At 41.0% G+C, this 127,083-nt stretch overlaps 3 protein-coding genes and 1 pseudogene across 7 annotated transcripts in view; 3 read left to right on the top strand and 1 right to left on the bottom strand.

Annotated features, from left to right (window-relative positions):
- The window catches only part of LOC139355754 (magnesium transporter MRS2 homolog, mitochondrial-like), a 15,697-nt pseudogene extending 13,129 nt beyond the window's left edge, over positions 1-2,568 (top strand).
- Positions 2,569-9,238: 6,670 nt separating this feature from the next.
- LOC105468468 (zinc finger protein 572) lies at positions 9,239-80,748 on the top strand. Of its 5 annotated transcripts, none has more exons than XM_011718658.2 (5): positions 9,239-9,405; positions 33,957-34,072; positions 55,661-55,774; positions 56,401-62,563; positions 80,622-80,748. In XM_011718658.2, the coding sequence occupies exons 3-4, from the start codon at positions 55,696-55,698 to the stop codon at positions 57,909-57,911; spliced, it is 1,590 nt and encodes a 529-aa protein (XP_011716960.2). In that variant the 5' UTR covers positions 9,239-9,405; positions 33,957-34,072; positions 55,661-55,695; the 3' UTR covers positions 57,912-62,563; positions 80,622-80,748. The 5 variants fall into 5 exon arrangements, with proteins under 5 accessions (XP_011716960.2, XP_070923936.1, XP_070923935.1 ...); XM_071067835.1 differs by lacking the exon at positions 9,239-9,405 and adding an exon at positions 26,458-32,547; XM_071067834.1 differs by lacking the exons at positions 9,239-9,405; positions 33,957-34,072 and adding an exon at positions 38,472-38,583.
- Positions 75,959-100,119, top strand: LOC105468467 (squalene epoxidase). Its single transcript, XM_011718655.3, has 11 exons — positions 75,959-77,145; positions 80,622-80,874; positions 82,947-83,127; positions 84,751-84,847; positions 86,438-86,551; positions 86,635-86,806; positions 89,013-89,108; positions 95,831-95,973; positions 96,404-96,500; positions 98,624-98,711; positions 99,590-100,119. The coding sequence occupies exons 1-11, from the start codon at positions 76,855-76,857 to the stop codon at positions 99,780-99,782; spliced, it is 1,725 nt and encodes a 574-aa protein (XP_011716957.1). The 5' UTR covers positions 75,959-76,854; the 3' UTR covers positions 99,783-100,119.
- Positions 100,120-102,063: 1,944 nt separating this feature from the next.
- WASHC5 (WASH complex subunit 5) overlaps positions 102,064-127,083 on the bottom strand; it is a 64,234-nt gene continuing 39,214 nt past the window's right edge. Inside the window, exons 18-29 of the mRNA XM_011718648.3 lie at positions 124,995-125,096; positions 123,402-123,581; positions 121,567-121,691; positions 120,171-120,333; positions 119,628-119,730; positions 119,460-119,539; positions 115,383-115,486; positions 114,419-114,548; positions 112,825-112,921; positions 107,827-107,980; positions 106,401-106,488; positions 102,064-102,475 (exon numbers count right to left, since the gene is read on the bottom strand). Coding sequence (XP_011716950.1) covers positions 102,419-102,475; positions 106,401-106,488; positions 107,827-107,980; positions 112,825-112,921; positions 114,419-114,548; positions 115,383-115,486; positions 119,460-119,539; positions 119,628-119,730; positions 120,171-120,333; positions 121,567-121,691; positions 123,402-123,581; positions 124,995-125,096 — 1,383 coding nt within the window. The 3' untranslated portion in view covers positions 102,064-102,418. The remainder of the gene's footprint in view (positions 102,476-106,400; positions 106,489-107,826; positions 107,981-112,824; positions 112,922-114,418; positions 114,549-115,382; positions 115,487-119,459; positions 119,540-119,627; positions 119,731-120,170; positions 120,334-121,566; positions 121,692-123,401; positions 123,582-124,994; positions 125,097-127,083) is intronic.

The following is a 127,083-nucleotide window of genomic DNA, read 5'->3' as shown; positions in this document are numbered from 1 at the left end:
GAAAATAGAGATGCCAGTATTTCTGGCACACCTTACTTTTGGCTTGGGATTTGTACAAAGTACAAAGTGCCAAATTAATAATAGCTAATAATTATTCAGTGGGTATTGTGTAGTAGACACCTTTTTCAGCTTTTAGTGAATTATCTCTTTTAATCTTTGCAAGATTACTTAGTAGTTTCCTTGTAATCCCCAAACTAGAAATAAAGAATTGGAAACACATTCTAGTTAGATGACTTGCTCAAGGTCTCACAGCATCTCAGTGGTGCAGGTGGAATGATAAAAATAGGAAACATATTCTGCATCAAGCACATTTTACAGACTTTGCCTCTATTTGTTTAGTCCTCACAACAACCGAATGAGGTAGATATTATTGCCACTCCCATTATATAGGTAGACAAATGGAGAAACAGAGATCAATAATCTGCCCAAGTCTCCCAGCTCGTAGTTGGCAGACCTGGAATTTGAACTTGGGAAGATTGACTGCAAAGTCTGTGCAATCTAACCATGAAGCCATGCTTTGGAGACTCCAGGACCCACACTCTTAACCATGCTCTGCTGGATGGACCCCTGGATACTTACAAATGACTAAGTATTTAAACAGGATTTTAGTAGGAACCAAAGGATGGTTAGAACCAAAAGGGCTTGCTCATATCTGGAAAATGAGAATTAGGCAAAGCTCTGAGTTGATGTCCCAGATCTGCATTTAAAACTAACACTGAGCTCAAGACCAACCCACCTACTTATTAAGGTATTAGCTCACTTTATCCTAAAATAGAAACACCAGTGCTGATCCAAGCTCTGATAACCGAAGATAGCAGCTCCTTGTAGTATGTCTGAGACATTCACCAACCGGAGCATGTTAAGGAGAGAAGAACGGGAAGGAAGAGAAAAATTGTGTCATAAGAGAAACAATGGAAATAATTGAGAATGTGAACTTAGAGAAGAAAAGTCTGAGGTGCCTTCAACAACCCTCCAGCTCTGAAGATCACACCATCCTTGGATTAGCCTGGTGCTTCTTGTCCTCGACAGTCTGTTTTCAGCTTTTGGTGAAAAGGCTCTTTTGGGTTCACTTTTCGTCAGTTCATGCCCTATGGTAGGCTCCCCGTATACAATGAATGGCTTTGTTTAGACCCTGATTTAAACTAATGGCAAAAACAGGTTTTGGGGGCTTTTAAATTTTTTTATTTTAGATAGAAAATTCTAAAATTAGATTGGATATTGGATGATAACAAAAAACCAATGCCATTTTTATCACTGAGATACTGACCCTGTAGTTATATAAGAAAATACCCCTTCTTACCCCTCACCACCTACTTTTGTTAGATGATGTATTTAAGGTAGAAATTATCTAATACATGGAATTTACCTTAAAATACTTCAGAGAAACAAAAGTTGGCATAGATGAAACAAGTAAGGCAACATGCTGATGGCTGTTGAAACTGGGCAATGATTACATAGTTCTTTGCATTCTTTACTTTTGTGTTTGAAAATTTTTATAATAAAAAGTAACACATTTATATGTAAAAATAAATTTATATTTATATGTGAAAACTTATATGTAAAATTGACCCATAGATATTTTGATAGGAAATACAGAGGTCACATGCCTAAAAATGACTAAAAACATTAACAACTCATTTAATGGATTTCAGTAGCTAATACAAAGTGCAAGGGCAGGGTCTAGGTCTAGGTCACTCCACTCCATTTCTACACTTGCTTAATCTTTACCTGAAGCATCTTTAGGAACACATCCCAGGCAAGTCAGGGAACATTCTCTAAAGGAACTTTCTGTGGTCTCAAGCAAATTGCCTCACCTCAGCCATTTCTTTAATCAAAAACATTCTCATTTGTGGATACATGAAAGACTTCTCAGCACATTTATCCCCAGAAACAAGAGCTTCATCAGAGGTCAGATTTAGGGTGGCCCCCAATCACATGGGAGAAATCAGCGGTAGGATTTGAAACTTTGAAAATTTGACATTGAGTCATAGAAATGACCTGGTGTATAAGTGTTTCTTCTCCATTGAAGGCTTGACTCTTAATGCCTACCACCCAGCTTTGCATCTAGTAGCCATTCGGATACTTCAATTAATACATCTGTAATAGAGCTAGATAGAAACCCTAGCTCTGAGGCATACATATCAGTGTTTACAGTGTGCAAGCCTTTTCATAAGAAGGGGGGTAATAAACATAATAGACATGTAAAGATGTAAATGCATATTGGCTTATGTTTTTGAAAAGAAACAATGGAAAGATAAATCCCAAAACTAATGGAAATCATTATTATAGAGGATTGGAGGGAACAGGATAGAGAGATGGAATGGCAACTTTTTGGGACAATGTCAGCCCTTCAACATGTTTTACATGGCTGAAAAACAAAATTAAACTCAAATCAAACTACCTGGGGACGTATTTTGACATTGGAATGATGTAAATGTTTTACATTTTTAAAAAGAAGCAATCTCTAAAACCTGAAAACCGTGGAAACGAACGAACCTAACTACACACCAAGTTGGTGATATAATCATGCAGGGAAAAGAACTTATTTCAAAACACATCAAGACTCAGTATTTTGACTGTATAGTCACAAAGCAGAGGTCTTTTATAATAATAATATTTCAGATAGTAATATTTGAAATTTCAAATAATATTTGAAATACATATTTATATATTGTAAGAATTACAATATATATATGGTAAGAATTACTATATATATAGAGTAAGAATTACAATATTTATATATTGTAAGAATTACAATATATAAATATTGTAAGATCAGTGATCTTATTTATCGTACATGTATTTATTGTATATATAGATTGTAAGATCAGTGATGATGTTAATAAATGCCATTGGGATTCTAGATTTTAAGCATAGGAGAGATACAAGTATAGAATCAGAGAAATGGTTAAAATTCTGTAATATTAAAATTTCTGGGTCTGGTGTCTTGTGATCTTGGCCTCTCTCTCTCTCCACGGGGCATTTCCTCCTGCAAGACCTCTCCAGTGGGCTCATGGGCTGCTCACAGCATAGTGGTCTCAGGATATAGACAAACTTCCTTCATGGTAGCTGGTTTCCAAGAGGCAGAAAGCAAAGCCACCGGGTCCATGAAAGGCCCTGCCTGGGAGTAGCACTGCATCACTTCCAGGGCCTGCTCAGCAATCCGAGGGCCTGCCCAGCTCAGGGAGTGGCGAAACAGACACCACCTCGTGATAGAAGAGTGGCAAGGTCACGGTTCAGGAAGCTATGCAGAGGGGACTTACTGTTGTGGCCAACGCTGGGAAATACAATCAACCACAGTGACGTGGTGAATAATGGAGCAGGTCCCAGCCTCCCCACCAATGGCTCAAACAGGGCTTCTGACTCCAGAAACAATAAGAAATGGCAACCCACTTGCCACCTGACATTAGCTTACCAACCCTTGTAGATCATCAAGAGGCTTTCAGAACTCTCTGAGTTTCTCCTGATTTACAGACACACTTTCATTTCCCCCAAGGGTGGTATGAGGGAGTGGGCAGCATCAGGTAGCTGAGAGGGAAATTTCCAGCAATGTCTACACTAGAGAAGACTGAGCTTGAGGCTCCTGTGCTCTGGGAAGTACTGCCTGCAGCTGCTGCTGAGGGATAAGCAGCAGGGGCAGGAAACCATCCCTCAGGGCCATTCCACTCACCACTCCATCACCCTGTGGCCAGAGTGGGACAATGAGACGGAAACATCAGGAAGCCTTGCTCCAGGAACTCAGGGAAGGTGGGAGCACAGGAAGGACGCTGGGATGGAGGGTCACAATTTCAAAGGAACAAATGTTGCCTGAGTGCTTGGTCATCTTGGCAGCTTCTCAAACATGTGGGGACAAGCAGCCTTGTGGGCACAGCGCCCATGGTCAGAAAGTTCTAGGGATGAATACGTGGGTGAAGGAGAGCGAGTTGGGACTTTGAGGCAGGATCGTGGTGGGGGAATGGAGAGCCTGTGGACAAGAAGGAGGGGGCTGCAGGCCAGGACACACCTACGAGTAGAAGAGTCCTGCCGTTAGCTTAGATTTCCCTGGTTGCTCTGTGGGCCCACCCACTCCCAAAGGTGATGAAGGGAGAGAAGACAGGCTGAGACTCCATTCCCCACTGAGCAATTTGGCCAGTGAGGCTGGTATAGGAGGTGTCTAGTCTTTGCCCTCACCTACCTCCCACCAGCGGTGAAGGACTTCACTTCCACCCTCCTTGCTTCCGGCCAAGACCGGCCCCTCTATTTCAGCTCCGTCTCACTCCACACTCAGAGGCCAGTGGAGGGGCCGGATCAGGGTAAGGATACCAGCGGGAGGTTCTTTTGGAGAGAAGGCAAGAGAAAGAGGAGGGGAGGAGAAGGACGTTTCCTTCTGAGCTTTACCTAGCAGGGGCAGGACCAGAGGCTGGGGTGCACCAGGCTTGGCCTAGACTTAGCCGAGTTCTGCAGAAGAAATGCTGCTTTGTCTCTATGTGGCCTCTACCCTGGCCTGCTCTGGGCATCTGAACTAACAGTAAGCTCTTGCTAAGGACACTTGCAGAGAGATGGCCCAGGTTTTAGCAAACCTTATTAATTACTATTGTATAATTCCACCCATCTTGACTAAGCCTTCCAGACCCTGAGAGCACTGTGGCCCCTGCTGGTGGCCAGATGTCTCAGATGCCTTTCATTTTTGCTTGCCAAGTCTACCTTCCCCTTTTGTCTGACAGCACCTCCCTCCATTTCTTTTGGGAGGAAAAAGAGGGCCACCTCTGGTGTACTTTATGTGATCCCAGTCAGATCTCTTATCATGACGCTCCATGCTGTGGTGGGCAAATGTCCCAGGCTAGCCAAAGAACTCCATCCCCTGGGCCTAATGACTGATTCAGGTGGGTATCGGATGTCAACTGGGCCAACTGGGAACTTTTCCAATCCTTTATATATGGATGCTAGAGGAGATTATGTGTCTTCCTGGAAAATCAGATGTGGTAAGGACTTCTGTAGGCTTAGGAATATTGATGAAGCCTGCCTGAGACCCAGAGGACAGCACAGCCAAGAGATGGAGAGAGAGAGAGAACTCATGACACCATTTGAGTCCTCAAGGAAGCTCTAAAGAGTTAGCAAAAGCTCAGACTTTGTCCTCAAGCCTTCCTCAAGCACCGCTATCCAGAGCTCTCTGCCAAATAACAGATAGCAGCAAAGATCAAATCAAGGATGTGGCCTCTCACCCAAGCCTGTTTCTTCAGATAAGACTCAGGACAATTGCATTTAAATTGAGACATCGGGGCTAAGCAGAGCATGGACGTCAGAAAATAAAGTTTTCAGGCTAAAAGCATGCCAAAGCAGATTTTGTCTTTAGTTATTTGTGCATGAACTGGACCGGAAGCAAATATTCTTAAAGCCTACGTGGGTTTCTTAGGGAATTTTACTGCCCAGGAAACTCTAAGTCTGACTTGTCAAAGCCCTGGAGCCAGGAGGCGGCCTGGGCCCCAACCATGCCCCTGCAGGAAGGAACTGTAAAAGCTCTGCAGCCCCTCCCCACCCCTCCCAGGGTCATGGCCTAAATGCCTGCTTCAGATGGACAAGGGAGAATCTTCTGGAGCATGTCAGCCAAGGGAGGCTCTCCTGGAAAGTACAACCAGGGTTGCCAGATGGGCTGACGGAGAGATTCGCCTGCTAACATAGAAAAAAGAGTTTTCAGCTACTGCTCAGCAAGGTTTGAGCATTGCTATGGACCTGAGTAACTTATATGTGTTTTCTTATCTTTTTTCAGAATGGGAAAGGTTATTGCCATTTTCCTATACATAACTACTGTCAGGTATGGGGCAAGGGAGAGCTTGGGGGTGACAGAGTCATCCAGTTTCTCCAGGAGCTCCTCCTTCCTCATCCCGAGTGCTTTTCCTGCAGGTGCTCCTGATCTTTGCACTGAATTGAGGCACTTGGGCCTTGTCTCCCTCAGAGAGAGGGTAGATGTGTCTGCGAGGAGGACCCACAAATATTTGGTGGCCAAAAGCATGGACAGTGGCAGACACTGTTGGATGTCACTCAGTGCCAGTTCCTCCCTTCTTTTAGACTAAAAAGACACCCCATTTTTTGGTCTGGGCATGGGCGGCATATTTCCAGCCTCCCTTGCTGCTAGGTATGGCCAAGTTCCCAGATAAAAATGAGCAGAAGAGAGAGATGAAACTTCCAGGTCACGCTTGTCAAAGAAAAAGGCATCTCTTCCCTTCCCCTTCCTCTCCCCACCCTGCTGTTGGAATTCTGATGTGCTTGTGCCCATCTTCAACCACACAGGCAAGGACAGTCCCAGGAATGGCCAGTTCTGTGTCAAAACTCCTGAACCTATAAACTCAGCTGTTCTGAAGTCCTATTTTTTTTTTTCCTTTGGGGGCTTTTGTAAATTCAGCAACTCTGGGAAAGTATAGAAATTATATCCTATAAAAATTACTGTGATACTGGAAAGGTATAACACTAATAACCTTGGGAAGCTATAACATTAAACAGTAACAGTTAGAATGAAGAGAATGAAGACAGAAATTTAAATTCATAGTGTACTGTATTAGCACTTTTATGACTAGTTTTAATACTGCAAGTAGCTATAGCTTTTCAGGTGGATTACAGCACTGGTGAGAAGAGAACCTTTCTTGATCTTACTCTTGTGTTCTCACTCTTGTTCTCCTTTTCACTGTAAAATTCCTGAGAGAATTAACCAAAGATGCAGAATATGATCAGAAATCTGGGGCCATAAGAAGCTGGAGTAGCAAAACACATTCACAGTGCAGCCAGCCCTTGGCTCCCAGAATTCCCAAAATAAGTGTGCTGCCTTCAGAAATACAGTCCTTGGAATAGGAGACTAACAGAGCTAAGGTGCTCATTTCCACTATACAATAGCCTGGTTTCGCTATGGAATTGTATCATCATTTCAGAAAGAATTTATGCTGACAACTCATGCACTTAAATTGAAAATATGCTCATAGACCACCTCATACTTTTTGAGCCACACAGCATCAGCAGGCTCTCTCATACAGAAGGAGGAGAAAACAGAGCGTGTGTCCTTCACATGTGCGAGCAGTATCTTCTCTCTGGTTCTTCAGGGTCTTGGCAAGCCATTCCCCATAGTATAATAATTTCCGTAATCAAAGTGACGTTCTGTCCGTGTGTTGTCACTTCTTAAGGTGTTTAGAGCATGCCAAAAAATCTGATTTATTAGATTCATAGTTTTAATTACTTGTTTATCTAAGAGTTTGATTACAAATTTGTAATGAATGCTTAAATGTCTGGGGAGATTTAATGTGAAGTGTTGTGCTTTGCTAATTATGTGTAAATAGTGATTAAATATTTAGAATTGTTAAATGCTACATATTAGAAGAAGTGTTGTTTATAGACTAATGAGTTAGCACATTCATAAAAGACAGGTAACAGTGAGTTTTTCTCTCTGCATTAATAACCACTCAGACATTAATGGGTGTCAGTTTCCTTATCCATGCGGGGAAGGGGTTGAGTTCAATCAAGCTAAGTTTTCATACATCTCTAAAATGCTGGATCATAATGAAAATTCAGAAACTCTTTTCTCTCATGTTCACACCAGATTTTTACCATCCTGCAACAACCAGCCACACAGATAAACGGAAGTCATATCCTCCGTAACAACTTAGACCTTTAGCATGCCTTTCATTCTTTCATAATATCACAGCTGCCTCTGTGTAAATAGACTGTCAGCATTACATCAAGGCACATGTCTGATTGATAGGTCTACCAGGCGCCGTTACATACAATCAAAACTCGCCTGTCTTGAAGATAATTACCAGCTTCAGCACATCTCAGCTGCTGTCAATAAACTTTCTTATTGTGTGTGCCAGCTTCCTATAGCAATGAAAGAAAACCAGAGCTGCCCACTTCTTATGACATTTTCCATCAGTTTTTTACAAAGGCTGAGCATTTGAACAGTGCTTCACTGTTTACAGAGCAATTTCCCTTTCTCACAACCATCCTCATTTTACAGATGAAGGATCTAAAACCTGAAAAGAGGCCAAATGACTCCTCAAAACCACGCAGGTACTAAGTAGCAGAGAAGATCTCAAACCCAGGTGTGTCTGACTTCCAGCCTAATGGCTTTTCCATAAAAACATCCCCAAACTCTTGGCAACATCTATGCAATGAAAAGGGTCATCATGAAAACTGCTTCCCAGTTTGTTAAATTTTTATGCAGGTCTCCAGTGTCAGAAATGCTGAGTATCAGTAATCTCAAGACCTTCTCTCTGCTATATGAGCTCTGGCGGAGCTTGTCTCTAAGGGCTAGACAGGAAAAAAAAAAAAAATCTGGGTTCGATTAAAACATATCGATAAAGAGAACTAAAAGGAGCTCCAAAATGTTGCTGCCCTTCTGTGAGCTGTCTGTGCGTAATGCCGGCCCCTTCACTCTTTTATGGCACCATGATTGTGTTTTACCCTCCTGACTGTTAACTGCCGACTGTTAACTGTTAACTGCCCAAGGTTGCCCTGTTGATGTCATGCCTGATCACATGACTTGTTCCAGCCAATGAAATGTGAGCAGAAGTGACACGTGCCGCATACCAGTAGAAGCTTTGAAGAGCTATTGCCAATTTCCACTCTCTCTCTGGAAACTGTCATTAGGGTTAGGGAAACTGTCATGAGATCTGCATATTTTAGATAGAGGCTGCTTGCCTTAGTTTGGGCCCCTAATGAAAAAGACGTGGAGGCCGGGCATGGTGGCTCATGCCTGTAATTCCAGCACTTTGGGAGGTCAAGGCGGGTGGATCACCTGAGGTCAGGAGTTTGAGACCAGCTTGGCCAACATGGCGAAACCTCATCTGTACTAAAAGTACAAACACAAAGGGAACTGCATGGCTGGTTTCTACCTGAACATTGTCAAGTGATTTCATACTTTGAAACATGGGTGTGAAGTGTGTCCAGCAGTCTGAGAACAAGAAGAAGAAAATCTAATCCCTCAGGGTTGCTGTGTGCCAGCCCCGCTCTCAGCACTTCCCATGTGGAGCTCCTTTACTTCTCCTAACAACTCCATGACATGGATTCCACTGTGATTGTTCCCATATTGTTGATAGGGAAACTGAGGCATGCAAGTGTTACAGAGACCCCCCAAGTGGCAAGCTTTCTGGGTGGTTACAGAGTGGCAGAGCTGGGGTATCCCATGCTGTCACCACACTGCTATATGGAAAGGAACATTAATCGAGCCACCTACGTGCTTGAGTCTCTTAATTCCGTGACTGAACTCTCAAAAAACCCTGGGTGAGCATTATCATCTCCTATTTCACAAATGAAAAAACTAGGATTCAAAAAACTTAAGTGACTTACCAAACATTACAGAGCTAGTAAGCCAAGACTTGAACACTGAGATGGAATTCTGCCTTTTCAGGTGGCTAAGCAACAGAAAGATGTTCCTTTCCCAAGGAGGTAAGAAGCAGTGGTCATGTCCAGCACAATTGTCCTATCACGGGTTCATGGCAGGGACCGAGCAGTGAGGACGGGCACTGCCCTGTGTCCTAGCAGATGGCTGCCTTCTGGCTCCCTAGCCTTGGCCAGCAGCCCTTCCATCTTCATGCCATGACCTATTTTTGCTCACCCAGTTGGTGTATGGCCTATTTCTTTCCTTAAGAATTACTTCATAACTTTCACAGAGTAGTAGCACATGCCGAGCACAGCATTCATGAACTTGGACACACACACACAAAATGTCCCTTTAAATTCACAGAGCAATATTTGAGATCCAGGTAGAAAGACCAAAAGGAAAATTAAGAACAGACTCTTAGACCTGCCTTCCCTTTGCATTCAGGTTGGTTTCCTTTTTACAACTGCCCAAGTCATGAGTTCATAGGGCCTGGATGGCTGTACCGGATTGCTCTCCAGCTGGCCTCTCTGCATCCAGAAATTTCTACAACCTACTGGGGTAAAATCTTTCTCAACCATGCTTTTCATTATCACATCTTAAATACCTCGAGTTGGTTCCCTATTGCCAAAAAAAAAAAATCCATTGTCCATGCAGGGTTCTTCTGCCGAAATGAAGAGAGTGAGTTAAATGTTGGTAGGGGATGTAAAGATAGTAATTAGACAATGTAATTAGATGCTGTTGAAAGAGCTGAGCTATGAAATGCGTTGTGATAAAGGGGCTGCCTATGTAAGTAAACGGGTATAATGAGGTGTAAAACTCCCTTTCTCTCTTTCTTTCTGCTTCATAGGCCTTTCTGCTTCTCAAGTCCAGACCTGCTGTTTTTGAGGTTTCCTTCCAATTTTTTTTGCTGCATCCCTGGGGCCTTGGCTCTTGGGCCTGATGCCTCTTCCCACTCTACACCTTTGGATTCCTTGTCTTTGGCTCCACCTTATTGCTCCTTTCTCCAAAGACAAATCCACAAGGCATAGGATTTTACAGAATATGGGGTTACAGAAACAGCATAGGGAAGTGTAAAAGCCTACAAGCTTCTTACAGATGTAGCCCCTTGTCTGTAGCTCCTGACTCCCACTTGAACGTCTGTTTGGAAGCACCCTGGAGTAGCAGGACTCAGCTCAGAAGACGAGGCTCATCCACCATGCCTTCTCCTAACCTGACACCCAGCCAGATAATCTTTTCAACATGCAAGCTAGAGCGTCTCACCCCCTGCTCAGACCCTTTCTGTGGCCTCTCGTTATGCTTCACGGGACCTCCTTGCTCCTTAGCCAAGTCTCCGGGTCCTCCGTGATCAGATCTCTGCTCTTCTGCAGCCTCATCTCTGCCACTCTTCACCTTTTGTGCTCCAACCCAATCTGGTTTTCTTCTCATGCTTTGAACACCCCAAGTCTGTCTGCTTCAGGAGCTTTGTACTGTCTAATCATTCACCATAGCATACGCCCATCTATAGGGCTGGCTCTTATATTACGGGTCTCAGCTAAAATGTCATCACCTCAAAGAGACTTTCTTGGACCACCCCAGCCATTCTCTATCCTATTTCCCTCTTTTATTTTCTTTGACGCACCAACCCACTTTTAGGAACTATCTGGCTTGCTCATGTGTTTGTCTCTAGATTGTCTACTTCCCCGGCTAGACTGTACTCTCCACATGAGAGCAAAGCTGTGTCTGTTGCATTCACTGTTGTCTTCCCAGAAGCAAACAGCATGCTGGAGACCCTCAAATACATGTGAAATGAAGGGACACCTTGTGTTACTTCACCTGGTTTCCAAGTGGCAAGCTTGCCATGTGGTTGCAAAGTGGCAAAGCTGGGCTATCACATGATGTCACCATGATGCTATATGAAATGTAGCATTCACTGAGTACCTATATGACCAGTTCTCTTTCTGTCATTGAACTCTCAAAAAGCCCTAGGTAAATATTATCATCTCCAACTTTCACAGATGAGGAAACTGGAATGTTTTTAAAAATGCCTTAACCAAACCTCACAGAGCTGTAAGCCAGGATTTGAATGGGTGAGCTGCACTCAGCCTTCATCTCAAATCAGTTTGCCTCTTACTCCAGGAATCCACAGTTGATCCTGACCACATCACATATGGGTGGCCTGCATTGCAGTCATTCATTCACTAAGCATCTTTTAGGAGGTCACATGCCAGGCACCGTGTTAGGTAATGATTTCTCCAAGTCACAGGAGCCGTGGTTCTGCCTTTAGAAAGTTTCTCATCTGGTGGGAGGGCAGGCAAGTAAATCAGGGAGGGTGGTCCCTGTCAGGACACTCTGATTGAGAAATACCCAAAGTGCCAAGTGACCGGGAAGAGAGGCATCTCCATTGGACCAGAGAGCTCTGGATTCCTCTCAAGCTAAGTCTCTGGAGGCAGGTGTCAGCTACAAGGAGAAAAGCAGTATATTTTGAGATACGGGATGCAGGGCCTTTTAGTCCCATAAATTAGAGAACCATGGTGTGAATACCACATGCACTGGGCTGACCTAAGTGGGCTCTGGGGGAAGGTATACTGGGCAGGGCGTTTGGAGAACTGGTTTCTGTCTAATCCTTCTCTAGCAAACTCTGTGACCTTGAATGCGTCACCTCCCCTCTGAGTCTCAGATTCTTTTTCTGGCTGGCATTTAATGAAACCTAAACTTAATATTCCAGATCTTCTACTTGTTCCATAACTGCTCAGTCCTACACTCACTGTCCTCTGACACCAATATACTGATTACTCATTTTATGCCCAGCAGAGCACCACGTGTTTTGAAACAGTGGGAAAGGAAATCTTTGTTCTGGATGCAGTTATAATTTGGAAAGGGAGGGAATAAATTGTAATAAAATTAGGGGAAAAAAAACAGTTTAGCACAATATCTTACAAGATTTGCTAATTATTTCACATGTGTTGGTCTTATCATTCCAATTAGATGTCAAGCTTTAGATCAGAAACTCTGTGTTATTTCTTTTTAATACAGTCTCTACCATTTTCTAGCTGTAAGGAAATGTTCTAATTACTTTGCCTTCCTAAGCTTTCATGTTATAATCTGTCAAATGAAGACAGTACCTAATTTGTAGGGTTGCTGTGAGGAGTAAATGAGCTGTTGCATGGGAAGCACTTAGCATGGGGCCTGGTACATAGTAAGCCCTCAGTAATAATTACATCTTTCACGCTGCTAGACACAGAGGGATTGAAATGCATAACAACAGAGAGGAAACACGAAGAGTGATAAATGAAGATTTAGTGTACACACCTTCTGGAGGAGCCCTGATTGAGTTTTTTAAGTAAGTGAACTAACTGTATTGTTGTTAAGGAATTAGCAGCATGTAGATAGAAGGCTGTGGTAATGGTTCAAACAGATGGTGGGGTCAGGACTGGGATGGAGGCTAAGAAGGAGACACTGTAGAGAAAGAGTCAATAGGATCTTGAGGATGCTGTCAGTCAAGGGTTTTGGTATCTTCTCTGAATAGGTAAGCCATTAGCATTTTTTCATTGCCCATGGCTACCTGTTGCAGGGACTTAATTACAAGTGAATGCATCCAAGAGGCCTGGTGCTCCCTGTTTCACCTAGCCCCCCTTCTCATAGACAGGTACAGCATGCTGAAAATACTAGAGTCACAATTACTCTCACCCTAGTTTGTTCATAAAGCAAAGGTTTTATGCCAGGAGAGGTAAGCCAGTAAGAACAAAGGCCAGCACCTCCATGAAGCACCTGATCTAAAGCAGGGGTATTACTCAAAAGTGCACCATTGTCCCTACTCCCAACTATGGAACCATGGTTCAGAGATTTCTGTCAGAGGAGTTAACCCATCAAACAGCTCTGAAGCTCTCCCCTAGGAACTAACTTTATCTGAAACCAAGCGTGGGGAAGTTCAAGTCTACAAGCACTCTAAAAAATATTGGCGGTTTTGATGGAAAGCAATTAAGAGAAGGCTGGTATTCCATGGGAGGTGTAGGCTAAATCATAGGCCAGATAGTTTGCCAGAGAGAATCAGGGGAAGAGACAGCTAAGAAGAGCCTGTCTGGGGTCTCAAACACTAACCTTGAAAACTACCTCTGCAAAGGAACCCAAATTTGATTGATCAATTGGATAATTGTTGAGTGATTTATGCCCCTAGGGCATTATCAAAAAAAGGTAGAGTAATCAGCTGGAAATTAGTGAAGCCTAAAAACTGGGGTGATAAGAGAAAGAGATAGAGACCTGGAGAAAAAAAAGCACTGTCATCCCAAAATGAAAAGGGAAAATACACTTTACTAAAATAGTTCAGTAAGTCACAAAACAAATAACAAGTGTGAGGTGGGAGGGAATATCTAGAATTGTCATAATATATTATCTGAAACATCCAGTTATCAACAAAAAATTATGAGACTTGCAAAGAAATAGGAAAGTGTGACACACACACAGGGGAAAAAAGAAACAAGCTGCAGAAATTATCTGTGCAGTGGGGAGACAGATATTGGATTTAGTACATGAAGATGTCAAAGTAGCCACTACAAATATGTTCAAAGAACTAAAGGAAACTATAAGTAAAAGAAGGTATAATAACAATGTCACATCAAATAGAGACTATCAATAAAGGGACACAAATTAGTAAAACCAATTGAAAACGTTGGAGTTGAAAAATAAATAAAAACTTTTTATTTAAAAATAAAAATTTTAGAGAGGCTCAACAATAGATTTGAATTGGCAGAAGAAAAAAACAAACAAATTTGTAGATTGGTAAAGAGTATACAGCAACAAAGAGGAAAAATAATGAAAAATGAACCAAGCCTCAATGTGGAACACCACGAGGCATGCTAACATATGAGTAATGGAAGTATCAGAAGGAAAAGAAAGAGAAAAAGGAGTAGAAAAAAATGTTCAAAAATAAGAATAGCTGAAAACTTTCCAAATTTGATTTTAAAAAAATTAAACATTCAAGAAAATCAACAAACTTCAAGTAGAATAAATGTAAAGGGATCCACACACACATATAGCATATAAAAATTCTGAAAGCCAATGATAAGGAGAAAATCTTAAAAGCAGTAAGAGAAAGATGACTCATCACATGTAAGAGAACCTCAGTATGATTAACAGCTGATTTTTCATCAGCAACAATAGAACCGAAAGGAATGGGATGACAGAGGTAAAGTGCTGAAAGTAAAAGGAAACTGTCAACTAAGAATCTTGTATTCAGCAAAGCTTTCAAAATGAAGGAAAAATCGACTTTTCTCTATTAGAAAAGAGATGAATTTATTGCTAGTAGTAGGTGTATCTCACAAGGAGTACTAAAGGCAGTTCTTTAGGTTGAAAACAAATGACCCCAGAAAGTTATTTGAATCCACACACACATACATTAAGAGCACCAGTAAAAGTAATTATGCAATTATAAAAGATAGTACACTTGAATATTCTTTCTCAATTCTTCTTTCAATTGATTTTTAAAAATTGTATAAAACAATATGTAGATAATTGTATTGTTTCACTCTAACATATTGGAATATGACTTATTTACCAATAACAGCACAGAAGTGGGTGAGAGCAGAGTTGTATCAGAGTAGGACAATGGCACCAAGCCAGATGGTTATCGAAATCCACAGGAACAAATGAAGAGAACCAGAAATTGCAAATAAGAAGGACAGAGTACCAGAGAGGAGAGAGATGTACAGAGAATTATGGAGGTGGCTTCCCTTGAGTATGCAGCTAAGTAATGATTAATGCATACATATAAGAAACTACTAGAAGATAAAGAACCACCTGTAACGATTAAAGGTAACAGCACCCAACACTCACACATGACTGCAAATTGTGCCTTTTCCCACCTGCCAGACTGGAAAATTGTGTGTTCACAGGGCATTGAGTAGAGTACACAGAAGGATTTTGCTTCATTAGTAGGAAACAATTAGCTCTAGCTAATTGTTTTTATTAGCTTTATTAGCAGTATTTATACTGTTCTGGTTCCACTTATCAAATCTTTTTTTTTTCTGAGACAAAGTTTTGCTCTTGTCGCTCACCTGGAGTGCAATGATGTGATCTTGGCCCATTGCAACCTCTACCTCTGGGGTTCAAGCAATTCTCTTGCCTCACCTTCCTGAGTAGCTCGGATTACAGGTGCCTGCCACCATGCCAGGCTAATTTTTGTATTTTAAGTAGAGATGGGCTTTCTCATGCTGGCCAGGCTGGTCTCGAACTCCCAACCTCAGGTGATCTGCCCACCTTGGCTTCCCAAAGTGCTGGGATTACAGGTGTGAGCCACCATGGCTGGCAAGCTATCAAATCTTAAAAGCAAGACCTGAAAGGATCAAATTATTTCCAAGTATTAATAATTTAACTGAGTTCTAGAACAAAACTCAAAAATATTTATCAGAATACAAAAATATCCAGGCCCCAACAAGATAATGTTTAAAGTATATGTCAGCCAATAAAAAATTACAATGCATACAAAGAATCAAAAAGATCTGGTCCAGAGTAAGGAGATAAATGAATCAATCAAAACCAATCTGAAAACTGACACAGATGTGAAAATTAGCTGACAAAGACATTACAGATACTGTTTGACTTGTGATGAGATTATATCCTGATAAACCCTTGTAAATTGAAATTATTATAAGTTGAAAATGCATTTAATACATCTAACCTACCAAACACCATAGCTTAGACTAGCCTATCTTAAACGTGCTCAGAAAACTTACATTAGCCTACAGTTGAACAAAATCATCTAACACAAAGCCAACTTTAAAATCAAGTGTTGACTTTGGCTTCTAAATACCATTCTCCACTAAAAGGAATCAAAGTTCTTCAGAAAAATGACTGATTCTAGGGTTTGGACTAAAAAGTACAAGCTGAATCTAAAAGATATTTTTGTGCCAGAAAGCAAGGAAGCTCTCAAAGACTATGGTCATATCAAAAGGACCCAGGAGCTAACTTGTCGGTACTTCAAATAGCCAATTGGAGACAATTTGACCATCAAAATAAGTAATATTCATAAGGGATTATAATCCTTGTGGTAGGCAGAATAATGGCCTACAAAGATGTCTATGCCTGAATCAATGGAATCTATGAACGTGGAATCTTGCATGGGAAAAGGGAATTGGCAGATTTGATTAGAGACCCAAAGATAGAAAGATTATCTTGGATTATGTGATGACTAATATTGAGTGTCAACTTGATTGGATTGAAGGCTGCAAAGTATTTTTCCTGGATGTATCTGTAAAGGTGTTGCCAAAGGAGATTAACATTTAAGTTGGTGGACTGGGAGAGGCCGACCTACCCTCAATATGGATGGGCACGATCTAATCAGATGCCAGCACGGCTAGAATAAAGCAGGCAGAAGAGCCTGGAAGGACTAGACTGGCTGGGTCTTCCAGCCTTCCTGTTTCTCCCTTGCTGGATGCTTCCTGCCCTCGAACATTAGACTCCAAGTTCTTCAGCTTTTGGACTCTTGGACTCACACCAGTGCTTTGCCCAGGCCTCTCAGGCCTTCTGCCATAGACTGAAGGCTGCACTGTTGGCTTCCCTACTTCCGATGTTTTGAGACTCGAACTGGCTTCGTTGCTTGCTCCTCAGCTTGCAGACGGCTTATTGTGGGACTTCAGCTTGTCATTGTGTGAGTCAATACTCCTAATAAACTCCCTTTTATATATACATCTATCCTTTTAGTCCTATTCCTCTGGAGAACACTGACTAATACAGATTTTCTAGACAGGCCCAGTGTAATCACATGAGTCCTTAAAAATAGAAATCCTTCCTGACTACAGAGAACCAGAGAGATGGAAGCACGAGAAGGACTCAACCTGTGTTGCTGGCTTCCAAATGGAGGAAGGGATCCAGGAGACAAGGAATGTGAGTGGCCTCTAGAAGACAGAAAAGGCAATAAAATGGATTCACCCCTAGAGCCCCTAGGAAGCAATGGCACCCTGTCAACAACTTGATTTTTAGCCCAGTGAGTCCTGTGTCAGACTCCTGACATAAAGAACTGTTAGATAATGCACTTAATGTTCTTTTAAGCCACTAAATTTGTGATGATTTGTCTCAGCAGCAATAGAAAACTAATGCAATCCCCTGAATAAAATAGGAAGGTGTAAGTCCATAAAGATAGAAATAAAAGAATAAATTGAAAGTTTGCTGAGGAATAGGATATCTATTTCAAAATAACTCTGCAGAAAGCACTTATTACAAAGGGTTAATGAGCAATGTGGAAGTTATTCCTAGTTCTCTGCTAGGAGGAGCCTAGTGGATACCACTCTAATAAAGTGATCTAACTGAATATCAACAGCAGTGAGACAGATGTAAATTGTGCCTCAGCCAATAGTACCAATGAGAAGAATGCAACACTTCTGTGGTATTTCCACCCAAGATACATAACTTAAGAAAACATCAGAAATATTGTAAGAAACTCAGATTGAGGGACATTCTATGTAATAACTGATCAGTTATCATCAAAGTTGCCAAGGTCATTTAAGTCAAGGGAAGACAAAGGAACTGTTCCAAGCTAAAAAACGCACTAAAGAGCCTTGACAATTAAATGCAATGTGTGGTTTTGAATTGGATTCTTTTGTTGGAATCACTGGCAAAACTTGAATGGGTTCTGAGGATTCGACTGTAGTTAGTATCAATGTTAATTTTCTGATTTTAATGGTTATTTTTTGGCTATGTAGAAAAATTTTTGAAAAGTCATACTAACAAAGATAAATAACTATGGTAGCTTGTCTCCAAGATGGCTGGCCAGCATAAATTTCTTCTTCCTGTATCCAAGCCAGGGTTGCAGTTTATTCCTTTGCTCCCTTGAATGTAGCCTGATTTGTGACGCTTTGGTCAACAGAATACTACTAAAGTCATGCTGTGTGACTTCTGAAGCTAGCTCCTAAGAAGTCCTTGCAGCTTCTGCCTGCAACTCTCAGAACACTTGCTTTGAAGGACACCAGATGCTGTGTTAAAAGTCTGAGCACTCTGAAACCACCATGCTGTGAGGAAGCCCAAGCTAACCACATGAGCAAAAAAGAAGATGCCCTCTGACTGCCGCCATTTGAGACACTCTAATTAAGAACTGCCTCATTGAGCCCATGAGGGCCTGTGAATGATAATAATCAATTGTTGTTTTTAACCACTATATTTTTGGATTTGTTATTAATTTATAGATAACAAGAAGTTATATTAGCATGGTAATAAAATTATGGATATAAGTTTGGTGTTTAGTTTCTTTTTTTTTTTTTTTTACGTTAAGCCTATATTACTGTTGTTAGGAAATCACTTGTTTTCCTCCAGCACTTCAGTGAAAGAGTGGCACTACTTAGAATGTACTTCTTAAGATATGGCTGTACACAGAATAAATTATTCACCATGATTTCCTTAACATCCAACAGAATCTCAGAGTATAGTAGATGCTTAATAAATATTTGTTGAATAATTGACGTATGGGAGAGTGCTAGATAAACTCTTTGAGGATGACAGGCTATTGATTCATTTATCTACTTCGATTTATGTGAGTCTGGCATCATATTTTTTTTGCAACTAGTTCTGTCTTTAAAGAAACCAAGAAGAAAGGCCGTGTGTTGAAGTTATGATTTATTGCTTTTCTCCCCATACATTTATTTCTTCACATGATCATCTCCTTTGCTTTCTTCTGTGACTAACTCGCTCTAGCTGTGTGAACATTTTGCCACTATTCTGCTCCCTTTATACCTGTCTAGGCAAAGACTGCACAAAAAATAAAATGATAAACCAAGCACTGTTGCAAATGAAACTTAGATGACATGCCAACAGCTCACATCAGTCAATATGTAAAAAGAATAATACCCATGGACAAGTAGGGCTAATTTCAAGGATACAAGAATAACACTGGGGAATTAGTTAATATAAATAAATCATGTTTCATAGATCAAAAAAACATGATCATCTTGGCTTTCAAAACGTTCTTAGGAAACAAGATCTTGAATACTTTATTAACATGATAAAGAAGATTTATATTAAATGAGCATTTATTGAGACATAGCATATACAATATAATGTTGAATTTTAGGGATTAAAATATTAAATAAGGCAAATCATTGTTCTCAAGAACTTAAAATATAAAATATTAATCACAGAGCCTTACCAGTCTCTTTTTCTGCAGTGGATCTATAATGTCACAACTGGAAATTAATGCAAAGGAAATGTTTCAAATTAAGACATTTGCATCATGATCATTGTAGTACTATGTTCAGTAGCAAAATGTCTTAACCTTAATGCCTGACAACAAGGGGATAGTTATGTAAATTACTTCATATTAACTCAATGGAATATTATACACTCATTAAGTTTCATTCCGTATGCATGATATACAACAACCTAATACACAGATTAATTCAAAGGCAATGTAGGAATATTGAACACTGTATATTAAGTAAAATTAGTTGTAAAAAGGATAATACAGGCCGGGAACAGTGGCTCATACTTGTAATCCCAATACTTTGGGAGGCCAAGATGGGCAGATCACCTGAGGTTAGGAGTTTGAGACCACCCAGGCCAACATGGAGAAACCCTGTCTCTACTAAAAATAGAAAAATCAGCCGGGCGTGGTAGTGGGCACCTGTAATCCCAGCCACTCAGGAGGCTGAGGCAGGAGAATCACTTGAACCTGGGAGGTGGAGGTTGCAGTGAGTCAAGATGGTGCCACTGTACTCCAGCCTGGGCAGTAGAGCAAGCAAGACTCCATCTCAAAAATAAATAAATAAGTAAAAATTAAAGAATAAAATATTAATCACAGAAACTTAGCCTCTTTTTCTGCAGTGGGTCTATAATGTCATAACAGGACATTAATGCAAAGGAAATGTTTCAAATTAAGACATTTGCATCATGATCATTGCAGGGCTATTTTCAGTAGCAAAATATCTCGACCTTAATACCTGACAAGGGGATAGTTATGTAAATTATTGCATATTAACTCAATGGAATATTATACACTCATTAAGTTTCATTCCATATGCATGATATATAACCTAAGACATAAATTAAATTAGTTCAAAGGCAATGTAGGAATATTGGACGCTGTATATTAAGTAAAATTAGTTCTTAAAAGTGTAATACAATACAGAGTTTCTGAGCATCAGCACTACTGACATTTTGGATCACATAATTCTTTGTTGTAGGGGCTATGTTGTGCATTGCAGGATGTTTAGCAGCATCCCTGGTCTCCATCCATTAGATGCCATATCACATGCCACCTCCCTCCCTTCACTCCCTTAGCTGTGATGACCAAAAATGTCTCCACACATTGCCAAATGTTCCCTGGGAGGAAATTTGCCTTTGGTTGACAGCCACTGGTATAACACAGTATTCTACATAGTTTGACTACAACTATATTAAAAACTGGTATGCAGGCCGGGCGCAGCGGCTCATGCCTGTAATCCCAACACTTTGAGAGTCTGAGGTGGGCAGATCACTTGAGGTAAGGAGTTCGCAACCAGCCTGGCCAACACGGTGAAACCTTGTCTCTACTAAAAATACAAAAATTAGCCAGGTGTGGTGGTGCATGCCTATAATCCCAGCTACTCAGGAGGCTGAGGCAGAAGAATTGCTTGAACCCAGGAGTCAGAGGTTGCAGTGAGCTGAGATTGTGCCACTGCTTTCCAGCCTGGGTGACAGAGTGAGACTTCATCTCAAAATAAATAAATAAAATAAAATTGCTCTTTTTAAAAAAACTTGTATGTGGCCGGGCATGGTGACTCACGCCTTTAATTCTAGCACTTTGGGAGGCTGAGGCAGGTGGATCACTTGAGGTCAGGAGTTTGAGACAAGCCCGACCAACATGATGAAACCCCGTCTCTACTAAAAAAAAAATACAAAAATTAGCCAGGCATGAAGGTGGGTGCCTGTAATTCCAGCTACAAGGAAGGCTGAGGCAGGATAATTGCTTGAACTCCGGAGGTGGAGGTTGCAGTGAGCCAAGATCGTGCCATTGTACTCCAGCCTGGGCAACAAGAGCAAAACTCCATTTCAAAACAAAAATAAAAACAAAACAAAACAAAAAAACTTGTATGCAAATAAATAAAAATTAGAGGAAACAAGAAAATAATACTTGCTGCGATAACTGATGAAATTTTGGATACAATCTTTTTCTTGGATTTTCTAATTGTTTTAGCAGTAAAAAGAGCACAATTTTAAAATTTGCTCTCTAAATAGTCCTGAATAAGAACAGCTCTCAGCCCAGGGATATCAGCAATGCTCTCTGGCAATGCCAACTCCCTCTGGTGGGCTGATGCATAGTCTTAATTTCCTTTATGTCTCTCAATTTTTAGCACTCCACAAAGAGGCCTTGGCTAGCTGCACGTCTCCCTACATGCGTATGTCAAGATCACCGACTCTGCTTATAGCAGTTCCCAGACGAAATGCTTCATGATTTTAGATGCACCTTTAATACCAGTGAAGGTTTACCTCCAGGCCCACAGTCTGGGCCTTTCCAGAGACACCCACAGCAAGATGTCACCTGCTTTTTGATGTCATCAGAGTCAAACACAAACACCCACCACTCTGTTTCCATGTCTTATTCGCAAATGGCTTTGGCTTTGAGCGGGCCCCCAATGTTGAATTAACCCTACTCAGGTATCATCTTTCTCCGTGGGTGAACCCATAGTGACCTTTCCTTCTGATTCTTCTTTTACTCTAAGGGCATGATTTCGGCAAACTGTCTATATGTACACTGGAAACAACTTCAATTTGCTTTTGTGTTGATTTCACTTCTCCACTTTCAATGCAGAAAGCCAATCAGCAATGTCCTAGGTTACTAAGAGAGGACAATTCTTTCTTAGCCCATTGAGTTATGAGCATTTTTTTTGGAAATGCAGCAAAAATGTATTCTGACAGATGCCTTTGGGTTCCTTGGGTTCTTTGCTAAGACAGTTACAGAGAGAGGGCTCAATAAGGTGGGGCCTGTGATGGGACATTGCTTTTACTACACTGGTGATAGAACAAAAGTCAGACGGGGCACAACACACACTGATACAACCAATCACCCAGTCACACTGCACCCTTAGGAAACCCGTGAGCTTGTGGCAGCAGGCAAACTTGCTTCAGAGTTCCAAGAATCCAAATGTTCCTGGAGTGTCCATTGTCTTGTGACATAGACTGAGATCACAGGATTGAAGATATGACCAGAATCATGCTGTTGAAAGAGACTAGCTGAATAGTGATGAAAAATAAACTTGGTCAATCCATGCTTAGTTTCTTTCTCTGTCATATCTGTTCAACCTATTTTGTAGGCTATTTGTGAGAGTCAAATGAAATAATAATAGCAATAACAATAGAAAATATATAGCACTTCTTACATCAGGCAGACACCGCTTTAAGCACTTTATATGGAACTTAAAGCAGCGGTTAAAAACATTAAAAATGATAAAGCATTCTGCAATTATAAAAGCTATTGTTAGAAATATCATTAGAGTTCAAGACCAGCCTCAAACTTTTGTTCTATCACCAGTGCAGTAAAAGCAATGTCTCATCACGGGCAACATAGGAAGACCTCATTTCTACTAATTTATTTTTTAATTAGCCAGGTGTGGTGGTATGCACCTGTAGTCTCAGCTACTTTGGATGCTGTGGTGGAGGATCACTTGAGCCCAGGAGACTGAGGCTGCAGTGAGTCATGATCATGCCACTGTGCTCCAGTCTGGGCAACAGGGCAAGACCCTGTTTCAAAAAATGAAAAAGAAACATAGGCCAGGTGCAGAGGCTCATGCTTGTAATCCCAGCACTTTGGGAGGCCAAGGCAGGCAGATCACTTGAGATCAGGAGTTCAAGACCAGCCTGGCCAACATGGTTAAACCCCATCTCTACTAAAAATACAAAAAAATTAGCCGGGTGTGGTGCCACACACCTGTAATCCCAGCTACTTGGGAGGCTGAGGCAGGGGAATCACTTGAAGCAGGGAGGCAGAGGTTGTGGTGAGCTGAGATGACACCACTGCACTCCAGCCTGGGCAACAGAGCAAGACTCAGTCTCAGAAAAAAGAAAAAGAAAAGATTTGGGTGGGTGTGGTGGCTCAGCCCTGTAATCCTAGCACTTTGGGAGGCCAAGACAGGAGGATTGCTTGAGGCCAGGAGTTCAAGACAAGCCTGGTCAATGTAGTGAGACCCCATCTGTAATAAAAAATAATAATAATAATAAAGAAAGAAAGAAAAAAATATAATTACTAACCATTTCATCCAGCCCTTCTATAGCAGCAACTGTGCCCAGGAGCAGGTGTTTGCCACAACAGATATTGTAGTCACCACTGGCATATTAGTGTTGACCAGAAAACAAATGGTCTAGCTAGCCAGGTGGGGTAGTCTATGCCCCACTCTAGGAAGCCTCATGACCTCATCCACATGATAAAATTTGCCTTTCCCAGCAGGGGCCCCCAGACTGATGATGACACCCAATCTGCTTGCTGCCCAGCTGTCGGAGCTAAGTTGCCCAGGTTGTCTTCTCTGATAGTTCTCATCAGCCTCGTTCTCTGTGCTTCAGGAGCTGAGTCATTTTTCTTTCCTTTACTCTTGGCTGTATCTTCCAAGTACTGGCTATATTTTTGGAGCTTTGGGGTTCAAACTGGTCAGACACAGTGGCACAGAGCAAAGGGAGAACTGGCTCCTTGTGATTGCACTACTCCCAACCACATCTGTTCATTGACCTTTGTCACTCAAGACTGAAAAGCCAGTTGCTTTCAAAAAAAAGAGATAAAGATTTATGTCTCCTGCCAAAGAAAGAGATGGCTCTGAGCCATGATAGGGATCTCCCTGCTGTAGCAGATGAGCAGGGAGCTGTGCAGGTCCCTTCTGCTTCTGCCCTGTGATGAAGGCAACCATTCATCTAAGAAGTCACAGGACAGTGCTGGTTTCCAGTTATTGTCTCAGCATAATTATTCATGGAGCCTCTTTTAGTTTCCAAAGGGTCCCGTTTTCCATTGATAAGTCACATAGTCACTCTACTTATGACCTATCATGGAGTGCTGCATTCAGGTGCAGTGGAAGACACACTGCCGTGCGGCTGGAGGACCAGAACCCGAGACCCGCCTCCATCACTGGTTCCACCGGCTTGGGCAACCCACTTCCGCCTCTCAGGAGCCTCGGTTTTCCTGCCTGTAGAAGTGACATATTTTCCTTCACAAACTTGTGACGAGAATAAGTAGCATATTATTGGCATGCAAGCAGTTGGTCAGCTTTTCACCACTGAACAGATGAAAGTCCTTTTTATCATGACAATATACATCAGAAGCCCATTATTTTATCCCATTATCCAATCCTATTATCCTCAAGACAGTAGCTAGGTAAATAATATCATCAATGTCTTGCAGCGAAATCTTACTTTTCAATGGTCTCTCCTTTATGCAGGTGAAGAGAATCCATTTTAGATCAGTCCCTGTCCCAGGTTACAAATGACTTGTACATGTGAATTTGACATTATGCAACCGTCCCATTGTAAACTGCCACACCCTTTGTGCATTTCCCCTTCCTTCTTCCTTTTCCCACCCTAATAAATACTCACCATGTAATTTATCCCAAAGGAATGTTGTTGAACTTTCTGGACACTAACAAACAAAGAACTTCATGGTCACAGCCCTTTGTGAAGATGTGCATTCTTAATCACTTGGCCTGATGTTTCCTAGGATGTGTGTGTGTGTGTGTGTGTGTGTGTGTGTGTGTGTGTAAGAAAAGTCCCAACACTGATGGTCAAAACTCAGTGATCTGAATGCACAGGATTTCCTGCTAGAATTATTTTCTAACACAGAATCTTGTCTTCACCTTTTCACCCCTATGTACTTCCTACAGAGATGATGGACAAGAAGGAGATACAGCTTCCTTCAGTGACATGACATGCTATTCTTGGCAGGCCCCCAAAGACCCAGGAACCTGTGAGGTTCTACTACTGAAAAGGGGTCACCAGTCACAGAAAACCTTCCCAGGTTTGCCTGCCAGGAAGAGGCAAGCACCCAGGGCATCAACTCTATTTTATCAGTGCACTTTCTGGGTGATTAGTCCCCAGTGCCATTATAGATGCCATTTGTCACACCATAAACTTTGTAAAGGAATTCAAAGGGAGCGTATGTGGCATGCAGAGCAATGAGCAATAAGTCAGAGATGCTCCTGTTCTTAGATCTTTCAGGATGAGATTTTTTTTCAGCCAGTTTCTAGGATTTCCTCTGAAGTAAAGAAAATCCAGTGAATGGCTTCAAAAGCAAAAGCTTTCAAGATATGCTCTCAAATGAAATGATTTCCTCTTCTCTTTTTTTAAGATGTTGCAGGGAAAGGAAGAGAAAAGAAAACTCATTTGTTCATTCAATAGATTTATTGAACTGCTAGGAACTGTTTTAGATGCTGAGAATACAGCAGAAATTAAATAGACAAAGAACTGGCTTGTGGAGTTAAGATCCTAGTCCAAGAGAACGATAATAAGCAATGAAATGAACAAATATAAAACAAAATGTCAGATACCCATAGGTGACTGGGGTGTCATTTTCAGAAGAGGTGACCAGAAAAGGCAGGAGAGGGACCATAGTTCCCCCTCCCAGTGTCAACCTTTTTTAAATCTGAAGGTCTTCACCTTCAGTCAAGGGATTTCCCTGACCCTGACCCACTCACTTCGTCTTTCTGGAACTCCCTTCGGAAGAACTCTTTGAGCCCCAGACAGGCCCTTGATGTGTTAAAGAACTTTAGACAGTCCTTTCTCAAGGCAATAGCTTGGCAAAGAATGTCATCCATGTCTTGCAGCAAAATCTTATTTTTCTATGTTAAAAGCTAAATGGTATCCCACTCTGTCTCTGCAGTCCTTCAGTAATAAGTCCTGCATGATATACCCACAAGCAGATGTATGGCTCAGGTGAACTGAGATGAAAGGTAAAACGCACAGACACATGCATAATTTTTAAAATATCATGCCCTTGCAATTACTAAGTTCCCACTGAGTGGCAGACACAATGCTAGCCACTTGCAGTACAGAGATAAATAAAATATGGTGCCTTTCCTCAAAGAGAAGTCTAACGGGGTCATCTATAATGCGAAGAGTTGGGAACAGATTAATGTTTCTCAAAGGTACGCTATTTGCATTTGGGCAGGATTTTTTTTTTTTTTTTTTTTTTTTAAAGATGAGTTCTCACCTTGCCACCCAGGCTGGAGTGCAGTGGTGTAATCATGGCTCCCTATAGCCTTGACCTCCTAGGCTCAAGCCATCTCCTACTTCAGTCTCCCGAGTAGCTGGAGCTACAGGAGTGAGCCACTATGCCTCGCTAATTTTTGTATTTTTTGTAGAGACAAGGTCTCACTTTGTTGCCCATGCTGGTCTTGAACTCCTGGCCTCAAGCAATCCTCCTACCTCTCAGCCTCCCAACGTGTGGGTATTATAGGCATGAGCCACCATGTTCAGCCTGGGCAGGACAACTTTTTAGTGTGCAGAATGTGCCACCCTGTCCTTTGTAGGGTGTTGGCATTCCTGTTTGTCACTGTCTTATTTTGCTAGGGCTGCCATAACAAAATACTAGAGACTGGGGGACTTAAATAACAGAAATTTATTTCTCACAATTCCAAAAGCTGGAAATCTAAGGTCAAGGTGTGGGCAGATCTGTTTCTCCTTTGGCCTCTCTCCTTGGCTTGCAGATGGCCATCTTCTGTGTCCTCATGTGGTCTTTCCTCTGTGCATGCATCTTTTACTCTTCTTATAAGGACACCAGTCATGTTGGATTAGGATCCACTCATATGACCTCATTCAACCTTAATTACCCCTTTAAAGGCCCTATCTCCAAATATAGTCACGTTGGGGGTTAGGGCGTCAACATATGAACTTTAGGACACTTGCCCGTTAACTCCTGATAGCACCAACCAGGGATAACAAAAACAGTCCCACACATTCTCAAGTGTTTTCTTGTACTTTAAGTGGAATTCCTATTCTGAAGTACAATGTGCAGAATTTCCACATCTTTAAAATAGTTACAAATACCTATGCACTTGCCAATTTGGCTATCATTTTCTGACAACAGGCGAAACATTTATCTGAGAAAAGTGACTTTTTAATGGACTCTGGGAAATCCAAGGCATTACTTACATCATTAGATAAAGCTGACAATCTCTCTCTGTTCAGAGGTTGCTAGCCCTGAAACAATATACTGTTAACACAGGCAGAAAGATTTAAAGTGGGTATTTATGTATTGCCTCCCTGGATCTAATACATTTTTTGACAAGTGGGTATTATAAAAGTCAATAACATTCTGTTCTGAAACCTAGTATAAAAAGAATTTAATAAGGAATGTAAAGGGAGGAGGAGTCTCAGGAGAATTAAAAGATGGGTTCCAGATAGAGGAAGAAGACAAAAGATTACCCTCCAGCAGAGTTGCAGCTGTGATATTAACCTGGACAGGTGCCGTGGCCTGCACCTGGGAGGATCGCTTGAGCTCAAGTTTGAGGCTGCAGTAAGCTCGAACTGGGTGACAGAGCAAGACCCTGTCTCTAATAAATATACAAATGCATGAATGAACAAACACATTAACCAGTAAGTCATTTGCATGTGATTTCCCCATTAATACTCACCCCATGTACTGAGTAGGGACAGTTTTAAGCACAATGCTCTAAACATTCCATGTATACTATTGTTTGATTTAATATTGTGAAAGGGCAATTCAAATATAAAGATACTTCTGCAGTTCTCCACTCTTCTTCAACACACTCCCCGACCCATCCCACCACACACACTTCTTAATCCAACCTGGAGCAGACAGAGGCATGTGCAAGAAACCATGGTAGGTGACCTAGGAAAGTGATAGTGGGGGTGCTGAGTAGGGGGGTTTTTTGGAAGTTATTTAGGAGGTGATATCTACGGAATTTGGTGTGTGGTTGATTATGGGATAAGGGAAAAAGCATAGTCAAAGGCGGTGCCCAGGTTATAGTCTCATGCAGCTCATTGCCTGGGGATGCCATTCACTGCAGTAGAAAATACAGGAGAGGGAATAGGTTCATGAAGAGATCTATTGGGCTCTTCCCCAGGCAGGAGAAGGTTTTGCTGAGGGCCTTCATTCCCACTACCTCCTAGTGGTATTGTGATCATCCTCAAGCTCTTTCTGTCCATCTCCTCAAAAGTAAAAAATTGGAATACGAATCCCTTCCACACACAGGATGATTGTTAGGTGAGAACAGATGTGACGGTGTTTGGTTCGTGGAAGGCACTTGCCGTATACTCCTCTCCCTTACCTTCTTTTCTCCTTCCAACTCGAGATTTATATAATTCCACGAATTCCATTCAACTTGACCCTTGAAAATATAAGATTATACAAGGAAGAGTTAAGAGCAAAGGATAAAATACAGGAGACTAAAGGAGGTAATGTCTGGGGGGTGCGCACTGATGGTAGATCAACCTTAAATCGGAGGGTAGGTGCAGAGTTGAAGGTAGGGGGTAGGGTGTTGGCATCAGAAGCGAGTACAGAAAGATATCCTGGAGAAATGTCACTGTTTTCACAGTTTGGCAAGCACCCTGCTTTCTAGCATTTGGTATATTTAGAAATGAATCAGGTGCTCTTCTCAGGCCATGTTTCATAATGTGTACTCAAACCTCACACTTCCAACGGGTATCCTCCTCTCTCAGGGTCCTGCCTAACTTGAGACCAGTTTTGTAGGTTTCTACATCTTTGGGGTTCCAAGAACTAGAACTGGCCCCCAAGCACCGGAATTCTCCTATAAAGCCAGGAATGAGACCTGCCTAATCTTGATCTTTTGTTTTCTGGAGGAAGACTGGCTTGCAGAGGTAGGGGTGGGGGAAGATAGGGGGTGCCAAGATGAGAAGATTTGACAACTAACTTTAGAGAAAATCTGTGGCCAAGGAGGAAAAGCGACCCATAACATTCTGGAGCGAGGCATTTGGCACTTAGGCACTCTCTCTCTCGGAATTAATTCCAAATGGTTCACAGCACAGAGTATCTAGGCTCAGAATCCACTGTTACATCCACGTTTATTCATGTTAAATCTAATTGGTACAAATATCGCTTTATGTTTGCATAAAGATTCCTGGAGATTATGCAGGGTTGGTTTGCTCTGCAGCCTTTCATTTTGCTGCCGTCTTACCATACAGCTGCCTCTGGAGCCACCTGCTGACACAGCATGGAATTTTGAGCATTTGACCCAACTAAGGAAAGTGCTATCCCAGGCTAACAAGAGAGAAGCCATAATCATGCCACTGTGCTCCAGCCCACTTGATTGATCCCCTGGGTTTGCTGTAGCACCAGAGCCAAATCATCTTGAACAATTCTTTCCCCTCCCAAAGCCGACACCCACTCTCCCAGCCACCTTCAAAAGAGATGTTGCCATCTCCCTAGCTAACCATTTCAATATAGGCAAGCCTCTGCGTCGGGACTCTATGCTTCTTGGGCTTCCAGTAGCTTTGGTGCTCTGTGCCAGCCTATACTCACTCCCTAAGCTATGCCTCTACTTTGTTTCGCTCCACCCTAGAGGTGCTGAGTCAGGTGCAAAGTACTTAGAGCAATGATCATTGCAGTAACAATTCTCTGCATACATTTCCAGGCCCAATGATGCAGGAAGCAGAGGGAGGGGAGAGGCTGGAGAGAAGAAAAAGAGCCAGAGATCTCCTGCAAGCACCAGAAAGCCCACCACTAAAAATAATCACAGCAAACCCCATAACTCTGGAAGATGAGTATTATTGTATGCAAGTTACTGAGGCTTAGATTCAATTTCTTGGTCAAGAGTCACAGATCTTGTTTCTGAGGCAAAGAATTTGCCTTGATTATTGTTACAGTAGGTGGGTAGTCAGCCATGAGCAGGGCAGGAGAGTGCCCCCCAACCCCTAGTCAGGAATGCCAGGTGACCATCATGTGATAGTCACGCCTCTCTAAAATAATAGTTGGTTGCAGCTTGTGTCTAGGAAAACCAGTCTCCCAATAAATAGAAACACCTGAAACTGGTGATCAGCAGCTTCCGGTAAGATCTCAGGAGTTGGGCGCGTGGGCTCAAGCATACACACTAAGAGGCAAAATGGCAGAGTTTAACTGGTATATGACCTTCCTCTAGGAACACTTGACTGGTAAGGGAAAAATACCTCAAGTCACTAAGAGGCAAAATGGTGGAGTTTAAATGGTATATGACATTCCTCCAGGAACTCTCAACTACTGAGGGAAAAACTCCAGTCAGTAAGAGGCAAAATGGCAGAGTTTAAATGCCTGAGTAAGGGAAAAAAATGTCTCAATTGAGCATGGGTGCAACTCCAGTAAACACACTGTGCATGCTCCCCTCCCAAATCCTGGCAGGCCACTGTGTATGTGGACAGCCCACCCCAGGGAAGAATCAGGGGAGAAGGGACACAAGACCCCGGAGGCATGCCAACGTATAGAACCCCAAGTCAAATATCAGACCACATACTTGATCTCTCAAGTCACCTGCTTGGCCCTCTTCCAAGGGTACTTCCTTTCACTCCTGCTCTAAACTTTTTTTCTTTTCTTTTTTTTTTCTTTTGAGATGGAGTCTCACTCTGTCACCCAGGCTGGAGCGCAGTGGCTGAACCTCAGCTCACTGCAACCTCCACCTCGCAGGTTCAAGCAATTCTCCTGCCTCAGCCTCCCTAGTAGTTGGGATTACAGGCACACACCACCACACCCCGCTAATTTTTGTATTTTTAGTAGAGATGGGGTTTCACCATGTTGGCCAGGCTGGTCTCAAACTCCTGACCTCAGATGATCTGCCCACCTCGGCCTCCCAAAGTGTTGGGATTATAGGCGTTAGCCACCGTGCCCAGCCATTCCTGCTCTAAACTTTTTAATGAACTTTCACCCTTGCTCTAAAACTTGCCTCAGCCTCTCCCTCTGCCTTATGCCCGTTGGTGGAATCCTTTCTTCTAAGGAGGCAAGAATTGAGGTTGTTGCAGACCTATACAGATTCGCCACGGCTAACAGTGTAACCTCATGCTGCCCCTCATGACACAGCTTTGCACCACCTGCCAATTAATAGCCTCAACTCATTGTAACCACCTCCTCCCTTAAAATGCAAACCTACTGGCAGTAGTATAAAACCTCCTGACAACTGACAACTTAGTACCAGCTGTTCTGATTGTATAATCAGCTCAGTACCAAACCCGTATCTTCGTGGACAGGGGAATTCCTGCGCTTGCAGGAAGGAGGAGAGATCGTCATTGTTTTCCTTGGGCGGTGGTGGGAAATCAGCAGAGTTAGGAAACTTGCCATCTGAGGCAAACAGGAGGTGCAAGGAAGGGGATTAGATTGGTAGACAGGAGGGCTGCTTTTATACAATAAAGAATTTGGCTGGTCTTTGTCACTGGTTCCCAGAAAGGGGCTTTTATCGCGAGTAATAGGACCACCTCTCCGACCTCACTTGCATTTAAGCTAATGAGGCTACTCTTGGTGAGCCCCTGGAGAGTTTACACAAATGAGATGATAACTCAGGGTAGGGTCTGGCCACACCAGAAAGGCCACTTGTTTGATTAGACTTTGAGTCCCAGCTACTTAGGAGGCTGGGGCAGGAGAATCACTTGAGCCCAGGAGTTTGAGGCTACAGTGAATCGTGATTGTACCACTGCACTCCAGTCTGGGTGACAGAGCGATACCCTGTCTCTGAAAAAAAAAAAAAGAAAGGAGAAGGAGGGAAAGATACAGGTAAATCTCTAACCCCTTTCACCACCTGGTGCAGCCACTACTTTTACCCTCAAATGCTAGATTGTGATGTGTAAGGGAAGGCAGTGTTGGTGGTTTACTAAATCCAAGAAGAGAGATTTTTAACAGGGGATCCTCGAGTCCTCTGCCTTCCCCACATCCTTGGCTGGGCTTCAGAGTGTGTCTGAGGAGCCCTTCATATTACATGCAAAGCCTTTGTAAGTCCACCTATTTTGTTTTCTGGAGAGAGTATCCAGTCAGGGTTTTAAAAGGAAACAGATGGCATACTGAAAGACGGACAAGAAGGAGTTACCTGTATCACCCCTTCCCATGCAAAGGGGCAACTGAAGCCAGTTTAGTGAACTGTTTACGGAGTTGTGAACAGGATTGTGCACCAAAGTGCACCAAGGACTTAGCAATGCTGTGAAGGCATTCTACCTGTGGGCCTGAAGCGGAATGGAGAGGGAGCCATTAGCAGAACCCAGGGAACTGCAGCCTTGGGATAGGGGTCACCCAACTTCATGCGCGGACTCGGGTAGAGGCACAGTCTCTGCCAATCACAACTGGCTGAGAGAGGACCCGTGAACAGGTATCCACCCCCCCGACCCCCGCCACCCCATCTCCAGCCAATGCCTCTCATTGGCCTAACCAAAACACAGAGGAGGGAGTCGGGGTAACATATTTCATAAAGATCAATCTCAGTTCATAAAGATCAGCCTCAGCCTACAAAGATCAGCTTCCTTGGGCATAGAAAAGGTCAGATAATACATTTGAAGGGAACAAATTGAAACTAACCAGCATAAGGTCCAAAGTTGTTATCAAATTCCTGCAGAGGTACCTGCCAATAAAATATTCAGAAGTACTGTCTTTATATCCCACCCAGAGAACCTTCTTCCATTTACAGCCCAAGTCCTCATTAAATCCATATTCTCTTTCTCTTTTGATGGAACTTTAAACAAATTTGTTCCTGATCATCAGAGGTTCTGGGTGCCAACGCCAACTGGGAGCCTATTTCTCATTATTTTATGTAGGGAAAATTACAGTGCATTGCAATTCAACCCCAAACCTCCAAATAACCTCCTAAAGTGTAACTCAAATATATAAGGAACATGAATACTTATAATGTTAGAATATAAAATGCTTAAACTTTGCTTCGTGATCACCAAACAATATGGTTGTTAAGAAAAAGCTGCTTAGTTGGTAGTAACATGACCTTTGTCATGCTCATCCTAAAACATGGGCAATTTTTGTTTTTAGGCAGGCTCTTGCTCTGTCACCTAGGCTGGAGTGTAGTGTGGTGTGATCATAATTCACTGCAACCTTGACCTCCTGGGCTCCGGTGATCCTCCCACCTCAGCCTCCTGAGTAGCTGGGACTACAGGTGTGTGCCACCATGCCTGGCTAATGTTTTTATTTTAATTTTTTTTTGTAAGTTGCCAGGCTGGTCCCGGATGCCTGGGCTCAAGTGATCCTCTCACCCTGGCCTCCCAAAGTGCTGGGATTACAAGCATGAGCCACCTCGCCCAGCCTCAACATGGGCATCTTGTTTGCTGGCATACGACATGCTCTTCATAATATCTACAGCAGTGCTTCTCAGCCCTCTTTTCCTTATCATTCCCCACCCCATCTTTTCAGACATTTTTTATTAACCACTCCCCCTCCATTAAAATGTAACACCACAAATATATCGTATAACTGTTTTTAAGTCTTCTATGATGTATGTCTGTGCTTTATGCAAGAAAAGAGTATTTTTTTCATGCTCCCCCTATACTCTTTTGTCCCCTTGGAGGTGATTATCACCACTGTTGAGAATCCTTGATCGATGATATTTCTGATGTTTCACCAATTGTATTTGGAATGTAACTCAAGACCTTACTGCCTGTCATTTTGTTAAAACTGTTGTGCAAACTTTTGGAATATAAATATGTATTTTCCTTCATAAATGTGTTAAGACACATATAAACTCGGTTTTGTTTTGTTTTGTTTTGTTTGAGACAGGTTCTTGCTCTGTCACCCAGGCTGGAGTGCGGTGGCGCGGTCACGGCTCACTGCAACCTCTGCCTCCTGAGTTCAAGCAATCCTCCCACCTCAGCCTCTCAAGTAGCTGACTACAGGTATGTGCCACCACACCAAGTTTTTTTGTTTTTTTTGTTTGTTTGTTTGTTTGTTTTTGTGTGACAGGGTTTTGCCATCTTGACCAGGCTGGTCTCAAACTCCTGAGCTCAAGCGACCCTCCCACCTCTGCCTCTCAAAGTGCTGGGATTACAGGTGTGAGTCACGGCGCTCGGCCCATCCTATACATTTTTATTACAGCCTTATTGAGATATAATTCCCACACCATAAAATGTATCCTAGGCTGAGTGTGGTGGCTCACATCTGTGTGCCAGCTACTTGGGAGGCTGAGGTGGGAGGATTGCTTGGGCCTGGGAGGTGGAAATTGCAGTGAGCGGAGGTTGTGCCACTGCACTCCAGCTTGGCCAACAGAGTGAGACTGTGCCTCGGAAAAAAAAAAAAAAAGTACCCTTGTAAAGCATACAATTCAGTGATTTTCAGTATATTCCCAGACTTGTGCAACCATGACTACCAAGTAACTTTATAACATTTTCACCACCCTCAAACGAAGCCCCATAGGTTGTATAAATTTTGGATGATAAAAAACCAAAAAGTATTCTACTGGGAAATGTAGCCAGAGAGGCATTCTGTAGGAGTGCTTGTGTATGTTTTCCCGGTTCTACCTTTGAAACCTACATCATTCCCAGAATTCAAAAAGTACATTGTGTCCAGCCGCCACTGCCTCTGGACCTCATATCAGGAGTGTCTGGAGGGGAAAACAAAAATAAAAACAAAAACTACATTGTAATTTCCCATGGTTTCTCATTTTTGTCATCTCACAGCTAGTTTCCCAAGGTAGAAATTGCAGTCATCACTGATTATTTTCTTTCCCTTACCTCCCACATTGAATCAGTCCCCAAATCCTATGGGTTCTCCATTAATACATATTTGAAATCTGTGCTCAACTACTCATCTACTCTGACATATTAGTTCTTTTAATGTTTTTATTTTTATTTTTTTGAGACAGGGTCCCACCCTGTCACACAGGCTGCAGTGTAGTGGCACCATCTTGGCTCACTGCAGCCTTGACCTCTCTGGCTTAGGCAATCCTCCCACCTCAGCCTCCCAAGAAGCTGGGACTACAGGCACGTGCCATCGTGCTTGGATAATTTTTTGTGTGTGTGTAGAGATGGGGTCTTGGTCATGTTGCCCAAGCTGATTTCTCTTTCTTTCTTTCCCTCCTTCCTTCCTTCCTTCCTTCCTTCCTTCCTTCCTTCCTTCCTTCCTTCCTTCCTTCCTTCCTTCCTTCCTTCCTTCCCCTCTTTCTTTCTTTCTCTTTCTTTCTTTCTTTCTTTCTTTCTTTCTTTCTTTCTTTCTTTCTTTCTTTCTTTCTTTCTTTCTTTCTTTCTTTCTTTTCTTTTCTTTTCTTTTCTTTTCCTTCCTTCCTTCCTTCCTTCCTTCCTTCCTTCCTTCCTTCCTTCCTTCCTTCACAGGGTTTCACTCCTATCTCCCAGGCTGGATTGCAGTGGCACACTCTTGGCTCACTACAACCTCCACCTCTTATGCTCAGGAGATCCTCCTGCCTCAGCCTCCCGAGTAATTGGGACTATCAGCATCGCCAGGCTGATTTCAAACTTCAGGACTCAAGTGATCCTCCTGCCTCGGCCTCTAAAAGTGCTGGGAGTACAGGCCTTAGTTCTGAACCTCATTCTCTCTTATCTAAATTGTTATAAAAGTCTCCTGTTTAGTTTTTCTCTTTACCTGTTCAACAGTCACACTTAAAAACAACAATTGAATTGAACTGAATTCCTATTACCTATAAATTTAAATTCAATCCCTCGCCTTGGTCTATATGACCTCTTACAATGTGGCCTCTTCCAGTCTACTCAGTCACTTCTCCTGCCTGCCTCTCCCTTCTTCTCTACATACCAGTAGGTATCAGGTTTTCTGTAAGCCCTGAATTGTTGACTGTTCTCCAAACAACTGACCTTTACAGAACTCTGTGCCTGTGCAGGTACTATTCCTTCTGCCTAATATGTCTTTCCACCCAACAAAACCATCAAACTCTGTCCGGGCATGGTGGCTCACACCTGTAATCCCAGCACTTTGGGAGGCCGAGGTGGGCAGATCACTTGAGGTCAGGAGTTTGAGACCAGCCTGGCCAACATGGTGAAACCCCATCTTTACTAAAAACACAAAAATTAGCCAGGCGTGATGGCACACACCTGTAATCCCAGCTACTTGGGAGGCTGAGGCAGGAGAATTGCTTGAACCTGCGAGGTGGAGGTTGCAGCGAGCCGAGACTATGCCACTGCACTCCAGTCTGAGAGACAGAGTGAGACTCTGTCTCAAAACAAACAAACAAAACCCACCAAACTCCTGTTCATTCTTCAAAGGCCAATTGGTCTCTTCTGCAAAGTGTTTCTCTTGCTCCCTTAAGTAAAGAGTTAGTCTGCTCCCTATGAGGCCAAAGTAGTATTTTTCTTAATTTCTGTTGCAACATTTACCATGTTATGCTGTAATTTTGCTGTTCACACACCAGTCTTTCCCAACATCAGCTGTCCTGGTAGGTGGTGTGTGAGCAATGCAAATCAGAAGAAAAAAGGCAAGGATGAGGTGATTTGTAGAAAAATTAGTGTTAAGTTGTAAATTCCTGGGGCGCTTGTATACTCAAAATAAGGGTGAAGAAGCTGCAAGCTGCAGAATGTTCAGACTCTTGCAATCTCAGAAGCAAGATGAGCCAGTCACACAGCTGGATCTGCCCATATGGAACAGAGGCTCCCATGGAGGCAGAATTCAGCCAGCAGGGCTTCTAGCTGCCCTGTCTGCCAATCTCTTTTTCCATGGTTTTGACATAGTAACTTTTCTTCAAAAGCATTGCAAACGAAGCACGTAGTAATCACATCCGGGGTAGTCTATGTAGTGCCCCTTAGGGGAAACTCAGGATGAGTTTGGAAGAAGTTGTGTAACCCTAATAGGTCCTTTGCTTGATGCACACAGCCAGTCAATACCCCCTTGGGTTGCAGCAGAGAAAGAGGTTTAATTGTAGGATCACCAACTGAGAAGATGGGAGGAAACCTTAAATCCATCTGCCCCCACGGAACTTAGGTTTGGGGTTTTTAAGAGTTTTGGAGTGGGCTGAAGTGGGGAGATCCTGGGGGCAGGGAGATGAAGAAGCTATGTTCTCATGCTGATCCAGTTCCTCTGTGGGGATCTTCAACCTGGCTGCTGGAATTCGGGGTCTGAAAAACATCTTAAGCAATCCTTAAAAGACATATGATTCTAATGTCAGAGATCCTGTCTGTAGGAACAAAGGGAATATAAATGGTTAGTATCTAGTGACTTTTAGCAACAAGGAAGTGGGCCAAAGTGCAGTCCGATTAAATCTTAATTATAACTATATTTCTGGCCAGAACCCAGCATGCAATTTTTGTCAACCCTGTGGTGGTGGTTTCATTTGTGCTCCAAAGGAGTGAGGTCATGGGTGAAAGAATTTGTGTTTTACAAAAAGGAGTCATCCCAGGCCCATACCCTTCAAAGAGCTTGTGGATACTGCAGCCCAGAGGCTTCTCCTGTTATTTTCTTCTCATGTCTGTTGTGGCCGGGGGTTGCTTACTAATTCAACTGTCAGTCTCACCTTTTGACTGATTCGATTTGGGCAGCAATGTGCTCAGCTCCAGAGGGTCAAACACAACTGGCCTCAGCCAATCACAGCACCTCCATTCTGTCTTGGCAGTCATCACTCTAATCAATGGGCATGTGACAAGTTCTGGCCAGTGCGACAGAAAGGGAAATACACTGGGGGGTTTTGAAAACATGTTTCTCCTCGATAGGAGAGAGGCATGTGAAAATAAAGCCCCCTTTGCCCCCTTGCCTTCCTGCTTTGAACACTATGGTGTTAGAATGTGATGGGAGGAGTTGCTGCAGTCATTTTGTAGTCATGAGGTGGGAAGCCTAAGGAAAGATGTCATAAAAATGCTGAGAATAATGCAGAGGAAGGAAGAAAATGGCCTGGGCCCTTGAAAGCATCACTGAGCTGTTCCACCCATCACAGGACTGCCTGCTTTAAACATTTCTTAAGTGAAGAATAAAGTTCTTATGGTTTAAACCAGTGTGAGTCACATAGTCTGTAACTTGAAACTGAGAACACTCCTTAAGACACCCATATCAACACAGTTTCAACTGTTATTCTTATTGACACTGATGCATGAAAACAGCCATGGCTGGGGAAAGGCAAAAACTCACTCTTCCAGTGCCCTGTGTCAGCCGGCCAGAAGTCAGGGCAATCTCTACAAACTCCTGTCAGAATGACCCTTTCCAGGAGTAAACATGAAGAGAGAGTAAATACTTGTTTAGTAAGTGAATGAAAGAACAAAGGAAATGAAAGTAAACGTTTATAAAGGAACCTGATAAATTTTCCATACTTCCCATGCCCTTAATGTCCTCCAGGCATCATACCCTAAGAGTTTATTTACTCATTGTAAGAATGAAACAAGATTGCTGTGTTCACATTGCTTACTGCTAGCCTGGATGACAGATGTCCACATAGCATACTACAATGTAAGACAATCTGGTGAGCAAATTCATTTATTCATTCTTTTTTTATTTTTAATTTTTTGAGACAGGGTCTCACTCTGTTGCCCAGGCTGGAGTGCAGTGGTGCGATCTTGGCTCACTGCAACCTCCACCTCCCAGGGTCAAGCGATTCTCCTGGCTTTGCCTCCCGAGTAGCTAGGACTACACGCACCTGCCACCATGCCCAGCTAATTTTTGCATTTTTAGTAGAGATGGGGTTTCACCATGTTGGCCAGACTGGCCTTGAACTCCTAACCTCAAGAGATCCACCCACCCTGACCTTCCAAGGTGCTAGGATTACAGGTGTGAGCCACCATGCCTAGCCTCATTTATTGATTCTTGAATTCAGCCAAAGATGTTTATTAAATGGCTTTTCAAGAAGCTTATAGATGTAAAAGAAAGGCATTTTTTCCTGTTCCCCACATTCCTACAGCCCCATAAAAGAAAAACTGTTTTATTGGAAATAGTAGAAGGTATCCTCTGCCCTTCATTTCATTGTCCCCGTCATTACCCCTTACTCATTTATAGGATCAGGAAAACTGTCTTCTATGATGGGTGAGATGGAGCAGAAAAGACTGAACATGTGTGGTGTAGACTCTTGAGTTCTCTAAGATCTTCCTACCCACAGAGCATTTGCTACCTGCTCTCTGCTTCTTGTACATGTGCTTAGTACAATTTCTTGGGCAGGATTTTCTTCCAAGGCAATGAGAGCATAAGTTAGTCTAATGCATGGGGATGAAGTAGGAGGCCTGGGCCCCCAGGTTATCTCTCCAATCCAGTCTTACCTGCGACAAAGCTGATCATTTTGATCCCTATCTAATGTGTCGGTACTCTCAATTGGTTTCTCAACAGGTTTCTCAATTGGTTCAGAACCTCTGGGCAAGTTGGGGAGGAGAAAAGGTTTAAGTATTCCCGGGAGAGTCAAGGGAGGCTAATTGGTGAGATGATATTTCGGATGAGAAGGAGGGGACATTTGCTATACAGATGGATGGGAGGTAGGGGAGGAGGCAAGAGTAGGAGTGACAGAGGGCAGTACCATTGTGTCAGAGGGTAAGACATAGAGGTACAGAAGAGCAAGCTATGTTCTGAGAACCACAAGCGGTTTTGCATCTAGTGGGAGGAGCATGGTGGTTAGAGACGAGCCAGAACGGGAACGTCCTGAAATTTAGATACTATCTTGATGATAGTAACCCATATTTGTGCCTGAGTAGTTTTCTCAGCCTGCTTCCTGCCAGTAGAAGTTTGGGGTTCTGCAGACCTCTTGCTGTTTTGTACTGTCTCTGTGCCTATCGATCCCAGTTGACAGGATACTTTCAGAAATCTTGAGGCTTTTGGTGTGTTGATATGTCATTCACTCTATTAGACAAAAAGTATGCCCACAAATTTCATGAGATAAGCCCTTTTCTCCCTTGGCTTCCTTATGTGGTTGCTGGGATCAAGGCCCTTAAGACTCTGTGATATCCCACTGTTTAACACAGAAGTGCTTCAAGGCACGTTCTGAAGGAAGACCTGCACAGGTCTTTCGTAGTTTGCTGACACTTACTTAGAACACTCTTTCCTAGCGGTGCCCAATATTTGATCTTTACTCAGAAGCCGTTTCTTAATTTTAACACTATTTGCCATCTGGAGAGGCTGGGATGTGGAAAAACAAATTGTTTCCAACACAGCAGTTTCTAGCTCCTATATATTCAAGGCTTGGTTCTTCAGCTTATCTCTTTTCTCTTGCATTTTACCATAGGCAATGAGAGGAAGCCAAGTGGCATGCTTAATATTCTATCTTGAAATCTCTTTAGCTAGAACAGAGGTCAGCTGGCAGGCAGGCTGCCCCCTTATTTATTATTTATTTATTTATTTAGAGACAGAGCCTCACTCTGTCGCCCAGGCTGGAGTTCAGTGGTGCAATCTTGGCTCACTGCAATCTCTGCCTCCGGGTTCAAGTGATTCTCCTGCCTCAGCCTCCCAAGTGGCTGGGATTACAGGCATGTGCCACCACACCTGGCTAATTTTTGTATTTTTAGTAGAGACAGGGTTTCACCATTTTGGCCAGGGTGATCTCAAACTCCTGACCTCAAGTGATCTGCCCACCTCCACCTCCCAAAGTGCTGGGATTACAGGCATGAGCCACCATGCCTGGCTGTCTATTTTCACACATAAAGTTTTATTGGAACACACCCATGCCTGTATACTAGTCTTGCATATGGGCTGCTTTCGAGTTACTATGGCGGAGTTGAGTAGTTGCAACAGAGATCATACGGCCCACAAGCATGGAATAGTTACTCTCTAGACTTTTACAGAATGAATTTGCCACCCACTGACCAAGATGTTGGAGTTGATTAGGTGAATTTCTTATTTTCTACGTGTTAGCACAGGTGACAGTGTTGCCAAATTTCTGCCACGACATAACAAGGATCCCCTTCCTCCATCTTCCGATAACAGTTTGCTCATGGCTAGAGTAGATAATTAGAAGGCAAGCATCACTCTTCATTAAACTCTGAGCTGGACCTGTGGTGCCAGCCTCAGCCTGCTTACACACACCATATAGCCATTCTCCAGCTGGAAGTTCTGTCTGCAATCTTGCGACTCCAGGGAACACACAAACTTTGTCCATGTGCCCTCAACCCCAAATCAAGAGCCTTCCTAGCAATTTAGCTGTGTACTAACTAGAGTCAGTTACAGAGAATAGAATTCACTTGAACTGACATCAGGAATAAAAGATATATTACAAGGATTAAAGGACTTTTGGAATCACTGAGAGGACTGAGGAAATAGACTGCAGACTGAGCTTCCAGGAGTGTCAATCAAAGCTGCTGCTACAACTATGGCAATTACACCTTCAAAGAAGTCTCAGAAATGTAATGTTTAGCTTTTTCAACTGTATTAGTCCGTTTAGGCTATCAAAGCAAAATACCAGACTGAGTGGCTTAAACAGCGGAATTCATTTTCTCACAGTTCTGGGGTTTGGTTTTTGGTTTTTGCTTTTGTTTTTTGACAGGGTCTCACTGTGTCATCCAGGCTGGAGTGCAGTAGTGCAATCATGGTTCACTGGAGCCTTGAACTCCTGGGCTCAAGCAATCCTCCTGCCTCAGCCTCCTGAGTAGCTAGGAATATAGGCATGTGCCACCATGCAAAGCTTTTTTTTTTTTTTTTTTAATTGTTTGTACATATGGAGTCTCACTCTTGTTTAGACTGGTCTCAAACTCCCAGGCTCAAGTGGTCCTCCTGTTTCAGCCTCTTGAAGTATTGGGGTTACAGGTGTAAGTCACCATGCATGGCCTCATTTTCTCACACTTCTGGAAGGTAGAAGTCCATGATCAAGGTACTGTCAGTGTTAGTTTCCATGAGGACTCTCTTACTGGCTTGCAGATGGCCACCTTCTTGCTATATTCTCCCCTGACCTTTCCTTTGTGTGTACACAGACAGAGATGTCTCCGGTGTCTCTTCCTCTTCTGCCAAAGACCCCAGTCCTAGCAGACTACAGCCCCACCCTTATTACGTCGCTTAACCTCAAACACCTCCCTTGAGGCCCTATCTCCAAATATAGCCACACTGGGGATTACAGTTTCAACATAAGAATTTTGAATGAAGGCTGGGTGTGGTGGCTCACACCTGTAATCCCTGCACTTTGGGAGGCTGACACAGGCAGAGCATTTGAGGCCAGGAGTTCGAGACCAGTCTGACCAACATGGTGAAACCCCACCTCTAATAAAAATACAAAAATTAGCCAGTTGTGGTGGTGCACACCTGTAATCCCAGCTACTCGGGAGGCTGAGGCTGGAGAATTGCTTGAACCCGGGAGGCAGAGGCTTCAGTGAGCCAAGATCGTGTCATTCTACTCCAGCCTAGGGGGGCAGAGAGTGAGACTCCATATCAAAAAAAAAAAAAAAAAAAAAAAAGAATTTTCGGTGGACACAATTCAGTTCATAACACCAACTCTTCTCAGGAGGAATGCATAATGAAAAAAAGTGGTAACGGATATTGAGCAAGTCAATACCCAATATCCACCACAGCTTTAAAAAAAAAAAGGTTAAATTATTCATTTCAATATAAGTAATAGTATAAGTTCAGAAGCAATATAAAAAATAGATGAATAAATACTGGTATATTTACACAACAGAATAGCATGCAACTGTTAAAAAAAAAAAAAGAACACTGGGAGCTCTATGATAAATGTCTGTACTATTACAGAAAACTTTCAGTTGGGTGCAGTGGCTCATGACTGTAATCCCAGCACTTTGGGAGGCTGAAGCAGGTGGATTGCTTGAGCCCAGGAGTTGGAGATCAGCCTGGGCAACATAGTAAGACCCTGTCTCTACAAAACAAAACAAAACAAAACAAAATTAGCTGGTAGTAGCACACACCTATGGTCCCAGATACTTAGGAGGCTGAGGTGGGAGGATTGCTTGAGCCCTGGAAGTTGAGCTTGCAGTGAGCTGAGATCACGCCACTGGACTCCAGCTTGGGGGACAGAGTGAGATTCTGCCTCAAAAATTAAAAAAAAAAAAAGAGAAGAAAATAAAATTCTCCATGATATGTTGTTAAGTGAAAAAACTAAAATTTAGAACAAAGTGAATAGTTTACTATCATATGTGTAGCAAATGAAATGAATGAATATCTGTCACCTATCTTTATTCATTACCTATGTATGTGTATATGTATGTATATAAGTAGGTAGGCAGGTATTTGCTCACATATGGCGTATCTGTGAATAATACACAAGAAACATACAACGTTGGTTGCCCCAGTGGAGAGAAGAACTGGATGGCTGGGGGCAGGGATGAGAGAGGACATTTCACTTTCTGTATGTATTTTGGAGGTTTTTGTTCATTTGTTTGTTTGTTGAGGAAGCAGATTCTGAGACTGAGTTTAGAGTCCAGGGTGTTGATTAGGAAATGGCCTTGGTATCCAAACCTGTGGAAAGGTGGGAAAGGAATCAGGATTGAGCAGAGGGGGAAGACCTGCAATTTGGGCTTGACAACAGATTCCTCCTTCAAGGCCATCAAGAATTCAGGAGTTGGCTGGGCACTGTGGCTCCACCTGTAATCCCAACATTTTGGGAGGCCAAGGCAGGAGGATTGCTTGAGCCCAAGGGTTCACATCAAGCCTGGGAAACAAAGTGAGACCCCCCTCTCTACAAAAAAATTAAAAAAATTAGGAGGGCATCGTGGCACGTGCCTTTAGCCCCAGTTACTTAAGAGGCTGAGATGGGAGGATTGCTAGAACCTGGGGAGTCAAGGCTGCAGTAAGCCGTGATTGTGCCACTGCACTCCAGCCTGGGTGACAGAGTAAGGCTGTCTTAAAAACAAACAACACACAGGAAGCTGAAATAGTGCATTTGAGAGTTATCCTGCTTTGGACAACACGGACAGGCTTTTATATTTCTGCCTTGATCAGTCACTAGATGTGGGCTGCCTTGGAAAGGGCATGAGCTCCAGAAAGGCTATTCTCTGAAACTGAAGCACTCCTGAGGGAGCCAACAGCTGAAAGCTTTCTGCTCACAGCACTCTCAAAGGTGGGCAACATGAACTTCCTTGGAGTCTGAGTGATGCATCTCTGTGTCTGTCACTTATGGTCTATATGATTATGACCTAGCCTCTTGAAACTTCTCTGACCTTATCTCCAAGTACTGTTCATTTCACTTGCTCTGCTCCTTATGATTTCTTGAGTTTCCATCTCAGAGTCTTTTTTCTTACTGTTCCTGTCTTAACTGTTCCTCCCTTAAATAATGATGAGGCCCACGCCTTTCTTCCTTCATACTTCTGCTGAAATATCTCCCTACCGAGAGGACTTCCCTGATCAGCTGAAATAGTACACTTTCTTTAACTTCCTTTACTTCTTTTTCTAATACTCATCACTGCTTAACATACATTTGTTTACTTTTTGTTGATGTTCATTTATGATCTCCCCCACAATGTTTGGTGCCCTGGTGTATCCTCAGTATAGAGGATAACACAGTAACAGGCACACAGTAGGCTTTCAACAAATATTTGTTAAATAAATGAATGAAGGAGTCAGGCACTGTGCTATGTTGTAAGATAGAATCATAAGCAAAAGTGGAGGCAGGCCTTGTTCTCATGGAACTTGCTATCTGGATGGACAGGCAAAATAATGCATCAATCACACAAACATAAAGTTGCAGTCATTACATGGGCTACAATGGAAAAAGAAGATATGGTAGGAGAAGAGCATGTAGAAAAGCCTAGAAAGCTTCTGTGAGAAAGTGATGTGTAAGCTGAAATCTGAAGGATGAGTAAGCATCAGTTAGGTAAAGGAACATGGAAGAATCAGATTCATTTTTGGAAAATATACCTCTGGATTCAACAGGGAAGAGTGAATGAGAGGGAGCAAGGATGGGTATCTATAGGACTGTTAGGAGGGCATGGAAATCCTTCCAAGTGAGGGGTGATGGTTGCCAGAATAGAGGTGGCCCAGGTGGTTAGGAGAAACAACTACAGGTGAGAATTATTTATTACACAATGGATGAGGCTTATTTATGAATTGTATATGGAAGGTAAGGAAAGGGAAGTGAAAAGAAGGACTTTTGGGTTTCCATATAACTGGATGGATGGTTGAAAGAATATTGGAAGAGAAACAGGTTTATTTTGTTTTATTTTGTGTTTATATGTGTATACGGAGAAGAACAGTGAGAGAGAAGACAGATTATGATTTTGATTTTTGACATTTTGGTTTTGAGGTGTTATTGAGACTTCCTGTATGAGATGCCAAGTAGACCACTAGTTATGAGTGAAGAGCTCACCCATGTAGCTTGGGCTGGAGAAGCAAATTTTTGAGTTGTCTGCCTAGGTGGTATTTGAAAATGTGGGAGTGGATGAGATTGCCTAGGCAGAGAACATTCAGTGATAAGAGGAGAGGATGATCTCGAGGGACTGACTTGGAAAAGAGACTAACAGGACTGACTAGAGATGTTGGAAGAAAAGGAGGAGAATGTGGTATCACCTCAAAAGACTGTTTCTAGAAGACGAGTCCTTAGCCATATCAAACCTCCTGAAAAAGGACCTGAGAACTAAAAAATACCAATTGCACTAACTGACATCATGGAGGTCATTGGTGATGCTAGTGATTTTTCGTTGTTGTTGCAGGAGAAATGTTAAGGTCAGTGGAAAATTGGTGAAATGGAAACATTGTGAGTAAAAAGAGGAAAGAAAAGCTGAGGGACCATTTGGGGATGGGGTGGAGGGATTGTGAGTTTGGTTGGTAGTGTGAAGTTTCCAAGAAGATGGGTAGGAAAGTGAGTACCAGTAAAGGGCTTATTAAAATGCCAAAGAGCCAGCACTTTGGGAGGCCGAGGTGGGCAGATCATGAGGTCAAGAGATCAAGACCATTCTGGCGAACATGGTGAAACCTGTCTCTACTAAAAATGCAAAAATTAGCTGGGCGTGGTGGCGCACGCCAGTAGTCCTAGCTACTCGGGAGCTGAGGCAGAAGAATTGCTTGAACCAGGGAGGCAGAGGTTGCAGTGAGCCGAAATCCTGCCATTGCACTCCAGGCTGGGGGACACAGTGAGACTCTATCTCCAAAAAAACAAAAACAAAAACAAAAACAAACCCAAAAAGAAAAAAAAAAAAAAAAAAAACCGCCAAAGAGGAACTCTGTGTTGTAACAGGAAGAAACAGAATGGCAGTGTGCAGACTTGAGTAGATTTCTATGTTTGGTAGAGATGAGATGAAGGGACTGGCTTCTATTTTCTCTGTAATGAAAAAGGAGGGATTAAATAGTTCTCCAGGAGTTAATAAGGGTGACTTGTAAACGAATTGTTTTATATGTGAATGGATGCCTTGGCTTTCTAACTTCCACAGATAAGTAAATATATATCCACGCTCACAGCGGTGGGAACAGAAACAGTAAGTGTTTAAAAATACTAGAATGAGACCAGGCACGGTGGCTCACGTCTGTAATCCCAGCACTTTGGGAGGCTGAGGCGAGCGGATCACGAGGTGAGGAGATCGAGACCATCCTGGCTAACACGGTGAAACCCCATCTCTACTAAAAATACAAAAATTAGCCGGGTATGGTGGCAGGTGCCTGTAGTCCCAGCTACTCGGGAAGCTGAGGCAGGAGGATTGCGTGAACCCGGGAGTCGGAGCTTGCAGTGAGGCGAGATCGCGCTACTGCACTCTAGCCTGGGTGACAGAGCGAGACTCCGTTTCAAAAAAAAAAAAAATACTAGATTGATTTTTATTCTAATAGTGATGATAATTAATCTGATGATATTCTGATGGCAAGGAAAGGTATAATCTCCAATCAGGCCTCTGTCGTAAGCCCCCTAACAAGTGACAGGAATGAGGTTCACAGCTGTCACAGCACAAGGAAAGGAAATCCATCCCCACGCTCCTTCTGGTCCAGGACCCTAAGGGTTAAGATCAACGAGAGTTGGCCATCACTGCTTCCTAGAGCGGCTCTAGCAAAGCCGCCAGGGGAGATGGGGGTAACTTCCTGTTTCTGCCTTCCGGGTTTGAGAGTTTAGGACCCTGGGTTGGTGGGGTTAGAGGGAGAGGGGGCGCCTTCCTCCTCGACTGCTGGGGGTGCAGGGCGCCTTGGGTGTAGCACCCAGAACAGTGAGTTCCTTCTTGGGGGGAAGGGAGCCGAGGGTTGCGGGCTAGAGGAGTGGAAACAGCTCCGTCCAGGCTGCAGTGGACATCCGGAGAGAGATCCCGCTGCTGCCAGGGGCGAAGGCCCAGCATCTCCCACCGGCGGGCCACCGTCATCTTTGTCCGCGGGGTCCCTTAAGGGATCCTGTCGGCCGGAGACCGTTTGGTATCCTGGAACTTCACCCCCCAGCGTCTCCAACTTGTCCCTGCCATTGGTTGTTAAAACTAGGCGTCAGGCAGTGCATTTTTGAAGGATTTCTGATCAAAGCATGGCCCCACTCTGATCAGCTAGTTGCTCTGTAACAGTGAAAACACTCCTTCCCCGTGGAGAGACATCTTAATGGCAACCCTTTATGGCCTTGCATTTGCCACCGTTTTTGCTGAGCCACTGTTCCGGGGGCTCGTTTGCTGCCAAATTTAATAGTATTTTAGTAGGGAAAATGGAGGGGGGGAGGGTGGTAATGTGTTACCCAGACTCATGCTTCTTTTGTAAATACTTTGATAACAATATGTAACTTAGGACAGCAAAATATGTAACTCTATTCGAACAACTCCACCCCCTTCCTTTTTTTGCATTCAGGTGTATGGCTTTTTCCCTCCCCTCACTCAGACACTGGGGATATTAGTAGACTAGTTTCACGTTTCTCTAGAACAAATCCCTGCTTGCTGAGTGTGCTTATGGAATCTCGACTCACTTTGTTACAAGGTTTAGGAATGTAGATCTGTTTTCTAAAACGCCAGTCAATATATTCTAAAATAAAGGGACTCTTTGAGGATTATTTGTAGTTTGGCATTATGCCCAGCTCTGCTTCCCATTCTAGTTTATGATCATAGGTAAGAGGGTGAAAAAGGTCAGCATCCAAACAGACTTGGAGCTCAATCCTGCTCTACCACTTTCTAGGTGACCTTAGGAAAGTTTCTTAATACCTTTTAAACTCATCCTGTAAAATGCTGGTAGTTGTTCATACACCTCAGAGGGCTATTGTAAGAATTAAATGACAAATGTGTGGAAATTATTTCATTCACTACCTGGCACATAATAGGCAGCAATGGTGAAAATACAATATAAGTACAGATACTTTTTTTTGTTTTTAAAATGTGTGGTTTTGTATATCCTTTTATGTCCTTATTTTTCTCCCAAATAATGATATTCTTTATATTCTGAAATGGATGCCAGAAGTCCCTATGTCACTGCCTTCCTATGGTAGATCACATCATTTTCTTCTTTTTATTTCTTATTTTTTGTTGTTGAGACGGAATCTTGCTCTGTCGCCCAGGCTGGAGTGGTGCAGTGACACCATGTCGGCTCCCTGCAACCTCCGCCTCCTGGGTTCGAGCGGTTCTCCTGCCTCAGCCCCGTGAGTAGCTGGGACTACAGGCACGTGCCACCACGCCCGGCTAATTTTTTGTAGTTTTAGTAGAGAACGGGGTTTCACTGCATAGCCAGGGTGGAACATTTTCTAGTCCCTTAAAATAGGTTACTGATTGTTGGCTCCAGAAGACAAAGTTTAGGCTGAAATGGGTATTGTGAATATGGTAGACTTAGGAACTAAGTGCAAGGAGGAAGAGGTCCTCTTGAGGCTCCTTTTTATATTGCAGGGTTATTGGCTATAATTATTCCACCTCTGCTTTGTCCTAATTTCTCTTTACTGGTTATGTAAATCCTAACTTTCCTTTGAAATTGACTTCAAAGGTTTCCTTCTGTCAAGACCAAGTTATTCTTTTGAAACTAAACAGCGTGCTTTTTTTTCTTTAGCTGCTGCTTATGCCTGCATATTGATTCCTTGAAGTCTTTATAAAAGTTTTATTGGTGTCTTTTAAAAAAATATACTTTGTTTTTTAAATTAAAAGTGTTTCTAAGCTATGCGTGGACAATGAGGATTAGTATTCTGTCTTTGAAGCTTGATCCTCAAACCTTTAATGTGAAGATTTACTTTTTTTTTTTATTATGTAAGTTCTAGGGTACATGGGCACAACGTGCAGGTTTGTTACATATGTATACATGTGCCATGTTGGTGTGCTGCACCCATTAACTCGTCATTTACATTAGGTGTATCTCTTAATGCTATCCCTCCCCCCCTCCACAATAGGACTGGGTATGTGATGATCCCCTTCCTGTGTCTAAGTGATCTCATTGTTCAATTCCCACCTATGAGTGAGAACATGCGGTGTTTGGTTTTCTGTTCTTGCGATAGTTTGCTGAGAATGATGGTTTCCAGCTGCATCCATGTCCCTACAAAGGACACAAACTCATCCTTTTTTATGGCTGCATAGTATTCCATGGTGTATATGTGCCACATTTTCTTAATCCAGTCTGTCACTGATGGACATTTGGGTTGATTCCAAGTCTTTGCTATTGTGAATAGTACTGCAATAAACATACATGTGCATGTGCCTTTATAGCAGCATGACTTATAATCCTTTGGGTATATCCCCAGTAATGGGATGGCTGGGTCAAATGGTATGTCTAGTTCTAGATCCTTGAGGAATTGCCACACTGTTTTCCACAATGGTTGAACTAGTTTACAGTCCCACCAACGGTGTAAAAGTGTTTCTGTTTCTCCACATCCTCTCCAGCACCTGTTGTTTCCTGATTTTTTAATGATTGCCATTCTAACTGGTGTGAGATGGTATCTCATTGTGGTTTTGATTTGCATTTCTCTGATGGCGAGTGATGATGAGCATTTTTTCATGTGTCTGTTGGCTGTATGAATGTCTTCTTTTGAGAAGTGTCTGTTCATATCCTTTGCCCACTTTTTGATGGGGTTGCTTGTTTTTTTCTTGTAAATTTGATTGAGTTCTTTGTAGGTTCTGGATATTAGCCCTTTGTCAGATGAGTAGATTGCAAAAATTTTCTCCCATCCTGTAGGTTGCCTCTTCACTCTGATGGTAGTTTCTTTTGCCATGCAGAAGCTCTTTAGTTTAATTAGATCCCATTTGTGTATTTTGACTTTTGTTGCTGTTGCTTTTGGTGTTTTAGTAATGGAGTCCTTGCCCATGCCTATGTCCTGAATGGTATTGCCTAGGTTTTGTTCTAGGGTTTTTATGGTTTTAGGTCTAACATTTAAGTTTTAATCCATCTTGAATTAATTTTTGTATAAGGTGTAAGGAAGGGATCCAGTTTCAGCTTTCTACATATGGCTAGCCAGTTTTCCCAGCACCATTTATTAAATAGGGAATCTTTTCCCCATTTCTTGTTTTTGTAGGTTTGTCAAAGATCCATTGGTTGTAAATGTGTGGTGTTATTTCTGAGGCCCCTGTTCTGTTCCATTGGTCTATATCTCTGTTTTGGTACCAGTACCATGCTGTTTTGGTTACTGTAGCCTTGTAATATAGTTTGAAGTCAGGTAGCATGATGCCTCCAGCTTTGTTCTTTTGGCTTACGATCGTCTTGGCAATGCGGGGTCTTTTTTGGTTCCATATGAACTTTAAAGCAGTTTTTTCCAATTCTGTGAAGAAAGTCATTGGTAGCTTAATGGGGATGGCATTGAATCTATAAATTACCTTGTGCAGTATGGCCATTTTCACGATATTGATTCTTCCTATCCATGAGCATGGTATGTTCTTCCATTTGTTTGTGTCCTCTTTGATTTCACTGAGCAGTGGTTTGTAGTTCTCCTTGAAGAGGTCCTTTACATCCCTTGTAAGTTGGATTCCTAGGTATTTTATTCTTTTTGTAGCGATTGTGAATGGGAGTTCATTCATGATTTGGCCTCTCTGTTTGTCTGTTACTGGTGTATAAGAATGCTTGTGATTTTTGCACATTGATTTTGTATCCTGAGACTTTGCTGAAGTTGCTTATCAGCTTAAGGAGATTTTGGGCTGAGATGATGGGGTTTTCTAAATATACAATCATGTCATCTGGAAACAGGGATAATTTGACTTTCTTCTTTTCCTAACTGAATACCCTTTATTTCTTTCTCTTGCCTGATTGCCCTAGCCAGAACTTCCTTTTTTTTTTTTTTTTTGTATTTTTAGTGGAGACGGGGTTTCATTGTGTTAGCCAGGATGGTCTCGATCTCCTGACCTCGTGATCCGCCTGTCTCGGCCTCCCAAAGTGCTGGGATTACAGGCTTGAGCCACCGCGCCCGGCCGAGCCACCGCGCCCGGCCCAGAACTTCCAACACTATGTTGAATAGGAGTGGTGAGAGAGGGCATCCCTGTCTTGGGCTTTCAAAGGGAATGCTTCCAGTTTTTGCCCATTCAGTATGATATTAGCTGTGGGTTTTTCGTAAATAGCTCTTATTATTTTGAGATATGTTCCATCAATACCGAATTTATTGAGAGTTTTTAGCATGAAGGGCTGTTGAATTTTGTCAAAGGCCTTTTCTGCATCTGTTGAGATAATCATGTGGTTTTTGTCTTTGGTTCTGTTTATATGCTGGATTACGTTTATTGATTTGCGTATGTTGAACCAGCCTTGCATTCCAGGGATGAAGCCCACTTGATCATGGTGGATAAACTTTTTGATGTCCTGCTGGATTCGGTTTGCCAGTATTTTATTGAGGATTTTTGCATCGATGTTCATCAGGGATATTGGTCTAAAATTCTCTTTTTTTTTTTTGTATCTCTGCCAGGCTTTGGTATCAGGATGATGTTGGCCTCATAAAATGAGTTAGGGAGGATTCCCTCTTTTTCTATTGATTGGAATAGTTTCAGAAGGAATGGTACCAACTCCTCTTTGTACCTCTGGTAGAGTTCGGCTGTGAATCCGTCTGGTCCTGGACTTTTTTTGTTTGGTAGGCTATTAATTGTTGCCTCAATTTCAGAGCCTGCTATTGGTCTATTCAGGGATTCAACTTCTTCCTGGTTTAGTCTTGGAAGAGTGTAAGTGTCCAGGAAATTATCCATTTCTTCTAGGTTTTCTAGTTTATTTGTGTAGAGGTGTTTATAGTATTCCTTGATGGTAGTTTGTATTTCTGTGGGGTCGGTGGTGATAGCCCCTTCATCATTTTTTATTGCGTCTATTTGATTCTTCTCTATTTTCTTCTTTATTAGCCTTGCTAGCGGTCTATCAATTTTGTTGATCTTTTCAAAAATCCAGCTCCTGGATTCATTGATTTTTTGGAGGGTTTTTTGTGTCTCTATCTCCTTCAGTTCTGCTCTGATCTTAGTTATTTCTTGCCTTCTGCTAGCTTTTGAATGTGTTTGCTCTTGCTTCTCTAGTTCTTTTAATTGTGATGTTAGGGTGTCAACTTTAGATCTTTCCTGCCTTCTCTTGTGGGCATTTAGTGCTATAAATTTCCCTCTACACACTGCTTTAAATGTATCCCAGAGATTCTAGTATGTTGTATCTTTGTTCTTATTGGTTTCAAAGAACATCTTTATTTCTGCCTTCATTTCGTTATGTACCCAGTAGTCATTCAGGAGCAGGTTGTTCAGTTCCCATGTAGTTAAGCGGTTTTGATTGAGTTTCTTAGTCCTGAGTTCTAGTTTGATTGCACTGTGGTCTGAGAGACAGTTTGTTATAATTTCTGTTCTTTTACATTTGCTGAGGAGTGCTTTACTTACAAGTATATGGTCAATTTTGGAATAAATGTGATGTGGTGCTGAGAAGAATGTATATTCTCTTGATTTGGGGTGGAGAGTTCTGTAGATGTCTATTAGATCTGCTTGGTGCAGAGTTGAGTTCAATTCCTGGATATCCTTATTAACTTTCTGTCTCGTTGATCTGTCTAATGTTGACAGTGGGGTGTTAAAGTCTCCCATTATTATTGTATGGGAGTCTAAGTCTCTTTGTAAGTCTCTAAGGACTTGCTTTATGAATCTGGGTGCTCCTGTATTGGGTGCATATATATTTAGGATAGTTAGCTCTTCCTGATGAATTGATCCCTTTACCATTATGTAATGGCCTTCCTTGTCTCTTTTGATCTTTGATGGTTTAAAGTCTGTCTTATCAGAGACTAGGATTGCAAGCCCTGCTTTTTTTTTGTTTTCCATTTGCTTGGTAGATCTTCCTCCATCCCTTTATTTTGAGCCTATGTTTGTCTCTGCATGTGAGATGGGTCTCCTGAATACAGCAAACTGATGGGTCTTGACTCTATCCAATTTGCCAGTCCGTGTCTTTTAATTGGACCATTTAGTCCATTTACATTTAAGGTTAATATTGTTATGTGTGAACTTGATCCTGTCATTATGATATTAGCTGGTTATTTTGCTCGCTAGTTGATGCAGTTTCTTTCTAGCATCGATGGACTTTACATTTTGACATGTTTTTGCAATGGCTGGTACCGGTTGTGCCTTTCCATGTTTAGTGCTTCTTTCAGGATCTCTTGTAGGGCAGGCCTGGTGGTGACTAAATCTCTTAGCATTTGCTTGTCTGTAAAGGATTTTATTTCTCCTTCACTTATGAAACTTAGTTTGGCTGGATATGAAATTCTGGGTTGAAAATTCTTTTCTTTAAGAATGTTGAATATTGGCCCCCAGTCTCTTCTGGCTTGGAGAGTTTCTGCCGAGAGATCTGCTGTTAGTCTGATGGGCTTCCCTTTGTGGGTAACCCGACCTTTCTCTCTGGCTGCCCTTAACATTTCTTCCTTCAACTTTGGTGAATCTGACAATTATGTGTCTTGGAGTTGCTCTTCTCGAGGAGTATCTTTGTGGCGTTCTCTGTCTTTCCTGAATTTGAATGTTAGCTTGCCTTACTAGGTTGGGGAAGTTCTCCTGGATGATATCCTACAGAGTGTTTTCCAACTTGGTTCCGTTTTCCCTGTCACTTTCAGGCATACCCGTCAGACATAGATTTGGTCTTTTCACATAATCCCATATTTCTTGGAGGCTTTGTTCATTTCTTTTTACTCTCTTTTCTCTACACTTCTCTTCTCGCTTCACTTCATTCATTTGATCTTCAATCGCTGATACTCTTTCTTCCAGTTGATCGAGTCGGTTACTGAAGCTTGTGCTTTTGTCATGTAGTTCTCGTGTTATGGTTTTCATCTCTATCAGTTCTTTTAAGGTCTTCTCTGCATTGATTATTCTAGTTATCCATTCATCCATTCTTTTTTCAAGGTTTTTAGTTTCTTTGCGCTGGTTACCTAGTTCCTCCTTTAGCTCTGAGAAGTTTGATCGAATGAAGCCTTCTTATCTCAGCTCGTCAAAGTCATTCTCTGTCCAGCTTTGTTCTGTTGCTGGTGATTAGCTGCGTTCCTTTGGATGGGGAGATGTGCTCTGATTTTTTGAATTTCCAGCTTTCCTGCACTGCTTTTTCCCCATCTTTGTGGTTTTTCTCTGCCTTTGGTCTTTGATGATGGTGACGTACTGATGGGGTTTTGGTGTGGGTGTCCTTTCTGTTTGTTAGTTTTCCTTCTAACAGTCAGGACCCTCAGTTGTAGGTCTGTTGGAGTTTGCTTGAGGTCCACTCCAGACCCTGTTTGCCTGGGTATCAGCAGCAGAGGCTGAAGATAGAATATTGCTGAACAGCAAGTGCTGCTGTCTGATTCTTGTTCTGGAAGCTTCGTCTCAGGGGTGTACCCCGCCATGTGAGGTGTGAGGTGTTGGTCTGCACCTAGTGGGGGATGTCTCCCAGTTAGGCTACTCAGGGGTCAGGGACCCACTTGAGCAGGCAGTCTGTCCATTCTCAGATCTCAACCTCCATGCTGGCAGATCCACTGCTCTCTTCAAAGCTGTCAGACAGGGGCATTTACCTCTGCCGAGGTTTCTGCTGCTTTTTGTTTAGCTATGCCCTGTCCCCAGAGGAGGAGGCTACAGAGGCAGGCTGGCCTCCTTGAGCTGCTGTGGGTTCCACCCAATTAGAGCTTCCCAGTGGCTTTGTTTACCTACTTAAGCCTCAGCAATGGCGGACGCCCCTTCCCCAGCCTCGCTGCTGCCTTGCAGTTAGATCTCAGACTGCTGTGCTAGCAATGAGGGAGGCTCTCTGGGTGTGGGACCCTCTGGGCCAGCTGTGGGATATAATCTCCTGGTGTGCCGTTTGCTAAGACCCTTGGTAAAGCACAATATTAGGGTGGGAGTTACCCGATTTTCCAGGTGTTGTGTGTCTCAATTTCCTTTGGCTAGGAAAAGGAATTCCCTTCCCCCTTGCGCTTCCCAGGTGAGGCTGCCTCACCCTGCTTTAGCTCTTGCTGGTCGGGCTGCACCCGCGGACCAGCGCCAACTGTCCGGCACTCCCCAGTGAGATGAACCCGGTACCTCAGTTGAAAATGCAGAAATCACCCGTCTTCTGTGTTGCTCATGCTGGGAGCTGGAGGCTGGAGCTGTTCCTATTCAGCCATCTTGGGCGTGCCCCCCTGAAGATTTACTTTTTTGCATTGTTATTTCAGGGTTAACCCTTAATTCTAAACACTTGGATCTGAGATAAGATTTTCTAAAAGGGCTGCTAAGAGTTGTTTTTCTTATTTTCAGTATGGTTCATGGAACATTCTGTGCCTCCTATTGTTGTGTTGGAATGGTTGGGAAGGAAGGAGGAAGCATAAACTTTAACATATACCTTCAAACATAATTTATTTTCTTCCACAGGGTTTCTGATCTCTAACTTGGCTGTGATCATTGTGATGGAGCAAGAAAAAAAACTGTTGGTTTCAGATTCTAACAGCTTTATGGAGGGGGAGAGTTTGAAAAGCCCCTTCACAGGTGAGGGATCAAGACGATGGTCTGAATCCTTAGGAAATTTGATGTAGAAAGAACAGGACACTAGAATGAGACAAACCTTAATTTAATTCCTTGTTCTGTCACTTATAAGCTGTGTTAATTATTTTGGCCTCATTGTTCTCATCTTTAAGAAAATGAATAATACCAATTTCACATATATTTTAGAATTAGTGAAATACCCCATCCAAAGCTACTGTTCTTAATAAATAATGGCTATTGTTATTTCTAAAGCATTTGCTCAGATTTTAGCAAAGCTATTGTCTAGTTTTTACCTGAGATGGTATCCTGTTCAATTTCACTCCTATTCACATCAATCCTGTTTTTTCTCTTAAGTCTTCTAGAACAAAATTTAATGCATTTCTTTTTAGATTGATGTTCCCTTTGCCAATAATGGTTCAAATAATGCATTAGTGTAGTTGCTAAGTACAAAAAAAATCCACCTGCTTCTGGTAAACAGAGGAAAAGAAGTGAAACTGTCTTTAAAAACTTTTTTATATGAAATATTTATGAGGTTTTACAGTGTTATTTCCTCTCTTCCACTGCAGTTTAGAATTTGTGTCTCTGGCAGAGGTGCAGAATATGGTTAGAATATTTGTTTATTCTTGCAGGAGATGAAAGTATGAATAATTTGGAAACTGTTCACCACAATAATCCTAAGGCAGATAAACTTAAAGAGAAACCTTCAGAATGGTCTAAAAGACATAGACCACAACATTATAAGCATGAGGATGCAAAAGAAATGCCACTGACATGGGTTCAAGATGAGATTTGGTGTCCTGATTCCTATGAGAGTGATGGCAAGTCAGAGAATTGGGGAAATTTTATAGCTGAAGAGGAGGAAAAACCCAGTCACCAGGAATGGGACCCAGGAGAACATACCAATGCCTGTGTGCAGCAGAATTCATCCTTTGTAGACAGACCCTACAAATGTTCCGAATGTTGGAAAAGCTTCAGTAACAGTTCTCATTTGCGTACTCACCAGAGGACCCACTCAGGAGAAAAGCCTTATAAATGCTCTGAGTGTGCAAAATGCTTTTGTAACAGTTCTCACCTGATTCAGCATCTAAGAATGCACACAGGAGAGAAGCCCTACCAGTGTGGTGAATGTGGGAAAAGCTTCAGCAATACCTCCCATCTTATTATCCATGAGAGAACTCACACGGGAGAGAAACCCTATAAATGTCCCGAGTGTGGGAAGAGATTCAGCAGCAGCTCTCACCTTATTCAGCATCACAGATCACATACAGGTGAAAAACCATATGAATGTTCTGTCTGTGGAAAAGGCTTCAGTCATAGCTATGTCCTAATAGAACATCAGAGGACTCACACTGGAGAAAAACCTTATAAGTGCCCTGATTGTGGGAAGAGTTTTAGTCAGAGTTCCAGCCTCATTCGCCACCAGCGGACACACACAGGTGAGAAGCCCTACAAATGTCTTGAGTGTGGAAAAAGCTTTGGTTGTAATTCTACTCTAATAAAACATCAGCGAATACATACAGGAGAAAAGCCTTATCAATGTCCAGAATGTGGGAAGAATTTTAGTCGTAGTTCAAACCTTATTACACACCAGAAAATGCACACAGGAGAGAAATCCTATGAAAGTTCTGAATATGAAGAAAGTTTGAGTCAGAACTGCAATGTGATAGAAGAATGCAGAATGCAGTTAGGAGAAAAACCATATAGATGTTGTGAATGTGGAAAGAGTTTTGGCCTTAGCTCCCATCTCATTAGACATCAGAGAACACATACAGGAGAAAAGCCTTACAGATGTTCTGAGTGCTGGAAAACTTTCAGTCAGAGTTCCACCCTGGTGATTCACCAAAGGACACATACAGGAGAGAAACCTTATAAATGTCCTGATTGTGGTGAATGCTTCAGTCAGAGCTTTAACCTCATCAGGCACCGGAGGACCCACATAGGGGAAAAACCTTACAAATGTACCAGCTGTGAGAAATGCTTCAGCAGAAGTGCCTACCTCAGTCAGCATCGGAAAATTCATGTAGAAAAGCCTTTTGAGTCTCCTGACGTTGGGGATTTTCCTTGTGAATGGACTTGGAAAAGCTGTTCAGGGGAAGTGCCCCTCATCCCTTCATTTTCAGTACCAAATTCATCTTCCTGAGTCCCAAAGGAAGGAATGGTTTTTTCTTCCTTGTCGGACCACGACAATGTAGGTATTCTGTGATTGATGTGCTATAAAGTTTCTTTGATGTGTTTGTTAAAACATTTGGAAAAAGTCAACCTCCCAGTTTAAAGGATGGGAAGACCCCAATCACCAGGTTATTGGATCTGTCCAGTGAGAGATTCATCCACCAAGGATGAAGAAAGGAGGACTTTAAAAAATTTAAGGTAAGATAGTAATAGCTTCAAAAGAAATGTACAGAGTAATCCTGAGAGTAAGCAAAGGAACCGTGAGAACCTGAAGCTAGAATTGCTATTGAATTACTTTATTTTATCTTCATTTACTAGGTAGAGATACATCGTTACCAGCCTCAGGGGTTTACCCAGAGAAAGGGTATTTTTGAGCAAATAATGTGATTTCCTGGCTATTTTGTTGGGGCTTAAGAAGGAAAAGATTTTTTTTTTCAAATGCATTTTTAGTCACTAAAAATAAAACTATTGTAGCATCTAGAACTATACTGTCCAATACCATAGCCTCTAGCCATATGTAGCTATTTGTATTAAGATTAATTGAAATTTTAAATCCAGTTCCTCAGTCACACTAGCCACTTTCTAAGTGTTCAGTAGCTCTATGTGACCAGCAGCTGCTGTATTGGATATTATAGAAGGTTCTTTCATTCAAGATCATTATTCTTGACAGACCCATAAATATTTCCTATAAAGACTGTAGAAATGTGTTCTGGAGGGTTTGCTCTCCAAAAGGAATTGTAACATAGAGTAGAACTGGGATACAGTATTGAAGACACTGGGTTTAGAGATTGGATATTTTAATGATTGTGTGTTCTAATTCATGTGCTGCCGACTGAGTTATCTAGTGATATGACCTCACTGTCTTGACCAAAGCCAGAATAGAAGGCAGGATTCCTGAATTCTGTCTTACAATTTTTAATGAAGAGCCTTTTCCCCAAGTTATCCCATTATGTAATTCTTGGTCAGCTCAAGAACTTGGTTTTTTTTCTAATAATTAACTCACTAATTCGGAGCCAGTGTCCAAGGACAGTTTGCCATTAAGGAGTAGTGAGACTTCTTAGCTTCAGTACTGACAGTTTTCTTTTGCCTCTTGACATAATTGGTATATGGATCTGATAACTGAGGCCCCATCTTCCCTACTCATTCTTATGGGAATGATGCTTTGGAAATTATTAGATATATCCTATTCCCTTCCTCCCATTTTATTTCCTACTAGTGCAAAAGGTAGACAAGTAGGAAGGTTAGGACTCCTGAGTTGCCCATGATTTCATCTAATTTTTTGGATTCAGAATATATTTTATGAATAATATGCAGAGATGCATATTATGAATGTGAAGTCAGAATGGGTCAGTTGTAGCTGCTGCAAAGGTCTGTAGCTGATGGTCATTTAATTGCATGGGAATTATTTTATCTTTCATGATTGTGGTGCACCTGATACTGACAGGGTATTTGTGTGTTTTTGTATTGTTATTTGATTACAAAAATAAAGCAAAAACTAACAAATAAAGGTATTGAAGAAGAATTTGGGGGAAATTTTCTACTTTCAGAAAAGGGGGAAAACATTAGGCATTATTGGCCTTTTATTTTTATTTTTTTCTTATTCATTAATTTTTTTTTTTTTGAGACGGAGTCTCACTCTGTCGCCCAGGCTGGAGTGCAGTGGCGCGATCTTGGCTCACTGCAAGCTCCACCTCCCGGGTTCATGCCATTCTCCTGCCTCAGCCTCCCGAGTAGCTGGGACTACAGGTGCCCAGCACCACGCCTGGCTAATTTTTTGTATTTTTAGTAGAGACGGGGTTTCACCTTGTTAGCCAGGATGGTCTTGATCTCCTGACCTCGTGATCCACCCGCCTCGGCCTCCCAAAGTGCTGGGATTACAGGTGTGAGCCACCGCACCCGGCCCTTATTCATTAATTTTTTTTGAGATAAGGTCTCACACTGTCAACCAGACTGTAGTGCAATGGCACCATCATAGCTGACTGCAGCCTCAAACTCCTGGGCTCAAGGGATCTTCCCATCTCAGCCTCCTGAGTAGCTAGGACTACAGTGCACGCCACTGCAGTCAGCTAATTTTAAAATTTTTGTAGAGACAAGAGTCTTGCTGTGTTGCCCAGGCTGGTGTTGAACTCCTGGCTTCATGCAGTTCTCCTCCTCAGCCTCCCAAGCTGCTGAGATTACAGGTGTGAGCCACCAAACCCGGCCCATTATTGGCTTTTATATGACCTCACCTGAGTATTTTTCTGTCTCTGTATGTTATCTGGTATTGCCCAAATTTTATTAAATTGTAATATTTCAGGACAAGTTTTTATAGTAACTAATAGTTTGATTAATGCTTGATAACTAAGGAGTTATCAACTTAGGAGTTTGCTGATAAACTTAGGAGTTTGCTGTTGAGGCTGAAATTCAGTTACAAGGAAGCAGTGGTTGGGGTGATACAAAATCAATCACATGCTCTGTGGCAGGTAGCCACTCTGAGCCTCAGTTCCCTCATCTGTAAAACAGAAATAATGCCTGCCTTACAGGGTTACCATAAACATTAAATGAATGTTTGCAAATCATATAGCACAGTGCTTAAACATAGCAGGGTATCAATAAATGGTAATTACTTGCTGCTGCTATTATTAATTGAAACAAACTGAAAAAAAAAGTTATCCACATGTTTTGAAAGTAGAAGTAGTAGTACAGCCCCAAACTTATCTTACTTGTAGATTCTTTATGATCAACTTCAGGAATTTTAACGGATAAAATATTGGAAAAGCACAGAACTATATTGTTTGCAGACTGTCTAAAACACTTTTATTTTATTCACCTTGTAAGCAGCTATAACAAAAAAAACAGGAAATTTTACTAAATTTTCTTTTTATTCATGAAACAAAGAATTTGGTTTAAACTGGAAAAGAACAAAATCACAAGTTCAATATAAGTTAATTTGCATCTGAAGAGATTAATAACAGGTACAATTTATGTTCTGTCACCATCACCTATACAATGTACTATGATGGCTGGTAATATATAAAATCTATTTCACAAACCTTGATGTCTACCAGAATAAAGATGTTCACATCTTAGATGGGTTAAGATGGGCTCCATTAGTAGAACAATTTGGCAAAAATCCTTGTCTCTTTGGATTGAAAATGAGGAAAACAAAAAAGAGATTTGTATCTTATGATGGAGAACATAACATAGTCAAACATAATATGTGATGCGTTTATCTCAGTTTCATTAATCAGCAAGTAGACTCTTTGTTTAGCTCCATGAGAAAGAAATTCTATATTCTCTATTTTTCTTGCTAGCATAAAGGACTCAGCATGTGAATAAAGAAAGCATTCTTTATTTACAAGTGATTTATTTCATGGTTTCTTTTTAATTAAATAGAAGACACCTATAATGTATATTTTCAAAGAAGGAGCTCATATATATTTTCCATGTCATAGCATAGGGACAGCCATGTCAATGCATGTACTCACAACTATAGGAGGGAACTCACTCCCTAACTGCTGCACAGCCTACCAGAGGGCATGTAAGCATAAGTCTCTGTAGTAATTAAGGTAAAGTCTTAACTCCCATCATCCCAAGTTATCCAAGTTGGGTCTACCAAATGGGCCTTCTCCTTAGTGCTGTAGAAGTTTCTACAGCACTAGAAACTTGAGAGGTGAGAGGTAGTGGAGTACAGCGGTACTGTGACTGTTACCCTTTATGCATTAATCATTGATCTCAGCCAGTCTCATTTTCTGAAATCATGGTGCTTTAGTCTCCTTAGTGTTGCCATAACAGAATACCTGAGCTGGGTAATTTATAAAGAAAAGAGGTTTTATTTGGCTCATGATTCTGATGGCTGGAAAGTTCAAGAGCATGAGGCCAACATCTGCTTGCTTCTGTTGAGGGTTTCTGTGCTGTGTCATAACATGGCAGAAGGTCAAGGGTGAAGACAGCACATGCAAAGGGGCAGGACATGAGAGTTGCAATCACTCCATAACAGCTCACTCTCAGAAACTAATCCTGTCTCATGTGAGAGGTCTCCCGTGAGAGAGAGAGGTCACTCGCGGACAAGAATTGTACAAGAATTGGCAGCACGCTGCCTATAAGAGCAGAGGGAGCCCCCGTGACTCAGATGCCTCCCATTAGGCCCCACTTCTTAAAGGTTCCACCTCCCAACATTGCTACACTGAGAATTAAGGTCCCAATATGAGTTTTGGTGGGGACACTCAAATCATAGCATTTGGTAACAATAAGACTGTCATTACAGTAGTCCCCCCTTATCCAAGGTTTTGCTTTCTGGGGTTTTAGTTACCCTTGATCAACCATGGTGTGAAAATATTACATCACTACTCTTGCTCTTTGGGGCCTTTATTAAGTATGGTAAGGATTATTTGAAGATAAGCATTATGATACCACAACAGTAGATGTGATAACTGAGATGGCTACTAAGTGATTTATAGCAATCCAGGCTGGAAATAGTGGGATAGTGAGACATTTTGTCATCCTACTCAGAACAGCAGGCAGTTTAAAACTTAGAAATTATTTCTGGAGTTTTCCATTTACATCACAATGCCTACATCATTTATTTCATTTCATGTCATCATGAAGCCATTGTACTCTTTCATCATCACCTCAAGAAGAAAGGTAAGTACAGTACAATAAGATATTTTGAGAGAGAGACCAAATTCACATAACTTTATTACAGTATATTATTATAATTGTTCTATTATTGTTAATCTCTTACTGTACCTCATTTATAAATTAAAATGTATCATATTTAATTTATGTGATAAAATTAAACTCTATCATACATAAACTTTGTGTATGGAAAAAACTTAGTACGTATAGGGTTCAGTACTGTCCTTGGTTTCAGGCATCTATCGGAAGTCTTGGAATGTGTCCCCAGCAGATAAGGGGGACTACTATGCTTTTTAAAATTCTGTATTTGATTTTATGTATTTATTCTTTCAAGCGGTATAACCATTCATTCAACAAAAATTTACTTGATGCCTAACATGTGTTTAGCAGAGGTCATGTGACAGTGGGAGGGGCAAATGTGAGGACAATCCAGTTGTAGGAAAACACGCAGTTTTTTGGTTGGCTGCTTTCTCCTTGGCAGCTCTGGAACTACACTTACTCTACTGAATCCTTAATCTTCAAACTTAACAGATGATCTGAAAAGCTAGAGATAACAGTAGATTAAAGTGGGTTATGTTTTCTCTGTGAAAATGCAAGCTCTGTGAAGTTTGACACAGTGCTTTGCACATAGTCGTGCTTAATAGTTATTGGGTGGGTGTCATATGCTTATGTGTTTTATGCTAATGTGTAAGAGTACACCCTTCCAGGATATGGATCCATTTTTGTGAGTGAATGGATCCAGTTTTGTAACCCTTAAGCCCAACACAAAGCCTGGCATATGAAGTGTTTATGGGTTTTGGTTGAGGGGTTTTCACCAATGAATAAAGTCTGCGGGATTAGATTGTATAATCCCAGTGTCTCCTTGGGCTGGTTTGTAAATGAAAGTTGCTATGATAGGAGGCTGGGTGTATCCTCACACTAACCTTAGAGGACATTTAAAAAGTGTCCTGGCTGGGCACAATGGCGCATGTCTGTAATCCCAACACTTTGGGAGGCTGAGGCAGGCGGATCACTTGAGGTCAGGAGTTCAAGACCAACCTGGCCAACATGGTGAAACTCCATCTGTTCTAAAAATAATAATAAAAAAAATTAGCCAGGTGTGGTGGTGTGTGCCTGTAGTACCAGCTACTCGGGAGGCTGAGGCAGGAGAATTGCTTGAACCCAGGAGGCAGAGGTTGCAGTGAGCCAAGATCTCATTACTGTACTCCAGCCTGGGTGACAGAGCAAGACCTTTCTCAAAAAAATAAATAAATAAATAAATAAATAAATAAATAAATAAATAAATAAAATGAAACGTGTCCTGATAATTCACTACCCTGAGCTTCAGATTGGACTCCACAGGACAAGTTTAAAACTTGTTTCAAATTTAAATTTCAGTCACTTTCTAGCTTTGTATTTTGTACTTACCTACCTTGTAGATTTGGTGAGCAGTGAATGAGGTGAACTTGGCATATCGTAGGTGTTAAGGAAATACTATTTTCCTTTTCTGTCCGCCCTCAGTTGCTCATAATTTTGCCAGAGATAGACTTTAGGGACAGGAATGTTGAATCATTTGTTGGATTGATTATTTCTAGGTTTCTAAAATGGAGACATTAATAATGCTTAGCTCATGGGTTTATTGTGAGGATCAGTGAGATGATGTATGTAATGTGCTCAGTATTCTTGATACTTAGTCATCACTCAGTATTAACTGTTACTACTATTGTTACCATCAAAGGTGGCTCTAGACCAGCACGGGTCTTTGGATCGTCTTTGAAGTTAGCCTCAGAGATATGACTGTCCCCCGAGGCCACTAAAATAGTGCAATCTTTTTATTATTATTTACGCCATGAGTAGGAAGGGACATGAATAAGAGTATGGGGACATGAATAATAGCAAGCTATTCAGGAGGCTGATAATGTAACACATCATTTTTATAATATGGCAGCCAGTTGAGCAACTGCTGCATTTTCTGTTTAAAAATTATCCCCAGCTGGGTGTGGTGGCGCATCCCAGCACTTTGTGGGATGCAGAGGTGGGAAGATCACTTGAGCCCAGGAGTTGGAGACCATCCTGGGCAACATAGTGGGACCCTGTCTCTATAGAAATTAAAGTTAAAAAAAAATACCCTACCTGTCACTCCTCTCTCTTTTATTTCTATTTTGTTCTCTTTTACCTCTTTCTGGCCCTAACCTCTGCCTCATCCGTCCATATGCCAACCCAAATTTAAGATTTTTACTTTTTAAGAGACGGGGTTTTGCTCTGTCATCCAGGCTGGAGTGCAGTGGTACGATCATGGCCCACTGTAACCTTGAACTCCTGGACTCAAATGAGCTTTTTCCACCCCTTTAATTTGTTCCCCATCCTTGCCTCTCATCAGCCTCCCCCAACCCCTGCTATGAGGTTGGAATCAAGTCAAAGCTGAGGATGGCGTAAGTGCTGGGGTTAGTTATAAGGATACAGATGGAAACAGAATGCCAGGCAATCATGACACAGTGCGCCTGTAGCCACTTCCAAGCTTGTGGGTGCTTCCAAGCTTCCAGGCGGCTTGTGGGCACTAAGACAGCCAGGTTTCTGATACAACATTGCTTGACTCTGGTAAACTCAGTACATATTCTAGAATTTGACAGGTTGAGGGATGGAATGAAAGCTTGATTGAAAAATGAACATTATTAATTTTAAGCCTTACTAAGTCATGGATAATGTTCCCATTAAGAACATATTAGTTGGTTAGCCTGATAGATACAGGTGAAAGATTTTCCCCCTTAACATTGCTTCTTTCTAATAATTAAAGTAATACTTGCTAATTGTAAAATATACAAAGAAGTATAAATTAGGAAATACATTTAAGTAGGAAGACCAGAATTAAAATGACCCATAATCATTTTTTCCAAGGATTACTTACCTTGAAAATGCTGCGGTCTTTCCCAGTAACCTCTTTTCTAAGCATATATATGAATAAATACTTAAAATTGGATTATATGGTGTGTGTGTGTGTGTGTGTGTGTGTGTGTGTGTGTAGGTACATGTAACATTGTGTCTTTTTTTTCTTAATATTACATCATTTGTCATTTTTTACTTGTTTTAAAATTGTTAGGCTTTTAGTGGCTTCATAATATACTGAATGGCTGTGTCAAAACAATTTAATTGTTTTAATGTAGGACATTTATATTGTTTCTACTTGTTTGTTATTAAAAATAAAATAACACTGGCCAGGCACAGTGGCTCATGCTTGCAATCCCAGCACTTTGGGAGGCTGAGGCGAGTGGATCACCTGAGGTCAGGAGTTCGAGACCAGCCTGGCCAACATGGTGAAACCCCATCTCTACTAAAAATACAAAAATTAGCTGGGTGTGGTGGAGTAGCACCATTAAGCTGATTGTACCTAGTGAGTAAGAAGTAGTAACCACTCTGGACTTACTGGTAAGACATTTGTGTGTCAGAGGGTAGGATATGAATCCAACTAAAATTCAGGGGCCTTCTACCTCAGTGAAATTTCTAGGGGTCCAGTAGTGTGGGGCCTGTCAAGATATCCCTTCTAAGGTGAAGGACAAGTTCTTGCATCTGGCCCCTTCTATAAACAGGAAATAATGCTTAGTGGGCCTATTTGGATTTTGGAAGGAACATGTTCCTCACTTGGGTGTGTTGCTTTGACCCATTTACTGAGTGATTAGAAAAGTGCAGGGGCTGCAACAGATCCTGGCTGTTAGGCAAGCTGCATTGCCACTTGGGCCATATGATCCAGCTGATTCAATGGTACTTAAGATGTCAGTGGCTGATAGGGATGCTGTTTGGAGCCTTTGGCAGGACCCCATCAGTGAATCACAGTGGAGGCCTTTAGGATTTTGGAGCAGGGCCCTGCTATCATCCACAGATAACTACCCTCCTTTTGAAAGATAGCTCTTGGCCTGCTACTGGACCTTAGTAGAAACTAAATGCTTGATCATGGGCCACCAAGTTACCATGTGAACTGAACTGCCTATCATGAATGGGGTGTTATCTAACCCACCAAGCCATAAAGTTGGGTGTGTACAGCAGCACTCCATCATCAAATGGAAATGGGGTATTGATCAGCCTGAGCAGGTCCTAAAGGCAAAGGAGATTCCATGAGGAAGGGACCCAAATGCCTATGTTTCCTGCTGCTACACTCTCTCTCTTCTCTCTCCCAGCCTGCACCTTTGGCCTCATGGGGATGACCCTATGATCAGTTGACAGAGGAAGAGAAGACTAGGGCCTAGTTTTCAGATGGTTCTTCATATATGCAAGTACCACCTGAAAGTGGACAGCTACAGCACTGCAGCCCCTTTCTAGAACATCCCTGAAGGAAGGTAGTGAAGGGAAATCCTTCTGTGAACAGAATTTCAGGCAGTGTACCTCACTGTGCACTTTGCTTGGAAGGAGAAATGGCCAGATGTGTGATGACATGCTGATTCATGGGCTATAGCCAATAGTTTGAATGGTCAAGAACTTGGAAGGAACATGACTACGAAACTGGTGACAAAGGAATTTGGGGAAGAGGTTTGTGGATAGACCTTTCTGAGTGAGCAAAAGATGTGATGATATTTGTGTGCCATATGAATGCTCACCAAAGGATGACCACCTCAGCAGAGGAGAATTTTAATAATCAAGTGAATAGAATGACGTGTTCTGTGGATACCAGTAGGCCTCTTTCCTCAGCCACCCCTATCATTGCCCAATGGGCTCATAAGCAAAATGGCCATGGTGGCAGGGATAGTGTTTATGCATGGACTCAGCAACATGGACCCCCACTTACCAAGGCCAACCTGGCTACAGCCACTCCTGAGTGTCCATTCTGCCAGCAAGAGACCAACATTGAGCTCCTAATATGGCACCATTCCCCAGGGTGATCAGTTATCTGGTGGCAGGTTGATTACAATGGACTGCTTCCATCACGGAAGGGGCAGTCATATGTCTTTACTGGAATAGACACTTACTCTAGATATGGATTTGTCTTCATTCATGCAAGGCTTCTGCCAAAACTCCAACCATGGACTTACCAAATGCCTTATTCACCATCATGTTATTACACACAGCATTTGCTTCTGACCAAGGAACTCACTTCACAGCCAAACAAGTGTGGCAGTGGGCGCATGCTCATAGAATTCATCGGTTTTACCTTGTTTCCCATCATCCTGAAGCAGCTGGCTTGATAGAATGGCAGAATCACCTTCTGAAGTCACAGTTACAGTGCTAGCTAGGTGACAGTACTTTGCAAGACTGGAACAAGGTTCTTTAGAAGGCCGTATATGCTGTGAATCCGCATCCAATATATTATACTATTTCTCCCATGGCCAGGACTCATGAGTCGAGCAACCAATGGGTGAAAATGGGAGTGGCACCACTCACCATTGCCCCTAGTGACCCACTAGCAAAATGTTTTCTGTTCCAATGACATGTTCTGCTGGCCTAGAGGCATTAGTTCCAGAGGGAGGAATACTTTTACCAGCCGACACAACAATGATTTCACTGAATTGAAAGTTTAAAACTGCCACCTGGCCAACGTGGACTCCACATAGGCTAAGAAAGGAGTTAAGGTGTTGGCTGAGGTGATTGATCTGCACTACCAAGGGTGAAATTGTACTATTACTCCACAGTGGAGGTAAGGAAGAGTTTGTCTGAAATACAGGAAGTCCCTTAGTTTTACCATGCCTTATAATTAAGGTCAGTGGGAAACTATTATACAATAACTGAATCCAGGCAGGACTACGAATGGCCCAGACCCTTTAGGAATGAAGGCTTGTGTCACCCCACCAGGTAGAGAACCACAACAAGCTGAGGTTCTTGCTGAAGTTGAAGGCAAACGGAATACAGCATATACAATAGAATAAAGTAGTTATAAAAACTGGCTATACCCACATGACCAGTTAACAGAACTGAGGACTGTAATTGTCATGACTCTTTCCTCCCTATTTTGTTAAGAATACGTTCATGCATAGATACGTACATCTTACACAGATACTTGTTTTCTTTCCTCTCTTTCATTTAGCATTAACAAAATTTATTGACTGTTAGTATTTAATTAAGTATTGTTAATTTTACATCACAGTATTCAAGTTATGGGATATCAGGAGAAGAGTAAACATCACTAAAGAAGTTTACTTTCTCTTCTGGGGATGGAATTTGTGTGTTTTTGGTTGTACACAGGATAGTTGTATCATGTTAGGTGGAATTATGACATTTTTATTATCTTTATTTGGAGATGAATTATGGTTTAAGGAGATGTGTATGGGTGATAGCTTAACAAGGGGTGGACTTGTGATGGTTAATTTTAGGTGTCAACTTGACTGGATTGAGGGATGCTTAGATGGCTAGGGAAACATTATGTCTGGATGTGTCTGTGAGGGTGTTTTCAGAGAAGACTGATGCAAGAATCAATGGACTGAGAGAGGAAGATCTGTCCTCAGTGTGGGCAGGTACCATCCAGGTAGCTAGGGGCCGGCTGGGACAAAGGGGGAAGATGGGGGACCCTTGTTGTCTGCTCTGTGTCTGCTTTCCAGATCTGGATGCCTGTTCTTCTCCTCCCCTTGGACATCAGACTCCAGGTTCTTTGGCTTTTGGACCCTGGGACTTGCACCAGGGTCCTCCCAGGACTGTCAGGCTTTTGTTCTCAAACTGGGGGCTGCATCATCTGAAGCTTCCAGACTAAGCCATGCTACTGGCTTTGCTGATGGCTCCGGCCTGCATGTGGGACTTCATCTCTGTGGCAGTGTGAGCCAATTTTCCCTAATAAATTCCCTTCCATATATCCTGTTGCTTCTGTCTCTCTGGAGAACCCTTACTGATTCAGGTGAATTCCCAGAAGTGGGATTATTGAATCAAAGGGCATACATTGTTTTTTCCATAAGGCATATGGCTTACTTTCCAGAATTTTTATCAATTTAAATTATCCCAGTGAAGTAATTTTGTTAAATCCTTTTTGGGGAGAAGGGAAGAACAACAAATAATAGGTAAATAAATTACATATTATTGTAATTCATGGCCAATATATTACTATGATGAAAACCTTCTTTTAAGGCAGATTTTTTAGTTAATCTTTTTCCTCCTCCTCACTCCCCTTCTCCTTGGCTTAGGATCAGCTGAGATTCACCTTGCGTTGAATCATTTTAATAATTGCTCTGGCTTTTTCTTTTGCTGCCCTTGGCACAATTCCAATGGATATCACTAGGGTGTGCTCCAAGAACTAGGGAAATGAGCCAAGGCTCAAAGCCTGAAGTGCCAAGAGGAAGAATGGTTGAGGAAGAGACTGGCTAGTTCAATATATGTTGCCACCCAGTTCAGAAAATGAGGTGCACCCCAAATCTAGGAGACTAGGTTCAACTCTGATTTAGCAAATGAATATTTTCTAGTTTTTAAAATTGATATTGTGAAAGTTGATTGTACAAAATGGAGTCAAGTCTTGTCATTACCAACTAAAATGCAGTCAAGAGGTCATAGGAAAGGGCACCCAGTTCCCATACACCTGTTTCACAAACTATTTTTGCAATTCAACAAAAAACCCGCAGAGACCTACCTGTGGCTTTAAGATTATGTCTTACCTGGTAACTGCTGCCACTTCATCAATCAGAACTTGCCAGCTCCTGCCATTCACTGCCAGCACCAGTGAACTTTCTTTCAAAACAATGTACTTGCCTCATTTTCCCAATAAAATCTCAGCCTTTCCCTTTGTTCTTTGGACACACCCAGGTGCTGCCCAGGTCTGGGTGTCCTGAATTGCAATTCCTGCATATTCCCAAATAAACTCTTTCTTAGAGATTGACCTTTATATATTATTTCAAATGAACAATATTGAGGAAAAAAACAGAATGGAGACTTATAGAAAGATAGCAAATAAGACTGCTCAGAAGAATAGAACCTTCATCTTTCCAATCATACTGCCATCAAGAGTGAAAAACTTATTTTGTTGGCTGTATACTTAGTGTTTTAGTAAGGCGAAAGGGAAGAAGAAAGGTAAAGTGTGATCACTGACACTGACAGAGGTTATACTTGCCTACTCCTGCTAATTCTTCAAACCTAGCTTAAAAGTAACATCTTCTGGTAGCCCTTTCTTGACCCTTAGTTTTGTTTATAGCTTCTTACCGTCCCAGAGCAACATCTGCTTACTGGTGGTGCTCTTCTCTGTCTTTGTTCCTCTTCTTCTCTCTCTTCCTCCTCCTCCTCCTTCTTCATACACATGACATCCGTAATTACTTGTTCACTGCTGTTTTCTCATTACACTCTAAACTCCAAAATGACAGGTACCATGTCTGCCTTGTTCACTGCCTGATTCCTGGCAGCAAACACAGTGCCTGACACAGTGCCTGACACAAAGTAGACACTTCTTACATAATGACATTAAATTGGATTGATGGTCACCTAACTATGGCTTTATGAGCCATAAAGGAGAAAAAGAAAATGAAAACAATGTTCCAAATTAATACCGTTGGCTCCATTACTTGCAACTAGAATTTGCAAAAGATTACATAAGTGCTGAGAGGATGTCCAACAATATGATTGGAGTTAAAAGTCTTTGGATGAGGTAAATGGTGAGTGATAAAGTTTTGAAGGGCTGGGCATGGTGGCTCACCCCTGTAATCCCAGCATTTTGGGAGGCCAAGGAGGGAGGGCTGATTGAGGCCAGGATTTGGAGACCAGCCTGGGCAACATAGCAAGACCCTGTCTCTATGAAAAATAAATAAATTAGCCAGGTGTGGTACACACTTATGGTCCCAGCTACTTCGGAGGCTGATGTTGGAGGATGGCTTGAGCCTGGGATGTCAAGTCTTCAGTGAACTGTGATTGTGTCACTGAACTCCAACCTGGATGACCGAGCAAGACCTTGTCTCAAATTAAAAAAAAAAGAAAAATTTGAGAAGACAATTATTTCGTTTGCTGCCAAAACAATGGGCTAAAATTTTTAAAAAGGAAGGTTGTATTCAATACATTGAGGAAACAGTTACCATATGCCAAATACTGAGTATGCAACTGTGAGTAAGACATGGTCCTTGTCTTAAGGAATTGAATCCCTTGTGTTAGGGAAGCAGGAGCCTAGGAAAGCCAGAGTGGCACCACTTCAAAAATCAATTCCATCTTGAGACTAACAAGGCACATTCCGTTCCGGTCACAACCCATAATCAACACGTTTATAGTTGAGGAAACAGCCTAAAGATACCTACAGGGACACACTCCTACAAAAGCGGAAAGCCCAGATGTCCCAATACCCATAACAATATATATTTTCAAGATAATTACAGTTAAGCTTGATGTATTCACACACTAGACTGTCAAGGATAGTTATCTTTAAATCAATAGAATAATAAATTTTGTCATGCTGTCTGCTCACCTGCACGTAGACACAGCTTAGCTTTTGACATAGACAAGACCTCTATATAAGGAAAGCTTAAAGCAAAGACAAGGCATGCCTCCTCTTGCTCTCTGGGGATGCCCTACTTTGTAATGGAGTACCTTTTAATAAACTCTCCTCTCACTGCACTCTGCTACTAGCCTTGAATTCCTTCTCGCATGAGATCTCAGAACCCTCTCTTGAGCTCTTTTTTGGCAACTTGGAAAAGGCATTGTGAATAGATACTTATAGTACAAATTAGTGAGTGACTGCTACAGCAAAGAGGTGGAATTATGAAAACTTGAAAAAAAAAAGATGATTAATCTGAGGTCTCAAAGCATGGGTAGTTGAGGAAAGCTGGGCGGGACTTTTTCTTGCATTGAGAATGGCATTTAAGATACAGATCTAGCCTGGTGTGCTCAACTAGGCTAACGGTGAAAACTCAAAAGCTTAAGCAAGAAAGAGATCAGATGTGCTTGTTTGTTTCAAGATAACTAGATCTTTGTGTGGGGAGAAAAATCAAAGTCACACGTTCCTAAATTCCTCACATATATTTTCTGGGCTTGGATTCAGACTCTGCTTGTCACTAGCTGTGACCACTTCCCTGTGCATGAGTTTTCTTGTCTGTAAAATGGGGCTTAAAAAAAAATAGTATCTCAGCCGGGTGTGGTGGCTCACGCCTGTAATCCTGGCACCTTGGGAGGCCGAGGCGGGCGGATTGCCTCAGCTCAGGAGTTGGAGACCAGTCTGGCCAACACAGTGAAACCCTGTCTCTACTGAAATACAAAAATTAGCCGGGCGTAGCAGCCTGCGCCTGTAGTCCCAGCTACTCAGGAAGCTGAGGCAGGAGAATTGCTTGATCCCAGGAGGCGGAGGTTGCAGTGAGCCGAGATCAGGCCACTGCACTCCAGCCTGGGTGACAGAGCAAGACTCCGTCTGCAAAAAGAAAAAAAAAAAAAGAGTATCTCCCTAAAAGTGTTGTCAGGAAGCCAAAACGAGCTAATATATGAAAAGTATTTAGAATGCCACCTGTACTATATGTGTTAGCTCTTGTACGAAAGTATTTCTCATGTACCTACTTGATAGCATTATGACTTTCTGCCAGTAAGCAGCTGATTTTTGTCTCATATTTGATTGCCTTTGCTTCAGGTCTCAATGACAGATTTCTGTTTTTGAATAAATGAACCATGGCAAGATTCAAAAATATTTAAGCAATGCTTATATAACATTTAATTCAGTTCAGAAGATACAGACGTTCAGAGTGTGCTCTGCGGTAGGTATTACAAGTGCTCTTTTTGCCCCAAATTCAGAAGTGGATCTTGAACTGCCTAAAGGATTGAGATCTGACATTGTAAGAATGACTTTGTGAAGATACAAACATATGAAGAAAGTTGTTTTCCAGAGATTAAAAAATTATCTACTTACTAAGAAAAAATCCTTTTATGATAATCTTGAGTACAGAGTAAGCAGGTACAACCATCCTGGTGATAACTGTATTCCCATCTGTAAGAGTCAGTTGGCCAGGCTTGGTGGCTCATGCCTGTAATCCTAGCACTTTGGGAGGCTCAGGCAGGAGGATCACTTGAGGTCAGGAGTTTGAGACCAGCCTGGCCAACATGGCGAAACACTGTCTCTACTAAAAATACAAAAATTAGCCAGCGTTGTGGTACGTGCCTCTAGTCCCAGCTACCCGGGAGGCTGAGGCTTGAGAATCACTTGAAGCTAGGAGGCAGAGGTTGCAGTGAGCTGAGATTGTGCCACTGCACTCCAGCCTGGGCCACAGAGCAAGACTGTGTCACAAAAATAAAATTTAAAAATAATAAAAGAGTCAGCTGCTCCTCTATTATTTTAACAAAACGGGAACTCACAGATACCAATAAGCAGTTTATTGAAGAATTCTCTTCAGGAAATGATTTCCCATACATTGAACTGATTCTCTTTTCTTGAGTCCTTTTAAATTTGATGTACGGTTCAGACAGCCAAACTTACTGGTAACAGTGAGGAATATTGTAGGGGAAAGAATAAAAGTCTTGGAAAGCAAGGCAGTTACTGATAATTGTGCATACTGGGGAACCACAAGATTTGGATACCAGGACTTTGACTTTTGGTTTCATCATTACGATTTAATCACAGCTGTGATTTAGTCAAGCCACTTGACCTCTTTAATTTTCATTTTCCTCATTTTAAAAACCAAAGTTGTTTTGAGGGTCAAATGAATGCCCGTGCGGGTATTTTACCAAATAATTATTTTACTAGCAGATAAAACATAATATTGAGGGTGAAAAGTTATGAGAGGTGCCATATTTTTTTAAACCCTGCTAAGTATCTGATACAGAATTGCAAGAGATGTTAGATTTCATGAAGAAATTGCCTTCTCGCCACAGAGGCAGAGTGACTTGTAACATCTGTAAAAGGTCACAAGCTGGTTAGCGGTAGCCAGAATCTAGGTTTCCTAACTCTAGTTGCCTAGTCTTGCTTTTATATGCCAGTGTTATTCATCATTTATTAAATACACGTTATGGAGGATAAATTAAGTGCAGAGCATTGTGGGTGCTGTGGGTGATCTTATCAGACACAGATCCTTCCCTTAGGGAATCTAGAGATTAGTAGGGATAAGACTCAGTTGTAAGTGTACAGTGTGAATGTACACTTACGGATAAAGTATGAATAAGGCCGGGAATGGTGGCGCACGCCTGTAGTCCCAGCACTTTGGGAGGCCGGGGCGGGCGGATCACTTGAGGCCAGGAGTTTGAGAACAGCCTGGCCAACATGGCGAAATCCTGTCTCTACTAAAAGTACAAAAATTAGCTGGGCGTGCTGGCCCACACCTTTAATCCCAGCTACTCTGGAGGCTGAGGCAGGAGAATCGCTTGAACCAGGGAGACGGAGGTTACAGTGAGCTGAGATCACACCACTGCACTCCAGCCTGGGCGACAAGAGCTAAATTCCGTCTCAAATAAACAGTTATGTGACTTGGTGAAGGTCAATGGCGATTTGGTGGAAGAGGTGACAATGCAGCCACGCTTCAAAAGGCAGAAGGGATTTGCACCTATTATCATAGGGGTTAAAGGAGGCAGTCCAGAGTTAAGAAACAGGATGAGCAAAGACACTGAGGTCTTAAGTCTCAATAAATTTTAGGTAAGTTTCATCGTAGTATAATAAGGGCTGTCTCACTCCGAGACTCTTGCACACTTTTATTGCTCCCTCCGACTGCTTGTCCTGACTGTATAACTCCCCCTGGGCGCCTCACCAGACTCCTCCAGGCCGAGGGAAGGACCGCCTCTTGTTTCCATGGCTCCCTCTCTAACCACCCCCTTCTCAGGATACCTAAGACACGACTATTTGACTTTTTTGCCTCCGAGCCCCCACCCCCACGTTTCTGGTCTTGAGAGAACAGGGGCTGGGCGCATGCGTCTATCTCTAACCTGAGCACCTGGAGTGTCCTTTCCTTTTAAGGCAAACGCCTACCCATTCTTCCAGCTTCAGCTGGAATGTCAGGCTCCCCACGCACTCACGGCCTTCCCTTCCGCCCTCTCCACATATACAGGGCAGGGAAGCTGTGTCTGATTCCTCTTTCGGACTCCAGGGAGTGACACATCATAAGCGCGCAATAAGTGCTAGCGGAATGAATGGAAACGTTCCGACCTGAGGCAGCGGATCACCCCAGGCTTCTCCAAGCGAGCACACCTCTGTCCAGGGAGGGCGCAGGAGATGGAGCTGCTGCGGTGAACCGACCCCGACCCCGGCCCCGGCCCCGGCCCCGGCCCCGGAGCGCATCCCAGGCGACCCCTGGCCCCACCCCGGCAGGAGCCCGCCCGCGCCCTTCCCCACGCCCCCACCCACACCACGCAACATCGCCCTAGCGCCTTTCGGGGCGTCGCCGCGCAGGCTGCGCCGCCTGCGATTGGCCAAATGCGGCATAGCGCCATCTCGGCCTACCGCGCGGTGCGCGCCCTCATTGGCAGGCGGCTGCGAGAGCGGGGTGGGGGGCGGGGCCAGCACGCGGAGTGCGCGGGACGGGCGGACTCGCGCCTGAGCCCCGCCCCTTCGTTCCTCGTCTGGGCCGAGCCAGCCCGGGCGGCTGAGGCGCGTGGAGCCGGGCGGCGAGCGGGGGCGCGCGACGATCACTCTGGTTACTGCGGCCGCGCAGCGCTGGGGAAAGCCGCCGCCCGTGAGGGATGCTGGTGAGGAGGCCGTCGGGAGCCGCCGCCGCGGTCTGAGGGAGGTCCCCTGGAAACCGCCTTTCATCGGTGGGGAAGCGAAGTCGCAGTTGGCGGGTTTGGGGGCCAGCGAAGCGGGAGGCCTCTGAGTCGCGAGGTTGGAGCTGCGCTGCCCTGGAGCCGCACTCTTGAGTCCAAGGCCATCTTTTGTTGGAGAAGGCGGCGGCGCAGGCGTTTTTCCGAGGTTGGCCTGTGCAGCGTCGCCGTGCGCGGAAAAAGAAGCCTCTGAGCCCGCGCCGGCCCGCAGCCCCTGTGCCTTCCGGTCGCTGTCGCCTGAGGCGAGACCGCGTTTTCCCCAGTGCAGAGGTGTTTCTGTGACCCTCCCTTCACTCCCATTCCCTTCTGAAAGGGCACCTGCTGTTGGTGGGAAAAGAAATTATAGCACGAAGAGCCAGTATCAGAAGAGTATCTATCCATCACCCGCAGCAACCGCCCAGGGAACACCATCAAAAAAGAAAAAAGGGAATATCTGGATTGCCTGGGCGAGGAGGAGCGAGTCTGCTCGGGAGCTGTTCCGGCAGGCGATTTTTAAATACTGCTTTCTACGTCCTGTACAACTTGGCTTCACATACTTTTACACTAACTTTATATGATTTTTAAAAACTGGTCTGATCGGACTTCTCGTCCTGGGACGCTGTTGACTGGAGTCTGGCCGGCTGTCCGTGCTCCTCTTGGTACCGCATTTTGGGGAGAACCTTAAACCCACCCGAGCAGAGAATCTCCGCCTTGACCGGTGCCACCAAAGAAGCCTTGGAACCATGTGGACTTTTCTGGGCATTGCCACTTTCACCTATTTTTATAAGAAGTGCGGGGACTTCGTCACTTTGGCCAACAGGGAGGTCCTGTTGTGCGTGCTGGTGTTCCTCTCGCTGGGCCTGGTGCTCTCCTACCGCTGTCGCCACCGAAACGGGGGTCTCCTCGGGCGCCAGCGGAGCGGCTCGCAGTTCGCCCTCTTCTCGGATATTCTCTCAGCCCTGCCTTTCATTGGCTTCTTCTGGGCCAAGTCCCCCCCTGAATCAGAAAATAAGGAGCAGCTCGAGGCCAGGAGGGTAGGTTGATTTCAAAGCGGGCAGACGAATGTCTTACGTAGAAGTAGGATTGGGTTCGCTCAAATGGAAGTTTTATTTAAAGGGCAAAAGGCTAGGTAGGTTAGTGCTTGTATAAATTCTCATGTATTTTTTATTTTAAACTCTTTGCTGTGCCTTGGTTACATCTTTGACCTTAAGAATGAATGAAAACATTCGTTTCATTTAGCATTGGTTGAGCCTCAGATGGAGGTTGGTTATTGATTTGATTATGAAAGATGGAATGAAACATTAGAATTTCACTTTGAAGGAGGAGAACAACCACTTTCCATGATGGAAAAGTTCTTAAAAATTCTTGGGTAAGGATTGGATTTGTGCCTAAGGGAGAAAGAAACGTGCTGCTGCGGGTAAGGCCAGTACTTGTAAGAAGTGACAGCTGACGGGGGAAAGTGACAGAACAGTTTGAAAAGCAGGCAGAAGGAAAATGCTCAACAATTTGAGGCATTGGGTTCAAAGTCCTCCTCCCCCGAATATTGGAGCATTGAGCAAATGCTTGCAGTAATGTCCTAACGCAAAGACCAGCTGTTCAAATACAGGTATAGTTGGGATTCCTGCAAAGGAAGCAGAGGCGGCCACTGGGAGATGAGGGGAGAGTAGTTTGGGCCAGATCATTTAGGGCATGTTGGCAATGAGTGTTTGGACTTTTTCCCAAGAGTTCTCCCAAGAGCACTGGAGGATTTTAAGCATCGGAGTAACATTATTTGATGTTTACTCTTTTTTTTAATTTTAATTTTTTGAGACAAAGTCTCGCTCTGTCGCCGAAGCTGGAATGCAGTGGCGTGATCTCGGCTCCGCCTCCCTGGTTCAAGCGATTCTCGTGCCTCAGCCTCCCAAGGAGCTGGGATTACAAGTGCATGCCACCACTCCCGGCTAGTTTTTTTTTTTTTTTTTTTTTTTTTTTTTTTGTGTGTGTGTGTGTGTGTGTGTGTATTTTTGTGGAGACAGGGTTTCACCATGTTGGCCAGGCTGGTTTCGAACTCCTGACCTTAAGTGATCCGCCCACCTCAGCCTCCCAAAGTGCTGAGATTACAGACGTGAGCCACCGAGCCCGGCCTTTTACTTTTTAAAAAGAACATTGCCGTTACTGTATGGTGAATGGGTTATAGGGGTACAAGAATGGAAGCAGGACTATCAGGCAAGAGACTATAGCAGTAAACCCACACTTGCTTTTTAAATTTTTGCGCCACCATTTCTGAATGTGAGATCTTTGGCAAATTGCTTAATTTCTGTGAGAATCTGTTACCTCTTCCATTAGCTGGGAATGGCACCACCCTTGCTGGTAGTTAATACCTAGTCAATAACCGCCTGATGATAGTCGCTGTTAATACTAGTATAGAGGTAATATACATCTCTTAGGATGAGCCTTCTGAGTAGCACTTAGTTCAGTGACATGGTGAATGGGTTTGAGGAATGGGAAAGGAGGGAGAGGGAATCCTTAATGTTCAATTTGAACTCTTTCGTATTGTGGTCTGAGATCATTTCCCTTAAGGTCACTGAGCTGTAGTTCAGGTGGCTGGAATGCTATTCCTGTTTTCATGCTGTGTAGAGAAATTTTGGAGTAGGAAAATTGGGTTATCAGCAATCAATACTGGTTCCATTTTGTGAATGCCCCAGGCTTTGTCTTTATTTTTTTTGCACCAGGGAGTTGTTAGATTGTGATCTATTGAGTACTAAGTTCCCATTAGTGCTTACTCTACTGATGAGGCTCTGCAACGCCTGTTTTCTTCCAGAGCTCTCCTTTCAGGATGTCTGTGTGTGTGTGTGCGCGTGTGTGTGTATAAAACAGGAAAAACTTATGAAGAAACACATTTTTGGTTAAGATGACAAGAGGGGCTTGTCTTGCCCTCTACTGTAATTTAAATATAGTCAGTTCTGGTCATTAAGACAGAACTAATGGGAAGAGTAGAATATTGACATCTTTCCGTAGTAAAGGACAGAAAAGTATTTTTCTAAGAGAAATTATATTAAAAAAGGAATAGACCTAATTCCCAGTCCATTATAGAGGTAAAAGAATGTTGGGTGGATGTTAGAATCACAGAGTAAAGCTCTAAAGGATTTTAGGCTTCGTCTTCTTCCTTTTTGCTTGATAATTTTTTACAAACCCCTTCAAATGGTATTTAGTCTTACCTTAATCATTAAGGTCAGAGAACTCAAGGAAGGTGATTCCTTGCAATTCTGTATCTGAAAGGTATTCAAATGTGTGAATCTACCTACCAAGGAGAAATACTACAAAATTGAATTGTTCATTTTAAAAAGCCAGTGTGCACTATTATTCTCAGTGGTCATAAATCTCTCAAAACAAGACTTTGCATCTTTTTATGATCAAAGTTAAAGTTTTGCTGTCAGTTCAGCCAGTGATAGGTTTAATGTTTTTCCTTGTTGCTTTTTTGGGGACCAACTGTTTGACTAGGATCTCTTAGAGTATCAGGATGGGGAAAAAGGAGGGATAAATTAAATATGTGCTTATATGTTAAGGGCCAAAATTGTAAACAAGTCAAATCCTAAAGGTCAGTATGAGTTATTTGTTCTCTTGTAATTTTGTTTATTTAGATAATCTTCAATTAATAGATTGGTAGGCAAGATTTGACAATCCTTTTGTCATATAAAAGTGATATTAAATTGAGATAGATTTTTCAAATGAAAATCCAGAAAGAGAAAATAAAGATGAATAATGAAAATATCTAATTTTCATTAAATTTTTGGTGGCTCATGCCTGTAATCAAAGCACTTTGGGAGGCTGAGGCAGGCGGATCACCTGAGGTTGGGAGTTCAAGACCAGCCGACCAACATGGAGAAACCCCGTCTCTACTAAAAATACAAAATTAGCTGGGCGTGGTTGCACATGCCTATAATCCCAGCTACTCGGGAGGCTGAGGCAGGAGAATTGCTTGAATCTGGGAGGCGGAGGTTGCGCTACTGCACTCTACCTGGGCAACTAGAGTGAAACTCAATCTTAAACAAACAAACAAACAAAAAGAAGATATCTAAAAGGTGCTGAATAGTTTGTAAGATGAAGTCAAATCAGAAGTTGTAAGTGATTTGCATCTCGTTGATTCCCAGGATATATTTGAAGAATTTAGTTATTAATGATACAGTTTGCCCTATAAGAAGTCTTTGAAGTCCCTTATGAGCATTTATTATATTCGGCCCAGTGTGGATTTCTACATATGTATGTATAACATTTTCCAAATATCATGTTTAGAAAACAATAAATATTTAATTTTATTGGGATAATATGACACACTTTTATTTAATGAATATTTTGATATCATTGATTATTATATATTATCTAGATTTTAAAATGTAACAATTTGTTTGGTTTGATAATGTTTAGTATCTAGCTTTAGCCCAGGATGCGAAAGTCCAGTGTGTCTACATGGTAGTAGCATGATTTGAATCTAACAGATTTGGATACATAGTTTACCTTTTTTTTAAAACAGCGCAGAAAAGGAACCAATATTTCAGAAACAACCTTAATAGGAGCAGCTGCCTCTACATCAACATCCTCTCAAAATGACCCAGAAGTTATCATCGTGGGAGCTGGCGTGCTTGGCTCTGCTTTGGCAGCAGTGCTTTCCAGAGATGGAAGAAAGGTGACAGTAATCGAGAGAGACTTAAAAGAGCCTGACAGAATAGTTGGAGAATTCCTGCAGCCGGGTGGTTATCATGTTCTCAAAGACCTTGGTCTTGGAGGTAGGTTCATATTGATTTTCAGGAGAGTTACGTGGTATAAACAAGCACTCTTCATTTAGACCATCCTATGACCAGTAAGAAGGTACTCCATTTTATTTTCATTTATAACATTTTCTATACTCATTTACCAACAAATTTGCATGAAAATGAGAGCAAAGGATAAAATAAGCATTTAATAGTATGATCACATGTGAATTAGACTTAATGAGATATAACAACATGGCCAAAAGACTGTAATGGTCAAAACTAAGGACTGATAAATCCTAGAATGAGGGCATTAAATTTTGTGAAAGGTGAAGGGAACTGTCATTTGTGGAGAGTTTATTGTATACTTGTTACAGTGTTATTACGTAGAATCTTATTTAAGCACCATTCATCCATTCAACCAGTGCTTTTTAAGCACTGGCTATTCATTTAGGAAATGTTTATTCATTGCCTACTTTGTGTGGGGATGGGGTGGTGGGGTAGGGTGGGGTGGGGAAGGTGGGAGACAGACAAAGAAGCAAGCCCTCCCCTGTCTCTTTTTCCAAGGGCACTTATCTTATCATGAGAGTCTACCCTCATGACCTGATCACCTCCTAGAGGCTCCATCTCCAAATATCATCACATTGGGGATTAGAGTTTTAGCTTAGGAATTTTGGGAGGACACAAACATCTAGTCAATACCATATTTAAACATTTTATGTCACTAATATATATACTAGAGTCCACTTTTTCGCTTGACATAAATGTATTTCCAATACTGTTAACCATTCTTTGTCATTATCATTTTAAGCCCAAGCATAGTAATTTTTCAGTTGACTTCATAATATACTTCACTTTTCAAACTTAGATGAATGTTTAGGTTATTTTCAGTTACCCTTTATTAGGTAACACTATAGTGAACCTATTCTTGCATGTAACTTTAAAGATTATTAAATATATCTTTAGGATGAATTTCTTACATGGATTTCCAAGATTAAGATTATTACATCGAAGGATGCTAATGTCTTCATGGTTCTTGATAATTATTGTTATATTTTCTAAAATATAATATTAGTTTATAGTATCACCAGTAATATGTGAATTTATCAGTTTTATCATAATCTCATCAGTGATTTTGATGGTATTGTTTTAATTTTTACTTAATTGATTTTTTTATCACTTGAACATTTTTTCTGATTTGTTCACTGTTTCTGTATTGCTTTATATGAATCATCCATACATGTTTTTGTCCATTACTATTGGCATCTTAATATCTTTCCAGTGGTTTTTAATGAGTAAATTTTATTATGTATACACATATTAATCTTTTGTTCTATTTCATATGTCTTTCCCAAAGTATTGTTTTAGCTTTTATTTTTAAAATTAATTTTAAACTTTCTAATTTTCAGTTGGCACTTAGTTATATTTTCTATTGAAAGTTTTTTCTTTTTCAACTTCTTTTGCTGCTTTAGATTTAAGAAAGCAATTTTTACATGATTCTGATGAATTCAGTGTTTTGTTTGCTGCCATTTAAATTATTTGATGTACTAAAAAGTTCTTTGCAGTTTGTCCTGAGTCAATTTTGATGGATAGTATGTAATCATCAACAGTTGGGGATAATTCTACCCTTTCCATTTGGTTTGGAAAATCTACTTTTTCATATATTCAGTCTTTATATATAAATTGGGGTTTTTTTTGAGTTTCCATACTGGTTTTATTTTCTTTTTATTTCTTTTTGGTGACAAATCTACATATTCATACATTGAAAAAAAGTGTTAAGAAGGACTGAATGTGTCCCTATGTCTTTATGGCAGAATAGGTTTACTCAGGAGAGGATTGGTTTATTTCATGTTGCATTTTCTTGCTGAAGTGAAGTGGAATTACAGACCTGAAATAGTTATGTTGTTATCTTTAAATGATACTACAGATTTGCTAAGACTCTCATTGACCTCCAGAAGCATCATGGTTTCTGAAATAGTTATATTAGTTCAGTTCTCCAGATTTGAAGGCAGAGAGTCATTTTTGATGTGTGTATGTCCTCTTTGGTTCTTAGTTTAACTCTGGGTGTGTTAACAGAATTGATTGTTTTGAACTCAATTGTTTTGCAGATACAGTGGAAGGTCTTGATGCCCAGGCTGTAAATGGTTACATGATTCATGATCAGGAAAGCAAATCAGAGGTTCAGATTCCTTTCCCCCTGTCAGAAAACAATCAAGTGCAGAGTGGAAGAGCTTTCCATCACGGAAGATTCATCATGAGTCTCCGGAAAGCAGCTATGGCAGAGCCCAAGTAAGACCACAGTTTCAAATATATAATTACTAAACAATTAATACATTTAAATTTGACCTTTGTACAAATAAGATTTTATAAATTTTAATGAATTTTTGGGGCATAGTCTAGAACATATGTATATTAAACTATCAGAAGAGTGTTAGATATTCAGTGCTTTTGTTAAGAATATCATATAGAGAATTTTCCTTTGACATAGAACTATGAAGAGTTCTCCTTTGACTAAATGAAAATTATATATTTTTATGTGATTGGAATTTAGAGGATATATTTGTAACTAAGGCATAAGTCCATTTGTGCACATTTTGGAGTTTAGGTTTGTGGTTATGATACTTTCTATTAGAAGTCAGGATATAAAACTGCAAGGAGAAATCCCTGTTTCATTCTCACTAAAGACCCAGTCTGTTAGGACTGGCTTCTTCTCTTGATTATTAACTTATATTTACCAGTAACCTTTAAAACACTAATCGAAGAAGTTTTAAGCATGAGAACCCTCATGTGATTGACACAGACTAAAGTATTGACAAAGCAAGTGAAGAAGTAAGTGGACTTATCTTCTGGACTGAAAAGACTTGATATCCATGGAAGAAGAGTATGTTCACTGTATGAAAATGCAAAAATATGGCCAGGTGCTGTGACTCATGCCTGTAATCCCAGCACTTTGGGAGGCTGAGGTGGGCAGATCACGAGGTCAGGAGTTCGAGACCAGCCTGGCCAATATGGTGAAACCCCGTCTCTACTAAAAATACGAAAAAATTAGCTGGGCGTGGTAGCACGCGCCTGCAGTCCCAGCTACGTGGGAGGCTGAGGCAGGAGAATTGCTTGAACCCAGGAGGCGGAGGTTGCAGTGAGCCGAGATTGTGCCACTGCACTCCAGCCTGGGTGACAGAGCGAGACTCTGTCTCAAAAAAAAAAAAAAAAAAAAAGAAAAGAAAATGGAAAAATACTCCCAAATATAAGGATTATAAAAATTACCTGTTCTGACTAGAAATAATTATTTTTTTTTTTTTGAGATGGAGTCTCGCTCTGTCACCCAGGCTGGAGTGCAGTGTCGTGATCTCTCTCACTGCAACCTCTGCCTCCCGGGTTCAAGCGATTCTCCTGCCTCAGCCTCCTGAGTGGCTGGGATTACAGGTGCCCGCCACCACGCCTGGCTAATTTTTGTATTTTTAGTAGAGACAAGGTTTCACCATGTTGGCCAGGATGGCCTTGATCTGACCTTGTGATCCGCCCACCTTGACCTCCCAAAGTGCTGGGATTACAGGCGTGAGCAACCACGCCTGGCCAGAAATAATTACTCTTAACAGTTTGCAGGATGCACTCCAATTCTTGTTTTCCCCTCTGTGTATCGATGTATGAGGGTATGTAAAGTTTCTCTGCCTATATTTTATTTTTTAACAAATTAAGATAAAAATCCAATGTTACTTTTTAAGATACTTTTAAAATCATTACATTAGTAATATGTATTAAATGTTGATAAATTAGAAAATAAAAACCACACATTGGACACGTGTTTGTACACACATGCATGTCCAGTTTATATGGATAAACTGGAGATAAGGAATTTAATTTAAATTGCTGAAATGTGCTGCTTTAGACATATATATTTTTTTTATTCTTTAGTGCAAAGTTTATTGAAGGTGTTGTGTTACAGTTATTAGAGGAAGATGATGCTGTGATGGGAGTTCAGTACAAAGATAAAGAGACTGGAGATATCAAGGTGAGAAATACCAAATGTTACCTCTTCTAAGAGATGTTGTTTTTCCTTCTTTTTCACTTACCGCTTTAAAAAAGTAGGCGTACCAATTTACAGGTTGAGTATCTCTTTCTGAAATGCTAGGGATCAGAAGTGTTTTGAGATTTTTTTATTTTCTTCAGATGTTTGCATTATATTTACCAGTTGAGCATCTCTAATCCGAAAATCTTAAATTTCAAATGATCCAATGAGTATTTTCTTTGTCATATTGCTGCTCAAAAAGTTTTGGATTTCAGATTTTTGGATTAGAGATACTCAGCCTGTGTTATTTTTCAAATGGACTGAGTTATTTCTAAGCCCTGTGCAATAGGATAGGTTTCAGATTGCAACACATTGTTTTTTAGAGGACCTCAGAAGGCTATGCAAAAAGCTTTTTAAACAAAACTAATATGAATACTTTTGAAACTGAGTAATATACATCAGCAGAGAAGCAGAGGGGAAGTAGTAGGGGAAAGAAGGCAAGATTCAACATAAAAGAAATGATTCAGATAACATGAGCAATTTAACTCAGGCAACAGTGAATCTTTTTCAGAACAATTTGTCCTTTTATTTTATTTATTTATTTATTTATTTATTTATTTGAGACGGAGTTTCACTCTTGTTGCCCAGGCTGGAGTGCAATGGCACGATCTCGGCTCACTGCAACCTCCGCCTCCCGGGTTCAAGCGATTCTCCTGCCTCAGCCTCCTGAGTAGCTGGGATTACAAGCATGTTTCACTGCACCCGGCTAATTTTGTATTTTTAGTAGAGATGGGGTTTCTCCATGTTGGTCAGGCTAGTCTTGAACTCCCAATCTCAGGTGATCCTCCCACCTCAGCCTCCCAGAGTGCTGGGATCACAGGCGTGAGCCACCATGCCGGGCCAATTTATCCTTTTTTAAAAAAAAAAATTTATTGTAGTAAAAAACACGTAATTCTGGACTGCTCCCCATAGGGTTACCACCTCTTAGAAATTGTACTCTAATGGTGGTGACTGGAATGTTTTCCGGTTACCACCTCTTAGAAATTGTACTCTAATGAAGGTGACTGGAATGTTTTCAGGTTACCACCTCTTAGAAATTGTACTCTAATGGTGGTGACTGGAATGTTTTCTCTGCTTCTGTCGTAGTATTACAAATACATGTAGTCATTTGTACAAAAATTCTTCTAAGCCCTTGCTGCTGACTAAAAGCACTATATGAAGTTAGAGAATTTTAGAATGAAAGAATCTGGCTAGTCCCTGGAATTTGTAATGAGATTCACTGCTTTGTGTTACATGCCTGCCTTGTAGTTGTTTCCCCCATTGTCTTTCAAAGTGGAGAGTAATCCCAGATGGTTTACATGAGAGGGCTGCAAAGGGAGATGATCCTCAGTGACTCAGAGGAAGTGTCTAAACACTGCTCATGCTTTATCTGAAGCCCACCTAACAGTTTCTTTAATAGTATTACCTTCAGCTACCCTCTATAATGCTATCTGATAATATATTTAAATCTCTTCATGCACATTTTTTAAGAATGGCTTTTTTTTACTGTGTGTTTCTGACTACTAAACTGAGTAGTCTTCATTTCTGTTACAGGAACTTCACGCTCCATTGACTGTTGTTGCAGATGGGCTTTTCTCCAAGTTCAGGAAAAGCCTGATCTCCAATAAAGTTTCTGTATCATCTCATTTTGTTGGCTTTCTTATGAAGGTACTGTAGGAGTGTCTTACTGTAATTTCAGTAAAATAAACTTGAAATTTGAAAATTGTTAAAACATTTTTTTTTTTTTTTAGAATGCACCACAGTTTAAAGCAAATCATGCTGAACTTATTTTAGCTAACCCGAGTCCAGTTCTCATCTACCAGATTTCATCCAGTGAAACTCGAGTACTTGTTGACGTTAGAGGAGAAATGCCGAGGAATTTAAGAGAATACATGGTTGAAAAAATTTACCCACAAATACCTGGTAAGAAATAGCATCTTCAGTTCTTACAAAAGGTGTGTCTAAAATAGGCCAGAGATAAGGATGGCAGGTGAAACATTCATCCAGTCAACCAGATATGCTGGAACTCAACTACTTAAACTAGCAATAAAAAAAGCAAAACAAACTCCAAATTAAACAAAAGTTTCCGGCCAGGCACGATGGCTCATGCCCATAATCCCAGCACTTTGGGAGGCCCAGGTGGGTGGATCCCCTGAGGTCGGGAGTTCAAGACCTGTCTGACCAACATGAAGAAACCCCGTCTCTACTAAAAATACAGAATTAGCTGGGCATGGTGGCTCATGCCTGGAATTCTAGCTACTGGGGAGGCTGAGGCAGAAGAATCACCTGAACCCAAGAGGCGGAGGTTGTGGTGAGCCGAGATCATGCCATTGCACTCCAGCCTGGGCAACAAGAGCGAAACTCCATCTCAAAAAAAAAAAAAAAAAAAAAGTTTCAATATGTTTTTGTCAGGTAATAGCATAGTTTTTAAAAATAATTGTTTTTATTGGCATATATGGTATTTTTTAAGGTTGTCTCTGGACAGGAATCTGTCTCTGAATTCTTTAATATCTCTTATACCTGAATATTTTTGTGCTTGGTTTTTGTAGTAATGATAGCTGCCATTTCTTGAATGCTTACTCTAAAGTGTTTAGCAAACAATTTCATTTAATCTATGTAACCACTCTGTGAGGTAGGCATTATCATTATTCTCATTTTACAGACGGGAGAACTAAGGTTCAGAGAGACTAGTTGGCTCCTCTAAGTATAAACTATTAGTAGCGGCAGAACCAGGGTTGATATCAGGTCTGTCTGTCTGCCTCTTTGAACAGACATGTCCTGTCCGCAGAACATGAGAATTGTAAGGGATCTTTAGGGTCATACTAGTTTTGAGTTGAATACAAAGGCTTCATGAAATTTAGATAGCTTTATAAAAACATTAATAAAAATAACTTTTTCACAAATCTAAAGTTTTCATGGTACAGTATTTAGGATCTTTTTTTTGAGAATGGGATGATGTAGGAAAAAAATGTAAAAAAAAATTTGAAAATTTTGATAAAATTGAAGGGAAACCCTGATTGTCAATTATGATATGATTAGAGTAATAGGAAACTGTTTTTGGTATAAGTACATTTTGTTTAAATATTCTGGTTTTTTTTTCAAGTTATTTTTTAAACTAAGTGAAACCACTTTAGTAACAAACTATTAACAGAAATGAAGTGAAATGAAGTGGGTAAACTTAGATTTTAAATAATGACATTTTCAACATGTACATGGAAACATTTCAATAAATTTTCATTTAGTTAAGCCACTTTTGAAGCTTTCAGATGGGGAAATTATGAATTTTTATGAAAAGGGTTGTCCATTGCCTGATATTTTTAGCATTTATTTTTCTTTTATTGTAAATGTGGTGGTTTTTCTTTTTCTTATTTTTTTTTTCCAATCCAGAGGTTAATTGGAGTAGACTGCCCTGAAATTATGGGGAGAAACCATTGGTAGGTTTATATTAATATTAGTTAGATTACCAAGATTACCTTCTATGAATGGAATAATTTTCAACAGAGGCTTCTGCTACTCTATTCCCAGATTACACTGGGAATTGTATGACAGTTCATTTTCTATATAAGTAGCACAGAAATTTAAAGCTTGCTTGCAAGTACCTCAGAGATGAGCTAATCCAACCATTTCATTTTTATAGATGAAGAAACTGAAGCTCAGCGAGGTAGGGCTGGCCTATGCTTCCAAATCAAATTCTTTCTCTAGTGTACATACCCTCCAGCTGTTTGTGAATTAGTAGTGTATTTCATCTGATTATTACCAGAATATATTGATTATAATACATTAAATATTAAATATGACAGTAGTCTGTTAACATTTGGAAGAAAGGTGGGTGGTTTTCTCCCTGTTTCATGGCATCTGAATTTGCCTCATTGTTTTTTCATTCAGTTGTATGTATGTTTATATTAATGTTTTCTTAGATTCCTTCGTCATTCCTTAGCATTAATAGCTAAGTGCTTAATGAATAATTTTATTAATGAAATAATTAGTTCTTGATTTATCACAAGGGATATATGTAATAACCATAACAGATGTATAGTAGGCATTTGTTTATACTTGATAAGAAAATATGTGATACTTTGAAATTGAAGTGTTATAACCCAGTTCTTTGGGTGGGTGGGATTGATTGCAGATCACCTGAAAGAACCATTCTTAGAAGCCACTGAGAATTCTCGTCTGAGGTCCATGCCAGCAAGCTTCCTTCCTCCTTCATCAGTGAACAAACGAGGTATTATTTTTTGGGCTTATTTTATAAAGGAATCAATATTCCAAATGACAAATACATGATTACATTTATACTGTTACGAGTAACATCTGGGACAGATAGTTTGTTACTTGTGGATTAGTGCATTATTAATACCAAAATTAGTTTTATGATCTATTTAGTTATTAACATTGAGTGTATAGAAGTACTGTGCTAGTCAGGGAAACAACAGGTAAAAAACTGACCTTGACCTAGAGAAGGCAATTTTCTGCCTAGGAATGTAGACAGATAATTTTACAACACTGTTGATAAATTTTGTAATAAAACCCACAGATTCAGTGTCAAGGAGTGTGCAGAGCAGGGAGGGAAGCTTGTGAAGTGGGAGGGGTAGTTAGGGAGGACATTGTTCAGGAAACAGTGGAAACAAAGGACCTTGGACCTGGAGGATGAGTGGGAGTTCATGAGGTGGACAGTAAGATGAGGAACTTCTAAGTAGATGGAATAACACTGCCAAGGGATGAGAAATGGTGGCACTTTCAAGGAACTCAAGTAGTTTCCTATGGCAGGAGCATAGGGTGGGTGTCAGAGTGGTAGACAGATAGGATATATGTTTAACATTTAATCTTTCAGACAATGGAAAGTCATTTGAAGTGTTTTTTTGTTACTAACTTTATTGATGTGTAATTCACAAATCATTCAGTTTGCCCATTGAAAGTGTACAGTACAGTGATTTTTTTAGTATATTCACAGTGTGTGCATCACCACCACAATCAAATTTAGAATATTTTTGTCTTGCCCAAAGAAACCCATTGGTATTCACTCCCCATTTCCTCCCAACACTCAGCCATAGACTACCCCTAATTTACTTTCTGTGTCTAGATTTGCCTATTTGGGATGTTTCCTAAACGCATTGTATAGTAAAGCCCTTTGGAACTGGCTTTTCATTTAGCACAATACTTTTTGAGGTTCATTCATGTTGTAGCATGTTTCAGTTCTTCATTTGTTTTTATGGCCAAATAATCTTCCATTGTATGGCTGTATTACATTTTGTTTAGCCATTTATCAACTGATAGATATTTGGGTTGTTTCTACTTTTTGGTTATTACAAGCAATGCTGCTATGAACATCTGTGTGCGAGTTTTTGTGTGGACATATATTTTCATTTTTCCTGGGTATATACCCAAGAGTGGTATTGCTGGATTATATAGTAATTCATGTTTAACTTTTTGAGGAGCTGCTAGACTTGTTTTCCAAAATAGCTGTCCCATTTACATTCCCTTTAGCAACGTGTGAGTTCTCATTTCTCCACATCCTTGTCAGTGAGTGAACACTTGTATTATCTTTGTGTGCATAGCCATCGCAGTAGGTGTGAACTAGGCCTTTCATCATTGTGCTTTTGATTTGCATTTCTCTCTTAGATAATGATGTTGAACATCTTTTCATATGCATATAGGCCATTTGTTGTTTGGAGAAATGTATATTTAGACTTTGCATTTTTTTTTAATTGGGCAGATTTAAAAATTCTTTGTTGTTGAGTTTCAAGAGTCCTTTTCATATTTTAGATACAAGTCCCTTATTAGATATGTGATTTGCAAAATTTTTCTCATTCTGTGGGTTTTCTTTCCATTCTTCTTGATGGTTTCCATTGAAGTACAAATGATTTAAATTTTCATGTTTGTATTTTCTTTTGTTGCTTGTGCTTCCAATGCCATATTTAGGAAGGCTTTGTCCAATCTAAGGTCAAAAAGATTTACTCCTATATTTTCTTTCTTTCTTTTCTTTTCTTTTTTTTTTTTTGAGATGGAGTTTCGCTCTTGTCGCCCAGGCTGGAGTGCAATGGTATGGTCTTGGCTCACTGCAACCTCCGTCTCCTAGGTTCAAGCGATTCTCCTGCCTCAGCCTCCCGAGTAGCTGGGATTATAGGTGCTCGCCACCATGCCCAGCTAATTTTTGTATTTTTAGTAGAGATGGGGTTTCACCATGTTGGCCAGGCTGGTCTCAAACTCCTGACCTCAGGTGATCCACCCACCTCAGCCTCCCAAAGTCCTGGGATTACAGGTGTGAGCCAACATGCCTGGCCCGTTACTCCTATATTTTCTTCTAAGAGTTTTATAGTTTTACCTCTTTAGTTTAGGTCTTTGATCCATTTTGAGTTAAATTTTGTCTGTTGAGGGGAGGGGGTCCAGCTTGATTTGTGTGTGGATATTCAGTTGTCCCAGTATCATTTGTTGGAAAGAGTATTTGTTCCCCAGTGAATTTTCTTGTCATTGTGGTCAGAATTCCCTTGACTGAAAGGTAAGGGTTTATTTCTTTCAACAATATTTTGTAGTTTTCAGAGTATAAGTTTCGCATTTCTTTTGTTAAATTTATTCCTAAGTGTTTTACCTTTTTTGATACTTTTGTAAATGGAATTTTCTTAATGAGGCAGTGGTGTGATTAGACTTTTATTTCAGGAATATACTCTGACATTTTTATGGAGGATGGTTTGGAGGAAAGTCCAGTAAAACATATACTAAGATTATTTAATTATTCTGTCAGTGATGATAAAAGGCCAGAACTAGGGTTGTAAAATGAAAGGTAATGAATAAATTTGGGTAATATCTAGGATGTAGAATGTACAGAACATGGTGATGATTTGGATATTGTAATAAGAGAGTGAAATCTCTTGATGTAAATTCCAGGTTTCTGGCGTAGATAGTTTTGCCAGCCATTTGCTGACATAGGAATAGGAAAAGGAGTTAATTGGGTTTTCTTTCTTTTTTCTTAGTTTGTCTTAAAGGTTTGCTGATTTTATGTTTTCAAAGAACCAACTTTTCATTTTGTTATCTTTAGTATTTTTTTCATTTCATTTATTTTGGCTCTGATCTTTATTATTTTCTACTAATTTGGGGTTTGGTTTGCTCTTGCTTTTCTGGTTAAGATGCACTGTTAGGTTGTTTATTTGACGTTTTCCGGCTTTTTTGATGTAGGCACTTACTGCTATAAACTTTCCCTTTAAGTATTGCTTTTGCTGTGTCTCACAGGTTTTATATGTTGTCTTTCCATTTTATTTCTATCAAGAAATTTTTGTATTTACTTCTTAATTTCTTCATTGACCCACTGGTCATTCAAGAACATATGGTTTAATTTCCATGTGTTTGCATAGTCTCCAAAGTTCCTCATATTACTGATTTCTAGTTTGATTCCATTGTGGTCAGAGAAGATACTTGATATGATTTCAATTGATTTTTGAATTTTTTAAGTCTTGTTTTGTGGCCTACCCATGACCTATCCTTGAGAATGATCCATTTGCTGAGGAGAAGAATGTGTATTCTGCAGTTTTTGGATGAAATGTTCTGTGAATATTTGTTAGGTCTCTTTGGCCTGTAGTCCAGATTAAGTCTGGTGTTTCTTTGTTGTTTATCTGTCTGGATGATCTATTCAGTGCTGAAGGTGGTGTGTTGAAGTCTCCAGCCATGATTGTATTGGAGTCTATCTCTTTAGTTCTAATAATATTTCCTTTATATGTCTGAGTGCTCCGGTATTGGATGCATAAATAATTGTTACATCCTCTTGCTGAATTGACCCCTTCATCATTATATAATGACCTTCTTTGCCTCTTTTTATAGTTTTTGTCTTGAAATCTATTTTACTGATGTAAGTATCATTACTGCTGTTTTTTGGTTTCCATTTGCATGGAATATCTTTTTCATCCCTTCATTTTCAGTCTGTGTGTCTTTATAGGTGAAGTGTGTTTATTTTAGGCAACAGATCGTTGGTTCTTTTTTAAAATCCATTAAGCCACTTTATGCCTTTTGAGTGAAGAGTTTAGTCCATTTACATTGAATGTTACTATTGGTAAGTACATACTTACTATCGCCATTTTGTTATTTGTTTTCTGGTTGTTTTGCTGTCTTTTCTTCCTTCCTGTTTCCTTTTTGTGAAGGTAATTTTCTCTGGTAGTATGTTTTAATTTTTTGCTTTTAATTTTTTTGCCTATCTCTTGTAGGCTTTTGATTTGAAATTACCATGAAACTTGCAGATCATATCTTATAACCCATTATTTTAAACTGATGACAACTGATTCTACAAACAAGCAGAGAAAACTAATAAAAACTCTACACTTTAACTTTATCCCCCTTGCTTTTTAACTTTTGTGAGTTTTGTACCTTCATGTAATTGCTTACTGCTCGTTAATGTCCTTTTCTTTCATATTGAATAACTCACTTCAGCATTTCTTGTGGGAAAGGTTTGGTGTTGATTAAGTCCCTCGACTTTTGTTTGTCTGGGAAAGTCTTTATTTCTTCTTCATGTTTGAAGGATATTTTCTCTGGATATACTATTCTAGGATAAAAGTTCTTTTCCTTCAGCACTTTCAGTGTGTCTTGCACCTCACTCCTGGCCTGTCAGATTTCCACTAAGTCTGCTGCCAGACATACTGTATGTTTCCATAGGAAACATACAAAAGCACAATGATACTATGTACTGCCAGACATACTAAGCCAGGAGTTTCACACCAACCTGGACAATAAAGCAAGAGCCCATCTCTACAAAAAATTAAAAGATGAGCAAGGCATGGTGGCGTGTGCCTGTAGTCCCAGCTATTTGGGAGGCAGGGTGGGAGGATCTTTTGCTCTAGAGCTCCGTTGTTTGTTGTTTCCTTTCTCTTGCTGCTTTTAGGATCTTTTTTTTTATCCTTGACTTTTGGGAGTTTGGTTATTAAATGGCTTGAGCTAGTCTTGTTTGAATTAAATCAATCACCAATCCTTGCTTGGTGTTCTGTAGCCTTGTGCTTAAATATTGGTATCTTTCTCCAGATTTGGGAAGTTCTCTGTTATTTTTTCTTCGAATAAACTTTCTACCCTGATCTTTCTACCTCCTTTTAAAGGCCAAGAACTTAGATTTGCTCTTTTGAAGCTATTTTCTAGATCTTGTAGGTGTGCCTCATTCTTGATTATTCTTTTTTCTTTTGTCTCCTCTGTGTATTTTCAAATAGCCTGTTTTCAAGCTTACTAATTCTTTCGTCTGCTTGATCAGTTCTACTGTTGAGATTCTGCCGTGTTCTTCAGTATGTTAATTGAATTTTTTATCTCCAGAATTTCTGCTTCTTTTTAATTTCAGTTGTTTCGTTAAATTTATCTGATAGCATTCTGAGTTCCTTCTCTGTGTTATCTTGAATTTTGTTGAGCTTCTTCAAAACAACTATTTTGAATTCTCTAAAAGCTCACATCTCTGTTACTCTAGGATTGGTCACTGGTGCCTTATTTATCAGAGTTAATTTAGTGAGTTTATGTTTTCCTGGATGGTCTTGATGCCTGTGGATGTTCGTCAATGTCTGGGCATTGAGAAGTTAGGTATTTATTGTGGTCTTCGGAGTCTGGGCTTGTTTGTACCCATCCTTCTTGGGAAGGCTTTCTAAGTTTTCAAAGGGAAGTGAGTGTTGTGATCTAAGTCTTTGGACATAGCAGTCGTATCTGCATTAGGGGGCACCCCAAGTCCATTAACATTGTGACCCTTGCGGACTCGTAGAGGTACTGCCTTCGTGGTCTTGGGTGATATCTGGGAGAATTCCCTGGATTACCAGGAAAAGAACTCTTGGTTCTCTTCCCTTATTTTCCCTCAAACACAGAGTCTGTCCTTTTGTGCTGAGCTGCTTGGAACTGGTGGGGGGAGGGGTGACACAAGTATGCCTGTGGCCACCACCACTGGCCTGTGCCGAGTCAGACCTGAAGCCAGTACAACACTGGGTATTGCGCCAGGCATGTGGCGATGACTGCCTGGTCACCGCTGATGTTCCCTCAAGACTCAAGAGCTCTACAGTCAGTACAAATCCAGCCAGGCTTGTGCCTTTCCCTTGAGGGCAGTGAGCTCCTGGGGGCCCAGGACTGGTCCAGAAATGCCGTCTAGGAGCCAGGGCCTGGAGTTGGGAACCTTAGGAATCTACTTGGTGCTCTATTCTACTGTAGCTGAGCTGGCACCCAAACCTCGAGACATATTCCTTCCCACTCTTCCCTCTCCTTTCCTCAAGCAGGAGCCTCTTCCCTTGGCCACCACTGCCCCAGGCCTGCAGTGGGTACTGCCTGGCTGCGTCTGGTGTTCACTCAAGGCTCCAGGGATCTTCAGTCAGCTGGTGGTGAATGCCGCTAGTCCTGAGTCTCTCCCTTCAGGACAATGGGCTCCCCTGTCACCCAGGATGGATCCAAAAATGCTGTCCACGTGCCCAGACCTGGAATCAGGGATCCCAGGAACCCCCTTGGTGCTCTGTCCCACTGGCCAAGCTGGTACCCAAGCTGATTTTTGGTTCTTATGAAGGTGCTTTCCTTTGTGGACAGTTGTTCATTTTAGTGTTCCTGTGTGGGAGGAGGATGATCGCCAGAGGACTTGCTTTTTATGCCTGGATACCTGTAGATGGCCTGGATACCTGTAGATTCCTTTTATTTTCTTCATATTTTAATTTTAAGGCAGCCTTATAAATGTATTGACATTGTTGGACTTGTCATTAGGTGTGTATATGAGTTTCATGAGGGCAGAGACCACACTCTTGTTATTACTGTATCCCTAGTGCCTGGCCACCTATTAGGTACCCAATACTGATTCAAACAACTCTTGAATTTTTGCCTCAGCAAATTTTAATCATGATTTGTTTCCATGTATTTTCACATTTTTCTTATTAGTAGCTTACATCAGTAATCTTTATACATTGAGTTGTCTTTCTTTTTGTCTCAAGTGATGCTCTAAGATAAAATCTTCATTACCTCTCTTCATAGGTGTTCTTCTTTTGGGAGACGCATACAATATGAGGCATCCACTTACTGGTGGAGGAATGACTGTTGCTTTTAAAGATATAAAACTATGGAGAAAACTGCTAAAGGGCATCCCTGACCTTTATGATGATGCAGCTATTTTTGAGGTAAGATCAATTATTTTGACAAAAATGTCTCAAAATGGATTTATTTCTGAGGGTTAAGAGCAGTGGGGCTCTGATGGGGAGATCTGTACTAAGGAACCTGAGCTTTATAATAGCTGTTAGGCATCTTGCTTAGGCTTGAAGAACCTGACATGCAACCTGCGAATCATAGAGAATTTCTAAATTTGAATATTATGTAACACTGGATTGCTATGGGCCACTTAGCTCATGGTGGCTGTAAATTTAGCTTCAGTGTCATATAACCCATTGCTCTGAAGGTGATTTTTTTTTTTTTTTTTGTAAATGATAAACATAAGGCAACATTACTTGCAGATAGTCCTTAGAAGGATAAATGTCAGTTTGAGGGGATTATAAACATCAGTTTGTGCTTTTTTATCCTTGCCATATAATAAATGTGCTATTTCTTTTTTAGGCCAAAAAATCATTTTACTGGGAAAGAAAAGCATCTCATTCCTTTGTCGTGAATATTCTTGCTCAGGCTCTTTATGAATTATTTTCTGCCACAGATGGTAAGTGTAGCACTTTTTAGTGAGTATTTCTCAATTGCAGATTTTTAGCATAGGAAAGGAATAAAAAAGTTAGTGATTTGTCCAGAAATAAAGATGTCACCTGAGTTTGCTAACTCCCAAGTTGGTAGTTTTTTAAAAAATTCCATTTTGAGCAACAGTTTGTTTTAGTTTGGAAGGGAAACTTTAGTTTTAGTTTGGAAGGCAGTGGAATTTCCTTAGACAACATTAATAGTATTGCCTCAGTAACATATTCATTATTTTGAATTCCTCTGGTGCAGACTAGATCATTCATGTCCCCACACACACAAGATTGTGATGGAAGGTGTTTTTGGCCATGTATTAAAAGGCAATAGTCTTTTTCTTCCTAACACTAGTTTCAATTTCTTTTTAACGTAGTATTTTATAAAATGAATACGAGCTGTTAATCTTGTCCCTGTTAAAAAGCACAAGTAACAATGCGTTCACCCTTTACTTATTTGGACTATTTTGGTGCTTTTGTTTCTGTTTCCATATTACAGAGAGGTCATGGTCAATGTATATATTATAGAAAACACAACTTAGCAGAAGCAGTGTTAGAAATGGAGGAAAAGAGGCCAGGCGAGATGATTCATGCCTGTAATCCCAGCACTTTAGGAGGCCAAGGCAGGAGGATCACTTAAAGCCAGGAGTTTCACACCAACCTGGACAATAAAGCAAGACCCCATCTCTACAAAAAATAAAAGATTAGCAAGGCATGGTGGCGTGTGCCTGTAGTCCCAGCTATTTGGGAGGCAGGGTGGGAGGATCACTTAGGGCCAGGAGTTTAAGGCTACAGTGAGCTATATACAGTGAGCTAAATACAGGGAGCTATATGAAGTGCCACTGCACTCAGCCTGGGCAACAGAGTGAGACTCCATCTTCTAAAATGAACAAACAAAAAATTAAAAGAAATGGAGGAGAAAAGGCAACTGTGCCACCTCCTCACCACAGCAGTGTACACATCAGTTTAATAGTAGGTTAATGAAACTAGGCTTTTCAGTTTTCAAGAATAAATATTGACTCAAATGCCATTACTCTAGTATATCTGCAGCATAGCTATTTGTATAGATCATACAAGGCCCTAGTGGTAAGTGCTGTGGTTATAATTACAAAAGATGATACAGTATAAAAATGCTTTCTGTAGCTTCTATAACCATTAACTCTTCCTAAGGAAAAAAGAACCACCACCAAAAAAACCCCCACAAAACCACCAGTCTCACTGGTTGTGATTTTTCCAAACAAATTTCTCTTGCTAAATTGGCATAGAAGTTAAAATGGCTGGTTGGGCAAATGAAAGTAACTAAGTTTAGAGTTTGAGGCAAATAAAAAGAAAAGAACTAAGTTTAGAGTTTTGGGCAAATAAAAAGAACTAAATTTAGAGTTTTTCTGAGCTCTTCTTTCTAAGCTTTTCTGACTTCTTGAGTTCTTACATTATGAATTTGAATCTACCAACAAAACATTTTTTAAAAGTTACAAGATTGGAGGAGGAAAGACCTTTATTGGAGCAAAAGTTTACCTGTTGCATCCTTTACTTTTTAAAAATCTGTTGTAAAGAAAAATCTAGGCATACCTGAACAGAACATTGATTCTAAATGGTTAAAAAGGTTATCAATTGATTATACGATATTGTGAGGGTTTTATGAGTTACTTTGAAAGGTATAAAAACTTTATAGATATAAGGAATTACTATTTATCGCTACTCACAGCTCTTCTTTTCACTTGATAATTTACTGTTAGAGATACTGGTTGGGCATCTTAGAGACTGGGAATCTGGTTTCTAGAATTGTGTTAAACAGAGCTTCCAAAGTATTTTGCATCACTTAATGAATTAACAGCAAAATCAAGGAAGTACCTTTTAAACAACTCTTCCAAGACCTAAATATTAGTAATTATTTACTAACAGAAAGAAGTTTATTCATATTTGTATTACTCTCCATAATGCTGATTATGGAATTTAAAAGAAATCCTGGTAGTTGAAATTCTAGGACTAGATACTTAAAAATTATCTGCAAGATGTAGCGTTTGTTCTCATTTTTTCTGATATATCATTAGGATCCTACATAAGTGTGTACACATATTTGATTATTTTTACAATTTTATTTTAGATTCCCTGCATCAACTAAGAAAAGCCTGTTTCCTTTATTTCAAACTTGGTGGTGAATGTGTTGCGGGTCCTGTTGGGCTGCTTTCTGTGTAAGTTGTGATGGCACAGAGGATACAAATCTGCCAGATTTTCTTAGGACTGTTCAGTTGATGATTACTGCAAATCTTTCTTCCTTACACATTTTGATATTTTTTTATCTATTAGTATCCGAATGAGAAGGTGGCCCAAAGAAATGAAGAAAGGCAATATTTAGTGCTGTTTTCTTTCTGGGAACAGCAGTTTAAGGTGGTGGTAGAGGAAGCTGTAACCCTTGATTAAAATAGAAGCTTGTTTTTTGCCTATGGATTTATCCATATGTTCTGGTCTCTGGGAGCCAGGAATAATTGAGAAATTTTAATTGAGAAATTAGTTTCATTGAAGTACAGGGACTTATACAACCGCATATTAGTTTTGAACATACAGACATATGTGGAGCTATTCCTGGAAAGTCTACAAAGTGAAATCTTTCGAGTTATTTCTCATCTGCAAAGTGATCCTTTGAGTCATTTCTCATTAGTCTATAATCTGAATGTTAATACTGGTATTTTTAAAAGCCCTACATCCCAACAGACCAGGCCATCTAGGTATTTTAGCATGGTATCTCAGGATGAGTAAACAAAGCAGCCAAAAATATATGACTTATGTAAACTAGAGTTACAGGAGTTACTAGCTTCTCTGAAAGGGATATAGTATTTTTTCTTATATATTTTTTAAAAAAAGGGCAGGGGAGTTTGCTCCTGCCATCAAACTTAACATGCAGACATGTTTGTGAAGTCCTCTAAAATACAGAATGTTTGATACAGAATGATGGTGCTTGGGTGAAAAAACGTAGGCTGTTTGTTGGGCTTTACAGATTATATGTAATTGGAATCTTTGGAGTAAATTTTAGTTTCTGAGTCTTACCAATATGTATTTTTTTCTATTACAGATTGTCTCCTAACCCTCTGGTTTTAATTGGACATTTCTTTGCTGTTGCAGTCTATGCCATATATTTTTGCTTTAAGTCGGAACCTTGGATTACAAAACCTCGAGCTCTTCTCAGTAGTGGTGCTGTTTTGTACAAAGCGTGTTCTGTAATATTTCCTCTCATTTACTCAGAAATGAAGTATATGGTTCATTAAGCTTAAAGGGGAACGATTGGTGAATGAATATTTGGAACTTACCAAGTCCTAAGAGACTTCTGGAAGAGGAGGTGTATAGCATAGTACCATACCACTTCTAAAGTGGAAACTCTTGGACCCAGATTTGGATTAATTTGTTTTTGAAGTTTTTTGTATATAAATATGTAAATACATGCTTTAATTTGCAAAATGAAGGGTAAAACAAGTTAGATATTTAAAAGAAATGATTGTTTACCATAAATTAGTGCTAATACTGAGGAGAACTACAGTTTTTCTTTTGAATTTAGTATTTGAGATGAGTTGTTGGGACATGAAAATAAAATGAAGAATGAACTTTCATGTCTTTTTGTTTCTTGTTGTGGGCTCATTTACATAGCTTCATGATAATGAAAAAAAAAAAAAAAAAAAACCAAAGTGGGATGAAAAGTGCAGAGGGAAACCTGTTCTATTAAATAACTGGGGAAGTTGCCTTAATGTCTTCACCTTGATTTCCTCATCTCTCTAGTGAAACAATTTGATAAGGTTATTTTCTTTAAAAAAAATTACTTATTTATATTATTTTGGGGCTGTGACTCAGATTTGAACTGAAAGGTTCTTTGCTGAGTTCTCTAAAAATATCAGATTCTGACAGGAAGGACAATCAAGGGCTTTAAGTTCCACTGTATAACATTTATAAACCAGGCCAGAATGACATCAAGAAACAGTGAACAAATAAGCACTTGTAATACCCAGTATAATACCTTAAAATCCATTAGAATTGACTGGGTTTATCTACAGTAAATTTGAAGAGACTATGGACGTTGAAAGGGTATCATAAAAGTTCAGTAAATCTCCAAATATCATGAAAGTAAATTGTTACTTCTGAAAGAGCAGTAAAATATAACCTGGCAAATTAAGTTACTACTTGAGATTCTAACAGGGCTAAAATAACTTATAAAGCTTTTACAATAAAAATTTCAATTTTTAAGTTCTTTCAGTTGAGAAAAATACTGGCCAAATCACTAGCAAGCCTTGTTTTAGCAGAGTATATGGTGGACCCATTTGCGTGGTTTCATAAGATTCCCATCTAACTGACCCTAAACTTCTATTTTCTGGTTAAAAACTCACTTTCCCAGATCTGGCCTTTTTAGCAGTTAGCTTTCTTTTCAGAGAACTAAAGATCTCACTTCATGTGGTTATTGTTAACAAGATTACAAATGAAAAAGAACAAGGTATCTTTGAGATATAGATGTTCCCACACACAATCTTTGCAGGTGGTGAGACTTCCAAGCTCCCTACATACCAAGCAACAGTTCACTTAAAATTCTGCCCTGGCCTCAATGCCCTCATGCCCAGGATTAGAGGCTACCCTTGTTCTCCATTGAGACTCCTTGAAATCCTTTCTACTATGATAGTGAAATAATCAAAGCCTATCAAGTCTTCCCTTCAATATCAGAATTTGAGGCCTTCAGACAAAAGAAATAACATCATAAAATGAGAAAACTGAAGGAACCTGAGAAATCCTTTAGTCCTAATTTTACAGATGATGCCAATGGGCTGGCTTGGGACAAGGTGTAGCTTGTGGCAGAACCAGGACTCAAACTTTGCCTCCTGACTACAAATCAATGCATCTTCCCCCACCACTAGCAAAATGACTGTCAAACAGATTTTGGCTTCTGGGTTTGGTTTGGTTTGGTTTGTTCCTTCCTTTCCAGAGGAGGACATAACCATAGAGATTCAGGGTGGAAACATCGTTCTTGCTCTCATCTAAGTTGTTGATGTTCAAGTTGCCACAGTAGGATGGCAGTGATACGGTGTGGCTCTGTGTCCCCACCCATATTCCTTCATATCAGTGTGAGAACAGACTAGCAGGCAGCTTCCTTTTCAGGGTAATTTTCATGCAGAAATGATTTAGGATTTCGAGGGAGTTAAGCTTACGGCAAGGCTATTACCAAAAAGGACTCCGGATAATGACATAATTATGGGGACTTGGGACAGGACTTAGGTTGCTGAGGAAGATACTGGAAGGAGCAGCTTTGTTAAGAGTCCTACAGAAGGAATGCTGTGGACCCCCAGGGCATCTGGGATTGGAAGAGGATGGTGAGACACCAAGAAACTTCCATGGTACATGACACACATTGTGTGGCCACTCCATTTGCTACTCATCTGGCTATCACCATGTGCCTGCCAGCTTGTTGGGGGTGAACTAATATATCGAGCAGAGTCATCTCTTACCTTCCAAACAGGGTTTTTTACAGGGTGAATATATAATTTTTGAATCATAAGGAGAGACGACTTTGGGTACTGGCAATACTATTTTACTGAAAATCTGGAGTTGCACAAATAGTTCTGTAGAACATAAAACTAAATGGATTTATACATAACAGTTACAGTCGGCATTTATGAGAGGCAGTACAAAAATGTGTTCTGCTTTTACATGATATAAATTGCATGTAATACCATGATTTAAACACTATCAGTTACATTAACTAATGCCATGAGATATATCTTACTCAGAACGTCTGAAGTTTCCCATAATGGAGAGCAAAAAATGCAGTTATATGAACAACTGAGTTTCTTTTCATTTTCAAATTCATTTTAGTGATGATGGGAAGATCTAAGGACAATCCTTCCATTGAAGAAGTAGGAAAAAACAGTTACAGCACTGTTCTGAACTCATCAAAAATGAAATTAGGCACATGTGCTTCAGCAACCTGAAAAATTAAAGAATTAAGTTATTCATGGTGTTATAGTTGAATAAATTGAAAATTTTCACGCAAAAAAGAGAAGGTATCCTTGGAGCAAGGTCAATAACGGAAGAGGAGACTCCCATGGGCGGACAACGCCTTGAAACAGCCCCTTTCTGTTTCTGGTGCCCTCTGGACGACAGTCTCATTTCTTGGCACTGCTAACATTTGAGGGGACGCAGTACAGCTCTCCCGCCTCCAAACGTGAGCTCCTTGGCTCTTAAAGGCACCTTGATCTGCGAGGAATGTTCATGCCTCTGGGAAGTACTGACAAGTACTCAGGTCACCTAACACACTTTATTAACTGATGACCAACAAAGGAAAACCAGGATGGCTGGCAAGTGACGGGAATGGAGAGGTAGAGGAGGGCAGGAATGAGAATGAGAAACCAAGGCCAGAAGGGGAAGAGCAGGAAGGCCTCAGAGGCATACGTTCCTGAACTGTTCTTAGGCAAAGCCCTGAGAAGAATAAATTGGGCTGAGTTGGGTAGAATGTAGAGGTAGGTGATCTCCAAGTGCTGGAGATGAGTATTTTTTAGAAGCAGTGTTTAATTTTTTTTCTGATCAAAAAGGTATCGCCTGCTAATGAGAGGAAATTTTGCAAATGCAGAAGACTATAAAAATTAATTTTACAGGGGGTGGGGGGCAAGGGGAGGGAGAGCATTAGTATAAATACCTAATACATGCGGGGCTTAAAACCTAGGCTGGGTGTGGTGGCTCATGCCTGTAATCCCGGCACTTTGGGAGGCTGAGGTAGGCAGATCACGAGGTCAGGAGTTCAAGACCAACCTGACCAGCGTGGAGAAACCCCATCTCTAGTGAAAATAAAAAAATTAGCCGGGCATGGTGGCACATGCCTATAATCTCAGCTACTCAGGAGGCTGAGGCAGAATAATTGCTTGAACCAGGGAGGTGGAGGTTGCAATGAGACGAGATCTCGCCACTGCACTCCAGCCTGGGTGACAGATGGCACATGTATAATACCTATGTAACAAACCTGCACGTTCCACACGTGTAGCCCAGAGCTTAAAATTTAAAAACATTTTAAAATCTTAATCTCTTAGAGAAAATAAAAACTGGTAACTTTTGTATTGAATTCTTCCAGTTTACTTACACACACACATATACACACTCAAAATTAGGATCATATAGTATTGTGTCCTTCTTTACCTCTGCTAAATCTTATATTATGAACATCCTTGTGCACATATCTTGGTGAACTTTTGCACATATATCCAGCAGGTAAAATTCCTAGCAGTGGAATTGCTGGGATCACGGTAAGTATATTACAAATGTTTTTTAAAATAGATAAAGCTAAATTACCCTCCTCAAAGGCTGTTATTTTACATTCCAGTTAACAGCACTGAGGAGTCCCATTTCTCCAAATGCTTCCGAATAATGAGGGCCCAACATTTCACTTTTCACCAACCTGATAAGTGGAAATAGTAATTTTCCTTTTCTTTGGATCTTTGTCCCTTGAATCCAAAGGTCTGTCATTTCTATTTCTTTTCTTGAAAACTGCCTATTAATATCCTTTGCCCTTCCCCTGCTTTTTTTCTATCGGCGTGGACATCTTTTTCTTACTGAACTTGAAGATTTGAAGAGCACACTATAAATCAAGGAAACTCGTCCTTTGTTAGTATTTCCTCTTTTGTTTTTTAATTAAGAGACACTGACACAGAATTGTTTAACTACATTCAGCATTTATAAAAAATCAAATCTCTAAATCTGTTTCTTAAGTTTCTTCTTTTGGTTTTATGTTTAGGAAGTTCTGAGAGCTGATACATATTTGCCTAATTTTTCAGCTAATTTATTTGTTTCATATTTCACACTAACTCTTTATCTGTAATTAATTTTGATAACACAGAAGATGTAAAGGGGATGAAGCTGCTATTTTTTAACTGTGTGAACTTGCATCTATGGACTAATATTCCCTTTCTCCCTTAATTTGAGATGCTACTTTTCCTCAAGTACCATTGTATGCACAGGGTTTGTTTCTACGCTACATATTCTTGTTCATTGTTCCTTCTATTGAGTTGCATACCAGTACCATCCTATTTTGGTTTCTATAGTTTTATAATGTCTTAATACTTGATATGTTTTAATATCTTTTTTTTAAAAAAGTACTTGCTTAAGTTCTATGACATTTTAAAAAGTATATTTTTTGAAGTTAAAAAAGTACCTGAAATCTCAATTGTAACTGCAGTAAACTTATAAACTAGAAAGAACTGTTATCTCTGTAATATTCAAGGACCCTCATTCAGAAATACGGACTTTCAAATTTTATATTTGAAAGTTTTATAGTTTTTTAATAAAGTGCTCTTTCATATTTCTTGTAGAGGTTATTCTTAGCTATATTATTTCCCTGTTATTTCTGTGAATAGGTCCTTTTTCACACTGTATTTTTTGATTGATTAGTGTATTTATTTCATACATTTATTCTGTAGCCAGCTTGTTTTCTGATCTCTGTATTATTTTAACAGTTTTTCACATGATTCTATTGGGTATTCAAGGAAGACAGTTATCCAGCAATCCCAGTACTGGGTAACTACCCAGAGGAAAAGAAGTCATTATTCAAAAAAGATACCTGCACATGCATGTTTACAGCAGTACAATTTACAATTGCAAAATCGTAGAACCAACCCAAATGCCCATCAATCAACGAGTGGATAAAGAAATTGTGGTATATACATATGATGGAATACTACGCAGCCATAAAATGAATTAACAGCATTTGCAGTGACCTGGATGAGACTGGAGATTATTCTTACAAGTGAAGTAACTCGGGAATGAAAAACCAAACATCATATGTTCTCACTGATATATGAGAGCTAAGCTATGAGGATGCAAAGGCATAAGAATGATACAATGGACTTTGGGGATTTGGGGGCAAGAATGGGAGGGGGGTGAGGGATAAAAGACTACAAATATGGAGCAGTGGATACTGCTCAGGTGATGGGTGCATCAAAATCTCACAAGTCACCACTAAAGAACCTACTCATGTAACCAAATACCACCTGTATCCCAAGAACTTATGGAAAAATAAAAAGGGAAGACAATTAATCTCAAATAATACAGAGTTTGTCTTCTTTCCAATATGCATTTTATTTTCATTTCATTTCTTATTGTCTTGCACCTGTATAACAAAAGTAGTTGCAAGAGTCTGTATAGCTGTCATGACACTGTGGCGGTCCTGGCTTTAATGGAAATGCCACTAACATTTCACTATTACGTACCGACACTGCTAGTTAATTTTAAAAGTTCATCTTTGGTTTGTGTTGTAAGAAAGTATATTTGAATACTAACCTACTAATTTCTAAAAATCAAAGGATTTTTAGTATCTATTGAAAGTCCTTTATTTTTCAATATCGAGCTGTCCACTTTGAGCTAAAACTTAACAAAGTGGAATTACTAGTGAGAAAGGGAGAGGAAAGAATGTCTCAGTAGGTGAAAAGTAGTCTGTCATTTTTGGAAACAGTGCTCATATCTACATTTAGTTGTGGCATGCAATTAACTGTACTTGCTGTGGGAACCAGGTCAGTGGAGAGAGAAAGAACAAACCACCATGATTATTTCTTTCCTCTGGCCACTTAAGGAATTGTCTCCTGGCTTGCCCATTTCACTTAACTCCTGAACCAGGTGAGTTGCTGACAGGAGTACATGGTGGAGAGGAAGAAGAGGTGGGAGGGGCATTGTGTTAAACTCTGCAAGGCACTTCCCACGGTGGAAAAGGCAGGGACATTTCAGAGCTGGTGGCAGAGCAGTGGAGAGGCGCAGAGGCATCTGCTGTGAATGACCTACTGGACTTCACTCCTGATGAGTCCAGGGCCACTATTATTAGCATCTTTTTACAACTCGGTCATTAATGTTGTTCTTTACTATCTATCACTTACCCTCCTGGGTAGCTTTGTGTACCGAACATAATCCTCCAGGAACAGAAGGGCTCCTACAACATCTGTAGGAATTTCAGGTATCTTCTGGCTATAATAGAGAACAGTTTAGATCAATTAACTGCTTTGCACATCGTAAGTCCTTGGTCAGAATCCTGAAAGACTAAATTACCAACAGATTACCTAATGAAGTCAAAGATGAACAAAAACATTGAGCATGCTCTTGATTCCTGTCAAGTTGTCACCTTGCTCACATCTTTTCAGGGGCCTACCCTATAGGGTAAATGTGAGCTTCTCTATATCGTTTCCATGGGCACCTACAACACGATCCCTGCTATCTGTTCAGACTCATCTCCCTCTGTTGACATGATTCAACACCTAGCAGGTCCCACACTTTTTTAGGAGTCAGTAGTATTTTGTGTGCACTTAGAAGATCGCTTTGGTTTGCTTTATTTTTTTTTGAGATGAAGTCTTGCTCTGTCACCCAGGCTGGAGTGCAATGGTGCGATCTTGGCTCACTGCAATCTCTAAGGCCTTCGGGGTTGAAGTGATTCTCCTGCCTCAGCCTCCTGAGTAGCTGGGATTACAGGTGGCCACCACCATGCCTGGCTAATTTTTGTGTTTTTTTTTTTAGTAGAGATGGGGTTTCACCAGGTTGGCCAGGCTGGTCTTGAACTCCTGACCTCAAGTAATCTGCCCGCCTCGGCCTCCCAAAGTGCTGGGATTACAGGCTTGAGCCACACCATGCCCAGCCGCTTTGATTTGTTTTTTACATTATAGTGGCAAAAATGACCAAGCAGACATGACAGCAAAGGTTATTTAGCCAGGCTGACGCTTTAGGATAGAGAGGAGGCGGCGCAGGACCCAGCATCTCATGGAAATAACTTTTTTTCTTTATCCCAGAAAACCCACATTTAGGGGCAGGGGAAAAGAACTGGCAGGAATTAAAGCTTTATAAGCACCGTATCAAATAGCAACTCCTGTGAAATCTGCTTCTCTACACGCAGACACTGCCCAGGCTTTGACACACTGACATGTTCTCTGACTCCCACTGAAGTGAGTGGAATCATCTCTTGGCAGTGGTCCGGCAGGAGTGCAGGGGCTTGCCGAGATCGAAGAGCTGCATCCAAGAGTGCAGAGGAACACGGCTGCACTTTCTTCCCCATGGTAATTACTAATCACGGTCCTGAGTCACTCCTGGAAAATCACTGTGAGTAGACCTGACGGAGTTCCCCTGGCAGGGTGACTAAGGATGGGCACACCCGTCATTGCTCTAAACAAGGAGGTGTGCCCTGACTTGCTTTATAGACAAGGGTGAGCAACCAGTTCCCATCTCTATTAGGGCGATAAGAAGAGGAATTTGGCAATACGAGGTTTGGGTTAGGTTTTGTGACAAGAAGTCCATGTAGTCCTGGTTGGTCTTCTGTACCTTGTACACTGCTCCACCGTGGAGCAGATAAACTGGCCGATCAGCGCCAGGAACTGCTCGGTGTACCGGGAATGGAACTGCTTCAGCAGAGTGAGCAGTCCCAGGACAAGTGGCGGCCAATCAACTGGGTCGGTCGGTTTTCGGCAGACCATTCCTGAAAGGGGACAAGTTGCAACACCGCGTGAAGTACCTGCCTTCGGCAACACTCATTAAATATTAACGCTGTGAAGGTCAAAATGTTTGGGGCCCATATACTCTCTGGCAGATGATATTTTAGAGGGAATGACAATTCTGGGCCATAATTTGAATTAGCCACAGGATTGGTGGGATATTCCAGCAGTCTGAAGGATTCAAAACCAATAAAACAGTTACTAAATTTTGTAATTATCATTACTGGTTCTTTTGAATTACTCAATTAACATGCATTATTGTAGCAATTTTTAAAGATATAGATAAATGTAAATGAGAAAAAAAAATCACTACAACTGTCTTCTGTTAACGGCAGCATGACACACTAGATAACCCTGAACTGCTATCTTAAGAGAAAAGCTGGATAAAATATTTTTAGAATACCTTTAAACAAATGTTGAGTATTATATATAAAGAATCTGCAGAAATCAAGACAGTGGAAGAAGGACATTTATGAAGTGAATGAGTACCAAACCTGGCCTTTACACTAAAGATTTTTTTAAAAATTGGAGATGGGGTCTTGCTATGTTTCCCAGGCTGGAGTGCAATGGCTATTCACAGGTGCAATCATAGCACATTACAGCCTTGAATTCCAGGGCTCAAGCTGGGACTACAGGTGTGTACCACTGCACCTGCCTCTACACTAAAGATTTCTGCCAAAATGTGGAGACTCTGACCTCTGCCTGGATGGCTGCATGGGAAACCAGAGACGAGATTAGAGTCTGCAGGAAGAAACACAATGTTGAAAAAGAACAATGTCGGAAGGCTTAGGTTGCCTGATTTCAAGCTCTCTGTACGGTTTCAATAATCAAGACACTACGGTGTAAGAACAGACAAATAGATCATTGGAACAGAATAGAGTCTAGAGACAGTCCCACCCTTACATGAGTAATTGAATAACCACAAATAAACCAAATAATAAAAAAAGATAAATCTTTCAACAAATGGTACTGAAACTGGATAGCCTTATGGGGGAACAATAAATCTTGACCCCTACCTCACACTGTACACAAAAAACAATTAGAGATGAACGACTGGCCTCAATGTAAAAGGGAAGACTACAGAACTTTCAGAAAAAATATTGAAGACATCTCTGTGACCTTGGAGAAGGCAGATATTTCTTTTTTTTTTTTTTTTTCAGACGGAGTCTCACTATGCCACCTAGGCTGGAGTGCAGTGGCGCAATCTCGGCTCACTGCAACCTCTGCCTCCCAGGTTCTAGAAATTCTCCTGCCTCAGCCTCCCAAGTAGCTGAGATTACAGGCATGTGGTACCACGTCTGGCTAATTTTTATATTTTTAGTAGAGACAGGTGTTTCACTATGTTGACCAGGCTGTTCTCAAACTCCTAACCCCAGGTGATCCTCTTGTCTTGGCCTCCCAAAGTGCTGGGATTACAGGCGTGAGCCACTGTGCCTGGCCTGGCAGAGATTTCTTAGACAAGACACGAGGAGTAATTATAAAGGAAAAAAATGGATAAATTGGACACCATCAACAGTAAAAACTTCTGCTCACTAAAGTTACCTGTAGAGAAATACATGGATAAGCCACAATTTGTGAAAAAATATTCTCAAAACATATATCTAATAAAGAACTTGTATCCATAATATATATATAACTCCTACAAGTCTGTAATAAAAATGCAAACAATTTAAAAATGAGCAAACGACTAGAACGGGCACTTCACAGAGAAGGATATAAGGAATGGCCAATAAGCCCAAGAAAAAGTGCTCAAATCACTAATCATCAGGGAAAGGCAAATTAAAGCTGCAACAAGACACTAGCACTTTGGGAGGCCGAGGTGGGTGGAACACTTGAGGCCAGGAGTTTGAGAGCAGCCTGGCCAACATGGTGAAACCTGTCTCTACTAAAAATACAAAAATTACTCGAGCATGGTGATTCATGCTTGTAACCTGTAATTCTAGCTACGCAGATGGCTGAGGCAGAACTGCTTGAACTCGGGAGGTGGAGGCTGCAGTGAGCTGAGATTACGCTAGATTACGCTACTGCATTCCAGCCGGGGTGACAGAGTGAGACTCTGTTTCAAAAAGAAAAAAAAAAAAAAAGAAAAAGAAGAAGAAGAAGAATGGCTAAAATGAAAACGACTGATGCCACCAAATAATGGTGAAGATGTGGAGTACACATATACTCACTCTTGGTGAGAGTGAAACTGGCACAACCACTTTGGACAAAGGGCTGGCAGTTTCTTATCAAGTTAACTGGTTAGACAGACCCTCAGATCCCATATATGGGTTCTTGTGAAGACCGGGAAATCTCTTCCCCAAACCAGAGAAGCCTAAACAAGTGATCCTGAATAACCTAACCTTGGCCTTGGCAATTCAGAACATGGAGGAATAATCCTAACAGGACTCAGTATGGAGAAATAATCCTTTCCAGGTGGAAAGCAAGAGTGATGTTAACAACAAACACTTCTACAACTAGCTCTAGTTGTTGTAGAAGCTTCTTTCTTCAAACACAGACCAAGCCAGGTATGCATTTCATAGGTCAATCTTGAGAACAGGGTTTACAAGGTTAAATAAATGTTTTTTGGATATACAGTTTCAAGGCTCAACAGTTTCAATAATCAAGACACTACTGACATAAGAAAAGACAAATACATCAATGGAACAGAATAGAGAGTCTAGAGACAGTCCCATCCTTATATGAGCAACTGAATATCCACAAAGATACCAAACAATTGTTCCTTCCTCAGTCCTATTGTAATTTAGTTCCTGCATTTACACATCAGTCTTATTGATGAGAAGAATTACAGTCAGTTATAAATACTATATTTCTAGGATCCATAAAGATTTTGTTGTGTCATGTTTTGTTTTAAGATCTGGGAATTCCAGGGACAATGATATTTTCCATAAGTAGCTTTACAATCAAGGTGCCAGGCCCTAATCATATACACAATGAAAAAAAATATTAGAATGAGAAGTCAACAAAAAGTTATTATTTAATGAAAAGAAGAGTCTTTCTGCACTGACAGTTCATTATCAAGAATCATCTATTCCTATTGAATACTAACATAGGGAGAACAGAGACAGAACCGGAATCTCTGAATCTTCAGATGAACCTTTACATTACGCTTGGGATGGCCCTTTAAATTGATTTTGACCAATATATAGAAAGGGACTCAGTACCTGTTGGGCACTCAGTTTGCGGGTAACTTGGCCACAGTCACATAGGTGATAAGCAGTGAAGCCAGATTTCAAACACACATTGGTTCCCTCCCTCCTACAGCAAGTATTATTGAGGAGATCATGCTCTACCTTCTGTGACAACCACTGACACTGTCATGGATATAGTGTCTAGAATCAATGATTACTTTTGAATGAGAGAATAAAGACATTAAAGAGATTCCACATTTTCATCCTAAAAAAGCTTATGAAATAGGAAAGTACTGTAAGGAAGAAATATATTTAGAAATCTCTAGTTAAGAAAAAATGATTACATTTGTAGAAATGATCTTATAATGCTTTTAAAGTAAACTAAAATCTATAGTGGATTTTTTAAAATGTCATTTAGTTGCATATAAAGTTTGAAGGCAGAGGAAACACTTGGGTATCTATTATATAACTACAAAAATATTCTGACCAATGACAAAAATAAATTAGGGTTATATTCCTGGAAAGAACAGACATATTGAAAGGCTTTGGTCTCTCTTGTTTGTACTGAATATTCTGACATACAATCATACATAAAATATTAGATGTTCATGTATAAATATTAGTCTTATCTCCTTAACTCTATTGTTACTTTTCCCATCGTGGTCCCAGATACACAGCTGGCACATGAATCTTGTTGAAAGAACAGAACATCAACCAAAATAAGTCTCTTTCACACCACAATTAGCTACCTAAACATTAAAGAAGAGAATCAAAACAGAGGTCCCTCACATTCTACAAGCTGGACAGTGAATCCTTACTGAGGTGGACCATACTTGGTTGATTTTTAAATCCACTGTCTAGGGCCGGGCACAGTGGTTCACGCCTGTAATCCCAGCCCTTTAGGAGGCCAAGGCAGGTGGATCGCTTGAGCCCAGGAGTTTGAAATCAGTCTGGGTAACACGGCAAAACCCTGTTGCCACAAAAAATTAGCTGGGCATGGCGGTATGCGCCTATAGTCCCAGCTACTCAGGAGGCTGAGGTGGGAGGATTCTTGAGCACGAGAGGTCAAGGCTGTAGTGAGCTGAGATTGTGCCACTGTACTTCCATCTGAGTGACTGAGTGAGACCTTGTCTCAAAAATAAAATAAAATAAATAAATAAGTGTACTTAAAAAAGAGTAAATAAATCTGATCGGGTGTGGTGGCTCACGCCTGTAATCCCAGCACTTAGGTAGGCCGAGGTAGGCGGATCACCTAAGGTCAGGAGTTTGAGACCAGCCTGGTTAACATGGTGAAACCCTGTCTCTATTAAAACTACAAAAATATTAGACAGGCGTGGTAGTATGTGCCTGTAATCCCAGCTACTTGGGAGCCTGAGGGAGGAGAATCACTTGAACCTGGGAGGCAGAGGCTGCAGTGAGCCGAGACCATCTCTCCAGCCTGGGCGAGAAGAACAAAACTCCGTCTCAAAAAAATAAAATAAAAATAAAAATAAAAATAAATAAATCCACTGTCTACAGTTCATAAAAAGGCATTGTATTTCAGAGGCATAAAGACTTGAATTTCTTAAACATGAATTTAACTAAGAAAAGATCTGATATCTGACATATTGAAAGGCATGTCCATACAAAGAGCTATTTAGTGAGATGCTAATCTGTTGGTATTGTTACTCACTGCAAGTAACAAATGTCATACGTACCTAGATTTTTGTTGTACTGAAGTTTTGGCAACTGAGCGATCAAAAATAGAAAGTTGACAATTGGAAAATAGGGTAAGCGCTTTGTTGTTATGTATATCTGGAAAGAGAAAAGGTAAGAAAAATGGATGGTTAATTCACATTGCACAATATCACAGATCAGGTTTCCAAATGAAAATCTTCCATTTTACTTCAGTTTGCTCTTTGGCCTTCCTGAAATGTGGATGGTTCCATTAATTTGCTGCCTTCAGAGTTGTATTTAACACACCTGGCCCTGCCCACATAAATACCTACATCATCATTTGCCCTTCTGGAAAGAAAATGATTTTGCTTAGAATGACTTTCCCCCTGAATCCTGTTAATGTCATTAATAAAGGGCGGGAGGAATGAGTGATGAGCAAGAATGGGAGGGGAAGGCAAAATGAAGAGCAGTTGAGGCAGAGCTGGAGGGGAATATAGGGGGAGTGTGGGAGGGAGAAGAGGGAGAGAGGGAAAGACGGAAGAAGGAGAGGAGGAGCAGGGAGAGTAGAGGGAAAAGATCCATGTAGCAGCGACTGGTAGTATCTAAGTAGAAAGAGAGCAAAGTTCTTGTCATTTGCTGTCCCCTAGGCAATGTCAAAGAGCAGTCTCCCAGATGTCACGGCAGAAACTATAGTCAGGGCATACACGGCTGGGTCCAGACTCCCAGCTGGCCGATTCCACAGGAGACAGGGTAGCACACGGGTCAGAAGCACAGGCTCTGGTCAGACTGCCTGGCTCCTCCACTTGCTAGCTAGCCTCTCTGAGCCTCGGGTTCCTCAACTCATAATTTCATAGGGCTTGTTGTGAGATGAAGTGAGATAATCCACCATCAGGGTTAAGACAGTGCACTTGTTACGCAGTAAATATTCAAGATGTTAGCTACTATTCAGGTCTATCATCTTTTATCCAAAACACAAGGGATAATACAGATTTCAGAATTTCAAATTTTATAGATTTTAGAAAGACAATATAGGGGCTAGGGTAATGCGCTATAATCAAAGTCATTAATGCACTATAATCAAAGTCTGCATCAAAATATATGAATGTTTATAGTAAGGAGGATAAATAACTAGTATAAACAGCCTTATGTCAGCTCAGGACAGATTTTGCCACGCAGAGAGACCGGGCACTGTTATGAAAAAACTTTCAGTTCTTAGAGGTTTTCTGAGCTCACAACTGCAGAAAAGAGTTTGTAGCTCCTGTGATGACTGGGATTACCGTCAGCCACAAGGGGAAGCATCTTTGGCAAGACAGATCAATGCTACCATTTTGGGTTTGTTGGGCCTTGATGACTGAACTGCAAACCCCAGTGAAACCCAAAACTCATCTCTTACACAGATGCAGCACTTTCCCCTTTGTCATGAGCTTTCACCAGCGCTATAGCACTTGATTCTCCCAGACCCGAGCCAGGCAGGGAAAGTATGATGATTGCTTAGAAAGGGCAGGGAACTGAATGGAATGAAGGTTCTGGGGTCTGAACCCAGGTTCCTCTGGTATTTCTGCACAGTAATCTGTTACCTGGGCCAAATACCATTCTGTACCCCAACCCCCGCCATTATATATTTTAATTATTCACCTTATTCAGTGGGTTGTGAATGCCAGCTGCCTCCAGATAGGCTGTGATTTCATATAAAAGTGTGTTATCTTCTTTGGGATAAGGAAGTGAAGGGTCCTGATAGTGGGCTTCAATGTCTGCTAGGAGAGCCCTAAACGAAGAAAAACCCCGGAGATAAACATTAGGGATTAAATGAGTTTATACAAGAGTTAATACAGGCCAGTGACGTAATCTTTTCAAGCCTCAGTTTCCTCATTTGTAAAATGAGAGCTTGATCCTGCTAATTCTCAATCCATGCCTGTGATTGATTTTAAGTGGAAAATTTGACCTAGAATTACTTTATCTTTTGGAATCAACCTCAATCAAATGCATTCACCGTTCAAATCATCATATATTGACTGAATTGTTCTTAATATCTGCTTTGTCAAAAGCACTGACTTGGTGAGTGAGAAGCAGAGATTTATCTGTAAGTAGGCAGCCTCAAACCACAGCAGGTTGCTGGTGAGGCGGAGGATATGAGTTCCCTCTGGGACAGGCCTCCATAACCACTCTTGGTAATCAACACACTTCCAACTGCCCTCTGGATGATGAGCAATCAGCCCTGTAAAAAGCCAGTTGTGGATTTCGGTAATAATTGCTTTCTAAAACCTGTGCAAGTATCTAGCAGTGTCTGGTGTGTCTCTTACTTGCTCTCTCTAATGAATTCATTTATTCAGCTGACACGTATTGAATCGTGTGATCAGTACATGCCAGATGAATACATGAATCCATTAGAGAAAGTGAGTGAGAGACAGAGATAAACGGAGGGACAATATTGAGAAAAGAGACTCCTGAAGACAGATTTGATTATCCGTGGCAAGGAAGCCTATAAATTCAGACCTCCCACCCAAAAATAACTTAAGACAGTAAGAATTGAAGAAACCGGGGCGCTTAGATGATAAACAATCCAAGCCCATGGATGGCTGTGTCAAACCCTGGCACTTACTTATTGAGATTCTCCAGAGCAGCTGCCAGATGTTTAGAGTCAAACCGACAAGAATAATTTAATTCATTGGCAATCTGTTGTCTCAGAATCTGCATCTGTCCAACCTGTGCACAAGCAAGAGAGAACAAGTAGTGCATTCAAGCATTTTGGAGTGACAGTGAGGAGGTAAACACAAAGACGACAATTCTTCACTAGGCCTTCACAACACTCCACAGGAAAAAAAATAAGGATTTCCTGAACTGATCTAAGACCAGAACTGGACCTAATGCAGCACCAGAGGTCCTTCAAGGAATGTCTGGATGGACTCCCAACCCCAACCTAAAAACACCCCAAAGTCTATGCAGAGTGGTCTATTAATGTTCAGTTGTTCATGTATCAAAGGTATCTTTTTTGATGCTGTATTTTTAACCTTTTGGAATAAGTGCTCCACAGTTAGTAGCTGCTGTGAGAAGTCTTACTTACTTCCTTTTATTTACCCTGAATGGAACTTTCTCAAGTCCTAGGAATGCCATTTCACACTAGTATTCTCAAATTGGGTGAATATTAAGTCTGTCCAGGCCACCCAGGATTATAGGTTCAATAATTATCTGGATTACAAAATAATCTACATAAAATCTATCATGAAAATTTTAACAATGATAGCCCCTTAATCCATGGTTCTTAAGTTTTTGTGTGTGTCTGATATGGTTTGGCTGTATCCGCACCCAAATCTCATCTCAAATCGTAGTTCCCATAATCTCCAAGTGTCGTGGGAGGGACCCAGTGGAAGGTAATTGAATTATGGGGGTGGTTGCCTCCACACTGTTCTTGTAATCGTGGGTGAGTTCTCACAAGATCTGATGGTTTTACAAAGGGCTTTTCTCCTTTTGCTTATACTTCTCTTTCCTGTTGCCATAAGGACATGTTCGCTTCCACTTCCACCATGGTTGTAAGTTTCCTGAGGCCTCTACAGCCATGCTGAACTGTGAGTCAATTAAACTTCTTTCCTTTATAAATTACCCAGTCTTGAGTATGTCTTTATTATGTGAGAATTGACCAATACAGCCTTGGATCCCTTTGGGAATCTCGTGAAGCCTATGGACACCATTTCAGAATAATGTTTTTGAATGTACAAAACAAAACATAGAGGGGAACAGTGGAAGCCAGTTGTAATGAATATAATTAACCATTCAAAGAACAATCTGTGATACAGAGTTATGCTAGGATGGTGGATTAACTATGGTAATTTAAAGTAGCTATGAGCATAAACGATATTTGGAGATTATCTACAATGGTTGGATGATAGGAAGTGATCTTTGGGTCAGGCTTGAGAGAGAGCAGTTTGCCCCCATAATGTTGTCTGCATCAGAAGGTCAATAGCATATTCTAACTTTTTCTGCCTATAAATGTCTTCTTTTCTACTCTAGACAAAGTATTCCTAAAAGACTGGCAAAGGGGAGTGAGGGAGGTGGGGATAGGAGAGAAGCCAGTATTATAATGCAAGCAGCAATAAGGTGGAAATCAACACATTTCCTCTGAGTTGCTGGGTGCAGAGAAGAGTTAAGGAAAAGACAGTGGCTCACGCCTGCAATCCCAGCACTTTGGGAGGCCAAGGCAGGCTGATTGCTTGAGGCTAGAAGTTTGAGACCAAGCCTGGCCAAAATGGTGAAACTCTCTATGAAAAACAAAAAAATTAGCTGGGTGTCGTGGTGGACACCTGTAATCCCAGCTGCTTGGGAGGCTGAGTCATGAGAAACACTTGAACCCAGGAGGTAGAGGTTGCAGTGAGCCAAGATTGCGCCACTGCACTCTAGCCCGGGAGATGGAGCGAGGCTGTCTCAAAAAAAAAAAAAAAAAAAAGAAAAAGAAAAAGAAAAAGAGAAAGAGGGTGGCCTTCTCTGAGAGTGAACAAAAGTTACTTGGCTAAATGGAGCTTGTAATGGTCAAAAGTGTTAAATGACCTCAGATGTATTATTTTTGACCACTATTCATTCAAGACTATTATTCTATTTACGTGAAACACGTCAATCCAAAAATGCTATTTATAAATAGTAAGTCTTTTAATTTATAGAGTAGCATTATTTAAAAATTAGAATGCAACAAAGCCAAGAAAATAGTAGGTCCTTTCAGGCCATGTAAAAATGTCCCTGAAACCCTGTATCTGGCCCATATAATTCTTTACATAATTTTCTATGTCTAGTATACTGTGTGCCAAGGATCCTCTTGAAAATATCAATCTAGAACTGGAAAAAGAAATAAAGTCAGTTTATTTCTATAAATAGTTTATTGCTCTCGTTTAATGCACAATGAGTGTTTGTTAGTGCTGTTTTCTGTTTTTGGTACTCACGCACTTCAAGCTTGAATAAGCTGCTGGAGAGGCTAAGGAGCCTGGGATGGACGAGAAACTTACTCTACCTACTCATTTGCCTCTTTGGAGCTATCCAGCTTATCATTCTTTCTCCAAGATTTTTCTAGCATTGCACTGTTGAGTACAGCAGCTACTAGCCACGTGTGGCTATTTACATTTAAATTAATATGAAATAAAATTAAAAATTGCGTTTCACTGTCCCACAACCCACATTTCACGAGCTCAACAGCTACAAAGGACTAGGAGCTGCTGTCATCGTCGAATAGCACAGAACATTTCCATTGTTGTTCCAGATCATTAACACTGGCTCAGTGACTGTAAGCACCCTAATTCAAGACCAAAAGACAAATTTGTCCTTGGGGGCTTTATTTAAAGATCACTGACTCAGACACAGTCATGTGGCTGTTACCAAATTACTGGCAACTATAACCAATAAGGGTCTGTAATAGCTACTGGACTGAGAACCCTCCGGTGGGCAAGGGAAAAACCTTCCAGTTTCTTGGAAGAATCCCTGTAATCCCCCTAACGCCTCCTACAGAGTTGGGATTCACACCTGTCCAAACTCGGGTGATTTTTTAATCCTCCTAAAAGGTTTTCCAGCAATTAGAAACTTGGCCTGGGAAGTGCTTAATATCTGACAATCATGTGGCTAGAGGAAGGCAGACCCAAATCACGACAGGACGTCTAGCAGAGCCACAGGCTCCTTGCCTTACCCGTTCTGTTTAGTGATCCAAACAACAACAACAATAACAAAAAACAACTACTACTACTACTGGTCACCAAAATTATGGGAAATATACTATGAATTTGACTGAGGTATCAATGAGTGCTGTCTCAATGAGAAACTTATATAATTGGGAGTCAGAGAATGGAACTTTTCAAAATTCCCTTAGCATTCTAGAATTCTAGACTTTTCTATGGTATGTGATACTTTTGACCACAAATCATAGTTTTCCACCAGGAAGTCTACTCTTTCCTACTAGATTGTGAGCTGGCTTTCTGAGGAGACCGGTCATGTTTCATTTTACTCTGTCTCTCACAGCAACTGACAATGGCCCTAGGTATAATGGGTGTGTGAGAACGGGCCGTTGATGATCTCAGATTATCAGAGGACGAAAGAAGACTCGCAGAAGACACAGGGGTCCCTGGGCGCTCCCGCTGCTGAGTCAAGGCAGGAAAGTAGGCAGCTGGATTATAAAATAAAGTAGACTTCCATCCAGCAAATTAATCTCTTCATTTGTCTTTCTTATTCATTTCCAAAGTAAAAGTGCTTTATGCATAGTACAAGGATAATTTATGCCCCAAAGAACCTGGCTCCCTAACATCTATGCAGACACAAGAGGGGAGAGAGACAACGTTCTGTTCTAACAGCAGCATGGAGCAGATGAAGTGTGTATAAATGAACTTTGTTATGTAAGAAGGGAGTATTACTGTGCAAGGGAAAGTTTCATTTTCATATATAAAAGCACCTCTACCCAAAAGGCATTTTACAAAGAGCCAGTTTTCTTGAACAAAAGGGAAACACTAGGCTCCTAAAAAGCCTAGTCAAGAACAGATCCAGAAAGGGAGATAAACAAAATGAATTTTAAAATGATAAACTGAAGTATTAAAATATTTTTGATTTAATGACAAAAGAAAGAAGAGTAGCTTTCTTTGGGCAACAAAGTTGCAAGAAAACGAAAAATTAAAAAATGTAAGTATTGGCTGTCACCCTCTCTCCTACAACATACCTTCATTATAGCCTCGAGATACGCAGTCCAAATCTTCTGTGTTTTGGCAATGGCGGAAAAATAAATTTTATTTGAATTCGCTGAAAAGTTAAAACACAATTTTCTCTTTAGTACATTCGTAAAGGCTACTGTGTCATCCCCACCTCAGGCTAGTTTCAGGACACTCACCTACAATACTTTTTAGGGGACTGACAGCATTCATGAGGGTTTTTAAAGTGTCCTGAATAGTTCTGTCTCTCAGGATAATTTTCTGAAACATACTGAGGAAATTCTGAAAACAAGAAGGCATGGTCAAAGAACCAAACATAATGAATTAAACAAGCAAGTACTCCAGTTACCTAAAATGCTATGCAGAACAGAGACTGGGCCTACGTCACACAAAACCTCTAAATAGCATGACTGCAAAGAGAAGCAACTTCAGGTTCCTATTAGAAACACCCCTTGCTAGGAAAACTCACTGGTTTCAAGGATTAAAAAGTCTCTTATCTTCCCAAGTGGAAACTCACAAAAACAGTCTAATCCTAAAAGTACTATGCTGGCCAAATAAATTCTAGTTTATCTCCAGCTCCTATCTACCCAGTAGGTATCATATGCCTAAAGTCAGTGTAAGAAATCATGGAAGAAAGGTTAAGTGAGTTCAAACTGCCCAAGATATGTTCTTGCCTCTCCCCCAGGGTGGCAGAAAACAGGCATGAAAGTCAAAAGGCTCACCTGTAACTCTTTTACAATCATAAAGCACAGAAGCCTGTCTAAGCCATTTAGACCAAAGGTCCCCAAGGTGGTCTGGATTTCTGAGAAGAGGCGGCTGCTGGTCACTTCCTGATGAGTTTTCATATCATACCAAGTGTTCAGCTGGTCTATGTGACATGTCATTCTAAAATGAAAATAACGCAAAGACCCCAGAACGGCTCAGAATTCATCCTTAAAGAGATGTTAGGACTCAATAGGACATGCGGCACCAAATAGGAAGAACAGAGTTACATGATCTGTGTTTTCTAACTCTGTATTCAGGCACCCAAGGCATCTTCCCAGTGACCACCCAACGGAGCAGGAAGGTGAAATTTGGTCTGACCCCCTTTTCCTGCCCTGTGCCATATCATTGGTTTCAGTCATTTATTTCCATTGAGTTAGGCTGCTGACTTGGAATCATGCTGAGAAGACAAGGTTAGGTTCAGCTGTCAGCCTGGAAGGCTTCAGAGCCCACTGGTCTCTCTATGCAGCCTTCATTTAAATTTCCAGTTTGGAGACAAAACAAGGCCTTGTGTCATTTCCATTTGGTAAAAAAGGAACTTAGAATCTCCACACGCTACCTAACATTTGAGACTATGACGACAAAGCAATTTGCTTTTTCCTCTCAGTTCCTTAAACTTGTAGATGCCATCTTCTGGTCCTCTCCAAATGATTCTTTTTAGACTAAGAAGTGATTGGCTGCATACAAAGCTATGCAGTCTGCCCTTCACAGTACAGTGCCTAGGAGCTGGGCTCTGGAGTCAGAGGGCCTGGAATATATTCTGGGTCTGCCATTTATTAACTGTGTGATGCTGGGCAAATGACTAAGCTTTTCTGTGCTTCAGTTACTTCATCTTTAAAATGGGAATAAGAATAATGCCTATCTCATAAGATTGCTGTAAATGGGTTAACGACTGGATGTGTATAATGTGCTTAGAAGAGCGCATAGGTAAGTGTTCAATAAACAGTTGTTACTATCAAAAGTGCTTGTGTGTTGACCTAAGAATCATTTTGTGGAGACAGGGGGGCGGGAGAAGAGATTAGATTCTTCTAAGGAGCGCGCAACCTAGATCCCTCACACGCAAAGTTCACGCTCCTATGAGAATCTAATGCTGCCACTGATCTGACAGGAAGTGGAGCTCAGGCGGTAATGCTTGCTTACCCATCACTCACCTCTTGCTGTGTGGTCTGGTTTCTCGCAAGACACAGACCGGTACCAGTCCGCAGCGCAGGTGTTAGGGACCCTTGCTCTAAAGGGTCAGAATATGAGTTGACAAGTGGCCCCCCGTGATTAGAATAGTGGCTGTGCCACAGGGACACAGGTGCAGATGAGACCGCCTACAGTATTCAGGGCTCTGTAGAATTCACGTACACCTACTTTGGGTCTGTGATCCGCAGGATTTCTCTGCAGAGTCGACCAATAAACGTTACAGACTCATCCACAGGGGTAAACTTGGGTATTGGAATATGAGTGGACTGGTACATGCTTTGCCAATCTTGAATCTAGAAAACAAAACCATCAATATTTAGTACACCTTTGATAAGATAATCTAGTTATCTCTTTTCCACATAATTTTACAAATACAATATTGCATAAAGAGAGACAATAAAGGTTCTTTGGGTTTTTTTTTTAAGATTGAGTCTTGCTCTGTCCCCTAGGCTGGAATGCAGTGGCGTGATCTTGGCTCACTGCAACCTCCACCTCCTGGGTGCAAGCAATTCTTTTGCCTCAGTCTCCTGAGTAGCTGGGATTACCGGCGTATGCCACCATGCCCGGCTAATTTTTGTATTTTTAGTAGAGATGGGGTTTCACCATGTTGGCTAGGCTAGTCTCGAACTCCTGATCTCAAGTGATCCTCCCAACTCGGCCTCCCAAAGTGCTGGGATTATAGGCATGTGCCACTAGGTCTGGCTAATTTTTGTGTTTTTAGTAGAGACGGGCTGGTCTCTAACTCTTGACCTCAGGTGATCCACCTGCCTCGGCCTTTCAAAGCACTGGGATTACAGGTGTGAGCCACTGTGCCTGGCTTGGTTTTTTATTTTAGAGACAGGATCTTGCTCTGCTGCCCAGGCTGGAGTGCCATGGTGTGATCACAGCTTGTTGCAGTCTCAACCTCCTGGGCTCAAGCAGTCCTCCGGCCTGAGCCTCCAAGTAGCTGGGACTACAGGCATGAGCTACTGCACCTGGCCTTTTCCTTGGTTTTGAAGAGGAAACTTCTAAAACTGCATTAATAATAGTCCCCCAGAAATATCACATATAACATTCATAAAAAACAAAGAAACATTTGTGAAAAGGTAAAGTGACAAAGAAGAAGCGAGAACTAAGATGAGGCATGGGAACTTCCGGCTTTCTGTCCTATGAGTTGACATGCATCCATGTAATATAAAAATCCAAAATGTCATAAGTCTGGAATAGACTTAAACTTTTGAAAATGTCACCTAAATCATGTCAGTTCCCACATAAAAACTTGCAGAGTGGCTCCTTGTTAACTACTTACTAAAATCAGCTTCTCAGTTTTGGCACTTATGCATTTGATATTCTTTTTTTTACCCAATTAAAGAAATGGGCAAAGGACTTTTATACATATTTTTCCAAAGAAGACATACAAATGGCCAATAAGCTGTTCAACATCATTGGCCATTAGAGAAATGCAAATCAAAACCATGATGAGATACCTTCATGTGCACTAGGGTGACTGTAATCTTAAAAATTGAAAATAACAAGCGTTGGTTAGGACATGGAGAAACTGGAACCCTCGTACACTGCTGTTGGGCATGTAAAATGGTGCCGTTATTGTGGAACACAGTTTGGTAGTTCCTCAATAAGTTAAGCATAGAACTACCCATTATAGGTCCCAGTAATTCCACTCCTCAGTATGCACCCTGCTGAACCCAAACAAAGGAGTCCTAAAAGTCTTTTGAACTGTCAATCACTTGGGTTATAACAATTAACAACAAACAGCTTCATTCTGTAGCCATTTAATGATGTTTGCCTTCTTAGGACAGTGAGCTCCCAGAGGTCACGTGCCATGTCCACTTTTCTGCAACCCTCCTGGCTCCTGAACATACTCTGAAGGTACTGAGACTATCTAGTGTTTACAGAGTTTTAGTAAATAAATAAACGTTCTTGTTGACATTTCTGAGGTTTGGGATGTGTACTCTAAACATGAGAAATAACAAATATCGTCAAGAATTTTAAAATTTATTAGATACCTTCGTTCTTAGGAAGTTATTACACTCTTGCTCCACATTGTAATTTATAATACGAGATACCTCTTCCTGCCAAATCTTCAGACCATAAATGTTCACATAGTCCTGTATGTATTCAAAAGAACGATGGAATCCATCCATGGTCGCTCCCAACTCTTTCAGCTTGGGCATCAGTTCACTTGGCTGTGGAAAAGGTGAAACACAAGGCTCTTACACTGGAGTAGATTGTCTACTATTAATTCTAATATCTAATTAGACCTTAAATAGTATAGCGGGCCAGGTGCAGTGGCTCCCACCTGTAACCCCAGCACTTTGGGAGGCTGAGGCAGGGAGATCACTTGAGGTCAGGAGTTCAAGACCAGCCTGGCCAATGTGGCAAAACCCCGACTCTACTAAAAAAAATAGAAAAATTAGCCAGGTGTGGTACGCACCTGTAATCCTAGCTACTTGGGAGGCTGAGGCAGGAGAATTGCTTGAACCTGGGAGACGGAGGCTGCAGTGAGCTGAGACTGTGCCACTGCACTCCAACCTAGGCGACAGAGGGAGACTTAATCTTAAAAAAATAAAAAATAGGCTGGGCTCATGCCTGTAATCTCTGCACTTTGGGAGGCTGAGATGGGTGGATCACTTGAGGTCAGGAGTTTAAGACCAGCCTGGCCAATGTGGTGAAACCCCGTCAAAAACACAAAAATTAGCCAGGTATGATGGTAGGTGCCTATAATCCCAGTTACTCGGGAGGCTGAGGCACGAGAATCACTTGAACCCAGGAGGCGGAGGTTGCAGTGAATCGAGATCATGCCAATGCACTCCAGCCTGGGAGACAGAGCAAGACTTTGTCTCAATAAATAAATAAATACAGAGCAAAACTTGTCTCAATAAATAAATAAATAGTACAGCAGCTAAGAGATCAGAGTCATAGTTTCAGCGATACTTTAAGTTTTGGAAATACTCATTTCCTACTTCATCTAGGATGACTGACAACTGATGTCAGACATTCAGCAAAGAAACTATTTCATTCATTTGGGAAGGAAGCCTCATATAAAGAAATAAATAAATGAAAGACTATGATTTCTCTGTCATTTAATACATGTATCTAGTCTCAGAATACTTAAAACATTTTAAATTGAATTTACTATGATAATAAATGCCCTAAATAGAAATTTCAGGCCTATTTTTTTTCTCCTGAGAAAAATGACCATATTCCGTAGCAGATAAAGCAAAATAAAAAATTACAACCTTTATAAGTTTCTATCTGCTTTAGGGTTAGCAAATTCTTTTAACTATAAGAAATAATTCTGAATCATAAACATTAGTTTAACTTTGAAATGGGGATCAGTAGGTGGAGGAAAGAAGCACTGGTTTTAAAAATATGAACTTTTAAACATAAAATCTAAATTTCATATTTATACTGTAAATTTATAATATGAATGGATTATAAGATTAAAAAGCACATCAGCTGTTTGTGTTGAAAATCACATATTTGATATACATTAGCTAGGAGGTAAGGTCTTGTTCATGATAGGTTAAAAATGGCATTCTAGTCCATGTTGCAAGCTGGGTGGAGAAGAGGACAGGCCCATTCTGGTCCCTGGGTACCTTGGCTCGAGGGTTGAATATCAGTCCCCTGTGCAGGGCAAAGGCAACGCGCTTCACAAGCTCTTTCCTTATTCCATCTTCCAGCAACTGCTTTGGATCCACCTAAGTGCCAATCAAAGTATTAAATGATAGTTATGAAAAATTCAGTCCTGATGAAATCCAGAGGAAAGATGGCCTCCAGAATCTGCAGTGGAGCATTTTCCTACCTCCTCACTAAATGATGTGAATTTTTTTCCTTTCCTGCTCCTGTGATCTTGCACAGCTTGGATGGAATTATTAAACCTGTCACCTTTTTAGGACTCTTTATTTCAGCAAAGTTCATGATGATAATTTTACAACATGACATTTCAAAGATGGTGAATAAGGAAAGTTTTAAATGGCCTCACATTCTAATTAATGCATTAACAGTAAAAAGTGCCTTTTCCAGGGGGCGGGATGAAGGACCTACGACTGAATTTACAGATGCATGTTCTTCCTTTAGATTTTATTTCTGGGCACCTTATATCCATATGAACAAACTTAGATATGAGTTTGGGTCACTCTGTAAATTGAATAATTATCTTTTCTTTCAGCATTCTTGGAATTAGGGAGACAAAATAGGAAAGCAAATCTGCTATCTAACTCTACAAGCTGATTTTGCTAATTATTTCATCTGTAATGAAAAAGCTTTTGTTATTCCTTAAAAAAGGCTCTTACCAGATCCATAAAACATCAAATGGTTGTTACAGACTCCCCTGAATTCTCTGAGACTTGTTTCTTTTACTTTTAATTTGTAAAGAACCATTATTTTAAAAAGTCATAAAGGCAATTAATGGGTTCCATCTGGTTTTGATTATATTTAAATTTCAAATAAGACAACTGCAATGGGAGTTGCAAAACACAAAAGTCAGAGAAACACGTTAAACTACGTCAAGATCATTCAGTCAGGGAAATCCGGACTGTGGAGCAACTGAAGGTGAAAGGCCCTGTGTTCTTCAACAGATGAATTATAGGGAAAGAAAGGAAAGGAGGGTCAGGTGCGGGGGCTCACGCCTGTAATCACAGCACTTTGGGAGGCTGAGGCAGACGGATCACCTGAGGTCAGGAGTTCGAGACCAGCCTGACCAACATAGAGAAACCCTGTCTCTATTAAAAATACAAAATTAGCCAGGCATGGTGGCACATGCCTGTAGTCCCAGCTAGCAGGGAGGCTGAGGCAGGAGAATTGCTTGAAGAAGAAGAAGAAATCTGTAGATCAAAAAAGACTTAAAAGACATAACATCATTTTTCAAAGGGGCAAGTCTAAGCTATAGTCTGGAAATTAATGACATATAGTTTCATTGGATAATAAAACTATATACAGGAGGCCTGAGATTAGGTCAGAGTGCATGAGGGGCTTTCAGGAGTGGGGCTGGCTAAATCCTATTTCTTGACTTAAGTGGTAGTCAGAATGACTGGTGTTTACCTTGTAATAACCCAATAGGCTATTCTTTTTTTAGTTTTCAGCATCTGTGCTTTATTATACAATAAAAAGATAAATTATAAAGACATAATCAATGAGTACAGAGTCAAAGAAGTATCATGAAGCTTTCAAGTAAATATTCCTTATAAGAACAGATTTAGTGAAAGAGTTCAAGGCTTTCGTGAATCTAAAGATCTCATGCAGCTTTTCTAATCCTTCCCGGATTCTCACTCATCTGTGGAAGTGTTCACAGCTGAGAGAAAGCCATCTTCACACAGCCCCTTCCTCACATTTCTATTCCCTTCCCCTGAAGTTAACAACAGTAACTGTTTTCATATGGATCATCCAGACCTTTCTCTATTCATTTATATACAAAAATATCCATGCTTAAACATATATTTAATTTCAAAAATCTAAATGGGATCATATACATATATATGTACAGAGACACGCATGTATATCACACATGCATTATACATATATACACACAGATGTATGCATGTATATCACACACACTATAAATATATACACACACACATACATATACATACATACATGTTTTTCTGCAATTTGCTTTTTTCATTTTCCATCTTGAAGATTTTCCAGTAGTAAATTCTTTTTGAATCGCTCTAGACCAATCCACAGTAC

Source organism: Macaca nemestrina, chromosome 8 (assembly GCF_043159975.1).
Source record: "Macaca nemestrina isolate mMacNem1 chromosome 8, mMacNem.hap1, whole genome shotgun sequence".
NCBI classification, from domain to species: domain Eukaryota; kingdom Metazoa; phylum Chordata; class Mammalia; order Primates; family Cercopithecidae; genus Macaca; species Macaca nemestrina.
This window is presented reverse-complemented; position numbering and strand designations above follow the sequence as displayed.

Bases quoted from the DNA above. Each gene is read 5' to 3' on its own strand.
- LOC105468468 (XM_071067834.1), top strand. From the start codon at position 38,541: ATGACAGATGTCCACATAGCATACTACAATGTAAGACAATCTG. The intron at 38,584-55,660 runs GTGAGCAAATTC...TTTCTTCCACAG, and splicing joins CTACAATGTAAGACAATCTG to GGTTTCTGATCTCTAACTTG. The intron at 55,775-56,400 runs GTGAGGGATCAA...TTATTCTTGCAG, and splicing joins TTTGAAAAGCCCCTTCACAG to GAGATGAAAGTATGAATAAT.
- LOC105468467 (XM_011718655.3), top strand. From the start codon at position 76,855: ATGTGGACTTTTCTGGGCATTGCCACTTTCACCTATTTTTATAAGAAG. The intron at 86,552-86,634 runs GTACTGTAGGAG...TTTTTTTTTTAG, and splicing joins TTGTTGGCTTTCTTATGAAG to AATGCACCACAGTTTAAAGC. The intron at 96,501-98,623 runs GTAAGTGTAGCA...ATTTTATTTTAG, and splicing joins ATTATTTTCTGCCACAGATG to ATTCCCTGCATCAACTAAGA.